General features: G+C 42.5%; 12 protein-coding genes and 3 pseudogenes across 16 annotated transcripts; 8 read left to right on the plus strand and 7 right to left on the minus strand.

The window, feature by feature from the left end:
- Positions 1 to 9,237: 9,237 nt before the first annotated feature.
- Positions 9,238 to 12,989, minus strand: LOC133928352 (uridine 5'-monophosphate synthase). Its single transcript, XM_062374652.1, has 6 exons — positions 12,083 to 12,989; positions 11,362 to 11,445; positions 10,503 to 10,585; positions 10,322 to 10,409; positions 9,942 to 10,196; positions 9,238 to 9,485 (listed from the first exon to the last, which is right to left on the minus strand). The coding sequence occupies exons 1-6, from the start codon at positions 12,869 to 12,871 to the stop codon at positions 9,357 to 9,359; spliced, it is 1,428 nt and encodes a 475-aa protein (XP_062230636.1). The 5' UTR covers positions 12,872 to 12,989; the 3' UTR covers positions 9,238 to 9,356.
- Positions 12,990 to 13,884: 895 nt separating this feature from the next.
- On the minus strand, positions 13,885 to 17,007 carry LOC133886304 (probable ADP-ribosylation factor GTPase-activating protein AGD11; annotated as a pseudogene).
- Positions 17,008 to 17,369: 362 nt separating this feature from the next.
- Positions 17,370 to 22,357, minus strand: LOC133928363 (uridine 5'-monophosphate synthase-like). Of its 2 annotated transcripts, none has more exons than XM_062374673.1 (6): positions 21,468 to 22,357; positions 20,438 to 20,521; positions 19,336 to 19,418; positions 19,159 to 19,246; positions 18,776 to 19,030; positions 17,370 to 18,305 (listed from the first exon to the last, which is right to left on the minus strand). In XM_062374673.1, the coding sequence occupies exons 1-6, from the start codon at positions 22,254 to 22,256 to the stop codon at positions 18,177 to 18,179; spliced, it is 1,428 nt and encodes a 475-aa protein (XP_062230657.1). In that variant the 5' UTR covers positions 22,257 to 22,357; the 3' UTR covers positions 17,370 to 18,176. The 2 variants fall into 2 exon arrangements, with proteins under 2 accessions (XP_062230657.1, XP_062230648.1); XM_062374664.1 differs by lacking the exon at positions 17,370 to 18,305 and adding an exon at positions 18,378 to 18,690 and having other exon boundaries at positions 21,468 to 22,352.
- A 672-nt stretch (positions 22,358 to 23,029) lies between these two features.
- On the minus strand, positions 23,030 to 28,237 carry LOC133886313 (probable ADP-ribosylation factor GTPase-activating protein AGD11; annotated as a pseudogene).
- A 1,905-nt stretch (positions 28,238 to 30,142) lies between these two features.
- LOC133928375 (flowering time control protein FY-like) lies at positions 30,143 to 38,671 on the plus strand. 2 transcript variants are annotated; one of them, XM_062374694.1, is made up of 18 exons: positions 30,143 to 30,464; positions 30,674 to 30,765; positions 30,954 to 31,022; positions 31,566 to 31,670; positions 33,225 to 33,320; positions 33,400 to 33,482; positions 33,569 to 33,640; positions 33,723 to 33,820; positions 33,945 to 34,004; positions 34,076 to 34,136; positions 34,210 to 34,297; positions 34,520 to 34,583; positions 34,809 to 34,887; positions 35,538 to 35,627; positions 35,846 to 35,934; positions 36,205 to 36,692; positions 37,850 to 38,110; positions 38,260 to 38,671. In XM_062374694.1, exons 1-18 carry the CDS (start codon positions 30,299 to 30,301, stop codon positions 38,326 to 38,328), a joined length of 2,130 nt encoding a protein of 709 aa, XP_062230678.1. In that variant the 5' UTR covers positions 30,143 to 30,298; the 3' UTR covers positions 38,329 to 38,671. The 2 variants fall into 2 exon arrangements, with proteins under 2 accessions (XP_062230678.1, XP_062230669.1); XM_062374685.1 differs by having other exon boundaries at positions 30,144 to 30,464; positions 38,257 to 38,671.
- A 9-nt stretch (positions 38,672 to 38,680) lies between these two features.
- Positions 38,681 to 44,219, minus strand: LOC133928390 (CSC1-like protein At3g54510). Of its 2 annotated transcripts, none has more exons than XM_062374713.1 (10): positions 43,606 to 44,219; positions 43,337 to 43,480; positions 42,883 to 42,946; positions 42,190 to 42,399; positions 41,626 to 41,811; positions 41,197 to 41,495; positions 40,825 to 41,104; positions 40,398 to 40,574; positions 39,331 to 39,564; positions 38,681 to 39,190 (listed from the first exon to the last, which is right to left on the minus strand). In XM_062374713.1, the coding sequence occupies exons 1-10, from the start codon at positions 43,887 to 43,889 to the stop codon at positions 39,038 to 39,040; spliced, it is 2,031 nt and encodes a 676-aa protein (XP_062230697.1). In that variant the 5' UTR covers positions 43,890 to 44,219; the 3' UTR covers positions 38,681 to 39,037. The 2 variants fall into 2 exon arrangements, with proteins under 2 accessions (XP_062230697.1, XP_062230689.1); XM_062374705.1 differs by having other exon boundaries at positions 40,398 to 40,670.
- On the plus strand, positions 44,123 to 45,852 carry LOC133928402 (uncharacterized). The gene is made up of 5 exons (XM_062374725.1): positions 44,123 to 44,382; positions 44,452 to 44,567; positions 44,742 to 44,866; positions 44,981 to 45,102; positions 45,207 to 45,852. Exons 1-5 carry the CDS (start codon positions 44,123 to 44,125, stop codon positions 45,493 to 45,495), a joined length of 912 nt encoding a protein of 303 aa, XP_062230709.1. The 3' UTR covers positions 45,496 to 45,852.
- A 10,035-nt stretch (positions 45,853 to 55,887) lies between these two features.
- On the minus strand, positions 55,888 to 65,116 carry LOC133928411 (amino-acid permease BAT1 homolog). Of its 2 annotated transcripts, none has more exons than XM_062374745.1 (8): positions 64,939 to 65,116; positions 64,598 to 64,858; positions 57,899 to 57,917; positions 57,439 to 57,658; positions 57,173 to 57,321; positions 56,765 to 57,054; positions 56,541 to 56,670; positions 55,888 to 56,436 (listed from the first exon to the last, which is right to left on the minus strand). In XM_062374745.1, exons 1-8 carry the CDS (start codon positions 65,025 to 65,027, stop codon positions 56,089 to 56,091), a joined length of 1,506 nt encoding a protein of 501 aa, XP_062230729.1. In that variant the 5' UTR covers positions 65,028 to 65,116; the 3' UTR covers positions 55,888 to 56,088. The 2 variants fall into 2 exon arrangements, with proteins under 2 accessions (XP_062230729.1, XP_062230720.1); XM_062374736.1 differs by having other exon boundaries at positions 57,173 to 57,354; positions 64,939 to 65,114.
- A 9,407-nt stretch (positions 65,117 to 74,523) lies between these two features.
- On the plus strand, positions 74,524 to 76,196 carry LOC133890989 (protein JINGUBANG-like). The gene has a single exon (XM_062331664.1). It carries the CDS (start codon positions 74,583 to 74,585, stop codon positions 75,837 to 75,839), a length of 1,257 nt encoding a protein of 418 aa, XP_062187648.1. The 5' UTR covers positions 74,524 to 74,582; the 3' UTR covers positions 75,840 to 76,196.
- Positions 76,197 to 76,399: 203 nt separating this feature from the next.
- On the plus strand, positions 76,400 to 78,349 carry LOC133886321 (uncharacterized). Its single transcript, XM_062326066.1, has 2 exons — positions 76,400 to 76,405; positions 77,681 to 78,349. Exons 1-2 carry the CDS (start codon positions 76,400 to 76,402, stop codon positions 78,263 to 78,265), a joined length of 591 nt encoding a protein of 196 aa, XP_062182050.1. The 3' UTR covers positions 78,266 to 78,349.
- Positions 78,350 to 99,104: 20,755 nt separating this feature from the next.
- LOC133928433 (glucan endo-1,3-beta-glucosidase GV-like) lies at positions 99,105 to 100,668 on the plus strand. The gene is made up of 2 exons (XM_062374767.1): positions 99,105 to 99,438; positions 99,532 to 100,668. The coding sequence occupies exons 1-2, from the start codon at positions 99,432 to 99,434 to the stop codon at positions 100,464 to 100,466; spliced, it is 942 nt and encodes a 313-aa protein (XP_062230751.1). The 5' UTR covers positions 99,105 to 99,431; the 3' UTR covers positions 100,467 to 100,668.
- A 5,467-nt stretch (positions 100,669 to 106,135) lies between these two features.
- LOC133928444 (crossover junction endonuclease MUS81-like) lies at positions 106,136 to 114,428 on the plus strand (annotated as a pseudogene).
- Positions 114,429 to 131,390: 16,962 nt separating this feature from the next.
- LOC133928453 (scarecrow-like protein 3) lies at positions 131,391 to 133,993 on the plus strand. The gene is made up of 2 exons (XM_062374788.1): positions 131,391 to 131,611; positions 132,115 to 133,993. Exon 2 carries the CDS (start codon positions 132,369 to 132,371, stop codon positions 133,701 to 133,703), a length of 1,335 nt encoding a protein of 444 aa, XP_062230772.1. The 5' UTR covers positions 131,391 to 131,611; positions 132,115 to 132,368; the 3' UTR covers positions 133,704 to 133,993.
- Positions 133,994 to 135,393: 1,400 nt separating this feature from the next.
- LOC133928462 (uncharacterized) lies at positions 135,394 to 137,837 on the plus strand. Its single transcript, XM_062374799.1, has 3 exons — positions 135,394 to 135,693; positions 136,406 to 136,670; positions 137,387 to 137,837. The coding sequence occupies exons 1-3, from the start codon at positions 135,441 to 135,443 to the stop codon at positions 137,634 to 137,636; spliced, it is 768 nt and encodes a 255-aa protein (XP_062230783.1). The 5' UTR covers positions 135,394 to 135,440; the 3' UTR covers positions 137,637 to 137,837.
- A 254-nt stretch (positions 137,838 to 138,091) lies between these two features.
- Positions 138,092 to 141,109, minus strand: LOC133928472 (pyrroline-5-carboxylate reductase-like). The gene is made up of 7 exons (XM_062374812.1): positions 140,801 to 141,109; positions 140,622 to 140,670; positions 140,164 to 140,255; positions 139,506 to 139,578; positions 138,886 to 139,006; positions 138,691 to 138,796; positions 138,092 to 138,479 (listed from the first exon to the last, which is right to left on the minus strand). Exons 1-7 carry the CDS (start codon positions 141,029 to 141,031, stop codon positions 138,297 to 138,299), a joined length of 855 nt encoding a protein of 284 aa, XP_062230796.1. The 5' UTR covers positions 141,032 to 141,109; the 3' UTR covers positions 138,092 to 138,296.
- Between the last annotated feature and the right edge of the window lie 1,023 nt (positions 141,110 to 142,132).

The following is a 142,132-nucleotide window of genomic DNA, read 5'->3' on the forward strand; positions in this document are numbered from 1 at the left end:
TATTAGAATACGATCTACACACCATGCTCGTACTCTACGCACGCACACGCTACCACCTAACAAAATGCTACCGCGAGTACGAGTCGTGTACCGGTACAGCCAGCCGAGAGGGCTTCTGGTTGAGGTGACTCGAAGCTTTTTTTCGCTTGGGCGGCTGGGCCTGGGCGGCGTGGCGTCGCCGGCATGCCATGTGCGAGCCGGGTCGGCGCCGCGCAGCAGGACGGGTAAGGGTACTCCACCACGGCCGCCGGCCCTCGCGACACTCTGGACTGGCAAAGGTGACAGCACGCACCGGAAAAGGGCCTTATAATGGAGCCACACACTGTTCCAGGCCGCTGGTTGCGAACAACACGATGTCAGAAAGAGACCTCCTCCATGATTAGAGAGGATCCTCCCAGCTCACTGATCTTGTTTGCCTCCGGTCCGGACAACATGCGTGTATTTGGTTATCCGTATAGTTTTTTTAAGCTGTAACATATATTTTAGACATCTAAAAATAGGTTGAGTGGATATATTGATTCTGAAAAGAAGATATTTGGTTGTCTATATAAGCAGATGCAATAATACTGTACCTACAAATGCAATGATTATATGAAGTCATTTAGTAGTTTATGTGAACGGATACAATAATCATATATCTAAGACTAACGAGTGAGTCCGTTGCAGTATTACAGTAGATGCAATGCATCCATATAGACACGCTTTAGAGAGAAGCTCAATTCAGACATATGCAATGAACCAAAATCCAACCATATAATTATATATATATATATAAAGGAGGAACGAACAGGTAACCAACCAAATGATTTCCTCCGTAAAAATATATGTTCTGTTGATGCAACTGTTGCTGATTAATGTCCAACGGGTAGTTGCAAGTGAAGTGGCCGCTGCCCTGGACAAGAATGAAATCCTGTTTGGTTCAACTTTTCAAGAATTCTGCTCGTCAGAAGTCTAAAGTTAAATCAAACAGTTTAGTTGTTAGTTGATTTTTGAAAAACTGAAAATCTAACTTCTAACAAAATAAACTAAAAACTGAGAAGTTGATTGAAGTGATCTTTTCTAAATTTAATGCATAAAAAACTAAAAACTTATTGTAAAACTAATAAAAAACATCAACTAGAAACAAAAACCATAAAAATTAAAAACCAAAAATATCAGTCCAACCAAATAGGGCTGATACTAAGCTGCTGCTTAGATGCTCCCACGTCAAAGGCTGCATCCGGCTCATGCATGGTTCATGTGCGAGCGCGAGGAATTCAGCCGTCGTTCTGTGCTGTGTTCGGTCGGTTCGGTGGACCCATGGACCATCAGCGGATGAAGCTTCTTGCTTCTCGGCCAGCCATCCACAGATGGAGTGCACGGCCATGGGGGCGTAGGAGCACGTCGAGATATGCCCAACCTAATGGACGGCGCCAACCAATGTGGGCACCGATCAGGTGTCATGGCTGTCGTCAGTCCTTCGTTGTACATTTAGAACATTAATTCTATAAAATTATACGTATCCATGAAGTCAAAATCCCTAAATACAGGTAACCAATCACCCTCTAACTGACAAAACAGACCAACTAATCACTAGTTCTGATCAAGGGAACAGCCAAGTGCTGAGAGAGCTACAAGTATCAACTTGTTTTGCGGCTTTTTGCAAAATTTTGCTGTGTGCAAACTACGAAGAGTTTAGAATAGCAGGATACAGGAATTTGTATTTTGTTGTCTATCTGTAGTCGCCGAAACATTACTTGCTATTCCTCGCTCTTTTTGAAACAATCGCGCTGTCCAGTTATTGCTCTAGAAATTCAGAAATTGCATCATCACAGCTCCTAGAAATACTTATTGTGCTCATTTGCGCGAGCACACCTGAATTGGAGCCCTGTGAGTTGGAGCTTTTTCAGTAACCAGTTTATGGACCACCTGAATTCAGACACCTTTCATGAAGGTTCAGGATTCGTTCTTTTCACAAGAGTCGACCCTTGATAGACTACAACCACATATCCTTTTGCATTTGTTGTATTTAACCAATTAGACAAATCATGAAACATTGTTGTTGTACCGAAAGGATCATATACCTCCGAATTTAAGATCCAATTCGGTCCTACGAAAAGTAAATCCCCACACAAAACCTTAACTCTCACATGACTGAAGCATGAAACATTGTTGTTGTTGCCAAAGATCACGACCACAGTTCATCAAAAGATGGTAGCGTAACTGCAAAACCATGTTCATTCAATCAGTTTCCAAAACATGTTGTTCCCAACAGGAATACTGAAGCCTGCATTTCCATAGAACAAGAAGAATAGAACAGAAATGTTTTCACAGTAAATCACTACAGCTGACTTCTCTAGCAGACTGACTCTTGCCTCAGTAAAGCAATTAAACTACTTTGGTTCGTAGCATAATCGTTCCTATGAAAACCATGCTCAGCTGCCCTCGTATCGTGAGAACTTCAGAGGAATAAAAGAGAAGCATTCCTAGTTTGCAATGCATGCAGCATTGTGAAACGTGCTCCCAGATTTATGAACAACAGAAAATTCGTAGAGCTGACCAGTGGGCTGACCTCAGAGTTGTCCAAGCACTAGTGACCAGATGTCGCCGATAAAGCCTTTCATTTTAGCTGGAAAAGCCAATGTCTTCTGCTTGTTTGTTGCAGTCAGCTACTGCTCATTCAGTTGTTCTGCATCTGCACGCAAGTTCTTATGCCCAATTGCCCTTTTTCATTTCTCCCTCTACAGATTATATCAGAGCCTGAAATTTTGTAGGATGATCCTTCTCTCCGCTCCCCATCTGCAAGAAGTTTAATGGGATTTTTGGTAGCCTGTTCCACCGGCAAATGGGGATTATCCGGTGATCGAGTCAGAGCCCAAAATTTTGTTCCATTCTAAGAAACTCCACTCCTCGGATGTATGTATTTTCTCAAGATTTTAGCACGCCTCTACCACCGGCAAATGGGAATTATCTGTGGTCGTGGAGTGGTCCGTAAATTCATTTACCGACCTCCAGCCAAAAACTTCTCTTTTCCATATCTCACTCTGCAGATCCCATCAGGGATTGAAATTTTGTACGATCTTAAGGAATTCCAATGCCCTTGTCCACGAAATTTTCTGGGATTTTTGCGCGCGTGTGCTACCAGCAAATGGCAATTCGGTGGTCCTGGGGTGGTTGTTGTTTCATTTACTGACCACCCTGGCAAATTTTTCTCTTTTTCGTTCCTCCTTACAAAGATCACATCAGAACCTGAAATTCTGCGGGGCTACATCCCGTCCCCATGATTTTTTCCTGGTATTTTTTGCATCTGTGCCGCCCTGTGACTTGCGCGAGCCATGGCGGACGGTGGCGGGCCATGGCGTTGCGAGTTGGCCGGCGGCGACAGGAGCACTCCGTGAATGGACGCCTTGGTTTAGGTGGACTATCGGATCAAGCGTCCACGGCTACGATGTAGAGAATTTTTTAATAATATTATTTTATTGAAAATTTGTAAAAATATTATTCAAAAGGTGGAATTCATAGAAATAGATGTCAATCGGCATTCGAATTACCGACATGTCCTGTATCCGACAGATAATATTCAAAATGGAGATGATATATATATATATATATATATATATATATATATATATATATATATAACTTTGCAGTTAAACACTTTTTTAATTGAATCTTTTAGATGCCCAAAAAGTGGCTAAAAATTTCAGAGCAAGCTTTTCATATCTGAAATTTATAACCACTTTTACGTATCTAAATAGATTAAAATAGAAAAGTGTTCATATAAAAAGTTATAGATATAGTTGATATGTATAATTTTCATATAAAGACCATTTCCATTCGAGATCATATGAATTTTTTTTCTTTGAATATCATCCGTGTGACCCAACCTACTAGTAATTAGAGTGGCGATAAGTCCCTAGTAAATTACAGTACTTTGATTGCCTATAAGTAGCTAGTCAGCAATTAGAGTACTGAATAGCATTTATTTCTGAGACTTATCTATTTTGAATATTATGTTTACAATTTTCTAATAAATTAATATTATTTAAAAAAAATATTCACGATCTACAAGGAAAATGTCTCGAGGAAATTTCGATATAATTAACATACGCCCCTGGTTTGTCACGATTTAAACTTGAGCAACGCCATGTTCGATGCGCAGGAGGCGAAGCACTGGTTCCTGCGCGATATGGTGGTCAGCCTAGTGTTGGTTGGGAAGGACACCACGTCCTCCGCTCTGGTGTGGTTCTTCTGGCTCCTCGCTGGGAACCCACGCTGCGAGCGACGCGTGCGATGAGACGTGCCTTGTATTTCACAATGTCTCTATGTTTATTGCGCTTTACTTTGTACACCCACTTTAAGCCGATCGCGCGGTCACCTGCCGAGAGATCAACAGGACTCCAGGTCTTGTTGTCATCCATATTACTTGCAATTCATTCAAGTTAGAATAAATATGATGAACTTGCAATTCATTCAAGCTAGGATAAATAGCATCATAAGTAAGTTTAAGTTCTTAATATTTGCATTTTAAGTCTATATGCTCAAGTTTTAGCTTCTCGTTAATAGCCTCAAGTGATTTGGTAGAAGTAACTATTTCGTCATATTACTTATGCAAATCATTGTACTTAGTAAGCAATTTATCATGATTAGAGCTAAGCTTGATATTTACATTCTCAAGAGACTTAATCTTAGCAATTTCCTTATTGATGATAGTAACATAGTCATTCATTAGTTTAGATAGATCACTAGGAGATAGATCATCATCATCTCTACTACTATCATCATTACTACTCACCTTGTTATCTTTTGTCATAAGGCATATAGGTAGTGGTGAAAGCAGTGGTTCTTCATCGGTGATGGCGAGGTCCGTGAAATCATTGTATTCATCATCACTTAAATTATTGCTTGAGCTTTCGCCGGAGACCCATTCACCAACAATATATGTCTTGCGGCCTCCACCCTTCTTGTTGAAAAACTTCTTCTTTGAGAGTTTATCTTGGCTCTTTTTCTTGTGCTTATCTTCATCCTCACTTGCTTCAATCTTCTTGCTTTTGTTCTTGATCTTCTTGTTAGGATGAAGGCAATCATATGACATGTGGTCAAGTTCATCATAATTATAGCACCTCTTCTTCTCTCCGCTGTTAAATTTGTCAAATTTCTTTGGAAGAAATTTATTCTTTTTTGGATCATAGTTGTAACCCTTCTTGTTGAACTTGGAGATTATCCTTGTAGTTTTTCTCATGAGAAGAGCAAGCTTAGTGTCGGAGTCGAAGTTATCATCATCTTCTTCATCATCACTTTCACTTGATGATAGAAGCTTGATCTTCTTCTTCTTCTTCTTGTCACTTTTTGCCTTGAGAGCAATATTCTTCTTGGTTGATGATTCTTCTTGATCACCAAATAGTAACATCTCATAAGCTCTTATCTTTCCAACGGCATTAGTGACGGTCATGTCATTGATATCCCGCTCATGAAGAAAAGATATGATAATATTATATTGTAGCTTGAGAAGCACCATCGATATAGTAATGTCTCCTTGAGACAATTGAGTTAGTTCAAGAGAATTGATTTCTTCACAAGCATATTCATGCGAGAGTACATGTCATTTTATAGCTCATTAGGAAACATCTTGAATTGATTGAACAAAGTAGGCTATGACAACGAAATTGCCAAATTTAAAGAGAGGACTGGCCTAAATTACACGAGGCTACAATTTAAGAATAGATGAGATAAGTTGAAGCGGGAATATGGTGCATGAAAACTATTGTTGAAGCAGACGGGGTTAGGTTGGGATGAAGCGAATGCCACTTTTACTTGTGATGATGAAAGGTGGAAGAAGTTAAAAAAAAGTAAGTGACCAAAATATCTTTGCATTCTTGTGTATTCATGTACATCATGTATGTGTGATTTTGTGACCAATAGTAGTTGTACTTACTATTTTATTTTGGTTTTTGGCAAGAAATTTCTGGGAGTTTTAGGTTTGAACATTGGGGGCTTCAAAATGAAGATCTAATAGCCCTAGAGGGGGTGAATAGGACTCTAATCAAACCTTAAAATAACTATCAATTTCTAGAACAAGGAGCAACCTTAACCTAGAAGAAGAAAATGTAACTACTCGAGCAAGCAAGCTAGAACATGGAGAACAAACATGCAAGTGGCAAAGGAAAGAGAGAACATAGGGGGTGAAAATAACAAGGGGAAAAAGCTCAAGATTGGGAGAGAGTGGATGCAAGATCAGATGGCTTATATTATTTATTTGAATGAGAACAAGTGCATCCTGTGAACCAATAGAAAGAAGGGAGGGTCACTCCGAGTTTTCAATCAAAGCTATCATGGCATAGGTTAAGGAATGTGGGGCTATGCCTAGTACAACGGAGTTTTTTTCTTGTTGCTTTTGAAATTTTTACCAAGAAACCTGAAAGAGAGATGTTTATGACTCTGGACACACCACAAGAGCGATTTGTATGGCTAAAAATGAAGCAAGCAAAGTATTATCCCTACATTGTGACACATGCTGATAAAGCATGTAAATGTATCTTTCCATTGGAACCTGTCATGTATCTTTCCATTTGAACCTATCTTCTATTGTTCCATGAACATGTCTTGTATTTCTCAATATTGTGATGTGCTTGTATAAACCTACCATGCCCTATTTATGCGAACATCTCTTGTGCTATTTATGTGAGTCCCACTTGTGCTGACAAATTATATATTTTTAATTTGTATTTTTGATCTCAAATGACCTCTAGCGAAGATGAAAGGTATGGAAGTAATTCTAATGATTTCTTTTCTTTACAAATTATGCGCCTCTGGAAAGAAATGCAGAATAATCTATTTGCTACTTCATATGTAGTCAACATGTACTACTCTACTTATCTTGACAATAATCCACCAAGGACATCACAGCTCATGGGTTTTGCTTGGCTGAGAGAAAATTTGAATACTTTAGGAGAAAGTCACATAATATTAAGAATGAATGCAAGACACTTTTACATGTTGTATGATTTATTGGTGAGTTCCTATGGCCTAAAATCATCAGACCATATGAGCTCTATGGAATCACTTGCTATCTTCCTATCCATTTGTGGTCAAAATAGTTCAAGCTCTGCGACTCAGAACACATTCAAGCACTCTGGTGAAACAATAAGTAGGAAAGTTTTCTAGTCAAGATGGCTAAGGACTCCATTTGATGAAGTCTTGCATTGCCTAGTCAAGATGGCTAAGGACTACATACGACCTAAGGATAGGAACTTCTCTATTGTGCACACTAGAATTAGTAGTGATAAAAGGATATGGTCACATTTTAAGAATGTATTGGAGCCATTGATGGTACTTATATCTTAGCAACACCACCTCCTAGAGATTATGTTAGATACATTGGCGTATCTGGAAGTCCAACTGAAAATGTGATGACAATTGTTGATTTTAGCATGCGTTTCACCTATGCATCTATTGGTTAACCATGGTCCATGCATGCCACTAGTGTGCTCTACCATGCTTTGAAGGCAAATGTGATAACATTTTCACATCCACTACTAGGTAATTATATGTCGTTGTTTCATGTTTTCTTTTATTCATTACTTGGCACTATAGAAGGTTTTTAATTAACTTTAATTTGTATGTTGTAGGAAAATATTATCTTGTAGATGTTGGTTACCCAAATAGATCAGGTTACTTAGCACCATACAAAGGCCAAAGATACTATGTTCCTAATTGGAGGAGGGGTATCGCTCCTAATGGTGAGAAAGAGCTATACAACTATTTGCATTCAAGTATTCGTAATGTCGTTGAGAGGATTTGGTGTTTGGAAGATGAAGTGGTGAATTCTTAACAAGATGTCGAGCTATCCAATGGACAAGCAAAATATGATTGTGGCGGCAACCATGTATCTCCATAACTTCATCCGTGATAATCATGCACTTGATAGGCATTTCCGTAGGTGTGGCAAGGATCCGGATTATATGCCCATGATACCTCAAAGATACAAGAAATATGCACCCTCACCGAATGCATCCGATACATCTACATCACATGCAAATGATACATATATTGATAGACTCCGTGATGATCTAGCGACATCTGTATCACAATCCAGAGGATAGCTCAAAGCTACTTTTGTAAATTCGGATGTCTTTCGTCAGTGCATCACTTGAACTTTTAAGATCAGGTTTTGCCGATTACTGATACAATCTGTTTTGCTTTTGTACCATTGTAAAAGTAGCTAGTGATAAATGATCTGCACGTCTGGTATATTGATAATGTGATGGTTCTAATTAATCTCTATAATTTTCAAATTGATATATGATTTCAGATTTTATTATGCAAAAAAATAAAACAAAATAATAAGTACACTATACTAGTCACAAGTCAGCACACACAGATAGGGGTATAATGGTCCATTCAGCTATCATCCTCTCTTTTAGGAATCAGAATCCAGTCAGATAGTCAAACGATTTTATAGCTGAATCTGATTCATCGTAGAAACATTTTTAGAGTGAATCAGAATCTAAAACCCTACCAAACGAGCCCTATAAAATGTATTCATTTCTATGTGATATTTACTTGTTTGTCTTCGGGGTCTGCTTAGGCTGAACCCATCTTTTGATTTGTCATTGCTTTGCTCCTGCTCTATGAATGAATGAGGCAACGCTCATTGCCTCCGTTCCCAAAAAAAAAACTGCATTTCCTTTCCTTTTCATTCTCAACTAGCGTAGAACAGCTTTAGCTGGTTACAGCACAGCCACACAGCACGTGAAGAAGAGTTGGAGTGAAACTGCACTTCTACCAAACAAGACGGCAAGCAAAGCAGAGCTGTACCGGAGCACGGCGGCGGCTCGGGTAAGGGACGGCGGCAGCGAGCTCGGCGCGATGGCGACGTTCCACTCGCGAAGTAGACTATCGGAGACCCGCAGGTACGACTGAGACGGTGCAGGCGGCGAGCATGGAGGCGCCGCTGTCGTAAAAGATGACGGTGACACGGAGTATGAAGCGCTGGCTACCTGTGCAAATCAGCAAGTGGGACGACGAAGCCAGCAGGCAGAAGCTGAGCAAGCGACCATGAGTCCATGACTCTCACTCCCACCACATAAACACATTCAACAAAGACAAGAACTACTAAGTAGGTGGAGTTGTTTCTTCTTCTTTTTTTGGCATAGATTGCATGAAGCTGCTTTGAAGATCGAGTGGACATTCAGATGATCTGATCCAGCACAGCCATCACAACACCCAAGCAACAGCACGGAATGAACATAAAGGAGCTTATTGTAGCAAACGATGTGATATGGATTGATTAGGGTAGATGTAGCACAGCGACGCTGGGACAAGCTCTTATTACATCAATGGCCTGAATGCCCTTATACTGGGATGTTTATACATCCTCATGACAAGCTCGATTGGTAGGCTTGCCACCCTTGGATGCGGTACTCCCTTGCCGTCTCAGCAGGATCACTCGCCTTTATAATCCCACGTCCAACTATAATTATGTCACTGCCTCTGTCGTTTATAACCTGGATTACGAATCGAAATTGCAAGTAACACATCAGCTCAGACACATGTTATAGAGTAGAAAAAAAGAGGGGGTCGAATTTTCATAAAATCTGAAGGCAAGCAAAACCTCCTACTGAAGCACATTTAGCTAAGTTAATTCAGGGTCATTACCAAGATTAGAGCATTTCTAAAGGAGAATTAACTTAACGTGAAAATCTGTGTCCACGCTACACAATATTGCCATATGTAAGAACACAGGTATTGTAATGACCTGGCCATTATGGTACAAATATGCTTCCACATAGTCAAACAGGCACCAAGCGACCAACAAACATGAAGCTTTAGAAGTTATTATAAGTGAATAATTGCAAGGCTCCGCCATGACTACAGTTTTGTATAACAACTTAAAAACCACTAAGATGTGATGAATAAAACATAGCCACACAAACAAATTGCACAGGTATAGTTGTACTTACAGAATAAGGAGTGTTGTATTGTTGCCCAAGAGCATCTCCTCCAGCGACCATCTGAACTCCAGGAGTGGCATGGATAAATGCTGGACTTGATGGTGCTGCTGACCAAGATGCAGGATTTACGGATATAAATCCAATCACAAAATCAGAATGCTGCTCAGCAATCTTTACAGCTGCAGCAGTGTAATCTCCATGGGCAAGGTTGCCAGCGGAACTCATTTCAGCAAGCAGAAGTAGCCCTCTTCCTTTAGGCAAACCCTTCAATTACAGAGCAACAGGTACAGTGAGCACTACAATACATCAGCTATTATCAGCTGCAAAATTAACTTACTCTCTTTTAACTAATAGTTACAGTGCATCTAGTTATAAAAAGTATAAGATACCTTCAGCTTCAAGCCATCTATGATTCCAGGCCCAGGTACTATATGTGCATTAACAATATCAGCCCAGTCCAATATGCGGAATATTCCTCTAAACCAAAGTAAAAAAAAAAACGCTAATCATAACGCATAAATATATAAAGAAATAAATGAACATAAATACTTTATAATGTCCTTTTCTAACCCTTCATATTGCATTGTTACTGTATTTCCGATGTCAGCAAACTTGCGGTCTTCGAAGATCAAAAAGTTGTGCTTTTCAGCAATCTTCAATAAAATGTTAATAAATTAAACACTGAGGAGACATGTAAAAGCTGAGCTAGGATATTAACTTAAACAACATGGAAAAAAACTCTGGTGGTCATAAAACAAAATGTGGTCTAGAGCATATAGTACACATATATCTGAGGAAAAATGGAAAATAGATGACAGATGTGCCACTATCCCATTCAAGCCCAATAGCCCACATAAGTTATCCACTCCGTCTTGTGCCCTAATACCACTAGGCCACCACATCCACTGCCTCTCCAACAGCTGCCGCCACTGCCTTGCCTCCTCATCCTCTCCACGAGTCCATCTCCCTCCAATGCCTCCACAACTCCCACCACCAGTAGCCCCCCTTAAAGATTAATAAATAGCAGAGGAGAGGAGGGCGAGGGGAAGCAAGCAAACATCCAGCATTAGCAGAGCATATCAGGGGAAAGGGAGCAGCACAAAGAAAGAAACGCTGCCAGATCCGTTTTTCTCTCTCCCCCAATTACTTGATTTCCACTGTTCAAGGGGCCATTTCCAGTTGCTCACGTAACTGCTCCCAATCTAGGGGAAATGGTATCTACTTCTGGACGCCTGGATACCTTGTCATCGACTAGGTGACACCATTGCAACTATGATTATACTAGAAAATAAAAGACCCTACATCTGATTTCTGACAAACAAATTCCAACTTAGAATATCCACCTGGACTATCATTTACAATATCAACGTAGTAATAAGATAAAAAAGATACGAACATAAAAGCATGATCGCATCATAAGAGCAGTTACCGAGCGAAGCTTGGAGCCAAAGTCTGGTGTGAAATCAGACAATATATCCACATGAGTTTTCAACATACAAATCTCGGGGCCGATCTACATAACAGTTAGATAATAGCATAAGCACCTGTTAAAACTGAGGAATTGAAAACAGACTCATTGATCCAAAATAAAACGTGAAAAGAGGCAGAATACATTGGATTTGATCTTAAATACCATGATTTACTCTTAGCATGTTGGAAAGGCATGCAAAAAGACAGAATGGAATTACGCCAGATAGTGACAGTATCAGAACACTCTATTCGCAACACCGCATGTTAAAAATGATATGGCAGCATTCAGATGCAGAACATACATGCGAAAGAAAGGGAGGGTGGTGATGGTGAACAGCAGAGTTCTAATGAACTAATCCATAGACAAGAGAGTGACACAGTACCGCTCACACATCAAGTCAGTGCATTCACTTCTCAAGTACTGTAGATTTAACACACGTAGATCTAAGTTAACAGCTCATAGGCTAAAGTCAGTGCCTATCACAAAATGGAGTATGTGAAAGTATCCCGCAGCCACAAAATTGTTTTTCACCTATACGAAATTCCATCTCAGTATCCATATTGAAAAATTAGCCAATTTTGTTCATCCAAGAGTATAAATTGACTTATTGACATTTTAGAGTTTCCGTTTAACTAACCCCTTTACCAACCAACATCAGAAGTCCAAAACTTGTATATACCTTCTCGGCCAGCTCAAGGAGCTCCTTTGCTGTCCCAACATCCGCAGCTACACACAGGTTGCTCTGCTTGGCCTCCATCACCTCGAAGAGCTTCCTCCCCATAGTGTTGGTGGCCAATCTCGCCCTCTCCTCAAATGATTTCCTAATCACCTTGGGTTTTACAGGCACCCCCGGCACCGCCACCTTCCTGTTTGCGTTGAGGAACAGCCTCACCTCCTCCGCTTTCTCTTCGCTCACCTTCCCGTGCTTCAAAAGCACGGCGAGCACCTCCGTCAGGGTCATGAGAGAGTGCAGCATGATGCCATTGGAGGCGAGATTCTCCCTCCCGCCCTGCTCTCGGTCGACGACGACGACGGCGTCGGCGACCACGAGCCCCTCGGCGCGGAGCGGAGCGGCGGTTTCGAGCACGGAGGTACCGCTGGTGACGAGGTCCTCGATGATGAGGACGGTGTCACCCGGATGGAACGATCCCTCGATGGATTTGGCGGTGCCGTGGGCCTTGACCTCCTTGCGGCGCATGAGCATGGGGACGGAGCGGTCGACGGAGAGGACGGTGGCGATGGGGAGCGCGGTGTATGGGACGCCGCAGACGAGGTCGTAGGGGTGTGTGGCGGGGAGGGCGTGGAGGAGCAACGCAATGGCGGAGAGGAGGCGCGGGTGGGAGACGAGCGTGCGGAGATCGAGGTAGATGGGGGAGGTGATGCCGGACTTGAGCACGAAGGAACCCAGCTTGACGGCCTCGATGGCGTGGAGGTCCAGGATGAGCGCTTCCAGCGCGGCGGCGTCCATGGCTAGGGTTTTTCGGCGGGGTTTCTGCCTCTGGGTTGGGGGCGGAACCGAGACAAGCGGCGGCGGCGGTGAAGCGAGAGGGGGAGGAAGGATGCTTTATTGCGGCGCAGCGGGGGTGGCCTTGGATGGATGGACGGACAAGATGAGAGAATAACAAATCCCATGGATTTTAATATTTTTCTGTTAAATTTGTACCATTGGTTTAATCGAAATCTCAGTAAAATCACAATATATTTGTACATACTGCGTGTGTCTTTGCTGACAACATTTGTATTTGAACATCAATCATACGATCCTGAGTTCTAGCTGATCGGAAGCCATCTGATGGATTATTTATAGATATACTCTTGAGAAATAACGTCCATTATGATAGAAATCTAATTGGTAGCTACACATATCTTGCATTATAAATTGCAACGAAAACTCCCAACACAGACAACTCCATGCTCCAACTACTCGTATTTGTAGGGAGGGCTCCATGGATAGCCAGAAACTATAAAATTCATTGAATTTATGATATTATGAAAATATTTTGAAGATAAATCTATCTATATGATTTTAATATTTCTAAACTAAATATTTTAAAATTTATGGTTAGTCAAAGTTTTAAAAGTTTAATAGAACTTTTTTTTAAATAACATGTATTTATGATCGGAGAAAATATTTATAGTGAGCGCTCGGTAGATAATCAGAAACTGTAAAATTAAGATGCTTTAATTCAGAGCATCATATAGTGGATACGCATATCAGCACGAATAAGGATGGTATATCTTGTTTCGTTTGTCCACACACATGCAACACAGAATCGTCATTCTCAATTCATTCTAAAATATTTGCAGCAAGGTTGATGGGTTTTTTTTTAAGGACTCGGCAGTTTTGATGGTTATTACAAACAAAGGCACATGAACAAAAATCAAGTAAAACTAGATTTCTACCAAGTAAGCCTGAAACCAAAGCAGAACCACGATAAAATGATCTTCACTTCTTCATCCCTGGACAAATCACAACTCACATACTATATTCCTTTCCAACTTTACATATATATAACTGATACATGGTAACCTTGAACGTATGCTTGAACTCTTGGTACTGTAAGGAAGTTGTCCGTATCATTTTGTTGTGATGTTAAAATCGGAATGCTGGAGCAACCTGTTTTTACAGAGACAGCTATTGAATAAGAGGGACGCACTCGAGCTCCATCTCAAGGAGGCCACGCTCGACATTCTGAAGCCTGACAGTGACCACCTGCTTCACCTTGTCATCGATGATGGAGATAGAACTGTCCCTCGGGATCCAAATGCCGTCTTTTGCCATCCATTTGTTGAGCTGTGCAGTATGAGTGATAATCGAGGTTTCAAAGGCTTTGGCTGCAGCAACCAGTGGCTGGATGTTGATCTCAACCTCCCCAATTCGATCGTCGGTGGTGAATGTGTCCTTGTCATAGACTTGCTGTCAGGAGGTTTGAAGCAAATATTACTCCCAAACAAAACCAGACTGATAACAAGAGTAAGTATGGCTGATTAATTTTCTATGTCCCGGAAAAGTAAACAGTAGTTACTAGTTTAAGCAATGGCAGTGGGTCAGGTATCGATAGCATAAGTCTTTCATTCCATACAGGATTCAGGCTGCTCTTTATCACCTTCGTTTTCATTGACTACAGAGGTGAAAATGGAACTAGAAATCATGAAAACAAAGAACTTTGCATATCAAGGATGCAATTTTGGTGGATGGAGTTTTTTACCTGGTGTCCTAGGTTAATAATAACATAAGGATCGCTCGACATCACATCATGAATAGCTAGATTTATTCCTCTTATGATATTAACCTTGATTAATCCAACGAATTCTACCATACCCATCTCCATCTAAGACAGCAAGGAGTCAAATAGTTTTCAACATTTGAGGTAGACTAAATTGAACTACAAATTTGGGATAATTTGATCATACTGTTTTCTTTATTGCTTTGTGCTCATGTTCTTTTCTCCTCCAACTGTTCCTGAAAGAATGGCCTAAACCATGTCAATTTGCACCGGTATGATGATTGTCGGAGGGTGAACTCCTCAAGCGGGGATCCGGAGGGAACCCTTTGAGATTCGGCCAGGGAATGATTCTGAATCCGCTTCGTAGGTGAAGTAAATAGGAGTAAATGAGATGCTGGTGGAGGTGGAATGATCGGATGCAGGAAGTAGTAAATGCTCAGGGGATTTTTAGACAGGTTCGGATCACCCTGAGCGTAACACCCTACTCCTGTGTGTATGCTATAAATGCTATGAGAATGTCTCTCTGAGTATCTGCTGGGTTACAAGAATATTTGTCTAGTCTAGAGTTTTGTGCTCCTTGTTCTTCGGTGCTCATCATTAGTTGTCTTGATTTCAACTCGGCTCCTAGACTTGTCCTCTGCTAAACTTGACCCTCTCTTTCTCCGAGGAGTCCGCCCTGCTTATATACCCGCCGGGGCGGTAGCGTGCCCAGAAATGATGACGCGAGTTCCAAGGCATCATAAATAGAAAGCAACTATCATGGGCTGCTGCGCGAGGTGACGGGGAGGGTTGAAAACGCGCCCCCGTCCAGTCTTGTTCGTCATCATGTCGTTTTTCAACGGGCGTCGCGGAGAGGGCCCACCAGATAGCCGCCGAGCAGCCCGGCGCGCCCGCCCGGTCAGAGCAGGCCTGACACAGCAGGGCGGCAGGCGGGGCGCCTCGAGCTCTGTGACGTTATCCCGAGGCGCGCCGGATGGCGCGCGATGGGACCCGTGAATTAAATCTCCCCACGCTTCTCTGTCAAGCCGTGGCAGGGACTGACAGCAAGCGTGGGGGGGCAGTTGGAAGTGACAGGCCATGCGCCCTCTTAAATGCAGCATCGGACCTCTCACCAGTTGACACCTCACCGATGGGCCCTTGTGGGGACCACCGGCGAAGGACTTCTCGGGCCCTTGGGGAACTGTGAGTGCTCGGGGGCTACTATTCGCAGCCCGGAGCGCTCTCTCCCGGATATGCCCTCTCTTGATCCTCGGGGAACCGAGTGCTCGGGGGCTACTGTTCAAGGTCCCGATCACTCTCTCCCGGAACTTGGCTTTTTGGTTCCTTAGGGAACCGAGTGCTCGGGGACCACTGTTCACGACCCCGAGCACTCTCTCTCAGAACTAACTGTTCGGGTCCTCGAGGAACCGAGTGCTCGGGAGCCACTATTCATGGCCCCGAGCACTCTCTCTTGGAACTTGGCTTTTCTTTATCGTCGGGGAACTTGGGTGCTTAGGGGTCACTGTTGCAGCCCCGAGCACCCTCTTCCCGGCATTTTGTCTTCTCGGGTCATCGGGGAACTCGGGTACTCGGAGACCACTGTTTGTGGCCCCGAACACCCTCTCCCGAAACTTGGTCTTCTCGGATCATCGGGGAACTCGGGTACTCGGGGACCACTGTTCGTGACCCCGAGCACCCTCTCCCGGAACTTGATCTTCTCGGGTCATTGGGGAGCTTGGATGCTCGGGGGCCACTGTTGCAGCCCCGAGCACCCTCTCCCGGAACTTGGTCTTCTCATACCTCGGGGAGATACCTCTCGAGGGAGGGCGCCACATTGCACTCCGCTGTTATGGCCTCGAGACTCGGGGACCCCCGGTTCCTGTGTCACCGATAGTGATGGTGATGGTGATGTTTTGTCATTGTGTCGTGGAGGGCATGAAAGCTGTAGGTTAGACAAAAATTGTTGAAGCTCACATTTTTGCCTGCACATAAGCAGATAAGAAGAGAAAAGACCACTTAGTAGAATAGCTACAGTTGTATCAGGCAAATCTCTCTCTTTCTCTCTTTATATATATTTGTCTACGCATAAACAGATAAGAAAGAAAAAGATCACTTGGTGGAGTAGCTACAGTGTATCAGGCAAATCTCTCTCTCTCTATATATATAAAGAAAGCAGAACGTGTCACATAGGACATCAAAAGATCTAAAAGTTGATAGGCTAATGTATACCCAATAAAATCATTGCGGTCCTCTTCTGAGCAATTTTGCCTTGGCTTTATATAATTTTCAGGCATAAATGCTCATATATCATGTTTACTGCAGCATTCCCACCTGAATCAGCTAAAACATTAATTTGTTCATCTGTCCTCTCATCTAGCTTCACTGAGACCACCGGAAATAGAAGGTTTCAACTCAACCTCCAACAATGAATATTCAAACCACTATGGTAGATTTACAGATGCCGTTGCTCTCACTGAACTCGCGTGTTTCTTATATAGGAGTATAATATCTTGGTGTGTCTAGCTGACATGTACCTTTTTCCCTTAAAAGACAAGTTATCTTCTTTTGTTTTGTAAAATTTATTCTACAAAAGATTGCTAATACATGTGTGTAGTTGTTTGCATGTGTTTCTCAAATAAGAACTATGATATCAGCTTCGTAAAATATTCATATAACCTGAAAAATGGCACCCATCCTGTCACAATGTAAGAGACATTTTGGACATCCACACAGTTCCAAAAATGCAGCTCTGACCAATAATTATAAATAGTAATATTATGAAAATACTTTTTAAGATAAATCTACATATATTAGTTTCATATATCCAGTCGAGTCTGTACATATTAGTTTGATATCCAGTCAAGGCGCCGGGGCCCAATGGATTCACCGTTGAATTCTATCAAGCCACTTGGCCGATCATTAAATACGATGTCCTTCTCGCGATCAACACCTTCAACACTAGTGATCACCGGGGGTTAGCTCGCCTGAATAGTGCCTTCATCACTTTGTTGCCGAAGAAGGAGCAAGCTGCAGCCGCCTCATATTTCCGACCCATCAACCTTACACATAGTATAGGCAAGGTTTTAACCAAAGCTATGGCCATTCGCCTCTGAACTCCATCATCTCGGCCAGCCATAACTGTTCATCACTGGCTACTCCTTCCATGACAATTTCAAGCTGGTTCATGCCACTGCGATGTTGCTAAAAAGGGTCAAACGGCCAAAAATTCTTTTTAAGCTTGACATATCCCAGACATTTGATTCGGTCAACTGGACCTTCTTCTTCAGCAAAGATAAGTACTAATAAGTAGGTTGTGTAGTTTCTTCTTCATTCGGCATAGATGGCTTGAAGCTGCTCTGAAGATTGAGTGGAGGGACATTCAGATGATCTGATCCAGCACAGGCATCACAACACCCAAGCAACAGCAACGCAATGAACATAAAGGAGATTATTGTAGCAAACGATGTGATATGGATTGATTAGGGTAGATGTAGCACAGCGACGATGGGACAAGCTCTTATTACATCAATGGCCTGAACGCCTATATACTGGGATGTTTACACATCCTCATGACAAGCTCGATTGGTAGGCTTGCCACCCTTGGATGCGGTACTCCCTTGCCGTCTCAGCAGGATCACTCGCCTTTATAATCCCACGACCAACTATAATTATGTCACTGCCTCTGTCGTTTATAACCTGGATTACGAATCGAAATTGCAAGTAACACATATCAGCTCAGACGCATGTTATAGAGAAGAAAAAAAAGAGGGGTCGAATTTTCATAAAATCTGAAGGCAAGCAAAACCTCCTACTGAAGCACATTTAGCTAAGTTAATTCAGGGTCATTACCAAGATTAGTGCATTTCTAAAGGAGAATTAACTTAATGTGAAAATCTCTGTCCACGCTACACAATATTGCCATATGTAAAATAGTGGTACTAAAAGAAGTACACAGGTATTGTAATGACCTGGCCATTATGGTCCAACTATGCTTCCACATAGTCAAACAGGTACCAAGCGACCAACAAACATGAAGCTTTAGAAGTTGTTATAAGTGAATAATTGCAAGGCTCCGCCATAACTACAGTTTTGTATAACAACCTAAAAAACACTAAGATGTGATGAATAAAAAACATAGCCACACAATAAGGCGTAGTTGTACTTACAGAATAAGGAGTGCTGTATTGTTGCCCAAGAGCATCTCCTCCAGCGACCATCTGAACTCCAGGAGTGGCATGGATAAATGCTGGACTTGATGGTGCTGCTGACCAAGATGCAGGATTTACGGATATAAATCCAATCACAAAGTCAGAATGCTGCTCAGCAATCTTTACAGCTGCAGCAGTGTAATCTCCATGAGCAAGGTTGCCAGCGGAACTCATTTCAGCAAGCAGAAGTAGCCCTCTTCCTTTAGGCAAACCCTTCAATTACAGAGCAACAGGTACAGTGAGCACTACAATACATCAGCTATCATCATCAGCTGCAACATTAACTTACTCTCTTTTAACTAATAGTTACAGTGCATCTAGTTATGAAAAGTATAAGATACCTTCAGCTTCAAGCCATCTACAATTCCAGGCCCAGGTACTATATGCGCATTAACAATATCAGCCCAGTCCAATATGCGGAATATTCCTCTAAACCAAAGTAAAAAAACACTAATCATAACGCATAAATATATAAAGAAATAAATGAACATAGATACTTTATAATGTCCTTTTCTCACCCTTCGAATTGCATTGTTACTGTATTTCCGATGTCAGCAAACTTGCGGTCTTCGAAGATCAAAAAGTTGTGCTTTTCAGCAATCTTCAATAAAATGTTAATAAATTAAATACTGAGGAGACATGTAAAAGCCGAGCCAGGATATTAACTTAAACAACATGGAAAACAACTCTGGTGGTCATAAAACAAAATGTGGTCTAGAAAATCGAGAGATCGCCTTGATATAGGTATATTGTTCCCAAAGGGAAAGGAATATGGAGGGCATGACGATGGGAATACAGAATGGATCAAAGAAACTTCTTATCAGTGCAAAAATTAAACATCCTAACAGAACAGTATGAACAGAAACATTCTATTCTGCTCATAATTGTGTTGGCACTCTGGCCAATCACAGAGACCCAGGGTGCCTAGACGGGCCCTTGGCGACGATTAGCCTAATTAGAGCATATAGTACACATATAACTGAGGCAAAATGGAAAATAGACGACAGATGTGCCACTATCCCATTCAAGCCCAATAGCCCACATAAGTCATCCACTCCCTCTTGTGCCCTAAATACCACTAGGCCACCACATCCACTGCCTCCCCAACAGCTGCCGCCACTGCCTTGCCTCCTCATCCTCTCCACGAGTCCATCTCCCCCCAATGCCTCCACAACTCCCACCACCAGCAGGCCCCCTTAAAGATTAATAAATAGCAGAGGAGAGGAGGGCGAGGGGAAGCAAGCAAACATCCAGCACTAGCAGAGCATATCAGGGGAAAGGGAGCAGCAGATAAGAAAGGAGCGCTGCCAGATCCGTTTTTGTCTCTCCCCCAATTACTTGATTTCCACTGTTCAAGGGGCCATTTCCAGTTGCTCACGTAACTGCTCCCAATCTAGGGGAAATGGTATCTACTTCTGGACGCTTGGATACCTTGTCATCGACTAGGGGACACCATTGCAACTATGATTATACTAGAAAATAAAAGACCCTACATCTGATTTCTGACAAACAAAATCCAACTTAGAATATCCACCTGGACTATCATTTACAATATCATTGTAGTAATAAGATAAAAAAGATACAAACATAAAAGCATGATCACATCATAAGAGCAGTTACCGAGCGAAGCTTGGAGCCAAAGTCTGGTGTGAAATCAGACAATATATCCACATGAGTTTTCAACATACAAATCTCGGGGCCGATCTACATAACAGTTAGATAATAGCATAAGCACCTGTTAAAACTGAGGAATTGAAAACAGATTCATTGATCCAAAATAAAACGTGAAAAGAGGCAGAATACATTGGATTTGCTCTTAAACACCATGATTTACTCTTAGCATGTTGGAAAGGCGTGCAAAAAGACAGAATGGAATTATGCCAGATAGTGACAGTATCAGAACACTCTATATGCAACACCACATGTAAAAAATGATATGGCAGCATTCACATGCAGAACATAACATGCGAAAGAAAGGGAGGGTGGTGATGGTGAACAGCAGAGTTCTAATGAACTAATCTATAGACAAGAGAGTGACACAGTACCGCTCACACATCAAGTCAGTGCAGTCACTTCTCAAGTACTGTAGTTTTAACACACGTAGAGCTAAGTTAACAGCTAATAGGCTAAAGTGAGTGCCTATCACAAAATGGAGTATGTGGAAGTATCCCGCAGCCACAAAATTGTTTTCACCTATATGAAATTCCATCTCAGTACCCATATTGAAAAATCAGCCAATTTTGTTCATCCAAGAGTATAAATTGACTTAGGGGCCATTTGGTAGAGCTCTGATTCTGCGGTGAGAGTAGGGTGGAAATAATTCTGTGATGGAAATGATTCTATTTGTAAAATCGTTTGGTGTGCTAGTGGTGAAAGTGATTCCTGAGAGAATATTATGTTGAAATCGAGGAGAATCAGCTAGGAATCAGGTGGAAGCTAGATTTTTCAGCTCCCACCTCGCAATACAAATCGTGAAGTGATTCCCACGCGGAATCCGCTCCCAGGCAGAGCGTTTGGCAGTGCGGGAGCTGATTTCCGCGCGGAATCACTCCACGGAGCGCTACCAAACGGGGCCTCATTGACATTTTAGTGTTTACGTTTAACTAACCCCTTTTCCAACCAACATCAGAAGTCCAAAACTTGTATATACCTTCTCGGCCAGCTCAAGGAGCTCCTTTGCTGTCCCAACATCCGCAGCTACACACAGGTTGCTCTGCTTGGCCTCCATCACCTCGAAGAGCTTCCTCCCCATAGGGTTGGTGGCCAATCTCGCCCTCTCCTCAAATGATTCCCTAATCACCTTGGGTTTAACAGGCACCCCCGGCACCGCCACCTTCCTGTTTGCGTTGAGGAACAGCCTCACCTCCTCCGCTCTCTCTTCGCTCACCTTCCCGTGCTTCAAAAGCACGGCGAGCACCTCCGTGAGGGTCATGAGAGAGTGCAGCATGATGCCATTGGCGGCGAGATTCTCCCTCCCGCCCTGCTCTCGGTCGATGACGACGACGGCGTCGGCGACCACGAGCCCCTCGGCGCGGAGCGGAGCGGCGATTTCGAGCACGGAGGCACCGCTGGTGACGAGGTCCTCGATGATGAGGACGGTGTCACCCGGACGGAACGATCCCTCGATGGACTTGGCGGTGCCGTGGGCCTTGACCTCGTTGCGGCACATGAGCATGGGGACGGAGCGGTCGACGGAGAGGACGGTGGCGATGGGGAGCGCGGTGTATGGGACGCCGCAGACAAGGTCGTATGGGTGCGTGGCGGGGAGGGCGTGGAGGAGCGACGCGATGGCGGAGAGGAAGCGCGGGTGGGCGACGAGCGTGCGGAGGTCGAGGTAGATGGGGGAGGTGATGCCGGACTTGAGCACGAAGGAACCCAGCTTGACGGCCTCGATGGCGTGGAGGTCCAGGATGAGCGCTTCCAGCGCGGCGGCGTCCATGGCTAGGGTTTTTCGGCGGGGTTTCTGCCTCTGGGTTGGGGGCGGGACCGAGACAAGCGGCGGCGGCGGTGAAGCGAGAGGGGGTGGCCTTGGATGGACGGACGGACAAGATGAGAGAATAACAAATCCCATGGATTTTAATATTTTTCTGTTAAATTTGTACCATTGGTTTAATCGAAATCTCAGTAAAATCAGAATACATTTGTACATACTGCGTGTGTCTTTGCTGACAACATTTGTATTTGAACATCAATCATACGATCCGAATTCTAGCTGATCGGAAGCCATCTAATGGATTATTTATAGGTATTTTCTTGAGAAATAACGTTCATTATGAGAGAAATCCCAAGGATAGCTACATATCTTGCATTATAAATTGCAACGAAAACTCCCAACACAGACGACTCCATGCTCCAACTACTCGTATTTGTAGGGAGGGCTCATGGATAGCCCAGAAACTATAAATTCATTGAATTTGTGATATTATAAAAATATTTTCATGACATATACCTGTGTGATTTTAAGATTTCTAAACTAAATATTTTAAAAATTATGTTTAATCAAAGTTTTAAAAGTTTAACATATATTTTTTAAATGATATGTATTTATGATTGGAGAAAATATTTATAGGGATGGCTATATAGATAGCTCAGAAAATGTAAAATTTAGATGCTTTAATTCAGAGTATCACATAGTGGATACGCATATCAGCACGAATAAGGATGGCATATCTTGTTTCGCTTGTCCACACACATGCAACACAGAAACGTCATTCCCAGTTCGTTCTAAAATATTTGCAGCAGGGTTGATGGGTTTTTTTAGGACTCAGCAGTTTTGATGGTTATTACAAATAGAGGCACATGAATAAAAATAAAGTAAAACTAGATTTCTACCAAGCAAGCCTGAAACCAAAGTAGAACCACGATAAAATGATCTTCACTTCTTCATCCCTGGACAAATCACAACTCACATACTATATTCCTTTCCAACTTTACAGATATATAACCGATACATGGTAACCTTGAACGTATGCTTGAACTCTTGGTATTGTAAGGAAGTTGTCCGTATCATCTTGTTGTGATGTTAAAATCAGAATGTGGAGCAACCTGTTTCTCCAGAGACAGCTATTGAATAAGAGGGACGCACTCGAGCTCCATCTCAAGGTGGCCACGCTCGACATTCTGAAGCCTGACAGTGACCACCTGCTTCACCTTGTCGTCGATGATGGAGATAGAACTGTCCCTCAGGATCCAAATGCCGTCTTTTGCCATCCATTTGTTGAGCTGTGCAGTATCAATGATAATCGAGGTTTCAAAGGCTTTGGCTGCAGCCACCAGTGGCTGGATGTTGATCTCAGCCTCCCCCATTCAATCGTCGGTGGTGAATGTGTCCTTGTCATAGATTTGCTGTCAGGAGGTTTGAAGCAAATATTACTCCCAAACAAAACCAGACTGATAACAAGAGTAAGTATGGCTGATTAATTTTCTATGTCCTGAAAAAGTAAACTGTACTTACTAGTTTAAGCAATGGCACTGGGTCAGGTATCGATAGCATAAGTCTTTCATTCCATACAGGATTTAGACTGCTCTTTATCACCTTCGTTTTCATTGACTACAGAGGTGTAAAGGGAACTGAAAATCATGAAAACAAAGAACTTTGCATATCAAGGATGCAATTTTGGTGATGGAGTTTTTTACCTGGTGTCCTAGGTTTATAATAACATAAGGATCGCTCGACATCACATCACGAATGGCTAGATTTGTTCCTCTTACGACATCACATCACGAATGGCAAGCCGGGTTGCTCTGTGGCTGCCCGGTGGGCCCTCTCTACGGCGCCCGTTGCCAGGACGTTTATGGTGACAGGTGACCGGACGTGTGTCTCGTTTTCCACCCCCGGTCACTTCACCCAGAAGAAATGATGACGCATTTCCCAGTCGTGGCGTCTTGGAACTAGTGCCCCCTCTTTCCCGTTCGGGGCATGTCGCAGCCGACGAGTGCTTAAAAGAGCCGACAGCACAGAAGAGAAGAGGGGGGAAAGCAATCGAGTAAGAAACCGCAAGCATCGAACACAAAAGCACCAAGAACCGAACTATAGACCAATTCAAAGCACAGTCCCTGCTCAAGAACAAGGAGCCTCAAGCCCTTAGCTAGACAAATATTCTTGTAACCAACAACATCCTTGAGGGACTTCCTCAGGGCAGTTATTACATCCATACAGGAGTAGGGTATTACGCCCTCGTGTGGTCCGAACCTGTCTAAATTCCGATGCATTTACTTCTCTTTGTACAAGATCATCATCCTCCACCACCGGCCGTTGCATTTGCATTCACTTCCATTTATTCCTCCGACGAACTTATTCAGGATCATCCCCCCGGCCGAATCTCTAAAAAGATGTCTCTCGGGATCCCTGCAACAGGAGTTAATCCTCCGACAGTGATGGTGATGCTTGTCATTGTGTCGTGGAGGGCATGAAAGCTGCGGGTTAGACAAAAATTGTTGAAGCTCATATATTTGCCTGCACATAAGTAGATAAGAAGGAAAAAAGATCACTAAGTGGAATAGCTACAGTTGCATGGAGCAAATCTCTCTCTCTATCGCCTGCACATAAGCAGATAAGAAGGAAAAAGATCACTTTATGTGTGTATATATATTCGCCTGCACATAAGCAGTTAAGAAGAAAAAAGATCACTTAGTGGAATAGCTACAGTTGCATCGGACAAATCTCTCTCTCTCTGTATATAAAGAAAACCGAACGTGTCACATAGGACATCAAAAGATAGAAAAGTTGATAAGCTAATGTATACCTAATAAAATCACTGCGGTCCTCTGCTGAGCAATCTTGCCTTAGCTTCATATAATTTTCAGGCATAAATGCCTCATATATCATGTTTACTGCAGCATTCACACCTGAATCAGCTAAAACATCAACTTGTTCATCTGTCCACTCATCTAGCTTCACTGAGACCAACTGAAATAGAAGGTTTCAACTCAACCTTCAACAATGAATATTCAAACCACTATGGTAGATTTACAGATGCCGTTGCTCTCATTGAACTCACGTGTTTCTTATATAGGAATATAATATCTTGGTGTGTCTAGCTGACATGTACCTTTTTCCCCTTAAAAGACCAGTTATCTTCTTTTGTTTTGTAAAACTTATTCTACAAAAGATTGCTAATACATGTGTGTGGCTGTTTGCATGTGTTTCTCAAATCAGAACTATGATGGTCAGCTTCATAAAATATTTATATAACTGAAAAATGGCACCCCTCCTGTCACAATGTAAGAGACATTTTGGACATCCACATAGTTCAAAAAATGCAGCTCTGACCAATAATTAATATTTTTATATATTGATCAAATCTAGCAGAATTATAAATAGTAATATTATGAAAATACTTTTTAGACAAATCTACATATATTAGTTTCATATATCCAGTCAAGTCTATACATATTAGTTTGATAGCCAAAGTTTAAAAAGATTGACAGAACATCAAAATGACTGGATAAGGCCAAAGCGGTTACAAGTCTCAAATTCTTCTTTTGAGAGTAAAGGAATCTAATTCGTCTCTCTCCCATTCTCCGCTCTAAAATGAGGTGATTCTTTCTCATGATTAGCATGCAGTCCATTTAGCATTCTCGGAGAGTGACAAAATTAGCCATAAGGTTTAGCTCTTTTGCCGCGAATGCAGTGAGTGACAAAGCAAGTCACAAGGTACACTAATGAGTTTAAAAATGAGCTATTTAGCACATGCGTATTTGCAATGCACAACTATTGAAACTCATCAAGAGCCCAAAGGTCTGGAAATTTCATAATCTATTTCGAACTATCACATCCAATAGCTAAACCATAAAATCGTATCAAACAAGAAGTGGAACTGAAAATGGAAGTGCAAAGACAAATTGATAAAAACGAGCCTAGATGTACTCCACGGTCACAATAGAATGCTATAATATCATGGTTACCTTGGATATGTGTACTCCAAGACTTCTATGAGCTCCTGAACACTTGATGCAAATGAAAACACCAAAAGTCGATGACCTGAAAACATCACAACCATTGGAGAAGTTAGTAACATGTGGTACTCAGGCTGTTCACTGTGGCAATAAGAAATAGATATTTCAACCGCAAAAGACCAGCACTGCAAAGCAAATTGTCATATGCATGGACCTATGTGTCTAAAAGAACGGCCTGGAGGAGATGGGCGCCCAAGCAGATCCTAGGAATTGAACCCAAGCAGGCAGATCGGTATCAGGCTACTCACTTATTTTCACATAGACTTTTGCATTTTATCTTTTCAACTAAAATTTAGTAAAATAGAAATGGGAGCATGCAACTCGATGCTTCTTTCAGATGCAGATGAACCCAGCACGGCAGCACATATGATGGCTTTTCAAATTGATGCATATACAATGAAAAGAAAATGCTACGACCAAATGAAAAGACTTGTAGAATTGATGGATACTTACACCCATTTTGGATCCGGAGCACCGCAATCGGCACAAAATTTATTTGCCGGTTGGTTCAAAAGATGATCTAATCTCTCTGCTGTACCAATCGGACCTGCAAGCGGTCATGAAGAACATTGGCTCAACATTTCTTTTTGAGAACACACACATTGACTCAATATCACAAACAACAGATGAATATGCAGCAACTTGGACTAGCTTAGTATACAGTACAGAGTAGCATCGAGCTTCATCTAGCTAGCAGCATGTTAAGTTTTAGGGTAGCGGCAAGAGTCACTTCATTCAAGAAGGTTCTTGAATGTCCCCGCAAAAAAGAAGGTTCTTGAATTAGTGACTGCACATACAGCAAAAAAGAAAAGAGGGTTTATGATTAATATTAACATTTGTTTACCGATCCTCAATAGGTTGTTATCCTAACACATATGAGACTGAAAAAAGGAAAACAGTTTTCATCAAAATAGAGAAGCATCCAAAAAATGCTGAAACTTGGAAATTCCGAGTCCTCGTAATGAATAACGGATTGCAAACTATATCCACTGGAAGAAAATGTATATAACTCATCATGAAACTGAAAGACACGTTTGATCTAGACATATCCTTAGAAAAGAACAAAGGATTGCAATTTACAATGGGCGCAATATAGCAAAGAGGAGGCAATAGACATAACAAACCTTGGTGATTGTCATGGACATTAGCATCCATCTTGGTTGTCATTCCATACACTTTGAAATCTTGGTGATTGCCACGGTCATTAGCATCCATCTTTATCGCCATTCCACACACTTTCCTGAAAGAGGAAAATGGGGTGATAGAGGATGACAAGGAATGCGAAGGCCAATGGCCATCCAGTTGCGAAATCGGGGATGCAAACAACATACCTTCTATTATAAGGCTCTGGGCTATCAATGAATTGCTGCACGGGATTACGCCCCTCCATTTTCTCCCCCTTGCCAATGCCGCCTCCTGTTCTTCTCCTCCTCTACATCGTCACCGGCGGCGGACTCAAACGTGGGCATCAGCAAACAAATCCGCGACAAACTAGACGGGTAGGAGTACCCATCCCAGAAAGAAAATTTTGGATTTGCAACGCAAGGATTCTGCAGAACGAAACGAAGGAAACAATGCAAGCCCGGATGGATCACCGCTCCAGGCCAGTCCCCGGGGGACGACGATCGAGGACGACAACGGGAGAAGGGAGGGAGGAAAGGATACCTGGACCTGCGCGGAGGGCGGTGGAGAGCCTGCAACGCAAGGTTGGGCAAGGAAGGAAGGAGCGGTGGTCGTTGGAATCAAATGCACAGGGTGGCTCGTGCCTGGAGGCCGGTTGGCTGTTCGGCAATAGCAATGCCCACCCGTCTGAGACCAGGTGTGCATTTTAAACTAGACCTGTGTACTAGTCAATGGTGATCCGAGACAAGAATGTGGGCATCCATCATCGGGGAAGGAGACCAGAACGTGGGATAGGTGTGCTTGGTTGCAGAACGTGGGATAAAGTATGTTTAGCTGTTTATATATATTATTTTAATTTAATATGGTTGATATAAATATATAGTATCATCTTAGTCGCTGGATACATATTCTGCATACATTTATATAAATGGGTAATCAATTATAACCTTAACTTTATACATGCTCTGCGCCTCAGATTAGCTCAATTTTTTTAATAAATATAATCAACTAAATACTCTTATTTTTAATAAATATAATTTTGCTTAACCTACTTTCTCTTAATCTGCTTATACGATATAACTCCACATAATATTATCTTACAAATCAAACACACCCATAATGTAAGTATGCTGAGGAAAGTATATTAATGGCGGCAAAAGGGTGTAAATATCATTAACGTTTTCCATCTTCTAGCCACGGTGACGAAAGATACGACACCGGTGCCGGCCAATGGCCAGGCAGGTGAACATGCGGTGGCGGCACGTGCTGTGCGCGGATGCACGCAAGACAACGCGGCGAACTTCATCATCGATCGGTCTCCTCCTCGGCAAGCACACCGCGGCCGCACCGGGCTTTGGCTCGCTCTCTACGCCGACGTGCGGTCTCTGGACGACGCACACTTCGCCTCCAGGCCATGAGATTTTAGCGTGGGTTGGGTTCATGGGATCAGCCTGGATGGAAACGATCAACCTGGGCTGGGTTCATGGATGAAAGTGGATGGGGTGACCAGGGAAGAGAATATTATCTCATTATGCTGGATAGCTTTGTTAGGCAAAATCGACCGGATCAGCTCATCCATGTTTAGTTCTTTTTTTTTTTATGTATGAGTTCTTTATTTTATCTATTAGTATAAAAGTGATCTAAAAATTCTAAACATTTTTATGAGCAAATTAGAGCTCACTTACAACCCGTTTTAGTTGGTTTGATATAAAAAAGCTAAGCCAATATTTAATTAAAATTCTTCAAAGAAATCTACTTTTATAACTTCTACCAATTTTTAATGCCTTAAATAAATTCTCAAAAAATCAAGAAAAATTTACTAATATTCTTCTCATGTGATGTACTAATTTATAAAAATATTTCTAACTATAGGTTATTTGGTGAAAAATTATAAGTTCCTTTTAATGCTCTATTTATATGTATTTTTATCATTTTATGTAATATTCTCTTTTTAATTCAATTTAAATTCAAACAAATTTAAAGATGCACAAATTTATCCAATGCTTCACAATCAGGGGTAAGATCATCGTAACCAACTCAACTCATCTAATCTATTCAACTAAAAAAAAACTGATTCATCCTATCTGCTCACTAACTAAATGAAAAACTGGTTCATCCTATCTATCCCAATCAAACAGAAAATTGGATAATCTAATCTAAAAAATATGGATGATCCTATCATATCTAACCTCAACCTCCAACCAAACGCACATTTTGTCTTCCGTCCATCAGATTTGACTCAGAGCGAAACTTAAAACGAAGATAATTGAATTGAAACATAAAAAACAATGAATATATAAATGATAAAAATAATATTTGGTGTATTAAAAAATATTTCCAATAAACACTTAAAATATATATAAAAAAACAACGCTCACCTTAAATGTGTATGTTTTCTATAAGCCATGATATCAAGAACGTGCTAAAATTTGAAAAAAAATACATTAATCGTTGAATACTAGTGCAAAACTATAAAAACACCGAATCAACTTAAAAAAATCTTACCAATTAGCATGTATGACGTGAAACTCTCAAGAATTTATATCCTGAGACCTCAACTCATACCGTCAATTGATGACTTACAATTTACTGTAAAAGTGCAAATCTTTATCAGTCAAGCCAAGTCGCCAACAGAGATAATGATAATCTGAAAAAAGTTACTAATTCAGAAAAGTTTGCAACTGGATCCAAATACATGTTCCTGGGCTGGCCCAGATACACCTTCAATGAGCTTGTCCGCGCAAACTCCACGCTCGCAGCTACAGCAGCGGCAGAACCCATCGGCTCCCGCTCCCGGCAGCCTCGACGAGCCCAGAACCCGACCCCTTTCCCGCCGCACGGATCCAAAACCCTAGCTCGGCCTCCCCTCCCCTCCCCTCCCCTCCCCGTGAGGCGGCCGAGATGCAGCAGCAGCAGCAGCAGCCGCCGCCCCAGTCGGGCGGCGGCGGGGAGTTCTACCGCGGCCCGCCGATGCGGCAGCACCCGGCGGCGTCCTCCACCAACTTGCCTCCTGACTACGCCGCTCACCCTGGGCCCCCGCCACAGCAGCATCAGCCGCCGTACGACGGTAACCACTAGCTGTACCACTCTTTGGTAGTTGCTATTCCATGTTAGGGTTCGGAGCAGAGCAGCTAGGTTAGAATGCATTACATTATCTAAGTGCTTCTCTTTCTTAACACTGCGAGCCTCTCGAAAATTGACTGGACTTTTCGGCATTTGTTATCATATTGCAACTACATAAATGTCATTGTTTTTTTTACTCTATGGTCTATGCAGCTTATGGGGACAATTTTGGTGCTAAAAGGATGCGGAAGCCTGTCCAGCGACGAACAGTGGACTACACAAGCAGTGTCGTCCGTTATGTTCAAGTAATATACACTGTTGTTTTTCAGACAGTTACAGTTATGCAAAGTTTATTTAGAAGGGAGACACAATTTCTATCCTTCCTGGTTTATGTTTATTTGTTTATAACTTGTGAAAATGAAATGCTTATGATTTTGTACCTGAAACTTTATTCCCATCAACAGTGCTGACCCATTATGTGCATGATATGCAGGCTCGCATGTGGCAGCGGGATGCAAGGGACAGAGTCACATTGCAGCCAACTCCAGCTGCTGTCCTGGACGTACTTGCCTACTACCCAGCTTGCAATATATTAAAAAGATAGTGGTTGCTCTATGCTATGGATACTGTTGGTTTAAGCTTTAAAAAATAGGATCTGTGATATGCTAAATACTTTTGTGTGACTAGTCATATGAAGCCATGATCTATAAGCTGCTATATGAAATTCTGATGGATTAAGTGTTAAATGTGTACATAGTGTATAATGGACACAAGACTATTTGTTTCCGTGCTGTAATTTTATAAATTCAATAAGCCATGATCTATAAGCTGCTATACGAAATTCTGATGGATTAAGTATTAAATGTGTACATAGTGTATAATGGATGCAAGACTTTTCGTTTCCGTGCCATAATTTTATAAATTCAATAACCAGTTACGCATACGAGTGATCACTGCACTAGTGATTGATCTACTAATTTTAAACTTGAACAATGTACTCCAGGTTATGTGCAAAATCCAGTTACTCATAACCAATAAAAGATTTGCTGATAATTATTCAATGATTATTTCTTGTCATATGTCCTGATAATTGTGATTATTGCAGATGTTACCATCTGTCGCATATCCAGACAATCCCTCCACAAGTTTTGCTGCCAAATTTGTACATTCATCGATCAACAAGAACCGGTGCTCTATTAATCGTGTCTTGGTGAGTTTTAGGATATCAACCTATCTGCTTTGCTAATATTTCAGTTTGAACATTTCGCTGTTATATACTTGTGTTTCTCAAAGAGGTCCTCCAAGCTATGGCTGCTTTTGGTTGCATTGAACTTAACATAGATGCAATACCGAGCAGTATGTTTATGTATACAATCTGGCATTTCAGTTTATACCTATGACGACTCCATGATTTACATGTTTTTGAGATGAGTAGTGTGGAAAGTGCATGTTTATACTGTATAAGTGGACTAGATACAGCTTTACAAGTAGTTTAGCTAGCAGTCTAATACGGTGATTAGTGTTCTTAAGGTGTCGCCTAGGTGACAAGACGCTCGCAGGAGGCAAGACGCCTCCTATGCCTAGCCAAAAGAGGGGAAGAGAGAGGGAATGAGGGAGTAGTGGAGCACTGAGAAGAGAGGAGGAGTAGGAAGGGAACCGGGGAAACAGCAGCTGGCACAGCTCTGCCCCCACTCAACTGTGGTGGTGGCGGGGCTTGTTGCTGCTCCCTCTCTCTGTGCTTCATCGTAGGGTTGATGGCGTCGGGGACTCAGGAGGCGGCGTGCAGTGGAGGGCGTCGGGAAACTAGGGCACGTGAGGAGGGAGGGATGCTTTATGGGCTGTTGGCTTCGATTGGGCTTTAGTAGGCTAGTGGGCTGACTGCTGCTTGTGGTTGTGGTCCATTGATGCTCCTATTTCCCCTTTTCCCCCCCTCTAATATATGTGTGAGTATAGTGTCCGCATCGCCTTAAGCGCCTAGGCGATAAGAAATGGGTCAGTCGCCACACCTCGCCTTAATGCCTTAAGAACATTGACAGTAATACCTACTCTAGAAATGCAGTTTTATCGTTCTGACATTTTGCACAATAGGTCTAGTTGGATTGATGATTGCAAGTAGTATAGTCGCTAGTGTTGCTGGTGCGCAACTCATATGTGACTTTTGGTCAAAGAACAACCGAAGAACATGCATGCCTTGAGAATGCTAAATACAATAGAAACAGTTCTAGTTGTGCAGAACACTTCCCCTTTACATCACTGAGCTGCCTTTTCTTTCGAAATCTAAACCATCTCTAGGTAGATATTTCAACATATGGATTGGAAATCAAATACTGTGTATTTTTTATGTATTTATATAGCCCTTAACACCTTATAGTCGGGTAAATATCTCCTTTGATTTGTCATTTATGAAGTAGACTCATTAACAACAGCACAATATTGAAAATCTGTTACTTATATCCGTGGACTCTTGTCAGAACTTCAAGTTTTCCAATTCTTTATACAAATTACTAGGCCATTTTGATATTCCATTTGAAGCCTCCTTTCGTCTTGTGATTTTGTTAAAACTGCTCCAGATGATCTTTTCTTTTTTATGCATTAGTATGGGCTAATTATTCTTTTCATGATTTTTTTTTTCTTCTTCTTAGTTTTGATTATTTTGATGCTCTGTTCTCAACTATATGTGGCAGAATTATCATTTTCAATCAATGCTCCGCTTTTCCTATTTTTGTCCTCTTGGAGTGTAATGCAATGTTATTTGTGGATATAGTGGACTCCTACAGGCCGTCGGCTTATTACTGGATCGCATAGCGGTGAATTCACCCTATGGAATGGACAATCATTTAACTTTGAAATGATTCTTCAGGTATTCTACATTAATTACTGTTAGACTTAGTAGTATGTTGGTAATTTTGACTTACCTTTTGGAGAAACCTGACAAGTAGGCTCATGACCAACCTGTGAGATCAATGGTTTGGAGTAACAATGAAAATTGGATGGTTACGGGTGATGATGGTGGTGCAATCAAGTATGCTGCCTTCAGTTTTGTACAATTGCTTTGCAGCTTCAATCAAAATTACCATTTTGAACTTGTGTTAGCTGAATGTTTTGCAGGTATTGGCAAAGTAACATGAACAACGTCAAAGTGAATAAAACAGCTCACAGAGAATCAGTTCGTGACTTAAGGTGATGATTGTCAAAGGCGTTTTTGTTAGTTTGCCATTCCAAGTTCATGTTCATTATGTGATAAATTGTGTCCCTTAAACAGTTTTTGTAGAACAGACTTGAAGTTCTGTTCCTGCTCCGATGACAGAACTGTGAAAGTTTGGGACTTTGCGAGATGCCAAGAAGAAAAATCATTAACTGGTAATGTTGTTAAACTTTTCCTAAAATTCTTAAGCTGATTGACAATTGGACATGTGAAGTAATTGTGTGATATTACTTCGTTTTCTTTGTCAAATAACCTGAATTTCCCTTCAAACTCAGCCAGGCCACGGTTGGGATGTTAAAAGTGTCGATTGGCATCCTACAAAGTCTTTACTGGTTTCAGGTTAGTATATATATTCTTGCTTGTTTCATGAGCTTATTTGTGCAAGTCTCATTTAACTCTATGTTCCATAGGTGGTAAAGACTATCTTGTGAAACTCTGGGATGCAAAAAGTGGTAGAGAGCTACGCTCATTGTCAGTATTCTCTTCACTTCTTTATTTTGTTGATTTTTGAAGTTCTGTGTTACAATATGATCTATTTCTGCAGCCATGGTCATAAAAATATTGTGCAATGTGTAAAGTGGAATCAGAATGGGAACTGGGTACTGACTGCCTCTAAGGATCAGATTATTAAGGTTGACCACTTGTTCTGCTTTTTTACCTTGTTATGTTTGTCTTTTTCTTCTGCATAGTACACTTGTAGGCTGGTAGCATAGGTTTTTGTAATTTTAGTGCTGGCTGTGTAGATGGTTAGAGTCCATCCTCACAATCAATAACTTCGTCTTCTGGTGCCTAGTAAATTGATTGATATTTTGTTGTACAGTTGCTCACGCTGTATTGTTAATTAATTCATGCAGCTGTATGATATTAGATCCATGAAAGAACTTCAATCCTTCCGCGGGCACACCAAGGACGTAACTGGTTAGATTGTTGTTACAAAACTGGAGTTTTATGTTCCTAGGCATAGTTTAAGATTTGATATATCGACCCAAGTTTTAGTTGTAGTAGTTCATTTGCTTACTACAAGCACACATCCTTTTAAGGTTCAACAGGCTTAAAATTTCATAGGAAACCATTGTGCCTGCACTTATTCGCCATGGTTGTATTGAATGGGTTTCATTTTACTCTATTCCTTTATTTCTGCAGCGTTGGCATGGCACCCATTTCATGAAGAATACTTTGTTAGTGGGGGCTTTGATGGATCAATCTTTCATTGGTTGGTCGGGTAAGATACCTGTAATGTCACTGCAATAATAATCTTTGTTATCTCAGCTTTGGACATATTGGGGGTGATTGGTTGGCTGCACGAATGGATCTCGGTTCTGCGGATGCGTATAATCTCAGAGAGAAGCGTGTTTGGTTGCCTGCATGCACTGTTTCAGCCTAGTCCAACGGATGCAAATGTATGCCTGCAGCCTAGCCCGGGAGGGAAGCTCGAGCCCTTCGCAGCCTGGTTGGGCGGATGCAGGTTGTTGCATCCGCTTATGAAAGTGGACCCACTTGTCAGTGTCACAAATCACCTTCATGCGAGCAAACAATCAGAATCTCAGCTCTTGCATCCGCTTATGCGATCTTAGATTCAATCAACCAAACAAAAACTCAGTTCAGCCTGTCCAGATAGATACAACCAACCAAACACTCTTCTCTTCAACACTCTTGCATCCGTTCAGCCCGCTTCCCCGTAGCCTGCGTATATGGTCCATACGAGCGACATGACATGTGAGCAACCAATCACACCCATTGTTACTTGGAAGGTCTATTGTGTGCTAAATATAATCTAGTTCTCATTTTTCCATACTTGACAACTTTTTACATTGTTTGTTGTGTGGAATAATATCTCAATCTGATGAACTAACAATTTCATTTATTTGGCAGCCATGAATCTCCTCAGATAGAAATAAATAATGCACACGACAGTAGTGTGTGGGATCTTGCCTGGCATCCTGTAGGCTATCTACTTTGCAGGTACTTGGCAGTGTACTGTCAGAATTTGCAATTTAAAGCCATGTTGCTGATCTTCTGCTTGCTTATTCTTCTATAAGTAAATTTGTAGGATGTATTGTTATTCATATACGAATCTGAATTCTTCTCAAGTGTGATTTTATGTGCATTGTGTGGCATTATTTATTTTATGCTTTAGCTGTACATGAACCCATTAAGTCATTTACACTTTGAATTTGCAGCGGGGGCAATGATCATGCTACAAAGTTCTGGTGTAGAAACAGGCCTGGTGATCTTACCCGTGATAGATACAACAGTGGACAGGCTCAAGGTTGCTTTTGATTTTAATTTAGCTTGTTGTTTTATTTTATTTGTCTTGTCCTGGTTATAACATTTAAAAATATTGGCAGTTTGGCACACAACTGAGCTTGCACTTGTGCACACACGCACACCCTCCGATGTCACGATTTAGTTAAATAAAAAATCGTAGTCATCTATAACTTGCTTCACACTGGTGCTCAATGGTGCTTTGTGCTGGCTTGTGACCTTGTCTTCGGAAATCAGAAAACAAATTCTTAATGCAAAATCATCACATTTTCAGGTTATGGTGATCAACATCCTGCTTTTAGTGCTCGTGCTATGGGCGGATTTCAGATGCCTGAACCTCCAACAACACCTGGACCATTTGCTGCTGGATTGTTGCGAAATGAAGCCACAATTCCTGGCATTGGGGTTCCAATGCCCTTGGCAGGCCAATGTCTTGATGGATCTGATCAAGGAGAGCAGAGGCCATCTATTCCAGGTCTTCCACCTGGGCAACCTCCCCTGCCACCAGGTCCTCATCCGTCTCTTCTAGCTGCTGGGCAGCAGCAACAATATCAACAGATGCCTCGGCAGCAACATCCCCAGTTTCCACAGCAATTAACTTCTCGTCCGCCACCTCCAAACATGCCCCAATTGCAGCCACCAGCACACTTGCTTCCACATCCACAAGGATCTCGACCTCCACTTACCCAGCTTCAGTCAATGGGCGGACCATCAATGCCATCACCAGTGAACCCGCCGCTACCACCTATGCCTCATCCAACGGTACTGTTCACTGATAACTTATGGCTTTGTTAGTAAAGTGAGGCATAACTAAATTTACTTGACTTGAACATGTTCTACCTCTCTCTATGATCTTTAATTGCATGCAAAAGTGGTCATTTGCAAACCACGGTGAGTTTGCACGTGGAAACATGCATGCATTAATGAATTTGCATACCTCTCTCTATGTCTTTTTTTTTTTTTGCAAACACATATCTGCGATTTTTTAATTATCTATCCTATAATTTGACATGAAGCATGAATACATTTGAAAACTTTGTTGCACCAAGGCGGACTTATTTGCTGCAGGGTTTGGGATTTCATAACCATGACCAAAACCACCAGCAGACTGGTTCCATGAAATATGCCTGTTTCTGGAAAAGCCATCTTTTTTTTTTGTGCAAAAGATTGAAAATTCTAGTTTTGAAGATCAGATTTCCTCATACATGTCTAATTATTTACCGAGTGCAGATTTCCCATCCATGGGTTCCGGTGTCCCCATTAGCGAATTCAGCGTGTTGCAATGTTTACAAAATTCGTCAAAAAAATCTTGAATTTAGCACACATAAAGTTAAGTAAACCTGCAAAAATTCAGTATCAGACTCATCCTAGATGTCAAGAAACAAAATGGGCAAGCAGCCCATCGCATTGTTCATCATGTGCTAACAGTACGACTTGTGGTTTTGAATCTCAACATCAAATATGAGTTTGAAGTTGAATTTTTGCAGGTTCACTAAACTTCATGTGTACTGCATACTCGTTTTTTTGTAGAATTTTTGAAACATTGCAGCATGTTGGATCCACTGTATTTTTGCTAAAGGGGACGTTGGATCCCCTGGTCACCAACAAATTTCCCTTACTAATAAATAATAATGTAGCCTGGACCTTTTTAAATAAAAAGAATGGACTGGTTTGGCCGAAAACCACCAGTTACCCCTGTTTTATCTAAACCCTGTGTTGCTGTACAGCATTTCCTCAACACTGCTTGTTCTAACAATTGCTTGTTAATTCACTGGTCAATTTTATGTTTCATCAAAGCAACCAGATTATTTTAGCTTTGAAATAGAGATTATATTTTCTACTATCTACCCCTTTTGTGTTCAATCATCTTAAACTACTACTGGGGTGACGCATGGATTTAACGATTCTAATGTTTCTAGGCAATGCACGGTACACAGAACCAGATGATGTCTCAAATGCCCCAGCACATGATTGGCCTAAATCAGATGCATCCTGGTCCTGTTCCCCCTGGCAATATACCCCCAATGAGTGGCTTCCCAAATGGGATGGGGAACATCCAAGGCGCATCAGGTTCGTCTGGCATGCAAAATTTTCCTATGGGTGGCATGTACAACCGGCCTCAGGGACAAATGGCTCCACAAGGACAAATGACATCTATTCCTGGTCTAAGCTTGTACCAGGTAAGACTCCCTGCTGATAGATTTGTCAGACATAAAAGCGACTAGGTTAGGTCATCTGTGTCATCTAACGTGCAGTTTCTGCATTATTTAACCTTTTCGCTGTGGATTGGTTGTATTTACTTGAAGTATGGTGTTGCTGATTGCAGCAGGGAATGGGCAATGTTGCGGCGCCGCCACCCCCACAGCATCAGCCGCCGCGTGGTTCAACACCACAGTAACCTCGAGCAATAGTGCTGATAGTGAGCCTAAATTTCTGCGACAGTTGAATTTGTAACGTGTATCAACTCAGAGCAGCATAATTATGCCTAGGCTCTCCGGCAAATTCAAACGTATCTTGCTCAATGATTTTTGCTATCTCATGCTGTGTGATTTACAGCTGGGAATCTGGGATGTGTTCTGCTTAGTCAACGCAAGGTCAATGTTGTGGCAAACATATTCGCCTAATGTCTTGTTCTGTGTAGTGTTATTTTTGTTGTATTGTTACTTGTCTGCTGCTTAATTCTGGACGGAACATAGAGAAAATCTGAATATGAGAAACATGAGCTGTCATTGTGTCTGGTATCGTTTGATGTGCACCTATTACCGTTTCTGCTTTGGCTACCACTGTTTCTTCCGACTGTTCGACGTCAGGAACATGGAAACCTACACTAAGGGGCAAAACTGTGGCCAGTTTAATTTTCCTATTCAGGTTATGGCCGTTAAAACTGTATTTCTACTGATGCACAGGCTTGCAGAGCTGACCAGCAACTAGACTCCACGTCGGTGTCAGCTCAGTTTGTAGAGAAAGTGCGTAGTTCACAGCTTACGTAGAAGACGGCAACACCTACGGCAGCCAACATGAGATCTAATCTCAAAGTTACAGGATGTCACTGGGAAAAATCCATAGTGTTTGCAAAACTGACATTGGCACCAGCATCACAGGTGCTATCATGCAGCAGCAGAGCGGATCAAAGATTGTACATAACTAGATTCCAGGTTTGTCGGACGCATCCACGGTGGCTTATAAGCACTAATTGCATTATCCAGATCGCCTTCAGTTATCCCCACACCCTCATCAAGTTCATCATTCTGCTTGGCAATCTTGCGAAGATATCCACAAGAGATTGCAATATTAGTTATGGTGTTGCACTCGTGTTTATAGAAATACCGAACTAGTAATAAGGGAAGAACAATGCAATAATTATACAAAATTAATACGCTTCATGGTGAAGCCAATGTACCTCGACTGGTCGATGGTGGAAAGTTGGAAGAAACCGGACCTTGCAGTACTCATTGAAAAGAATGTTCAACACAAGCAAGGGAATGGTGGCAAATGAAGCTCCTGGCTTGGACTTCAGCCCAAACAACCCAATCATCGTGATTTGCATGAGTGTTACAGATAGGAATATGTAGTGGTGAATGTTGGGCCAATATTGTCCACATGTATCATACGTGATCTCATATACATCTTCCATCTGTATAACATGAATCAGCAAGCATCAGCGCCCAGAACATACAATAAGGGAACCAAGGTTAAGTTTCAGCTATGGATAACAGACTTTGCAAACCTATATTCAGAGACAACACAAATTGTACATGCACGAAAGACGTTTGGGCATGCATCGCGGGATTGCACGTCCTGGCAGGTTTGCCAAACTTCAGTGATCATCATCACACAACCAAGGACTGGTGGCATGACACAAATAAGAAAGTGGGCAAGCCACACAAGGAACGAATTCAATGGAATTGCAATTTACTTCTAGTGGAATATTTGGTAAGAATGTAATCAGAGGACTTTCCAAAATGAAGCCCTGCCAATAACACAAGTCACGTACAAGATCAAGGAGGACATAGACCAAAGGAGGACCGCTTTTGGAGAATTGCAAGACGAGTAACGTGGCTATTGGTTTTATCTAATTGTTTTTTGGGCACATGCTGGTATTTTGGTGCTGATGTTTTTAATTTCTAGTAAAACAGGGGTGACATGAGGGTCCACCCTTGCCAGAATGTGATGTAACCTCTAAACGTTTTTACTCTCACTCTCCTATTATAAAATCGGCAGAACTCCTGCCATCCTTTCGAAGAAAAAGATATCTAGAGATAACACAGGATGAATATATCTATTCATAGAAAAACAGAAGTATGCATTGTTGTTTCTTAAAATGGGAGGCTAAACCGAATAACAAACTCTAGCATAACTCACACGAGATATGTAAGAACAAATTATCAGCAGCTTAAATCAAGTTAACCTTGATGAGAAAGAAAGGGAAATCTGTACAGCTACAGATCTTATGAACTGAAAAACTACCTGGTTTGTGTACACTGCATAACCGAGAAGAAAATAAATCAGAAGAATTGGAAGCAGAAGGGGTGCAACTACAGCATAAACCACTCCAATCAAGATTGCAAGGGAAATGATGGGCACAACTCTGTAGTAAGGGAATCCATAGAGATATGGCTCCTCGCCATGTCCAACTGAATGCACCTTTAAGAATTGCCATGTTAGCAAACCAAACTGAAGAACCTCCAACGAAAACCCTGACATGCCGTTGGTCAAAATGTATGTGATGAAGAAATCTGACTGCGATGTAAAATAAGTTGACAAAATAAATACTTCACGTGTTATGAACTTTACACTAATTGTTTTTTTTTTGTGGAAAGCTTTACAAGCAATAGCACATAGCATTTGGCATTTGAAGCAACAAAAATGTAATACAATATCTTTTTGGCATTACCTGTGCAGAAACAGCACTTGCAAGTCGGCTAGGGATGTCCTTTGGGTGCGTAAAGGATTCTCCTATCTGATCAAGGAGAGAACCCGAAAGAATACTAAGGAAGAAAACATTTCCAAGCAAGAAGTAGAACACCATGTTGCAAGCCTTAATTTCCTTTTGACTGTTGGAAATACAACCTTCAAATGAAGCCATACCAAGCATCGCAAAGGGAACCAAGTAAATAAAGCCATTTAAGATCATGCTCGGAAGATACCCAGTCACAACAGAATTCAAACCTGGTCTGCAACATAACAAAATATCACTGTAGCAACATTGTGATACCCACAAGTACCAACTGAGCCATAATATATCAACCCAAAATTTTGCGCTTACATAAGCTGCACAGCTCTCGCTGGTGGAAACCACCTTTTAATCTTCTCAAATTGCACTATCCCCTGCACGGCTGTCACAGGGATGGTGAAGAACACCGTTAGCAAAAATGCAGCAACGAAGACTCCAAGTTTGTACGTAGCCATGCGCCAAAATGGAATGGCCAAATTTTTCCATATTGTATCAGTTGGTTCAGGAGCATAAGTTGTAACCATTGACAGCGGATTGAAAAGTTGTTGCATCTCCGCAGCTTGGGCAGCATCCATCCGGGATTTGAATGAGACAAATGCTACTTGTACCTCCTACGGTCGAAAATGACATTAAATATTTGATGGAAATAGCAATATGTGTGCAATTCTTTCTGTTGGCTATACAAACTATTAGAGGTACCCTTTGCTCAAGCAGGTGGAGGCAAGAATACACGATGAGTACCTTTTGTTTAAGCATATTTTCACACTGCATGAGGCGGATAGACTGCTGTACATCCTTTAGTTTTTCTTCTTGGCTGCAAATATTTATTGCTTCTGATGTAAACTTGAACCAAATCCATTGCCAAAAAGTACATTTTCTGGTCTCTCTTTTCCTCTTTATCTGTTTCTCAATGGAGGATGCCAACTTCTGTAATCATGATTAGCCAATTAAAAAATGTTATTACAATACACCCATACTAAACGAAGAAAAATATAAACTGCTGTATAAATTCTGCATTTTAAAAACATAGCATCAGTAGAAACCAAGTTGCTTTTTTCATAATTCTAGAAAGAATCCAGTTATTACTCATTAGAAATGAACTTGGCTACCTCTACTTTTGCTAGTACAGTATATACAAATAGCTTCAACCCTGAGGTTTCTCAACCAGTATAAGACAGATAGCAGTGGCGAAAATGTTATGTTCAGAATTTTAATGGTGCACTATTTGGAAAATATGATCACCGCTCATGATGTGATAATCTGCTAGTTGGACACGAATTAGAATCACTGCAACAATATACTCACCTGCAGTGCCTCAATGTTTCCTATATCATGTACTATTTGATATGCTTGGTATGACCGATAGTGCTTTGAGAAGAAGTGATCAACATAACACCCATAAGTTCCATGATCTGGGCATTTGGGAATTCCTTGAACTAAAATGGTGTATTGATCAGGTCGTTTGCTGTGATACTTTAGGTGTTCAATTCTTCTCCTGGTTATTTCTTTGTGTTCCTGCTTCAAATAAAATTGATGATGCCAATGCCATGCATTTTACAATATACTCTCAGGATTATCCATGCTTCAATATCGAAGCTTCAAGTAGTGATGAATCAACACTTCTCTAACCGAATCACCTAGTGTTCTTTATAGTCAATATCCACAATGCTACAACTTTCAGCAGTGGACAGAAGTACTGAAATAAAATATAACAAATCCTTGATTTGGGTAGTACATGGCAACAATCTGCTTAGAGTTTTCAATTGGCATACATGATAACTAGATAATAACACAAAAATCATGTGCCAACTACTGACTGTTTCGTAATTGAACAACTGAAACCGCAAGGTTTTTCATATCAAGGATAGGATAGTTATTCTAACAACAAGTGGATTAGCTAACCATTTGCTGAGCCTTACAGATGTCTATGATAACCAACTGCATCTTTCAAGAAAGAACAACAAGTGAATTAATTGAAAGGTTTTCACAATCACGCACCTTATGAAGCAAACATACCACATAAAAGGATATAAAGCAAAGGCATGAAAAATGCACCCAAAGCCTGTCATGCAAAACGAGAACTATGTCAGTTGCAAGATTGGTATTAGTTTCACTTGGTAGACAATACCTTTCAAACTCTATGCTTTTACCAGTTTAAAACATGACATGTATATACCCTAAAAAACATGACATGTATATGCCCTAAAAAACATGACATGGATGTCTTCATTTTCTAGAACAGTAAATAAAGCTCCAGCTACATTTGGAACCTGTATACAATTACATCAGGATCATTTAAAACACTGTTCGTTATAATCAGAGAGAAATTTGAAACACATTTTCTTTTACACAGTTGCATGCCCTTCTTGACCAATCACACTTAATTTATTAACTCAAACCACATTCAAACTGTATCCCAAATATGAAAGTGACAAAGCAGACTGAAGCAAACCTGTTAGATCCCCTAGCCACATTGGTAACCGTGAAAAGTTCCATGGAATTTGATCTTCTGATGTGGTCTGGACCTTCACTCGTATAATTTGTTGGAGCTAGGACCAATAGCCCAACAACTGAGCAAACAGTGAAACACTTGATCCTGCAAATTGAACGATGAGATATCAACCAGATTAACAGTGAGAAGAAGAGTAGATCAGTTGGTTAAAATGCAATTGCCACCAAGTTTTCTACATGCACGTATTGGAATCACCATGGCTTACGTACCCAAACTTGAAGAGTCGGATGACGACGAGCGCATCGAGTCCGTGGCGCCTTAGCACGTCGTCCTCGGAGAGCCGGAACGCCGCGCCGATCCACCGGAACGACGGGGTTAGCCGCCCGTGTCCGAGAGGCAGCAAGCCCCCACCACTATCGCCGGCCGCCATCCGCCGGGGCCGGTAAACGGGCGCGTTCCCCGGCTGCTTTTTGAGAAGGGAGAAGAGCGAGAGCGCCACCAGCGCCAGCCCCAGGTTGATCGACGCCGACGCCAGCAACCCCTCCGCGTCCATTCCCACACAGCTGATCGCCTGGTCCGACACTACTACTGCAGCGCGAGTAGCGTGGGCGCTACACAAGTAGTACCGGAGCAGCTTCCCGCCGGTGGAATCTGATTGGTGTGGTGGTCGGAGGCGGGCGGCAACGTGGTGGCCGGAGAAGCCTCGAGGGAGACGTGCCCTAGTAGGAGCACGACACGCTTGCCTCGCGCCGCAAACGGCGAGACGCTGCCCATTCCTACAACCGCATGGGCATGGCCGCAGCTTGGCCCACAGGGTTTTCCCTAATGGGCCTGCCCGTTGTGAGCTGGGCTACGACGACCCGGACCGGCCCGGCGCGGGAGACGACAAGCCGATTTGTGTGGGAACAGAGGCGACTGCGCCCGCGGCCAATCCAGCAACCGCTGCACCCTGCAACGCCTCCCCGAGACACTGGCGAACGGCGGCCCCGACTGCGCCGTGCAGCCCGCCCGCCCGGCCGGCGCCTACGAAGGCTGCGTTTTCGTCGGTGAGGCATAGCAGCCAGTAGATTTCGCCCCTTTCGTTCCAGATCTCTCGCCTCATGCCTCAGCTGCAGGTTAGGTTTCCGAATGGCAGGCCCCGGGGATGTCGAGGGTGTGACAGCCTCCATGGGGGAGCTACGCGTTGAACTTGAAGCATCATCCTCCAGGGAGACTGAAATCGCCCTGCATGGTGCGTATCCCTGGCTACGGCTCTGTTGCGATTCACAAAAAAAAAATTGCAACCCTGTGTTTTGTTTAAGCTAGCGAGAACTAGTTCGTACCGCGTAGTGTTAGGTAATTAGCGGTACTGCTTACACCAGCATCTCGTGTTACAACTAGTTGAGCTGCGTCGATTTTGGTTCAGAGAATGGCGATGATGTTGCCGCTGCCGAAGAGGATGATGACATATGGGGTGATGCTTCAGATTCTCCGGGTCATGAGTCTACCTTAGACAGAGAATGGATCCACAGGCAGAACCAGTTTCATAAGGTATATCCTAAAAATGATTGGGGACACGATTGTTAATGAATAATGATCTTAATTTAGTGGTTTTCCTTGATTGCAAGTATGTCTAAAATCTTTAAGCTTTCAATTTTACTACAGATGGGCTATAGGGACGGCATAACAGAAGGGCAGAAGGACTCTGCCCAGGAGGGATTCAATGTTGGGTTTAGGCAGTCTGTTCATGTTGGCTACAAGTGGGGCCTTGTTCGTGGGGTTACCAGGTAAACGTGGATTCTTATCTTGGTAAGAATAGTTTTCTTGTATGGTTGTTCTCTTCTAACGTTTGCTTTGATTTTGTTTTTCTGTTTGTTGTCCTTCAAAGCAGTGCGCTAGCTAGTCTTCCTGACAGCTTGAAAGAAAAACTTCTGCCCGATGTCCAGTGCAGAGGAAAATTACAGGATCTACACGATTCTGCGCAAGAAATTTCAGCAGGTGACGCACTTCAGATGTTTCATGACAGCATTCGTCAGAATAATCATACTTCAGGGGAACCACTTGTAACATCAGAAGAAGATGGAGCTACAGATTCTAATAGGCTCAAAAGCCTATCGAAGGATCTTGTGTTGTTGTTGCATGAATGCCCGGGTATTAAGGTAAGTGAAGAGTTGGCATGAGATTCGTAAACAAGTTGGTCAGGAGGAATTGCAAGCACTGTCAATGTCCCAAGTCCTACAGAACCACTTGCAGTGAATTCTTACATTATTGAATATCCATCAAGATCATATCTCATTCAGGGACCCTATTGGAGATGAAGCTAATACAAACCCTTATCCTGCCATCTAGAGTGCATGTTTTGAACTCAAAAGGATCGAACATCGGAGATCTAGAAATTATGGAAAACATATGTACTAGCTGTAAATCCTGTGATACTAGTAAATCATATCTCCTTTTTCCTGCAAGTTATGACTAGTATTGTAATTGTAACTCTGATAAACGTGCAGTTTGAATACAGAAATGTTCTTTTTCCCCCTTGAGTTCTGTCGTCTTACTGAATAATCCTGATCTGGGAAAAGTCTAGAATATAAGATAATGCTTATCCTCAGTGCAGGAAATATTGACAGAATCTTGAAGGGTTATTGTATTTCTTAATCTCTCATGGTTCAATTCTAACAATGTGGCAAGGCTGCATAGTTAAGGAAGCATATGCACGACTATACAAGTATATGATGAAACCACTCATCATCTTGCCCTTCTTTTCTCTCGAGTAGCATTTGCCCCTTTTCTTCATGCTTTATTCAGCCAAAAAAAATACTGTTAGGTATCCACCGTATTGAGCTGCAAGTTCTGCATTATTTCTGCAAAAAGTGTGTCCTGGTGAAATTCTAGCTTGCATCAGTTGGCTTCACCAAAACATATTCTTGCTGAACTGAAACGTCCAATGTACTCCTGAGTTGCCATGGCCTATTGTAACATTTCATGCTGACATTCTGAATGGTCCATGATAGTTTGACAGCACACCATGTAAGTGATGGCCTGCTTCTTCTACAAGTTCACAACGGGTTGGGCGTAATCACATAACTGCTTCTCCTTATTTTCATACATAAAATCTATTTCTTCATATGAGAATTGCTGCTCAACATAGATTTTGGTCTTGCTAGTATAACGGACATCAAATCCAAACAAGCAACCAAAGTTTCTATACTTGATACGGTATCTTTCTCCTTCTATCATTTAGTGCATTGTTTGGTTCTCCTCATGATCATAGTAGAGTGTGGTATAAAATTGAGCTATGATCTCAACACTCAAATCATACTTCAAACCCATAATTATTTTGATCATTTTGTCCTCATAAGCTGCTATGACCTCATTGAAGGTAGGGTTGTCTTTACTTGCCATATATTCCTAGTTAATCTATTGCATTAGGGTGACTGGCTTCTTCTTCTTGAGAATCACGTTTTCATAGAAATCTGTCTGAAAGTCATTTTAAAAGCGATGATTTGTCATAATCAAAGGAATCTTCATCTCTTTCTTTCTTGATCCTGTCGGCTCTTTTCATATAATCTACCATCCTTCTAGGCATCTAAGATAAAGTGGTTGTCCTGTAGGGTCAGTGAAGCTTTAAAGCCTGCACACTTGTCCTTTCTTCTTGTTGCTCATCACTTTCTTCACCATGATCTCTTGATCTTGATGCCACAACCTTGCCTTTCCCTTTGCCTATCCCTATAGCATCCTTTCCTCCCCTAGGTGGCAAAGCACCACCACGAGGAACATTGGCGGTTTGGCCCACCTCACCAATACGGATACTAGCTGATGAGGCCGACACCTTCCGAACAGCCTTGCGGATGCGACCTTGTCCACTACAACTGCTACTGCCACTGCCATATCCACCAAACTCAGCCGGTTGCGGAGGAACATCGCTTTGAGGTTTCGGATCGAACCTAGCCTTTGTTCTCCTTTGATAGGTTTGAGAATTAAAGTTATCATGGTCCATCTTGATCTTCCTGAGATAGACATGGATAACATGCTTGAATTGAGGACAACTCGGAGTATCTGGGTCAACTCGGAGACTCTGGGTTGCCCGACCCTAGGGCAAAAGCTTAGGGTTTGAGAGATTAAACCAAGGAAATTGCGTGCCCTTAAGATATGTGATACTAGGAAGGATAAGGACTATCTTCACCAAAGGAATTCGACTTTAAAGCATGGCATTGAGAGATCGTGTGAATCGGTCTTGAGATGTACCTTTAGGTCAAACGAAGCATCCGAAGTCGATCCGGAGGGAGGGCCAGAGAATCCGACCAATAGATGAGGTCACTTGATGAAAAACTTAGAAATCCCATGGTGGAACCTTGAAATCGCCGGAGGGGAGGTCGCCACTGTGGGAGGAGGAGAGAGAGGAGGTGAACGAGATAGAGTGAAAGGGTAACTCCTCAGGTTAGGGTTAAAGATTGAGTTACCCGAAGTATCCTAGTGGACCCGGAGTCTCCGGGCTGGGAAATAAAATCAATAGAGATGGCTGGAACCTCCGGGTTGAGTGACAGAATCCGGAGTATCCGAGTGAACCCGGAGTATTCGGGTTCTATCAACTCGATAGAGATGGTTGGGATGCTAAGGACTTCAAGAATCCAGATACTCCGAGCTAGTCTGGACTATCCGGGTTCTGGAGCTAACAGAATAGGAATTTGGAGCGGAGATTCGATGCAGATCTTTGAGAGATTAAATAGTTGGATATATAAGATATTTTTACCACATGTAATCAGTCAACAAACAATAATACATAATAATGATCACAAGTAGCAAAATATGATCATACGATAAAAAATCAAATCTTTTTTAAAAATGGCACAAAAAAATTCGTCAACTTCTAGCTATCAACCCTACAACACTAAAACAATCAATTGTATGCAACATATCAAGACACATTGCAAGAATATAGGATATTTAGCTCACTTCTCAACTCATAAAACCTTACTCGTTTAGTGGCTTTGTGAGGATATCGGCTAGTTATTTTTCAGTTCTCATATGACAAATATCGATATCACCTTTGGTTGAGTGGTCTCTCAAGAAATGGTGTCGGATGTCAATATGTTTGGTTCTTGAGTGTTACACGGGATTGTTGGATATTTTGATGGCACTCTCATTATCACACAAAAGTAGAATTTTGGTCATATTGTAGCTATACTCTCTTAAGATTTGCCTCATCTAAAGTAATTGAGCACAACAAGCGCCCGCAACAACATACTCAGCTTCAGCGGTGGATAGTGCTGCGGAATTTTGTTTATTTGAGGACCAAAACACGAAGAACCTACACAAGAATTAGCAAGTCATGGAGTACTCTTCGTATCCACTTTACAACCTGCATAATCGGAGTTCGAATAGCCGATAAGTTCAAATGATGAACCTTTAGGATACCATCAGCCAAGGTAAGGAGTATGAACTAAATATATAAGAATTCTCTTAACGATCACTAAATGACACTCTTTTGGAGCGGTTTGAAATCTTGCGCACATGCACACACTAAGCATAATATCAGATCTAGATGCACACTAAGCGATATACATTTTGATCCACAGCCTTTCCATCCTTATTGAGTTCGTGATGTCCATTTACTTGCATGAGAGTCTTGATGTGTTTGCTATGTCAAACTTCTTGAGCATATCCTTGATGTACTTGGTTTGATATTTGAATGTGCCATCCTTGATTTGTTTGATTTAAAATCCTAGGAAGAACTTTAACTCCCCACGTTATTGATATCTCAAACCTTTTAGTCATAATCCTACTAATTTCTTCACAAAAGAGTTGATTAGTGGAACCAAATATAATATCATCGACATATATTTGGCAAATAAATAAATTATTATCAATTTTTTTAGTGAAAAGAGTAGTATCGACTTTGTCGATCTCAAACCCCTTTTTAACAAGAAAATCCTTAAGTCATTTATACCATTCTTTATGTGCTTGCTTAAGCTCATATAGTGCCTTATGAAGTTTATACACATGATGAGGATACTTGAGATCTTAAAATCCGGGTGGTTGCTCTACAAATACTAATTTGGAGATTGATCCATTAAGAAAAGTGCTCTTCACGTCCATTCGATGTAACTTGAAATCATGATGAGTAGCATAGGCAAGTAATATACGAATTTGACTCAAGCCTAGCTACGGAAGCATAAGTCTCACCAAAATCCAAACTTTCTATTTGCGTGAAGCCTTGAGCAACCAACCTTGCCTTGTTTTGTCACGGTCCTTTTCTCATTTTGCTTGTTCCAGAAAACCCATTTTGTGCTAATCACATTTTGATTGGTTCTTTCTATCAATGACAAAATTTCATTTCTTGTACCTCTAAAGGTTCCAAAGAGGAAATAAAAGAGTAATATTCACAATAATTTACAATTCTAGAACGAGTTGTTACCCTTTTTGTATATCATCAAGGATATTATCAATCAGGTGATCTCTTTGGATGTTTTGATGAACTCTTGGATATGGCACTTGGGATTAGGGTTGAATATCTTCCACTTCATTATCATCAAGAAATTTGTTGGAGTCATCATGAGCTTGATTTCGATCTTAATCTTGACTTTGGTCTTGATCTTGAGTTGATATTAATGGCTCCACTTAAGTTGGTGAGGATGGATGAACTTGATTATTATTGGCTACTTGTTGCTCTTGGGACTCTTGAGGTTTGATTTCACCTATTGTTAAATTCTTGATTGCTTCGCTTAGAATTTTTTCAATCACCTAAAATATTAGGATAAACTTGCTCTACTTGGAAGCCGTTAGACTCATTAAATGTCACGTCATGCGCGATTTCAACACAATCGGTGATTTTGTTAAAAACACGGTAGACTTAGGCATTTGATCCATAACCAAGCAAGAAATCTTCATCTACTTTAGGATTAAACTTAGAACTTTTTACCTTATTATTTAGAATAAAATATTTACTATCAAAAACTCTAAAGTATGAAACATTAGGCTTGTTACTGGTTAGAAATTCATAAGCGATCTTCTTCAAGATCTTATGGAGATATAACTGGTTGATTGTATGGTATGCGGTGTTGATGGTCTCCGCCCAAAATTGATCCGAGACCTTGTACCCATCAAGCATGGTCCTTGCCGACTCTATGAAAGTCTTATTCTTCCTCTCGACAACCCTATTTTGTTGAGGGGCGTAAGGTGCCGAAAATTCATACTTGATCTCTTCTTCATCAAGAAATTCTTCAACTTGTCTATTCTTGAATTCGCTTCCAATGTCACTTCTCACCCTCTTGATCTTCACATCAAATTCATTTTGAACTCTTCTCACAAATTTCTTAAATATGACTTGTGTTTTACTCTTATCATACAAAAATAATACCCAAGTGCAATAAGAATAATCATCAACAATAACCAAACCATATTTGTTAGCGCCAATGCTTATGTAGGCGATTGGTCCAAATAAATCCATGTAAAGAAGTTACAATGGTCCTATGGTTGTCATCACATTCTTGGCGGGGTGAGGAGCTCTAATTTGCTTGCGTGCTTGACATGCACTACAAATTATATCTTTCTCAAAAGAAACATTTGTTAGTCCTAGAATGTGTCCCCCTTTAGAAGTTTAACTAACATGGGCTAGCCGGCGGTGTCATAGTCAACCCATACTAGACTTAGCAATCAAATAAGTTTTAGACCTCGCATCATTCATTAAAATATCAACGAGATAAAGTTTACTCTTCAACCGACCGATGAAAACTATTGAGGAGTCTTTCCTTTTAGAGACGGTCACCCTTATTAGTAAAGATACAATTGTAGCATATTTCACAAAGTTATGATACAGATAATAAATTGTAGTTAAGAGATTTAACTAACAAGACACTTGAGATAGAATGATAATTAAAAATAGCAATTTTACCTAAGCCAATTATCTCTCCTTTTCCATCATCTTCAAAGACAACATTTTCATGTTGTCCTCCATTTTCTTTAAATGAGGAAAACATGCTCTTCTTTCCGGTCATATGATTGATGCATTCACTATCAAGCACCCAACTTGATCCAACAGAGGAGTATACCTATAAAATAAGTTAAGCTTTTGTTTTAGGTACCCGAATATGTTTGAGTCTTTTCATGTTAGTCACAAACACTTTTGGTATCCATACATTTCTTTTCACAACTCGGTTCTTTGTGCGGGTACCAACATATAGAGAAACTATTTTACCACGGTGGTTTTTCTTCAAAACATAGGAAGCATAAAATGTAGATTGAGGTGCATGGCTCTTGGGCTGCTTAGTTTGTGTTGCGTGAGCGTGTGGTTTTCCATTCTCCTTGATAAATTTTAGGCACTTCTTGCCATTTATTACCAAACTCTCACTTGGCTTGCTTGTATGCATATCAAAACTAAGATCTCTCTTTTGCTTGTTGTCTTTGGTCTCAATAGTCTTGTATAGTGTATTCTTAGATTTGTATGTCTTGATATATTCATACTTAACCAAGGCATTCAGCCTCTTATTTTCTTTTTGTAATGCTGAGCATTAGTGGCACAAGTATTTATATTAATATTATAACAACGAGAACAATCATTACTAGTGGAAGCACTAGAGAGTGAGGTTGCATCATTAGAAGTGGGAGTGTTATTCTTAAGGATATCAAATTGCACTTCAAGAGCTTTATAAGATTCATCCAAACATTTAAAATTCTCTTAAAGTGTAACATTGCTATCCTCAAGACTAGCAATTGAGGTATTAGCCAAATTGAGATCTTTGGTCAATTTCTCAACTTTCTCTTTCTATTTAGCAAGGAGCTCTTCGAGTTTAAGGTTTCTCTCCTTTTCAAGGATAAGCAAGTCCTCTTGTTTCTCGAGAATCTCCTCTTGACTCTCTATTATTTTTATTAGCTTTTTTTTTTATCTTAGACATGGTATTTTTACTAATACCTTTAAGAAAAAGATTCACAACTACTATCACTATCACTATCACTATAGTTATCTACGAGCTTGGATTATGATTTTACCTTGCATCCTTTTGCCATGAGACACTTAGAAGTGTCATCGTCGTCGCTCATCTCGCCAAAGAGTGACTTTATCAGTGTAGAGGAGTGGATAACAATAGTGGTGACCCCTTCATCATCAGAGTCGGAGTCGGAGTTGGAGTCCCACTCCTCGCCAATATGAGTTTGACTCGAATATTTCTTCTTGTAGGTCTTGTATTTGTCCTTCTTGAAAGGCTTATTCTTCTTTTCTTCCTTGTCCTTACTTTTCTTGTTAGGACACTCGATGATGAAGTGACCAACTTCACCGTACTCATAACATGCTCTCTTGGATGTTCTTCTCATGGGTATGTCTCTCTTATACTTGCTATAGCCACCTTTCTTTATAAGTTTTTTGAACTTTCTTATAAATAAGGTTATTTCTTCATCATCCGAGCTCTCATCTTTACTTGACCTTAATTCTTCAACTTGCTTGCCTTGAATACTATTTTTTTTTCTTGGATGTTGAGCTTTGCTTGATAAGGTTCTTGACTTCATTTTCTTCCTCCTGCATGAGCTCATGACTAAGAATTCTACCAAGCACATCACTTAGTGTGAGCCTCTGGTAGTCTCTTCTTTCTCAGATGAGAGTCACCAAGGTGGGGTTTCTCGGTGCAGAAGCTCTTAGCAATATTCTCATCACCTTATAATCATCTAGATCTTCACTTCTAAGCCCTATAATTTTGTTCGCTAGCACCACCATGCGATCATACATTGCTTGAGGGGTTTCATTATCTTCCATAACAAACCTTCTTAATTTTCCTTCAAGCATCTCTATCTTGGATTCTCTTACACTTGTGTTGCCTTCATATGCGACTTGGAGTGTATCCCATATCACATTATCCACCTCAAGCCTATCCACCTTGTTGAACTCCTCGGGGCTCAAGGCGCCAAGCAATACACTTGTGTCTTGTGCATTGCGGTGTAAATTTTACTCTTGCTCGGGAGTGAGCTCTTTGCCTTCATTCGATACACACAATCTTCCAAATGCTTGGATGAAAAGTAATTAAATGCAATTTCATTTTGTGCCTCCAAGCCACATAATGTATACCATCGAAGTAGGGTGCACACCCGGATGGCACGAATATATAAGAATTAGAAACATTCAATTTATCATAGTTGAATTCAATGCAACTCCCTTATTTTTACCGTCTCCCAATTTTGAAGGTTCTCCCCGAGCTTTTAGGACTCTTCTCCCCAGACGTCGATATCTTCAAATCCTCCAAGCGGTGAAGTCTTGTAAGAGATTAGCCTCTGATACCAATTGAATATACGTGATGTCACCTAGAGAGGGGTGAATAGGTGGTTCCTAAAAATTAAAACTTTGCAGCGAATTAAACAGCCTGGATATTCTGGGTCAAACCGATACTCTGGGGTTCGGAGGTTCCGGGGACAACCCGGATAGTCCGGGTAAAAATAGGAAATCACAAGCTATGAATTCCTAGGAAATTCTAATTGATTCTAAGTGTTACCACAGGTTCTTAAGATTGTATGTAAGTCTTTTGACACTTCACCTGCAGCTAGAAACACACAATCACGTAGATCGGGGCAAATTGCCCAAAATCAATTAAAATAACAACAAAAGCAAAGAAGACACGAATTTGTTTCCTGAAGTTCATATCCAATGATCCTACATCTTTGTTGAAGTGTTCACAAAGAGACAGGTCTCTCTCAACCCTTCTCCTCACCGAGCAACCACGAAGATCAAGCTTGGGGCTTACTCAACTTTTCTCTTTACTTGCGGATGCGAGGATGACCTTCACAAACTTCCTTGGGTGTTCTCCGAGTGACACCTAGCCGTCTAGAAGCTTGGAGCTCCAAGAGTAAAGAACACGAATCGATGGCTTAATGACGAACTCAAATGCTCAAAGATGGATTTATGCTCACAAGTATTCAATCCTACTTTTCCAACCCAACTCTCAAATCCTTGCAAGATTTAATGCACTAGAGGAGTGAAAGGGCTCTAAAGAGGCTTTAAATGCTTTTGTCTCGAGTTGGTTTAGCGGCAAACGAAGGAGGAGGTGAGCGGGTATTTAAACTCATCCCCCAAAACTAGCCGTTACAGTACGTTTTGTACTGACCTTGAGTATCGGGTCAACCCGGAGACTCCGGGTTGTTACTAAAACGCTCAGCCGAGAGCCCCGTTTGGAACCCATCCCGGAGGGTCTAGATAGATAACAGAACTCAAAGTATCCAGGTCAACTCGAAGACACTGAGTGAAACACTTAACTCATGCCGAGCACCTCTGTTGGAGCAGCATCCGAAGACTCCAACCACCCGGAGTATCCGGGCCAACCCGGGTTGGACTCCAACACCAAAACGAACAACCCCTACCGGAGCTAAACCCGGAGTATCTGGGTCAACCCGGAGACTTTGAGTTTAGATAAAAGCTAAGAACTACTTGGTGTTCATGAGGTGATTTGCGACTCTCATCTTTGATTAAAAGAGTTATTTGAGCACTGAAACACCTTCAAGTCAATCTAAACTTATCCTTATTGATAAAACGACCATATACTCAAATTTAAAATTTAAATTAAATTAAATCTATTGAGTGATTACGTGCTACTTCTCTTTTGTTTTTGAGGGACGCCAATGTTATTTAACTTTCTTCAATAGAACTAAAATATGTTCATAACCTCAATAAACTCATTAATCTCTTAATCGTTTATCATTAATTATTCAAAACCCATATAGGGGGTCTAGATGCACATTCAAAAACCGAATATATCTATTATCTTAACATTTGAAGGAAAAAGAGTCTTCATGTTCACTCTCAAGGTCATAAAATTACCATGTTACTTTTAAAAAAGGAAAAATATTTAGAGCACTCATTATTATGAATATCTAATTATCTAGATTTAACCAAAGAGTCCATATCAAATATGATTAATAATTAGATAAATTCGAAATTAAATGATATAAAATATTAGTAGTTTGATTTCTATAAGGTTTGGGAAGCAAAATATCTAAATAAAAAGCCCAAATAAAATAAAATAAATAATAATTGAAATTGGGGTTAGAATAGAAAAAAGATGGACCCATATCAAATATAGTCTTAGAAAAAATATTATAAAAATCAAATACTTAAATAAAGAGTCTATGTAAAATATAATTAACCAATAGCTAAAATTCATAATAAAAATAATGAAAAAAAAAAATCAAAAATCTCACTAAGATAATAGATTAAGAAGCACTATGTAGATCAAGATCGTCACATCAAACATGCAACAGGCAAGTTATAACATATAGGCAAGACAAGTATATTCTGATCTTGGTTGGACTGCCTATATCTGACGCACGATTTTGACAGTTAATTAAATCATATACGAATCAAACAAATACATATATATGTGTACAAATTTAAAGCATAAATAATTTTCTCTTTAGTACCATAATTTTTATTTCTTCTTCTAATTTTATACATTTTGTAATTAAATGACATTAACCTTTTTTTAAAAAAGTTAAAGAGACTCATTTTTAATCAAATGTTATCGTGATAAAATACTGCAGCGAAACTAGCCATGCTATTAGTGTGTGAACCATCTTGCTAGTTAATTAAAAAAACATAGCAGTAATATAAAAGAAATGATAATAAAATAATAGAAATGTAATGCTACTGTCCGTAGAACAATCGAGCAAAATGACAAATCCAATCCAAATTCAGGGTGGCCATTGGAGGCCAGTACATGTCCTTCCCCAAGTTTAGCGTGAATAAAAATTATCCCCGTAGCTATCTTCTCCTTCCCGAATTGAACTCGCCATTGGAGGCCAGCTTACACGTCAATGTTTGTGATGGGCCCTCGGAACCAGAACCGGGCGTGGAGCACCCACGTACCCACGCTTAGCAGCAGCACGCCCCCGACGGCGACCGGAGTGTAGTTGAAGTTGTCCTTGGCGACTGGGTACGCCACCGGCAGAGAGAACAACACGGTGACGAGGGCCACCCAGAAGACGGCGACCGAGCCGACAGGAACCCCGTATCTTCCGAGGTGAAACGGCCCTGGAACAAACGACTTCTGGGCCGCCGTTACACGGAAGAAGATCGGCAGCGCGTAGGCGATGTACAGACCCAGTGTCGCGATGGACACCATTGCTTGGAACGCCACCTGACTCCCCAGCGACTGTCGATGCAAAAAGAGAAGCACGGAATGACGAATGCATCATGCATGCATGGCAAGTCTGATGCATGGCATGTTATAACGGTTGCAATTTAGATCACACGCACCGTAAGGGCCATGACGAATGCCACGGTCACGGAGAGCCAAACGACATTCAAGGGGACGTCCTGCTTGTTCACTCGGTGCCAGACATGCGAGAACGGCATCGCCCCATCCCTAGAGAAGGCATACCCCATCCTGCATGTAATATACTCGTAGTGCATCAGTCTAGCCTTTTCGAGAGTACCCATGCACACCAAACAAACACGACGAGAGAGTAGCATGCATTGACCTTGAGTTGCTAGTAACGCACGCGGTACCGCATAGGAAGATGGCGACTGCGATGATTCCCAAGCAGACGATTCCTCCAACGCCGCTGCCGTACCTCCTAAGGAAGATGGTGTGCAGGGCTTGGGCAATGGCGTACCCACCGGCATCGTTGCCGGGGTCTAGGAGGTACGGAATGTCCGTCACTACCGATGTCAAAGCCACAAGATAAATCCATCCGAAAATGCTTGAAAGAGCAACGGAAGTGATGATCCCTATTGGCCCACTCCAATCTGCGTTCTTAGTCTCCTCTGTCTGCACTTGTCAGCGGAGGGCTTAAATGTGTAATTTTTTATATATATTTTGGCCAAGTCTATTTTTTTATGTGTAGAAGAATAGAAATGTGGAGATAAGAGAGCATAAACAATTTTACCATGTGGGCAGATGTGTCATAGCCGATGCTGGAGTATTGGCTCATCAACAACCCCATAGCTAGAATATAAGCTTTGCTGTGGATCCCCACACCGTTTTCTGTGTTGAAGTGTGTAAAGATGAACTCTGCACTCGCTCTTTCCTTAGCAACTGCTGGAATCAAGATCACCAGGGTAAAGACTCCTACAACTCGACCAAACCAAAGAAAACAATTAGACTTCAATTCGATCCTGATATTATGAACAAGTATTGGATCCCTTCCCGTACCTGCGACATTCCAGAAAGCTCCGAGTTGGCCAAACCAGGCGAGCCATTGCATGGGGAGGCTGTTGATCAGCCCGTGCAAGGTCAGGATGACGCTGTAGATGGCCAGCACGATGTACTTGGAGGCGAGGTAGCCGCCGCCGTTGGCTCCGCCCGTGCTGAGCAAGATGATCACTTGGATAAGCTGCGCCAACGAGAAGTCGACGCTCGTCGTGCAAGCCCACTGCACCGCAGTTTAATCAAGGAACTAGTGTCAGTCAGTCAGTCAGCAACCTGATTAGTTTAGTACTACACCGGTGCGTGCAGCCAGCTCGTGTCCAGTGCTCCCAAGATTCAGGGGAGCACATTTTGCAGGGAAGCAGAGGCCGGAAGAGTATTTCATCTCAAAATAAAGCTTCCTTCATTAGAAAAAAGATTCAGGGATCATGAATCAGTCTGATGGATCTGCGAATCTCGGGCGTACCTGTCCCACGATGTTGAACCTGAAAAACAGGACAGAAGATAAAGACTTGATTCGACTGGCGACATGGAGACTTGCAGATTTGCCACTGGTTTGTTTCAATAATAATTTCATCGGGACCTTGGTTTTATTACAAAAGTAACAGAACTAAAGCAGAAGCATGTCTGGTTATTCGTTCTCATACTTGATACTTGGCACAAGATGTTCGTTGGGGAAGATTACTAAGCGAAGTATGTTATAACATGTGATGTTCATCTTCAACAATCTGATGACCGCACTACCGAGAGTAGAAGGGAGAGAGGGGGGAGATGGATGGGTTCATACCTGAGACTCCAGTGGTTGGAGTAAGGTTGCTAGAACCCGCCATCTCTGCTTCGTCGGTGGAGCTCTGCGCTAGGGCAGCGACGGTCGGGGCAGAAGGGCTCGCCGGCGTCCGACGATGGTGACGTAGGCGCACGTAGTCCAGGGCGTGACGCAGAGGGCCAGGTGAAGCTTCCCGTCGGCACAGCGCCCCCCTCCTCTAGATCGGTTAGGGTTTAGGTGTCGGTGGGGTGACTAGCGGCGCGGTGAACCTCGTACCGAGCGCCCCGGCCCCCACCTCTTTTTATAGCGCTGGCGACGGGGGCCCACCAGCCATAATGGGCTGGACGCCCCCGATCAGGGCGCGGGTCAAGGTTCTAATTAAGCCGTTGGGCTTAATTAGTGAGAGATCAGTCTAACATTCTCCCCCTTGATCTCACTCTACACTTTTACTTTTAAACTTTTACTTTTATCCCATTCCATCACAGATAGTTGCATAGAGCATACTTCATCGTCACGGTCAATCGCCGATAGATTTGGTAGCTACAAGCACGTCTCTGTTTTGAAACAGATTCTTTGACTTTTGGGCCCTAGAAGTCCAGGAATCACAGGCTATCCCTTAACCCCATGCCGGCTACATGTTCCTTGAACACGTTGGGTGGTAAGCCTTTCGTTAGCGGATCCGCGAGCATCCTTGCTGTACTTATATGCTCGAGACTTATGATTTGATCCCGGACTTTATCCTTCACAACGTAATACTTTATGTCAATGTGTTTGGCAGCACCACTTGACTTATTGTTGTGAGCGTACTGTACTGCCGGATAATTATCGCAGTATAACTTTGGTGGTCTATAGATGTCGTCAACCACCTTTAAACCGGGTACGAATTTTTTTAGCCAGTTCACCTGCCCCGTTGCCTCGTAACATGCTACAAACTCGGCATACATTGTGGACGATGTAGTGACGGTTTGTTTGGAGCTTTTCCATGATATTGCTCCTCCTGCGAGAGTAAACACGTACCCTGACGTGGACTTTCTATCATCTCCCGCATAATCAGAATCCGAGTACCCTACTATGTGCAAGGAATCTGATTTTCTGTACGTTAGCATGAGGCCTTTTGTGCCTTGCAAATAACGCAAGACCTTCTTTACCAATTTCCAGTGTTCTGGTCCTGGATTACTTTGAAATCTGCCAAGTAACCCGGTGACAAAAGCTATGTCAGGGCGTGTACAAACTTGCGCATACTGTAAGCTTCCGACAGCTGAAGCATATGGTACCACTTTCATTTGATCGATCTCGTATTGATTCTTTGGGCATTGAAAATCCCCATATCTATCGCCCTTGACTATGGGTGCAGGTGAGGCACTACACTTATGCATACTGAACTTTTTCAAGACCTTTTCTATGTATGCCTTTTGTGACAGTCCTAATACCCCTTTGCTTCTATCTCGGTGTATTTCAATTCCCAGAACATATGCAGCTTCACCGAGATCTTTCATATCAAAGTTCGAGGACAAGAACTTCTTTGTTTCTTTCATTAGGCTGACATCACTACTCGCAAGCAAGATGTCATCCACATATAAGATCAGAAAGATATACTTTCCACTTTTAAACTTTGAATATACACAATTGTCCTCTACATTTTCTTTGAACCCAAACTGTCTTATTGTCTTATCAAACTTCAAGTACCACTGCCTTGAAGCCTGTTTCAACCCATAAATGGATTTCTTTAAGCGGCATCCCAGACGTTCTTTTCCTTTTACGACAAAGCCTTTCGGTTGTGCCATATAGACACTCTCGTCTAAATCCCCGTTAAGGAATGCTGTCTTTACATCCATTTGATGCAAGTCTAAATCATAGTGGGCTACCAGCGCCATTATGATTCTGAAGGAATCTTTACATGAGACTGGAGAAAAGGTCTCATTGTAATCAATCCCTTCTCTTTGCGTAAAGCCTTTTGCCACAAGTCGCGCTTTATACTTTTCTATATTCCCTTGGGAGTCATATTTTATTTTGTAGACCCATTTGCAGCCCACTGTTTTGGCTCCTTTAGGAATTACCTCTAAGTCCCAAACCTCGTTGGCACTCATTGATCTTATCTCATCTTCCATGGCCTCAAGCCACTTGGATGAGTGTTCGCTTCTCATGGCTTCTTCAAACGAGGTAGGATCACCTTCCATTTGAAACTCTTCAATGTTATACACTTTATAATCGTCAGGGATAGCTGATCTTCTCACTCTTTGAGACCTTCTAGGAGCCTCTACATTTGGAACATTTTCAAGTTGAGGCTGTTGTTGCTCCCCTTGATCTGTGGCAATAGCTTCCATGGGTTCCTGAAGCACAGGTTCCACATCTTCATTCGTTGTTGCCACAGGAGGGACAACCACAGGTGCTTGCATCACAGTGTCTTCCACTGTCGGTGCAGCTACAACGGGTAGTGAGAAGAATGGCTCATGAGTCAACGGAGTGGGCACATATTCCCGCTTCTCCTCAAGGTCAAACTCTCGAGCTACCACGCTCCCCCTCATCATCTCATCTTCTAGGAAGATTGCGTGTCTCGTTTCCACAAACTTTGTATATCTATCAGGGCAGTAGAAACGATAACCTTTCGATCTTTCAGGATAGCCAATGAAATGGCAACTAACTGTTTTGGGATCTAGCTTCCCAATGTTTGGGTTAAACACCTTGGCCTCAGCTGGGCTCCCCCACACACGTAAATGCTTTAGTGAGGGTACTCTCCCTGTCCACAACTCATACGGTGTCTTGGGCACCGATTTACTTGGTACTCTATTGAGAATATGGATTGCTGTCTTTAATGCTTCTATCCATAGACCCAATGGTAGGGATGAGTAACTCATCATACTACGCACCATATCCATCAGGGTACGGTTACGCCTTTCAGCTACTCCATTTTGCTGAGGCTCGCCCGGTGTCGAATACTGGGCTACTATTCCATTTTCTTGTAAGAACCTTGCAAAAGGTCCAGGAATCTGTCCATACGGGGTATGACGACCGTAGTACTCCCCTCCACGGTCAGATCTGACTATCTTAATCTTTAAACTGTGTTGGTTCTCAACTTCTGCTTTGAATATCTTAAATTTATCCAATGCTTCTGTTCTTTCTTTAATTGGATAAATATAGCCAAAACGGGAGTAATCATCTGTGAATGTTATGAACGAGTCAAAACCATCCACACTTTTCACAGGAAATGGACCACATATGTCTGTGTGGATTATTTCTAATATTCCTGTGCTTCGTTTGGCATTTTTCTTAATTTTCTTTACATATTTTCCTTTTATGCAATCTCTGCATTGCTCTAAGTCTGCGAACTCTAATGGAGGAAGAATATCATTCTTTACTAGTCTCTCTATTCTCCCCCTCGAAATATGGCCTAAACGACAGTGCCATAATTTCGACGACGCATCTTGAGTTCGCTTTCGTTTTCTGTTTACATCCGCAGACGAGGATACGTTTTCACTATCACATATAACATTTACTTCATCACGTAGTGATAACAAATATAACTCATTTTGTAAGATAGCAATCCCAACACATGCATTATTGAATGTTATCTTACATTTGCCATTTCCAAAATGGCAATCATATCCATCATTGTCCAAACATGAAACACTAATCAAATTCCTCTGTAAAGAGGGAACATAAAGCACATCTCTAAGAATTAATGTGAATCCATCAGCAAGCTCCAGAGGAAGGTCGCCAATGGCTTCAACATCTGCTTGGACTCCATTTGCGACTTTAACGTGTCTTTCGCTTCTTTGCGTAGTCCTCGTCGAACGGAATCCCTGTAATGAGTTTGCAACATGAACAGTTGCTCCTGAGTCAATCCACCATGTAGATTTCGAATAACTCACATACAGGATTTCATTTATGAACGTAATAATGTTCTCACCTTTCTTTGCCATTATCATTTTCAAGAATTCGGGACAGTCTTTCTTGTAATGCCCCGTCTTCTTGCAATGAAGACACTGATCTTTCTCCACTGTGAATTTCTTTTGTTGATGCTGCATGGGGCCTTTGCCCTTTCCCTTTGGAGAGTTGGCATCGAAATTCTTTTTCTTGTTATTCTCTTTCACATAGTTGATGAAACCACCATGTGAAGCTTTTATCCTTTCCTCTTCTTGCACACACATAGCAATGAGCTTCTCTAAATCCCACTTCTCGGGCTGTATGTTGTAGTTTACAACAAATGTATCAAACTCTTTTGGCAAAGAAGCAAAAATCAAATGGATAAGGAACTCATCCTTTAGAGCCAGATCCATTGGTTTGAGCTTGGATGCCAAGTTGCTCATCCTCAGTATGTGCTCTCTTATGCCACTGCCTTCACCTGAGTATCTTTCTGTTACCAGCTGCTTTATCAGCTGGGTAGCATAAGTCTTTGAAGAGCCAGTAAACTGACTCTTTATTCTGTTCAGGTACTCAGTGACAGTGTCGCACTCTGAGATCGAACCCACAATAGCAGGCTCAATCGTGTTCTTTATCACTGCCAAACATTTCTTGTTGGCAGTGACCCACTTCCTATGCTCAAGGTCATAGGCCATCTTTTGGGATTGATAATCCCTATCTCTGGTTGCCCAAGCGGCATCAGCCTCGTTTGTCTCCCTCACCGGTGCCACAGGATCTGTAGGACACGATGTGGTGACTACCCAATCAACCTCAGCCAAGATGAAGGCTAGGTCGATCTTCTTTTTCCACTCTGAATAGTTGTCACCTTTCAGAGTTGGAATCTCATTGATACAACCCATCAAGTTGTACCCTCCTGAAAATACAATTCAAATAATGTGAGAACATGAAATGGCACCACAATTGCATGCCTTGATTGCAACGTTGGTTAAAATCAAAACATACAACTGTTCCCTGCACTAATTCTATATCACCGTTGGGCAAAATAGAATTAATACATGAGATTATACATTAATATTATTATAATATTGCTATTAATCAACGTTGGTCAGAATAATAACAAAATTATAATAATAATCATCATTTTCATTTCCAGAATTAAATTCTCCCGTTGGTTTGAATTTAATAATGAAAATACGCAGCGGAAAACAATTTTAAATACTTTATACTATTTTTCCAGAATTATTTCTAGACTTTATAATTTTCTGGGCAAAATTATCGTTGGATAATTTTTTTGCATAAAAATCACACCAATAATTCAATTTAAATACTTTCTGGAAAATGCTAAACAGTATAGATACTTTTATACTGTTGAAAACGCCATTTCGGCCTTGACAGCCCATCCATTTCACTTTCGACCCGTTACTGTTGGGCCCAGCCGGAGATTTGGCCCGCTAGCGGCCCGCGGCGGACGCGCCCGCGACGGCCGACGCGCGCCCAGGCCGCAACCTGGGCCTGGGTCGCCAATTCGGCCCATCAGCGCGCCCCCCCGCCCGCCCGCGTCGATCTCAGCCATTCATTTGGATCGGACGGCGCAGCGGCGATCTCGGCCGAACAAAACCCGACGTCGCCGCGCCCCTCGCCCTAACCCTAACCTATTCAATCTCCTCTCTCTCTCTCGCGAGACCGAGCGGCGACACGGTGGCCGGGGCGCTCCGCGGCGACCGGCGCCGGAGAGGAGAGACGGTGCCGCCGCGAGGCTCCTCGCCGGCGTGCGCGCTCCCCTAGGGGTGAGCGCGCCGCCGTCGAGTGGCTTCACGGTGGTGCCTGACCCCTTGAGCCCGCGGAGGAGGCGCTCGGGGCTCGGCTCTGTGCCGCACGCCGTCGAGCGGCGGTGCGAGTTCTCTACCGCCCACGGCGGTGATCTACGGCCAGAAGAGGTGAGAGATCCCCCCCCCCCGAGTCGAAGATGAACTGTTAGGGTTAGGGTTTGGTTGTGGGCTCTGATGCCATTGTTATAACATGTGATGTTCATCTTCAACAATCTGATGACCGCACTACCGAGAGTAGAAGGGAGAGAGGGGGGAGATGGATGGGTTCATACCTGAGACTCCAGTGGTTGGAGTAAGGTTGCTAGAACCCGCCATCTCTGCTTCGTCGGTGGAGCTCTGCGCTAGGGCAGCGACGGTCGGGGCAGAAGGGCTCGCCGGCGTCCGACGATGGTGACGTAGGCGCACGTAGTCCAGGGCGTGACGCAGAGGGCCAGGTGAAGCTTCCCGTCGGCACAGCGCCCCCCTCCTCTAGATCGGTTAGGGTTTAGGTGTCGGTGGGGTGACTAGCGGCGCGGTGAACCTCGTACCGAGCGCCCCGGCCCCCACCTCTTTTTATAGCGCTGGCGACGGGGGCCCACCAGCCATAATGGGCTGGACGCCCCCGATCAGGGCGCGGGTCAAGGTTCTAATTAAGCCGTTGGGCTTAATTAGTGAGAGATCAGTCTAACAAAGTACAGTATCAACCAGAAAAATCCTGAACAGAACGTACCATCCAGTGACCCAGGAGGCAAGGGGAGCCCAATCCTTGCCGGCAAGCTTGGCGCTCCAGTAGTAGAGCCCGCCGGAGGTCGGGTAGGCGGAGCAGATCTCCGCCATGGACAGGGCGACGCAGCCGTTGAAGGCCGCCACCACGAGCCAACCCAGCGTCATGGACACCGGCCCGCCGTACCGGAGCCCCGTGTTGTACGTCGTCGTCACGCCCGTCAGCACGGAGATGATGGCGAACGAGAAGGCGAAGTTGGAAACAACACTGAGATATACACGAGCCAAAACACTCAGATGCGAAAAAGGACGCGAGAAAAAAAACTGCATGGAAATGGCAGCACGTACGAGAGGCCGCGCTTGAGCTCCTGCTTGTATCCCAGCTGATGCAGCCGGGCTCGGTCTCGGTCGGCAACGGGAAGCTCGACGGAGCCCATCGCTCTCTGCGCTCCACACTTCCTCTGCCGGCCGGGGATGCAGAGTACAGATTGCTTCTTGCTGCTCTGGCGCTTAGCAGTTGTCTCTTCACCTTGCACTTCTTAAAGATAATCTTTGATGCACAAGGAGTCAATAATTTGACTCCGCACTTCTTGACTGAAAGCCTGAAAAGGATACGTTGGAGGATTGCAATAATTTGTATTTAGCGTATCCTGGCCATGTTACTCGTATTGTAGGATCGAGAGGCGTACAGAGGAGATGAATATATGCATCACTAAATTTTTTTTAATCGGATAGTCTTCTTTTTAATCAACGCACCTTAAAAAAATTTAAGTAGAAATAAATAGAGAGAAATAAAGAAAAGAATCGATAACATATGACTTCATAAATAAGATATGAATACAAGGTTCTGTTTAAGACTATTCTATAACCCGAGTCACAAAATGCACAAAATTTTGAAAAAAAAAACTCAAAAAGATAGTCACCGGGTGAAGGCACTCTTTAAGTTGATAACTTAGAGACAAGAAAATGAGTGACCCAAATTTATACTATTGTACACGTATTTTATGCTATTAGCAATAAAGAGATCAACTTCAAAGGGTGAAAAAACTATTGCTTAAAAAGGAAAATGAAAATCACAACCAAAAAAACTTACAGGAGAAGAAGGGAATCAAAAGAAGAAGACTAGAAAGAGATAAACACAAGCTCATGAGAGAAAATCAACTTCATTAAGCATAAAGATCAGTTCTATTTTAAACAGATTACAAATTATTTTTCTCTCAAAGAAGCTCTAACCTATTACAAAAGCTATATATATCATCTTCTCTCCTCCAAAAACTATCACTAGGCTCTCAAATGACTGGCTCAAAACTTCCCTACAACTCTACCTCTCTATTTATATGTCTTAGCCGTTAAATTTTCTTATATATAAAATACACATCACAATAGCATCCTACCTACTATCGTGGTATTTTGGTTCATTTTTCGCTTCGTCTATCAAACATCCGTAACACCTTCACGACTTAGCTTCGCCTCGATGCTTGTTTCATAATGATGCTATATGCACTCCATCTTTCCACGGTTTTGAGACCAAACCGTGAAAACGTCTCGCACACTTTTCAATACGTGACTCACTGTTGCTTACTTTGACCCTAAGCAAGCATCCTGATGTCGATATATGTACTCCGTCTTACGATCTTGACCGTCAGTAAGTCTATTTGAGAGACCAAGTTGAAATGTGTCTTGGTTTATATGTGATGAGTGATTGACAAGTTTGTCGATTTGGTTTGTCGAGTTTTGGATTGCTTGAACTTGGTTTGAGAATGAACTGGAGTTGAAGTTGGAGAAATGTATTTACTTATCTCATAGTGTGCAGGTGACGGATGCAACTTGACGGACGATGACGAGTGATCAGGGATAAGCGGGTGCTTGGTGCCAGACGATCAAGGAAGTTAGGTGGAGTAAAGGGTGATCCTAGCTGTATACGTGGAGGTCAAGCAAAGTATGAAACGAGAATGAAGATGTCGTGTTGACAAAATTAAGCGAAAGGAATGTCGATGCAAGTGATAAGGCGGCCCGACAGATCAGGAGCGGAAGAGACTTGCCGACAGTCAGGATTGCAAGATATAGTACACGTATCAACATCAGAGTGCTTGTTTAAGGTGTAAGCAAGTGACGAGTCACGCTTTGAGAAACGTGCAGAGTGTTTCACGATTGGATCTTAAAACCGTGGGAGATTTATAGGAGTATGTGGCACCATTACGAAGCTTGTATCGAGGCGAAACTAAGTCGTGAAGGCACCACAGCTGTTCGATGAACGGAACAAGAAATGAACCAAAATACCCTCGGTAGTAGGTAGGAGTATATTATAAGAGAGATATTTTGGTAACAAGCTAGAAAACTTAGGGATCAAGTTTCCTAGGCCTATAAATAAAGGGGTAGAGTTATGGAAGAGTTTGAACCAGCCACTTGAGCCCCTTGTGCCACCCATTTGGGAATATAGTGCTAAAGTTTTAGAGGAGAGAAAGATAAGTGTTTAGTCTATATAATAGATGAGAATTTTTTAGAGAAAATCCTTATAATCCGTTTAAAATAGGGCTGATTTCTTTGAGTAATGAAGTTTATATTTTTGCATATGCTTGAATTCCCTCTCCTCGTAGTCTCTCTATTGGTTCCCTTGCAGGTTTGCATATTTTCCTTTTTCGGTTGTGATTTTCTTGTTGATTTTTATTTTTGCCTTTGAGCTGCGATTTTTCAACCTTAAGAAGTTGTTCTTCTTGTTACTAGAGGCATAAAATTTTATACACACATGTATTTAAGAGATTCTTGAATCCCCTTGCGTGTAGAACATTAACTTAAAGAGTTGCTTCTTTCGGTGATTGTCTTTTTGTTTTGTTTTTCATTCAAGTTTCAAACTTTTCTACACAAAGACACATAAAATGGTCTTGAATAGAGCATATGTTTCATATTCCATCCGTGGAGTCATGTTGCATCAAAACTTTTTTCTCGCTTTATCTCTCTAAAGTTTATGCTTTCGTTTGTGCATTTTTTTAGGAGCATTGGGTGAACAAGGAGTAGACTATCTATTTTGTAAGAAATTTGTAAGACATCTATTCACCCCTCTCTAATCACCTATCTCGGTCCTACACTCTCCCACTACCAATCCTTTGGACCATCTTGTCACTTACACCGGCATACCCTTCGTTTGACTCTGTCACCACGTCGTCCTTATCCTTCTTTCCATACTTTGCTTGACCTCCATATACACAGCTGGGATCACCCTTGACTCCGCACGGTCTTCTTGATCATCCTGCACCAAACTCTTCGCTTGGCCCTGATCATCCCGCCATCAACCGCCAAGTTACATCCATTATTTGCCCAACATTAAATAAGCAAACATATTTCTCCAAACATAAAAAACATCTTCAATTAGCCCAACATCAAAATCCCCATCAAAAGACCAAATTTATATAAAAAAATATGAATACCTGATGTTTTGATGTGTACTCATCTTTGAACACCGGATCATCCGGTATGTGCATTGATTTCTTTGCTAAAAACCTTCTGTAAAATCCTCCAGTGAAACCTTCGGTGTGTACTAAGCTCATTACCGGATTATCCGATTAGTACATCTGCATCAGTTCCTATTTTGCAATCTCTCTAACAAATGGTCCGATTTACCCTGTAATGTTTACTCTACTTGTCATTGGATTATCACGTGAGTACATTTTCTCTCTGTAAAAAAAACAGACTTCTCTAAAAAAAATATTCGGTGTGTACTGAGCTCCATCACCGGATCATCCGGTAGGTTAAACTCCACTTGTCACAAAAAGCATACCTCTAAAATGCTCTGGTGTTCACATCTCTTGAACACAAGATCATTCGGTACATAGTCCAAGTTTTGCCTCGGTATAGAAAAAGCTCCAGTATGCACTGTTTCTGATCACCGAACTATCCGATATGTAAAAAAATTTACACACCGAACCATCCAGTAAGTACAGTTTTCCTAGACTCAGAGAAAAAAACATTAATTTCATTTTTTTCATCTTTGATTAGATATAATTATATTTACATTATGCTCATATAACCAAACTCATAAAGCCAAAACTACGATCTTATTAATTAATTATCATAAATAAATGAAAAGCATCTTTTAACTTTGTTTCTTACTCGGTTCTTCTACTCGCCCTATTTTCGATTTGAATATTGTGCCAACTGCCAACTGCCAACTCCCAACCAGGCTTCAACTTGATTTTTTTTACATTGGCCAATGAGGTTCATTGGGCCAAAATTTAAGAACTACACACTGGAACTGGGCCCATACGTGTACTTTCTAGTTCATTCAACGTGTGCCTTGCTTGTTTGCACCTGTTGCAGCAGGCCGCGGGCCGATACTCTGCTGTGGTCACTGCTTCATTTGGATCCTTTTCTTGATCCGAAGCCTTTCTACGCTGTCTCTCTCTCAGTATCGGCGAGTTGATTTTGCTTTACTACTTAGTGATGGCCAGATTAATTATATCTTTTATAATTCCATTTCACCAGATCTATCTATGACATCATTCATCTACGTGGAAGGAGGCAGGAGAAATGGAAGCTAACCTGTCACTCGCTACATGTTCGGGTCAATGCCACCTGGCCGTCAATATCGTCAAATGCTCACGTAATCCGTTGAAATAGCTGTAGAGTTCATCAACCACCGGAAGCTACCGTTTGGAGTTAATTATTAAATACTTTAAGACGTCTCTGAAGTCGTATGACGATTTCAACAAATTGAAGTTTTCTGCAAATCGACCCCGACGATCGATTCTTCGTTTGTAAATCGAGCTCTACCTGCTCTGTTCTGCTTCCTGCTGTTTACAAACTTTCTCCGGTCCAAAAGTTTGTGTAGATTAATGAAAAATAATTCAAGCTTAATGAATACCAGAAACACGAACTGCCTTTTTCAGACTCAAAAGGTGTTCTCCAACCGAAGGGCGGCAATCGCTTCATGCGTGAGCCATGTTCATAATCAAACACCGTACTGCGACTTTTGCTTGGAACGTGTGTGTGTATATATATTATATAATGTTTGAAAACTTTTGAACCTAACGCATTAGCGTAAACAGCGCGTACCAACCAATTCTCGCTTTGTTTGTTTTTTGGTTTCGCGTGCGTCAAAGCGGCGCCGAGTAAGACCCTACTCAGAAACCTTTCTTTGCGAATTAAGCACTCCATCTGTCAACGCACCAAGCAAGCTGATACAAATATATTTTCTGAACCATTAGATAATTTACACGTGATTTGAGTTTCATTCGCTCGTTTAAAGTTTTGAGGAGCAAGCTAATCCCCCCGCTTTTGCCGGAACAAGTTAAGCCGTGGAAAGATTACAAGTAGTTACGAGTAATCTGTCAGACATAAGTTACAAGTCTGTATGTTTTCTTCAAGTCAAGCTGGCCACAAGATAGTACGCACCTGTAGCTTGCCCGGCACAATCGAATGTTGCAAGGCATGTTCTTCACTATTCTAGCATGCTTGGTCGGTGCATAAATAGTAGTAGTAGCAGTTGCATGGGTTGGTATTATATTAGAAAGAAGGAAATAAAGGCATACAGTTTACACATACACAACCATAGGGCCGGCCACCTGACCAAGAAAAAAAGAAGTCAAGGAAAGGCCACTCAATAGTTTTCTCGGCTATTCCTAAGGATCGCTAAAGCATGAGCACCCACCATACACTATGTCATTGCCTCTTGAATTCTATGCAACAACGCGTCCTTTGTAAGTTCATCTCCTTGAAAGATCCAACGATTTCATTCTTTCCACCACTCTCAAAGGATCAAGATGATCAACGCATTGACGCCCTTCTTCAAGCTTCTCGGTTGGTAGGCGTGCTCACCCCACCAAGCCTCAATGGATCCCATATTAACCCATGAATTTGGGTGTAGAGAAGGTAAGCGCATCTAGTCTGCTATATGTGACCATAGCCTTTGAAAGGCCGGACATTACATAAATAGATGAACCACGGTCTTCAGATTGCAGACACACATTGGGTAGAAGTATTGATTCTTGCAATGGCATAGTTGCAAGTGTTGCACTGTCCAAATATGATCTTGGATTAGAAGCTATACAAAGAATTTGCATTTTAGCGGCGCCCAAGTACTACTCTTGAAGGGAACTCCAGCTGCAAAGATGGAGGCATGTATGTTCACGTGGAAAACACAATAGACATGCATTTCTTGAAGGACTCCATTTGCGAAATGCTTATCAATCAGGTAGTCAGAGGCATTTGTCTTTCAGAGAAACATCTCTAAGATTCATTACAACTTCCAAGTATCACTCTATTGCCTGTTCCGACTTCAAAGTGCTTCAAGATCCAGCACCAAAAAAAGTTAATCAACGGAACAAATGTTGGAACGAGGGCAGAAGAAACACAAAAGTGTTTTCATAGTGAAGGCATATGTGACCTGTGTAGAATGCTATTTTGTCATCAAATACATACACATATATAAATAAAGAAAGAGAGAGAGAGAGAGAGAGAGAGAGAGAGAGAGAGAGAGAGAGAGAGAGAGAAGGAATAGAACAAGTAAGACCAATGGGCTGCTTTCTTTTCTCCTAGCCCACGCTCTTTCTTCTTCTCTCTGCAACCCAGCTGACCTGACCCAGGTGCCCCTTATCTCCTCCTACCTCTAGTCGAATGGCACATAGGAGCAGTTGCCTCCATCTCCTTCTACCGAAACCAAACCGAGCAGCAACAAATCCCCCTAAATCCGGATCAAATACCAAGGGAAAATCAGCTAGAAGCTCTCAAACAGGATCAAAATTGAATCCTAACTGATCCCCTGCTTATCTCTTCCTGATTCACCCCAAATTGCAACAAACTCAATGTTTATTCCTTTGCCTATATAAGAAGAGGGAGGATCATCTGTTTGGGGGGGGGGGGGGGGGGGGCGAAGGGAGAAGTGCGTGGGGGGGGGGGGACAGAAGAGGAATGGAGGGAAAGACCCTGTGCCACCGCCCCCATGGATGTCGCTGCCCACAGAGGAGGCCAAGGGGACAAAAGGCTGAAGGCCATGGCCGCCGAGCCAACCACGCCGCCCCATGCTACCTAGTCGCGTTGAGGTCCTACCATGGAGGAGGCCAAAGGGAGAAAAGGCTGGAGGCCATAGTTGTCGAACCGGCCACGCTGCCCCTTGCTGCCCAATCCCATCGAGGCCTTGTGCGGTTGCCCTGTGCTACCGCCCTGCGCAGAGAAGGAAGAAGGGGCTCGAGTGGAGCCCCCTGCTGCCGCCACCACCAATGAGGAAATGGCCCAGAGGCCCTGCTGCCCCATCACCGGAGGCCTTGCAGTGCGAAAGTTGTGCTGCAATTCACTGTCGCCATCGATTCAAGAAGTCGTAGCCCCATCACCACCATCAACAAAGTAATATTGTCATGCCATCAAGCTTCGCCTGGTCGTGCCATCGTAGCCAGTGCTCCAGTTGTGCCGCGTGCGCTTTTCCTTTTCTATCTATGATTGTGGACGGCCATCGTGCCGAGGTGTGCATGTGCTTGTCCCCGACCATCGTGCTATTGTGCTACCGCCCTTCGCTATCTTGGGTCATTGCTGAGCTTGTGTTTGTGCTTGCCCATCTTGTGTTGTTGGCTGGCTATCGTGCCATGCGTGTGCTGTAAGAAGCGCCGGGTTCCAGCCATACGTCGTTGAAGTCTTGCACCCTGGCCATGCGCTAGTGGACTTCAGGCTCTGGCCACGAGTCACGATAGCATTGTCATCATACCGTTTGTGCTCGCCGTTGTGCTTTCTTTGTGTAAGCCTGGATGCTGTGTCTTGGCTCAAGGTGGTGTCACTATCTGTTCTGGTGATCGATATGTGTTGGGACTGCGCTCTCTATGGCCCTATTGCTTGATATGTCACTGTGCTCCCTGTATTTGAGCCGGTTGTGATTATCCTATTTCCAGTCACATTGATTAGATCATGGTGACATGTGTTACTGATAGCATTGTCGCCTGGGGAGGTTCATCAGGATTGCTTGTTCTTGGTTTATGTTCATGGTGAGATGAGGCTACTGGTTGCTTGCTACCCTTCTATTTCCTCTTAGGGATGAGCTAATACCTATGATGCTACCCTCTGTTGCTATATTGTTCCGATGCACCTATGGGAAGCTTCTAAATTCATATGTGTTGCCCCTTTCACTTTGATGTCAAAGATGGCACTATGCTACTCTCTCTTGCCGATTTGATACAAATGTTTGGGGCCTATTGTTGCTGGCTTTGGTATGTGTGCAGGATGATGAAGTGTTGGCTCTGATCCTTGATCGTGTCCCTTCCGTTGCCTCTTATTGGTTGAGCTGTGATGCTTTTTCATTCACCTCTCTATGGCTTTGATGAGCTCGGCTCCTTTCTGATTGGGCTAGCATATGGATGTGAGGATGCTTTTCTTCTATGACTAAAAAGGAATGTGGCTGCTCATCATGTTGCTGCCTTCCTGTAGACTATTGGAGTCGAGCTACTGTTCTCTATTAGGCAAGTGGCTCACTGTGATTACCCTTTTGCCTATGTGGCTTACCGCCTTCGTGGCTCATCATCGCCTTTGTGGCTCATCAGAAAATATAGTGCCATTGCAGCAGGAGCCTCCGTGGCCCACAGTGATCACCCTCGTCTTTGTAGCTTTTGCCTATGTGGCTCGTTGCCTGTTGCCTTCGAAGATGGCTGATGAGGAAAAGTCTGAAGCTCGAAGAGGAAGTTAGTGAATCAAGCACGGCATCAGGCTCCTGGTTGTGGCCAAGTTGCCGCTTCCGGTTGTAGCTACACGTCGTGCTGCGCTCCTAGCCCACCTCTTCATACATACATACAAAATTCTGAGGTCATACGTGGTCGATGATGACCCGAGATACATAAACAATCTAAAAGGCTCATGCTAGACTGTTTATGTATCTTGCTCTTTACTGTTGTATGTTTAACACTTACTTTGCTTGATCTTTATTGCGTGTGACTACAAACTTGTAGATTCGGAGATGACTTCGATATGACTACCGCTAGCACAGTTTAATTAGAGGTAGCTCAAAGATAGACGTAATTAATTGGAGACGTTTTACAAAGTCTCAGGAAACAAGATAAAGCAATCGCCAGATCACATGAGATAGTCAGATAGCGTATGCGTTATAGGGTAAAATACATAATGAGAGAAACTATACTCTATGATTTCAACATGGATGAATAAAATTTACATATTTTTATTATTACATTCTCCTGTATTTCGTATACTTTATATATTGGAGCACCATAATATTACGTTCAAAGTTATTAAAAAAAACACAACAACGTGAGTTTCCCTTCGCAAAACAACCTGTAATTCCCTTCTTTTATTTCCTATCGTGGTTGTACGGCCCTCATGGCACGCATATTTTCCCATCATGGCAGATAGCTAGTGGAAAATGCACGTTAAATGAATCGGAATCTTAGCTTCTTAAGCAACTTGGACCTTCGGGCAATACTGGACTACTAATCTAGCTCAAGAAAATAGCAGAACGTTTTAAGGAAGAAACGCTCTGAAACTAACCAAATCGCTGCATAAACACACGAATTCCTATACCGTTGTGTTGATCAGAGGGAAACAGAAACCGTAGCGGCGAAACAGCTCACCTCGACCTCGATGACGACAGCTCCAGCGAAATACAAAACCGTATATACTTTTGTGCACACAACTAATATAATTGATACATTACTTCTACTAATACTCATCTATATTTTAATTTTTTTTATCTATTTTATAATTTTTTATCTATTTTTTTAACAATCTGAAACCAAATAAAAATATTGCACAAAATTTTCTCTCCCTCCAGCCTCGAGCTCCGCGGCTGGGCCTGGCTAGCTAGTAGCCGTTAACCGCCCCTTCGTACCCGATCCCACCCGACAGCACCCACCCCTGGTCTGCCCTGTCTGGTCGTCGTCTTAAAACCGCCCGCGCCTCTCTGTCCCCAACCCAGCGTCGCAGCTCGCAGCCTCTGCTATTATAGCCATCTCGACGCTCTCCCTCCCAACGTCCCTGCGCCCACCCCCAAGAAGCTCCACACTCCAGCAATGGCAATGCCGGATCAAGACCGCGCCGCCATGGCCGCGCCCCTGCTCCCGCGACCCGCCTTCCTGTCGTCGTCCTCCTTCTCGATCTCGTCGTTCGGCTCCTCCTCCTCTTCCTCGTTCTCGGACGCTGCCTCGGCGTCCTCCACTGCGGGCGCGTCTCCGATGATGCCCCGGGGACCGTGCAAGGCACTCACCGTGCTGCGGGACCACCCGGGGTCCGTCTCCTGCCTCTCGCTCTGCGGGGAGTTCCTGCTCAGCGCCTCCACCGGCGCCGACATCGTCGCGTGGCAGCAGCCCGACCTCCGCTGCTTCGCGCGGTTCGGGCACGGGGAGGGATCCGTCAAGGCGCTCGCGGCCGCCGGCGGGAGGGTCTTCTCCGCGCACCAGGATGGCCGCGTCCGCGTGTGGCGCGTGTCGCGCCGATCCGAGAACGCGTTCAAGCTCGTCGCCGCGCTGCCCACCGCCCGGGACTACCTAGGCAGGATCTTCCGCCAGGGGAGCTACGTCCAGACGCGCCGCAACCACCGCCGCCTCTGGATCGAGCACGCTGACAGCATCTCCTGCCTCGCCGTGCATGATGGCGTCGTGTACTCGGGCTCCTGGGACAAGACCCTCAAGGTCTGGCGCATCTCGGACCTCAAGTGCCTCGAGTCCATACGCGCCCACGACGACGCCGTCAACGCCGTTGCCGCGGACGGCGGCGTCATCTACTCGGCCTCCGCCGACGGCCGCGTCAAGGCGTGGGAGAAAGGCAAGGCTTCGCATTACCTCCATGGCGTCCTCATCGCCCGCGACGGCGTCTCGTGGAATGCCATCGCGGTCAGCATCGACCGCCGGGTGTACGCCGCGGGGTCGGACGGGCACGTCGTCGGGTGGGACAGGCTCCGCAGCAGGGCCGCCGCCCGGTGGAGCCTCGCGTGCGACGTCAAGGCGCACGAAATGGCCGTGCTGTGCCTATGCGTCGTCGGCGATCTGCTGTGCACCGGTTCCGCCGACAAGACCATCGGCCTGTGGCGCTGGCAGAGCAGCGGCGAGATCACCAAGGTGGGCGCCATCAGAGGCCACGAGGGACCCGTCAAATGCCTGCAGGCGTCCTGGTGCAGGGTGAGCAATGGCTGCATGGTGTACAGCGGGAGCCTTGACAAGAGCATCAGAGTCTGGTGGGTGCCGAATGGTTTGGAAGGCAACGAGCAGCAGCAAGACAAGTGCTTCAAGGATCAGAATCAGAATGAGAAGGCCTGTGTGTTCTTGAGATGAACTGTGCTTGCGTCCAATTCGACATTGATTGTTTGAGATTGGTGTTTACTAGTCTGTAGTTTGGATTGTTTGACACTGCCGGAGATGGTGATCGTTGTTTAGAGGAGGAAAGAAATTTATATAAGGATACACAAAAGTAGTCATAGAGTGGGTGTAAATTGCTGTATACTAAGTTTGGATTGTTTGACACTGCCGGAGATGGTGATCGTTGTATTAGAGGAGGAAAGAAATTTATATAAGGATACACAAAAGTAGTCATAGAGTGGGTGTAAATTGCTGTATACTATACCCTGTTTTTTTCCCTTGATAGGTTTTGATCGAATTGAAAAGCTTAAGGACCTTATCTGTGAAATATAATGTATCCCCTTTTCTGTTTGGAATGAAAAAAATTCTTACTACAAGATGCAGTGTATATGGTTCATACCAATAATTCGGATTTGCACTGCTTAATTTTTACAACACAAGGGCAACCACCAAGATTCAAGACTCCGTGCAGAAAATTCAAGATATAAAATCACACATCGTACAGGGTCACTCTCAACTTCCAGATAGACGATGCAATGCAGGTTCTTGCTTAATTATCACAGATGAGAAGCAAGCATCAGTGTTCTTCTGTCCAGTAGTTCCTGCAAGTTCAACCGACTGAATTCCGATTTCTTTCCACCAATTTCCTGCTCACCTTTATCTCCAGTAGGATCGGATCGCCACAGAATTTATCATATACGAAGTCGATAGACTGGAAGTACCACTTGTTCACTGCCTTGATGAATATAGGTAGCCCAAATCCGAGTCCAAAGCCAAGTCCTGAGAATACATACAACAAGACATCATGGCCATCTGTGTTCTTCATGATCAACCGGGTCTTGCTTCTGTTCGGAACAGCTCTCAGAAACAAGAGCGCTGCAGAGATAGTTGTTTCCTGCATATATGTGTGGATCTTCATCACCAAGAGTTTGACTTGGAGCTATCTTCCCGGAGAGATTGTTGTACGACATGTTGAGGCGGCTTAGCAAGTGCAGTGATGCCATGCTATGTGGAAGTAACCAGAGAGTTGGCTCCACGAGAGATCAAGAGACTCCATGAATCCATACTGACGATTGTATCTGAATGGCCACGAAGCAGATATCCTGACAAATTCAGTTTCATGAGCTCCACAAGAACTCCAATTTTAACAGAAATTTCTCCTCTTGGTTCAGAAAAGAAAAACAGAAATTTCTCCAGTCATATCCTTGTCAGAAAGGTCAATGTTCTTCATCACATACATAATCCTTTGATGGTAACGTATAGACTCTCACTGTACTCCCTCGTGTCACAAATAATTGGTGTTTTGGATAAGGTTCGGTCAAACTTCAATAAATTTTAAAATATTTAGTTTAAAATTATAAAAAATCATGTGTGTAGATTTAAAATACTTTCATAACTCATAATTTCTTAGATTTTATATAGATATTCTAATAGAAAATAGTGATAAAAAATACATATGGAAGACTATCATGGACAACATGTCAAGTATTTTTTAACTCGGGACAGTAATAGAGAATACCGTTGAGACCACCATGCAAATTGCAGCAATCTAACCCGCCTCGATCGCTTGATCTGGAAATTTTGAGGGAATCAATGGATTTTGTCCAACGACGGAAATCATTCACTGCCATTTGGCGTGCTAGTATATAAGGTCCTTCCATCCATAATATGTCGCGTGAACATAGGAACATTCAAAGAGGAATCTATTTTACAGTGATGGCTGATTAGATGAGCGTTGCCACTTTTGGGCTCAATTCCTTCCCGAAAGGAATCCAGACTGGGCTCGGAAATGCTATTTCTATTTGTGCGGGCCGAAGACCGATCGCTTCGTTGGGCCCGAGATAGTGCTCCACTTCCTCCGGCCCCAGCTCCGCGGGTTCCCGCCGCGCGTGGCGGGCGCCGTGTTGGAGACCAACCCCTGCGGCGCGGCGCCATGGGACCTCCTGGAGCGCTACGGCCTGCGCGACCAGGGCCAATTCTTCGCGATGCGCGGGCGGAAGAAGCCCTTCGTGGGGCGGTCCGTCGGCGGCGGCGCCTGGATGCACAGCTCGACCAGGTGCGGCCGGTCCGTCACAGACTTCGGCGTCGTGGTGCGGTGGTGCAGGGTCAAGTTCTGCTTCTACGTGCGCGGGGAGCTCACGCAGCAGCGGAGCACCGGGTGGGTCATGGAGGAGTACGAGATCACGGACCCCCGGTGCTACCGCCAGGACGACGAAGGCCAGGAGGACGAGTACTGGGTGCTCTGCCGCGTCAGGAAGAGCAGGAGGACCGCCGTGACGGCTTCCCCGTCCCCAGGGGCCAAAGCTCGGAGGCGCGTGCTCGCCGCAAGCTGCCGAATAGGCGGTGATGACGAACTCGGTCCGGATTCGGGAGTGAAGGCAAAGAGTAATTCACGGCGGTGAGTTGATGGCCTTGGATTCGATTGCTTCACCTGCGCATGGTTGAACAAGACATCTTTTTTACCTTGTTTTTCTCACCCGTCCATCTGTGTGTTGGGTAGTGCAATATAATTCCTTTTTTCAGCCCCTGTTTTTGCCTTTTTTAGTCGACAGCTCTGAGCCGTTGGATGGCCAGTGTGTTAGCTAGTGCAAAATATTTTCTTTGTTTCAGGCCTTCTTTTTTGCCTTTTTTTAGGCGACGGCTATGAGCTGACCTGACACCTCGGAGACGGTCCATGGTTAGCGTCCCTCCTCGTTTTCACACTCTTCCACCTCACCTTTACCTACTGACTGTTCTTCGCCGCTCGTGATTGGCGACACCCTATCACCTTGCTACCCTCTGCCTCCTCCGCTGGACCAACCTGCTCGCAGGATTCCAAATTCCTAATTAGGGGGTGAGATCATACGATGAATTCCGGCAATCGGCGGCAGGGTTAGGAGGTGTGGCAAATAAAGGAGCACCTCGTGCTTAAGGAGCCTTAAAAGAGGGTCGTGTTGCAGATTTGCAGCTGTGCAGGTAATCTAGTCGGTGCAGATGCAGTGAGCGAGAGAGTGCACTGCAATGCGTGTTTCTGCTGCTTGCAGCTGGTGTTCAGTATTGGTAGTACACATGGTACAGAGAGAGTGGGCAGTGGAAGTACCCTAGTATTGGCAGGAGAAACATGCTGATGTTATTTTATGGAACAATTCTTTTTTCCCATTACAAATATCTCCAATTCAGAAAATGTCATCGTAAAATTCCTAATCCGAAACATGTCGTCTATATTGCAAACATTACCCATAATAGTCATTGCAAAAGGTCATCCATGTTGCAAACTTTACCCATAATTACCATAGTAAAAAAATTAATCTTAAATATGTCATCTATATTGCAAACCTTATCCATAATTGCCATCTAGTAGCTCAGGAGTCTTGAGTTTTTTTCACACCCTTAATCGAGCCTGAGTCGCTGCATCATGGATTTTTCTGAGCATTTCTGGATGTTCTGCATATTGAAAAGTACATTTAACAATTACCTTGAGCATTCAAATACTTAATACACCCAACTGGTAAATCTTAAAATCACCAAACTTTTATAAAAAGCTTCTGGAACACCTAGTAATTATGGTGAATGTTACGGGCTTTCTGGATGAAGTCTGAGTGTGATAAAACGAAAATCAATTGGAAATTATTCAGCACAGTGTTGGGCTGAGCCCACCGTTGCCCATCTCATCCTCTCCTCTCTCCAGGCCAGCACAGCCTGCTCGGCCCTTCTGAATCTAAAAAAGAAAGCCTGCTTGGCTCGCCCCGCCTTGGTGCTGAAGCCCACGAAGGCGGTCAAGCCGTTGAGACTCGCCACGCGCTGCAAACTGCCACTCCTCCTGTCTATCGGCACCCGCACGCACCACGCGGCAGCTCCATGCATGCACGCTCTCTGCGCTGGCATGGCCGAGCGCTCCCTCGCCTCCTTGCTCCTTGGCTATAAAGCCCGGTCGACCACGTCACGGCCGTCCTTCGCCCTCCCTCTCTCCACCGCACTGTTCCTTCTTGCCTCTCGCCTCGGGAAGGCGAGACCGAGGCCATCTTAATTCATTCCTCGGTGTCGGCCTACGTTTTTCTAACTCTGGGGAAACTCCATTTCTATTAAAGATTTAACGGAATTCAAATCTTACACTAACATAAGTAGATAAGTATAGTACCAGAAATATAAAGTTATAGTCCTAGACAGGACAGAGACACACACTAACATACGCCACAACCCCTCGTAACCATCTAGCAAAACCAAAAGTTCCCTAGCAGATCTCAGATAGAAGCTCAAAGTTCGTCAGTTGTCATCTTCACCACCTTCCTAGTTGTCATCCAGCTGGCTTTCCTCCGAGAACAGCACCAAGCGACCAGCTAGAGGGAGCTGAAGGTGGTTCATGTTGAGCCAACTCTTAAGACAGATTGCAGCATGGATTAGCTCCTTCTTCCTCATATCCTTAAGTAAGTTTGTCCACAAAGTCAGTGAAGAACCAACATAATATTACTCCACTATGATGGCGAATTAGTTTACTCTCAAAGCATGCTTTATTTCTAACTTTCGAGACCTCTACATCTAGTTGACAACTTACATACTAAGCTTCCAAATGCAAATTGCACTTCGAATGGAGAATCGTCATGATTTAGTTCAAAATCTCAGGAGGAAAAATGTTTTTATAAGCTTCATTGTGCTCATGTGATTGATCGATCGGGTCGATGAGCTAGCTGATCATCAACACGGCTTGAGGTCGGCAACATGTCGATGTCATACTTTGCAGCCGGGAATATTGCCATGTTCCATGTTCGGCAGGAATCTGCTTCCAACTCCCATAAATTGAAGTTTCGTCACGAGGCACCTAGCTCGAACTTGCGATTTTCCTTAGTTAATTTAGCATTAGGCCAGGTCCAGCAGCGTCTCTTTCCGTATTCTAAAAATACTGTGCCGATGAAATCAAGCGCTACAGTATGCATTTGCCGCTCGGTGCTCGCCTCCAGCAACGTCGGCTTCCGGTCAACAGCGATGCAGCCGATCGGCAAATCCAAGCCAGCGTCGGCATTTTTGCAGCCGGAAGAAGGGCTCCCGTATCACTGTGCTCAGTGTATGTGCGTGGGTCCGAGGGAAGGAGGAGAGGAATGGAAGGTAGGAAATGGGGTAGCTGCTGGAGATGAAAAAATAAGGGATGCTGTAATAGTGATAGAGGATGCTGTAATAGTATTTGTGAGGATGAAAATTTGAGGTAGCTGCTGGAGATGACCTTAGGTATTGTGCGCTAGTGGCACTATATAATAGCTGGCGATCGACGTGCGACACGTGTGATGGCTAGCTAATACTTAGTCCATCTCAATTGATCACTGTGGGAAAGCATGAGGGCGGCCAATGCACGAAGGGAGCACTCGGTTTCTTTGACACTACAGACCGGTCAAAAATATCGTCTTATCAGCATCGGTTAAACAGCAATCACGATTGAAAATGTATTAGTACTGGTTTTTAATCTCCCACGTACGAATAATGATTGAGTCACTAAGAACTGACATTAAAAGTCACTATCAGTGTCGGTTCCATCCCCCAATCAGCACTGATGGACCCTACAGTATAAAGCCCACCTTCTTTCATATCGGTGCCGGTTCTAACCATGAACCGACACTGATAGTAACTTTTAGTACCGGTACTGATAAACCCTATAGTATAAATCCCACCTTCTTCCTCAATCTGACCAGAACAAAGCCAACCCCACTCCAAGCAGAACAGATTCGATCGCTATTTTTGGCATCCTTGTGGTTGGAGCATTCAAAATTTATAGGACTTAAGGTGCTTTAAGGTAAGTAAGATGATCTATATTTTATTTTTAGTTAGATTTACTTGGTAGATTGCTCTAGGGTTGATGGTTGGTGCTTATTCTATAGAGATGAATTTGAGATATAATTTAAAAAAGTTTGTAATTTTATCATTGTTAGATGTATAGAGATGATCTACATTTTATTCGTAATTGGATTCAATTGCTAGGTTGCTCTAGATTTTAATTTAGATGGTTGTTCCTTACTGTTAAATTTGGAAGTATCGAATATCTAACTGTAGGGTATATACACATAAAGTATACTATATACGGATAAGGTATGTCGTGTGCATGTTTAACAATTTTGGATATTATAGAACCGGATCTGCGGTACCTAATACTCCCAGAGATACAAAATATGCATGCTAGGAAGGTCTCGATTAATTATCCAACTTGAGAACAACTAGTATCCTAGTCAAATTTATCTGATCTTTCTTTGTGGATATGATGAAGGACTTCCTATCGACTATGGTGAGATAGGAGGTGGTACAAGACCTTTATATAAGGCGAAGATCCAGACCCCTGAAGGGAGACTCTTTTTCTGGAGGAACACAACTCATCTGTAACTCGACGCCAGCACTAGGGCCACAAGCGATACTCGATGACTTCATTATTAGTCTAGTTTAGATCCAATCTACTTCTTGTAATAGATCTAGACACATTGTCTACTCGAGTGAATACAGATATATCATCAACCATATTTACTTTGAGTATTTACATTCTTGCAAGTCTCATAATTATCACGTGATGATGACCAAAATGCTTCTAGTTGCAATTAGAGGTATTTTGCATAATAAGGTCCGAGACCCAATCATAAAGTTGTGATCATTCTTCAATGCAATTTCACAAAAGATCATTAATTTGAAAAAACTGACAACGCTACAGGAAGATGTGGTCTATACTATATGTCAGTTTAAGACTATTTTCCCTCTGACTCCTCCCTGACGCGCAGCCCCATAGTCCGCCGTCGCCTCCTCCCGATGCGACCCTGACGCCGATGGCCTCCTCCCGGTGATCTCCTCCGCGCGACCTCCTCCCTGGCGACCTCCTCTCCGTCGACCACCTGGATCCCCATAGGTGAGTCTCTACCGCTCCTGTGTGTATGTGATTAAGGTTACACATGTCTTGAATCTTGATTCCTACAGGATTTTGATTCCTAGTATTTTAAATGGCTTTGTAGCAGTACAAGCATGTATGGAAATGCTCAGGAAATGCCTTACTCATATTACATGGGCTATGCTTTGGATGATAAAAATACAAGCATGTGTGAAAATGTCTTGAAATGCTTCACTTACATTACATATGTTATACTCTATTAAAAGTATGATTAATTCTAGAAATGTCCAAAAATCATAAACTCAATATTGTTAGCCTCTTGTTACCATGATTTTATTCCCACCCAAGAATTTATACCTTTAAGCTTGTATAAATCACCTTTAAAACATGTAATGTCCAAATTCGGTGAAACCGATTTTGTTGATTCCCATGCATGACACACTTTGATAAAAATACATTCACTCATGAATATGTTACTTTTCATGCTTGAACAAAAATGTGAAATGTTAGCTATTGTCTCTTTTCGTTTTTGTGTAGAAAACATCACAAACCCAAATGATATGAAACCAATTCCTATCTAGGAAAAATGATGGCCATCATGTTAAAAGTTTCCTTAACATAAACTTATACTTCATCTTCACAATGAGTTAAAAGGCTATCTTTTTGGACAACACCACACTAATCAGTTATACCATGAGCAATTTAACTCTAAAATTGATGATTCTTATTCGGGTGTGTTCATAACTTGTTCCTTTACATCTCTGCAATTTTTCATACAATTTGGAGCATATCTCATTGCATTTCATTCAAACTTATTGCGCTCCATCTTTCTTATTGAATAGAGAACGAATTGCCGGAGAGTGACGTGGGATTTATCGAAGGGGTTTCTGATTGTGTGATTGAAGAACCTGATTCAAAGCAACACCAAGGCAAACACCTAAGCATATCTCAACCTATTTTGGTGAATGAAATGTGATAAATGTGATCTTTATTATGTTATATGTGCATTAGGAGGTCTTTGGTATGTTGGTTGTTGTTGTCTCCTACTTGCCGCATGTAATCCATCCTTATATGTTGGTTGACTTATCATTGCTTGATGCCTGGTCCAGTTGGGTAAGTCATCATAAGTTACCTCGGATGCTTAGCCATGCTAGATTAATATGTAGAAGTCGAATGGTGGCATGATCCAACGTTCATGAGAAATATGACTATGGTTTTGTAGCAATTGGGTACAAGTTTAGAACTAATTTGATGTGGTTGAATCGTGATTAGGCTTGAGTGGTGGTTGTTGATAGTTCCACTCAAACTGGTTAAGGATCATTCATTGTTTGCTGCATTCCAAGTCCTTTGTACATTCCGCATGCTTTAAGAATGATACGAGTAAGCCAAATATCTCATTTGTATACCGACGTTTGGAGCATGACCTTATGCCGCTATAGAAGTGATTGTTGGAATAGGGATGATGGAGTCATTTGGATGTATGATTTCAATACTTGTTTTCAAATCAAATATTCCCTTTTGAAGTTGTATAGCTGCTGTCCTTTTAGCTCATTTTAGTTTTAGTTATCCTTGAGTCACTCATGATTAATGTTACGACATGCCAAAATACTTCCATTAGATAATGGTACAATAAGACAGGGAGGTTTGAAGCTAGTTAAAGTACTGCAAACTCTTGAATTAGTTGTGTTATCAGGTATTTTGACAACAAACTGTGTTATTATCTTTCTTTAGAATGGAGGATCTTTTGAGTGATCATATGTATTTTATATTATGTGTACTTTTGCATTTCTTTATCTTCAAAAATGGAAAGTTTGGATGCGTGATTAACATTTGGCACAGTAGTTGAAACAACCATGTTGTTGGATGCTATGATGCAGGTATATTGATGTTGCTTCTGTCAAGAGGAACCAGCCATGAAAATAGCCGATGTTTTCTAATCTAACTATATTACATCATGCAAATTTTTGGAGATGTATAGATTGCAAATGTATGTGGAACGAATATGTAATCTTTTCAGCTTCAGCTATTTCTCTTTTTAGCCTATCTCTTTATGCATGTATGGAAGTAGAGATGTACAGATTGCAAATATATGTGGAATGAATATGTATGTATCATACTGTTTTTTTCGATGAATTAGTGGACAAGTTGGTTTGTAGAACATAAATGTCGTGTGGTGCAAGATAACTGTTGCAACTTGTTGTGTCACATTTAATCCTATATTACATCGTGAATTTTTTTGGCTCCCATTGCAACACACGAGCATTTAACTATATTACCTCATGAACAATACTTTCATGATATTAATTTGAGTTCTAATATTTGAAAATTCATATCTTATTAATTTTAACTCTAAATCAAGTGCTTCTTGTTTCTAAAATTTTTATATAGGAATGGCACGTCCAAAATCCAACCGTCGTGCACGGTTCCGCCCCACCCCTCCTCCGATACAAGGCCCTTTCTTAGATCCGGGTCTAGTCTTGGTACAAGATGAGCCTGCAAATATGGAGGTGAACCAGATGGGAGGCGGCCAAGTGTGTACCTCAACTTTGATCAACCTGAGGTTGAGACATCCGTTGATGCTGCGCAAGGCATGGTCAAAGATAATGATTCGGGTGGTCAAATCGATCTTGATGCTGATGCTCCGAAGGGTGAGATGTTCGGAGAAGAGAGGAATGGACGAGGTCCTAGCAGGAAGTCTGAGGGACGTTTTATCATTATGGAGATCAATTCAGTCGGGGAGCCCATAAGATCTAAAGTTATTCTAGGGTCGTTCAAGACAACAATCGGGTATCTCATGAGGGACTATGTTGCAGTCACATATAGAAGTTGGAGAGACAGACGAGATGACAAGTGAGTGATTCCTAATAACATCAAGGATCTTATATGGGGCAAGTTGGTGACAAAGTTTGAATACCCTAAAGGATGCAATATAGCCAAAGCGAAGAGTCGTGCCATATCAATAATGGGCATCACGTTCAAGACTTTCAAGGGTAAGCTATGGAGAAATTATTACTTCAAGGGCCGGATACCGAAATAGGAGGATTATCTGACGATAGAACTATTTTGGAATTATTTCATAGAGTACAAGCTATCAGAGGAAGCATAACAACTGAGTGAGGCAAACAAGGTCAACTCCTACAAGAACTTATACCCCGGCAGAATTAGCTCGCGTGGATATGTGAGGAAATACGACGTGTGGGAAGAGATGTAAGAACAAGTAACCCGCGGTGGTGCCACACCTGCGACGACCGACTAGATTAAACGAGCGAAGCACTATCTGTACACGAGAGGGGTGACTTTGTCGGCAGAGGTAAACTAATCCAAAAGAAACGTACCAACCAATCATTGACTTGCTACAGAGGTAAACTCATTCATTTCGTTATTACTCTTATAATCTTTGATTTGATTGAATCTAAATCTACTTACAGTAATAATCACACACACACACACACACACACACACATATATATATATAGATAGTGAAAGTGCCTAGAGGGGGGGGGGGTGAATAGGCTTTTCTGAAATTTAAAACTAAAAACAGTGGATTAAACTGCCGGATACTCCGGTGAAGTCCGGATACTCCGGTATGGTCCGGAGTATCCGGTCTAGTCCGGAGTCTCCGGCCTGACAGGAAAACTTAGAATAAATTTGCACTGAGGATCACAGCTAGATTCTATGAGATGCACTAGGTCAAGAAGATGTTACTGAGCTAGAACAACAAATAAAACTAGCAAGATTGATACTATAGCAATTTAAATGACAAATGATTAAATGTGCACGATCAAGTGAGTTTCACAAAATAGAACACGAGAATATATCCCGGAGTTCGGCCACCTCACAAAGAAGTGCCTACGTCTCCGTTGAGGAGCTCACAAAGAGCCGGGTCTTCTCCAACCCTATCCTCTTCTAGCGACCACAAAGATCAAGCTAGAAATTCTTACTCAATATGAAGGTGCTTACAAACTTCCCGAGGCACACCACAAGTTTTGGGTGCTCTTCGGGCAACTCCTTTCCTTTTAGAAACCCAAAGCTTCAAAGGAAATGATCGCAGAAAATTGCTCGATGAAGAACTCAATGCTCAAGTGGCTTGAACTCTCTCCAAAACCACACTCTCAAATTTTTGCAAATTTGGCTCTAGAGATGATTGGAGAGGCTTTGAATGCTCTTAAAGTGCTCAAGAGGTCTCAAGGAAACCAGCCACAGCAAGCTCTAAATGCTATGGAGAGAGGGGGCATTTATAGCACTCTCTCACAGACTAGCCGTTACTGTTTTTGTCAGAGCTTACCGGAGTATCCGGTGTACACCGGAGTCTCCGGTCCTAAATCCAAAAACGGCGTCAGAACGGTCACCGAACGTGTCAGAACTAGCCGTTACGGTTCTGTTTAATTGCCGGAGTCTCCGGTGAACACCGGAGTCTCCGGTCCTGACAGTCTTTCCAAAAAGATTAAGTCCGGAGACTAGCCGGACCCTCCGGCAACTTCAGGTACCGGAGTATCCGGTGAACACCGGAGACTCCGGTCTTTTCTATTAAATATCAAAAAGATTAAAAGCTAACCGAGAGCCTCTGCCGGAGTCTACCTCGGAGACTCCGACTGCAAACAAAACATTTTACCGGAGTATCCGGTGAACACCGGAGACTCCGGTCTTTTTCTTGGAAAGATTAACCCGAAGCCGAGACTCTCTGCCGGAGGCTAGCACGGAGACTCCGGCTGAGCGCTGAGTACCGGAGTATCCGGTGAACACCGGAGACTCCGGACTCAGAGAATTTTCAGAAAGAGTTTCGTGTGCGTGAGTGAATGTGTCTCTCAATTTGGTGATTCTAAAGGATCTCTTGAGCATTGAGACACTAATCAAGCAAAATAAATTCATCCATCTAGGAAAAAATCTATCCTAGACTCAATTGCAAAAGTAAAAAGAATTTAAGCCCTATTTAATATCCTTCGATGATTCTTCAATTGTTTCGACGGGCGACAAACGTTACTTGCCTTCACAACTAATGCTCATACCTGTTCAATACTTACAAAGCACGTTAGTTCTTTAATCGTTTTGTCATCAATAAGCCAAAACCCACTTAGGAGGCCTAGATGCACTTTCAATCTCCCCATTTTTGGTGATTGATGACAACCCGATTAAAGGATACACAAGGATATATGAAAAGGTTTTAAATTCTAGAAGATATGGTAAGCTCCCCCTAAATGTATGCATTGTTCTAAGCAAAGTTAAGCAACAATGCATTTATTTAGGAAGTGGAACACAAGAGCTCCCCCCATATCTTAGAATCCGTGGGAAGCAAAAGGTTATGAAAAGACATAGAGCACACAAAACTAATGAAAGAGCAACAATCATCATACTAACATAAAGGTCTTATGAAATTAAATAGCACAAGGTTCATCACAAACCAGAATCCAATTGTCCAACAGCGAAAGAGATTTAAAGGAGACCAAAACTAAAGAAACTAAGATAAAGGATAACTATCTCTCCCCCTTTGGCATCAAGCACCAAAAGGAGAGAGAAAGAGCCTACTCGCTGCTACCATCTTCCTCATCATCGTCTTCCTCGTCTTCACTTCCTGCGTTGCCGTCAGAGGAATCGTCTTGAGCTTGTTGTTGAGAACTTTCGGCTGCTGCTTGAGCTTCATCATACCATGCCCAAGGGTTCTCAACCTCAAAAGGTGCACTCTCCGCTTCATCTGACTCAATAGGAGAGCAAGGGGGTTGGAGATTCATGGATGTGTACATTTGTTTCTGACGATTCTCCATTTTCTTTAAGCGAGAAGCTTGATTCTTGATTTCAGTGGCATTGTGAGTGCAAATCTTGAAAATTGCTTTGAGAGCACTCTTGATGAAGGAAGACCCTCGAGGAGGAGCACGTCTCGAGGCAAACGGTCTTGAGCTAGGAGGAGCATGAGGAGGAGATGGAGAAGGAGATGGAGCTTGAATGTTCAAAGGCCTCATTCTGTATGGTTCATGCTTGATCTCCTTGACAAAAGTCTTTTTGGATATCCTTTCAATGATAAACATGAGATAAGGGGCATATCCACAACTTTTTATAGGCGACTTGGATGTAAAAACAATTTCCTCCCATAGAAAGTGAGCCACGCTGAACGGAGCATGATCATTTGACATGGCTGCAAGGAGATTTCTGGAGATACTTTGAACTGAAGTTGCATCCCCACTCTTGGGTGCCAAGGTGAGCCGGAATAGGGAGTTCAAACATCGATAGAAAGGCCTCATCCCTGTGAGTTTCCCAAACTCAACTCGTCCATGATTTAGATACATGAACCCAATTTCTTCGAGTGTCAGTTGATTCTCATTGTGAATCTGATCCCTGGAAGTATCTCTGACATCTAGATGGAAGCAGTGAGCGAAGCCTCTGAAACTGATCCTGTATTTGACTCCCTCTGTCATCCAGTGCATAATGGGATTTTCACATCCCTCAAACCACACTGTGGCATAGAATTGTGCAATAACCTCCTCGCACCAATCATATCTGAAAGCCATGATATCTTTCACCCTTTTGCTCTCACAGGCTGCAATCACTTCAGTGAACACTGGGTTGTGCTTCCTGGCCATATAATCCCAGTCAATCCATTGCATGGGAGTAATAGGCTTCTTCTTGGCCAAAATTACCGTTTCATAAAAGTCTGCCTGAAAGTCATTCCAGAAACGATAATCGGCAACATTCTTCTCAAAATCATATGGGTTGTTTAACCTTTCACTAACAACCCTTGATACATTCTTCATGTAGTTTACTGTCCTTTTTGGAGCATCAACAACAGAAGCTGTTCTCCGAGGTCTGTGAAGCTTTAAGGGACCAATGACTTCATCAGCTTGTTCTTCTTCATTATCCTCGGATTCAGATGGGCTATCTTGTGCAACACCTTTGCCTCTTTCTTCAGTAGAAGGCATCGTTCCTCGACCTCTTCCTGCAGTTACTTTGGCTAGCCCCTTTCCCCTTGCAGACTCTCGGCCTCGCATAGCTTGAGATTTGGTTCGGCAGATGGTCACATCGTCCCTGTCACCACTTCCAGCAGCTATGCCTTCCTCGATGTGAATACCACCACTTGCGGCTATTTTGCGAACTCTTTCACCACTAGCATGGCCGCTTCCACTATCTTCTGATTGGGCAGGAGCAGTTGATTCTTGAGCGCGGGGATCACTTCTTTGTTTCTTCTTCCTCTCAAAAGTGCGACCCTTCTCAAAACGGTCTCCGGCCATTGCAAGAGCACCTAGAAGCAATGGAATGAATAAACAATTTGAGGAATAAAAGATTGGACAGGAAAAGCTGAACTTTCGGGCGGACACCGGAGTATCCGGTGTACACCGGAGACTCCGGTCTGCCCCGACAGAAGTCCTAACAGGCTAGGGTTTTGAAGATATGGCCAACTAGAGATGAAACAAGTTTGGGAATGGGTTCTATAGGGAACTAGAAACTATTCTACCAAAGGAAAACAACTCTAGACAAGAGCATTGAGAGATCGGGAAGATTGATGAAAACGGTACCTTTGAGCTCAAATCCTCCGGGGATTTTTGAGAAATAGAGATTTCCGGAGATTCCGACCTTGAATCCAAGAGAGAATCGTAGCAGGACTTGAAGATCCTTGAGTTCCTCTCAAAATCGCCGGAGAGAAGGTCGTTTGGAGAGAGGACAAGAGAATAGATGAGAAGAGGTAACTGTTCGGGCTGGGGAAATATATAGAATTCTGGAGACACCGGAGACTCCGGTGTAGACCGGAGACTCCGGTCCTGACACAAGTACCGGAGACTCCGGTGAACACCGGACTGTCCGGTAACTGGAAACAGAACGAAATAACGCTGAGTCTGTGAACAGTGTCAGGTCCGGATACTCCGGTGAACACCGGACATTCCGGGACCTGGAACTGTCACAGCAGATTTTAGAGCTGAATAACATTTAAAGGGATTTACTGGAAGAAAAAAAAGTTGGACAAGAGGATTAATTTGTCAAATGTGATCAGCCAATCAAGCATCATTACATAACTATGATCACAAGTTACAAATTATGACCGGAAGATCAAAAAATCCAAATAGTTTTGAGAAAAACACTCAAAATGCAGTTTTCGCAAACTCTTAACTAGAAAAGCTATAAATCTACAACAAGCAAGTGTATGCAACAGTTCAAGCCACGTTCCGAGAATCTAGGACATTTAATTCACTTCTCAACTCACAAAACCTTTGCTCATCAAGTGGTTTAGTGAGGATATCGGCTAATTGTTTTTCGGTTCTCACATGGCGAATGTCAATATCCCCTTTTGTTGCATGATCTCTCAAGAAATGATGTCTAATATCTATGTGCTTGGTTCTTGAGTGTTGTACGGGATTGTTAGCTATTTTGATGGCACTCTCATTATCACATAAAAGTGGAATTTTGGGAGTTTTGTGGCCATAGTCTCTTAGAGTTTGCTTCATCCATAGGAGTTGAGCACAACATGCTCCCGCGGCAACATATTCAGCTTCGGCAGTGGATAGAGCTACGGAGTTTTGTTTCTTGGATGACCATGACACTAAGGACCTACCCAAGAATTGGCAAGTACCCGAAGTACTCTTCCTATCCACCTTACAACCGGCATAATCGGAGTCCGAATAGCCGATAAGGTCAAAGGATGACCATTTTGGATACCAAAGCCCAAGGTATGGAGTATGAACTAAATATCGAAGAATCCTCTTAACGGCCATCAAATGGCACTCTTTGGGAGCGGCTTGAAATCTTGCACACATGCACACACTAAGCATAATATCGGGCCTAGATGCACATAAATAAAGCAAAGATCCAATCATGGAACGATATACCTTTTGATCCACACTTTTGCCTTCTCCATTGAGGTCAAGATGTCCATTAGCTTGCATGGGCGTTTTGATTGGTTTGGCATTCTCCATGTTAAATTTCTTGAGCATATCTTTGATGTACTTGGTTTGGCAAATGAAGGTTCCTTCCTTGAGTTGCTTGATTTGAAAACCGAGAAAGAACTTCAATTCTCCCATCATGGACATCTCAAACCTTCTTGTCATGATCCTACTAAAGTCTTCACAAAATTGTTGATTAGTAGAACCAAATATAATGTCATCGACATATATTTGACAAACAAATAAATCATTATCAATATTCTTAGTAAAGAGAGTGGAGTCGGCTTTGCCTATTTCAAAGCCCTTTTTGACAAGAAAATCCCTAAGGCATTCATACCATGCTCTAGGGGCTTGTTTTAGCCCATAAAGCGCCTTATGGAGTTTAAAGACATACTTGGGATGTTTGGGATCTTCAAAGCCGGGCGGTTGCTCCACATATACCAGTTCGGAGATTGGTCCATTTAGAAATGCACTCTTCACGTCCATTTGATATAACTTGAAATCATGGTGAGTAGCATAGGCTAATAAAATACGAATTGACTCTAGCCTAGCTACGGGAGCGTATGTCTCACCAAAATCCAAACCTTCGATTTGAGTGAATCCTTGAGCAACCAAACGAGCTTTGTTCCTTGTTACTATCCCATTTTCATCTTGTTTGTTGCGGAAGACCCATTTTGTCCCAATCACATTTTGTTTTGGCCTTTCCACCAAAGACCAAACTTCATTTCTTTTAAAGTTGTTCAATTCTTCTTGCATAGCCATTATCCAATCCGGATCTTCAAGCGCTTCTTCTACCTTCAAAGGTTCCAAAGAGGAAACAAAAGAGTAAAATTCACAAAAGTTTGCAATTCTTGAACGAGTAGTTACCCCCTTTTGTATGTCACCAAGGATGTTGTCCACGGGGTGATCTCTTTGGATACTTTGATGAACACGTGGATGTGGCACTTGAGATTGATGTTGGATGTCTTCCACTTCATTATTCAAGAAATTGTTCGGATCTTCATGGTCTTGATGTTGATCTTGTGATCTCTTGTCGTCTTGATCTTGGGTTGACATTGATGGTTCAACTTGCATTGAAGAAGATGGTTGATCCCTATCTATTTGAGCTTCTTGAGTCTTTTCTTATTCTAGGGGCTTGATTTCGCCAATTGCCATCTTCTTGATTGCTTCGCTTGGTATTTCTTCATCACCTAAGACATTTGTATCGACTTGCTCCACTTGGGAGCCATTAGATTCATCAAATGTTACGTCTCTCGCAATTTCAACACATCCGGTGGTTTTGTTGAAAATGCGGTAGGCGTAAGCATTTGAACCATAACCAAGCATAAACCCTTCATCTACTTTTGGAGCAAATTTAGAACTTCTATATTTCTTGTTTAGAATAAAGCATTTGCTACCAAAGACTTTAAAATAGGAAACATTTGGCTTGTTACCGGTTAGAAGCTCGTATGAGGTTTTGTTCAACAACTTGTGTAAATATAACCGGTTGATGGCATGGCATGCGGTGTTGATTGCTTCCGCCCAAAATTGATCCGATACTTTGTATTCATCAAGCATTGTTCTTGCGGATTCAATTAGAGTCCTATTCTTCCTTTCGATCACTCCATTTTGTTGAGGGGAGTATGGAGCCGAGAACTCATGCTTGATTCCTTCTTCATCAAGAAACTCTTCAACTTGTATGTTCTTGAATTCGCTTCCATTGTCGCTTCTAACTCTCTTGATCTTTACTTCGAATTCATTTTGTGCTCTTCTCACAAACTTCTTGAGAATGGCTTGAGTTTCGCTTTTATCATGCAAGAAGAATACCCAAGTGAAACGTGAAAAATCATCAACAATAACTAAGCCATATTTGTTACCTCCGATGCTTATATAAGTGATTGGCCCAAATAAGTCCATGTGAAGAAGTTCCAATGGTCTTGAAGTGGTCATCACATTTTTCAAGGGATGAGATGCTCCAACTTGCTTTCCCGCTTGGCATGCACTACAAACTCTATTTTTCTCAAAGGTCACATTTGTTAGTCCTAGAATGTGTTCACCCCTTTGAAGTTTGGACAAATTCCTCATGCCAACATGAGCAAGTCGGCGATGCCAAAGCCAACCCATGCTAGACTTAGCCATCAAGCAAGTTTTAGGCATCACTCCATCCGTTGAAAAATCAACAAGATAGAGTTTACCCTTCAACTTGCCCGTGAAGACTATAGAGGCGTCCTCCCTTCTAGAGACGACCACACCCTCATTTGTAAAAAGACAATTGTAACCAATTTCACATAATTGAGATACGGATAATAAGTTGTAATTGAGTGATTTTACTAGCAAGACATTTGAAATGGAAGTATCATTTGAGATAGCAATTTTACCTAGTCCCATTACCTCTCCTTTTCCATTATCACCAAAAATGATGTTTTCATGAGGTCCTCCATTTTCTTCAAAGGAGAAGAACATACTCTTTTCTCCGGTCATATGATTGGTACAACCGCTATCAATGACCCAACTTGATCCGCCGGAGGAGTATGCCTACAAAACAAAGTTATGCCTTTATTTTAGGTACCCAAATTTGTTTGGGTCCTTTAGCGTTAGTCACAAGCACTTTTGGCACCCACACATTCCTTTTTACAATTCTATCTCTTGTGCGGGGACCAACATAGAGAGCAACCACTTTACCATGGTGGTCTCTCTTTAGCATGTATGAAGCATAAAAAGAACATTGGGGGGCATAAGCCTTCGGTTGCCTTGTTTGAGTAGGTTGATCAACTTGTTTGCCTCCTTTGACAAACTTGAGGCATTCCACTCCATTCAATACCACACGATCATTTGGCTTGCTTGTATATTGGTCAAAACCAAGACCTCTCTTTTGCTTATTGTCTTTGGCTTGGATAGTCTTGTAAAGTGCATCCTTTGACTTATAAGTTTTGATGCACCCATATTTGACCAAAGCATTTAGCCTCTCATTTTCCTTTTGTAATGCTTGCAAGGATTCAATATTAGTTGTACAAGCATTTATTTCAAGGTTAGAACAACGAGAACATCCATTGCTAGTAGATGCATTAGATAGTAAAATTGCTTCACTAGAGTTAGAAGAGCCTTTCTTAAGAATATCAATTTGTGTTTCAAGAGTTCTATAATTTTCATCTAAACAAGATAATTTCTCTAGAAGCACGAAATTGTTACTCTTAAGATCGGCAATTGAAGAATTGGCTAAATCACAATCTTTAGACAATTTCTCAACTTTTTCTTTCTCTTTAGCAAAGAGCTCCTCGAGTTCAAGGTTTCTCTCCTTTTCAAGGATGAGCAAGTCTTCTTGCCTCTCAAGGGTCTCTTCATGACTATCTATTGTATCCATTAGCTCCTTTATTTTAGCCATGACATTTTTATTCAAACCTTTGAACAAATTGTCACAATCACTATCATACTCACTATCACTATCTAGGAGCTTGGATTGAGATTTTACCTTGCGGTTCTTGGCCATGAAGCATTTTGGGGAGTCTCCATCATCGTCATCATCATCATCATCACTCATTAAGAGTGATTTTCTTGGTGTAAGCTCATGAATAGCAATGGTGGCGACTCCTTCATTATCGGAGTCCGAGTCGGAGTTAGAATCCCACTCTTCTCCAATATGTGCTTGACCCGAATATTTCTTCTTGTACATCTTGTTCTTGTCTTTCTTGTATGACTTGACTTTATTGTCTTCTTTGTCCTTTCCCTTCTTCTTGTTTGGACAATCGGCTATAAAGTGACCAATTTCGCCACATTCATAGCATGCCCTTCTTGATGTTCTTTTCTTGGGCATGTCTCTCTTGTACTTTGAATAGCCTCCTTTTCTCATGAATTTCTTGAACCTCTTCACAAAGAATGCCATTTCTTCATCTTCGGAGCTTTCATCATCACTTGTGCTTGATTCTTGAACTTGCTTGCTCTTGCTTGCCTTGAGTGCAATTTCTTTATGCCTTGAGGTTGAGCTTTTGTCTAGCATGAATCTTCACTTCATTTGCTTCTTCTTCCATAAGCTCATGAGCAAGAATCCTTCCAAGCACATCACTTGGTGTGAGTCTCTTGTAATCTCTTCTCTCGCGGAGGAGCGTCACCAAAGTGGGATTTCTAGGAGCGAATGCCCTAAGAAGTCTCTTGACCACTTTGTGATCATCAATGTCCTCGCTTCCAAGTCCTCTTAGCTTGTTCACAAGCACCATCATCCGATCATACATTGCTTGAGGAGTTTCATGATCCTCCATCACAAATCTTCCTAGCTTTCCCTCAAGCAATTCTATTTTAGATTCTCTCACACTTGTAGTCCCTTCATGAGCAACTTGAAGTGTGTCCCAAATTTGCTTAGCTTCCTCAAATCCATCTACTTTGTTGAATTCCTCCGGACTCAAGGCACTAAGCAACACACTTGTAGCTTGAGCATTGCGATGCATATTTTGTTCTTCACTTGAGGTGAGCTCTTGGTCTTCCTCCGGCAGCTCAAAACCTGTGCAAACAATCTTCCAAATACTTGGATGAAGAGAAATTAAGTGCATTTTCATTTTATGCCTCCAAGCGGCATAATGTGTACCATCGAAGAATGGTGCACGTCCGGAAGGCACGGAAATGTAATTGCTAGAAGAATTCAAACGATCATAATTGAAAGGAACTTCACTTCCCTTTCCTTTACCATTACCATCATCACTTCTTGATGGATCATCTTTCGGACCCCTCGGACTTCCGGATGTCGACATGATAATTCCCTCCAAGCGGTGAAGCCTTGTAGGAGGTTAGGCTCTGATACCAATTGAAAGTGCCTAGAGGGGGGGGTGAATAGGCTTTTCTGAAATTTAAAACTAAAAACAGTGGATTAAACTGCCGGATACTCCGGTGAAGTCCGGATACTCCGGTATGGTCCGAAGTATCCGGTCTAGTCCGGAGTCTCCGGCCTGACAGGAAAACTTAGAATAAATTTGCACTGAGGATCACAGCTAGATTCTATGAGATGCACTAGGTCAAGAAGATGTTACTGAGCTAGAACAACAAATAAAACTAGCAAGATTGATACTATAGCAATTTAAATGACAAATGATTAAATGTGCACGATCAAGTGAGTTTCACAAAATAGAACACGAGAATATATCCCGGAGTTCGGCCACCTCACAAAGAAGTGCCTACGTCTCCGTTGAGGAGCTCACAAAGAGCCGGGTCTTCTCCAACCCTATCCTCTTCTAGCGACCACAAAGATCAAGCTAGAAATTCTTACTCAATATGAAGGTGCTTACAAACTTCCCGAGGCACACCACAAGTTTTGGGTGCTCTTCGGGCAACTCCTTTCCTTTTAGAAACCCAAAGCTTCAAAGGAAATGATCGCAGAAAATTGCTCGATGAAGAACTCAATGCTCAAGTGGCTTGAACTCTCTCCAAAACCACACTCTCAAATTTTTGCAAATTTGACTCTAGAGATGATTGGAGAGGCTTTGAATGCTCTTAAAGTGCTCAAGAGGTCTCAAGGAAACCAGCCACAGCAAGCTCTAAATGCTATGGAGAGAGGGGGCATTTATAGCACTCTCTCACAGACTAGCCGTTACTGTTTTTGTCAGAGCTTACCGGAGTATCCGGTGTACACCGGAGTCTCCGGTCCTAAATCCAAAAACGGCGTCAGAACGGTCACCGAACGTGTCAGAACTAGCCGTTACGGTTCTGTTTAATTGCCGGAGTCTCCGGTGAACACCGGAGTCTCCGGTCCTGACAGTCTTTCCAAAAAGATTAAGTCCGGAGACTAGCCGGACCCTCCGGCAACTTCAGGTACCGGAGTATCCGGTGAACACCGGAGACTCCGGTCTTTTCTATTAAATATCAAAAAGATTAAAAGCTAACCGAGAGCCTCTGCCGGAGTCTACCTCGGAGACTCCGACTGCAAACAAAACATTTTACCAGAGTATCCGGTGAACACCGGAGACTCCGGTCTTTTTCTTGGAAAGATTAACCCGAAGCCGAGACTCTCTGCCGGAGGCTAGCACGGAGACTCCGGCTGAGCGCTGAGTACCGGAGTATCCGGTGAACACCGGAGACTCCGGACTCAGAGAATTTTCAGAAAGAGTTTCGTGTGCGTGAGTGAATGTGTCTCTCAATTTGGTGATTCTAAAGGATCTCTTGAGCATTGAGACACTAATCAAGCAAAATAAATTCATCCATCTAGGAAAAAATCTATCCTAGACTCAATTGCAAAAGTAAAAAGAATTTAAGCCCTATTTAATATCCTTCGATGATTCTTCAATTGTTTCGACGGGCGACAAACGTTACTTGCCTTCACAACTAATGCTCATACCTGTTCAATACTTACAAAGCACGTTAGTTCTTTAATCGTTTTGTCATCAATAAGCCAAAACCCACTTAGGAGGCCTAGATGCACTTTCAGATAGATAGATAGATAGATAGATAGTGTACACACGATACATCAAGAAAAATATTAGGCACCGGCCATACTCGAAAGAATGGATAGTATGATACGATTTTCCTTATAGCAAGCAGAGCTTGGGCAACAATTTATATGCTTTTTATGTAATGGAATTTATGCATAGATTCACCGGAGACTCGTTGCTCTAGGTGAATGATGTTGTGGTAGGCGGTATATATATTGATGACTAATTTTCAGGTCTGATACGTGTTCATAAGGATTGATTTATTTAATTCTTGAAATTACAGCTCCTCAAGCTGGCCATATATCGACTATTGCATATTAATATCAACGCCCTTCAAGAATAACTTATCGGGTTCATTAATGACGAAATCATCAGACCAACTGGCGAGTAACATGAACTTGGCTGGCCAATCTCGTTACCTTTATCTAACAAGTAAAGGCAGAGTTCAGACACTTTGATCAGTAAGAAACCTTATCTTGTTGTAACGAAATTTAATATATATGCGGTGTATATATATTGTAATAAGACTTGATGTTTTATAAATTAAATTTATATGTACTTGTGTATATATGCTACGATGAAATATGATGTTTCGTCAATTAAATTTATATATTTATCTATAAATATATCATATACTATTGATGGCAATGGATAAATTTTGAAAATGAACATGGTATTGACGGCAACCGTCGAAATTTGAAAAGGGCGGGAAACACTATCACTGTCGGTTAGTAAAACTAACACTGTTGGTTTTATCCACAAACTGGTACTGATGCTAATTTTTAGTGCTGGTTCTGTGTCGAACTATTAGTATCGAGTAATCAGTAACAGCTTAAAATCTGTCACTGATTATGATTTTGAACCGTCATTGATGACGTGTTCTGTTGCAGTGCTACTTGTTATTCGATTTGACGTTGGCGTCGATTGATTTAATTGTGAATTCCAAATGAGCAATAGTATATGTCGTGATAGTTAGATAACCACGAAGAATTTGACGCGGGCAAGCAGCACAGATTGGACGCACACACTTGTGCTTCGATTCCATCCAAGCAAGCCTCCTGTCAGTATCTACCACGCTCGTGACCTGACCAGGTACAGGAACTTGAGGCCGATCGCAAGTCATTTAAGATCGATCGACTTCGTCTTACACAGTCATCTTTGATCTCACCAAACATACGAGACATTGCACTTGTGCATGCAATAATCTTAGAAGTCCAACAGGTTAAACAAATGTTGTAGTTAATACTCCATTGACGTACAGCACCTAACCAACCGAAGTGCAACTTGGTTAGGAAGACAAACTGCCAGGCCCAATTGACACTACTTCGAAGGCAACTAGTCGCCCATGATAGAAGAAGTTATAAGCAGTTAGCAGTATATATCCTTGGCTACAGATCGCAAGCAAGGCTCGAAGCGTATACAAAGGCATCTGTAGAGATAGCTAGAGGCTTGAGCAGGGCAGAAACGGAGCTGTGACATCTTTGAGCAAATGGGAGGTATGGTTTTCTTTTCCTTTCTTGATTTCGTTCTTCTCTGGCACTTCCCTCTTACTACCATTTTGCTCACATTTGATCCGGCTTGTGCTGCAGGCGTGCACGGTGTGTGCTATGGCGTGCTCGGGGACAACCTGCCCTCGCGGCCGGAAGTGGTGCAGCTCTACAAGTCCCGCAACATCCACGCCATGCGCATCTACTACCCGGACCAGGAGGCCCTCGCCGCCCTCCGCGGCAGCGCCATCGGTCTCATCCTCGACGTGGGCGGCGTCGACGCGGTTCGCGACCTCGCCAACACCCCCGCCGCCGCCGCCGCCTGGGTCCAGGCCAACGTTCAGGCCTACTACCCGCACGTCCTCATCCGGTACATCGCCGTCGGCAACGAGGTGCCCGCGGGCGACGCGGGGCTCATCCTCCCGGCCATGCGGAACCTCAACGGCGCCCTGGCCGCGGCCGGCTTCGGCAGCATCAAAGTATCCACGTCGGTGAGGTTCGACGTCATCACCAACTCCTACCCGCCCTCCAACGGCGTGTTCGCGCAGTCCTACATGACGGACATCGCGCGGTACCTGGCGAGCATCGGCGCGCCGCTGCTGGCCAACGTGTACCCCTACTTCGCCTACAGAGACAACCCGCGCGACATCAAGCTCAACTACGCGACCTTCCAGCCGGGCACGACCGTGAGGGACGACGGCAACGGGCTGACCTACACGAACCTCTTCGACGCGATGGTGGACGCCATCTACGCCGCGCTGGAGAAGGCCGGGGCGCCGAACGTCAGGATCGTCGTGTCGGAGAGCGGGTGGCCGTCGGCCGGCGGGTTCGCGGCGAGCGTGGACAACGCACGGACGTACAACCAGGGCCTGATCGACCACGTCCGGCAAGGCACGCCCAAGAGGCCCGGGGTGCTGGAGACGTACGTGTTTGCCATGTTCAACGAGAACCAGAAGACAGGGGATCCAACGGAGAGAAACTTTGGGCTCTTTTACCCGGACAAGTCGCCTGTCTACCCGATCACCTTCCCTAATTAACATGTTGATTAACACTTGAAGCGGCAGATGTATGCTTGGATGGTGAATGTATAATCCTGCTGGAATAATGGTCACTGTACGTGCTATGTTCTATATATGCCACGTCAGTAAATAATTTATTGTTGTAACAAAATAATGCAATGATGTATATGAAAGGGGTGTGGGACCGTGGCTTATACGTTGTATGAAAGGGTTCTTTGCGGAGTCCAGCCAGAGAATGATAATTGTTTTCATGGTTGACTGCATACCCTTTGGAATTCCTTTTTTCTCTTTTAATTGTGAAATCCGAGCGTTTATTCTTACAGGAAAGCACGAGGGCGGCGAATGCACGCAGGGAACACTCGGCTTCTTCTACATATTGCTCGATTTGACGATGGCGACGATTTATTTATTTGTGAATTCGAAATGAGCAATAATATATGTCGTGATCGCTGGATAACCACGCGGACAAGCAACACAGCTTGCATGCACACGCTTGTGCTTCCATCCAAGCAAGCCTCCTGTCAGTAAACGTACAGGACATTGTACTTGTACTTCATCTTACATAGTCATCTTTGATCTCACCAAACATACTAGACGTTGTACTTGTGCATGAACCTACAGACTCAAGTGACCAAGATGAGCACGAATGGTTAGGAAGTCCAACAAGCAAGTTATGCAAATGTTGTAGTTAATACTCCATTGACACTATCTAACCAAAGTGCCACTTGCCCCATTGGCTTTACTTAGACCACTTCTAATGTTTTGTTTCTTAGACAATATTTTAAAGGAGAGAGAAGTAAGAAATTAGATTAAAAAATAGACTTTCAATTTATACATGTGTTTTGCTTTTTCTTTAAAATCTTTCAAAACAATTTATTATCTCACAATCATCTATGATTGTTCAAAAAGCTAATTTCTTCTATAAGAAACAAGTTTCATCTCTCTCCTCTTTAAATAGCTTATCACATCAGCTTTTTATTTACATAAACACCTAATTAATATTTAAAAAATCAGCCATATTAGAGCATTGAAAGAGTCTTTAGAAGGCCAAATAGTCATCCATGACAGAAGAAGTTATAAGTAATTATTAGCAGTATATATATGAAGTTAAAAGCAGGTCTTGAAACGTACAAAGGCATCTGTAGAGATAGCTAGAGGCCTGAGCAGGGCAGAAACGGAGCTGTGACATCTTTGAGCAAATGGGAGGTGTGGTTTTTAACACGTTTTCTACATTTAAGATGCCTATGTACACTCTCCAGCAAGGTTTTTCGGTGGTGGATTGATCTGAAGGGTTCCTTTGTCGCTGGCTTTAGAAGAAACTCCAGCGGAGGCATGCTGGCCCGGTGGGTGTGAGGCCGGGGTGATGAGGTTATAATACTGGGGATCACCATAAGTCCAAAGCATTATCAAACTAACATACAAGCCTGTTGAACTTGAAAATTTCAGCAACACCTCATTTATAATTAGAGGTATAACTGACCGGATACCATAGAGCAAAAGATAAATATATGTCAGACTCATAATATAAACAACCTAGCAAACGAGAAACATATCTCGTTCATACATCCAAACCACCATGAACCAAAACATTTATAATAGGGTTAAGTGGTCAACTGACAACACAACAATTATAATCAAATGATGTGAAAGTGTAAACGACATGTAGCTATCCATCTCACAAGCTCGTCATCACTCAAGGTACACATAGAAAAATAACAATGGTGAGATTCAAAAATCTCAACAAGCAGATTGCTTTAATAAGTTACTTAGCTATTGAAAGGATCGAATGACTTAAGAGAGGAACGTGAATTGGATCTTAATTAAAACTATTTCTATCTAACTCTAAAATAAGTCAACAATTTTATCCTAAATAAATAGTAAAACAACTGCAACACACAACTTTGATATAATTATAAATAAGAAAGCATGCAAGCTATAACACAAAGTGAAGATAGAATATTAGCTTGCAAGAATGTAAATATTTAAAGTAAATATGAGAAAGTAAAGAGATATATAAGAACAATTAGATTTTTTTTCCAAGGTATCAAAAAGTTGGTATTTCTCCTAGCCTTTGTTGGAGTATCAACTAAGTATATCGCTCTCTTTGAGTCACCAAGACTCTCTTTGAGTTACCAAGACTCTTTTGAGCCATCAAGACTAAAGTCTTCGAATTGATGGGCTTCAAACCAAACACAAAGCTTCTTCTTATGAGTCCCATAAAAACTCTAAAAACTCACCAAGACACCTTCAATTATCAAGACCGGCTAGGTGTTACCAAACACTAAAAGTAAGAAGCCAATAACTTCATTAGACCTAAATCAAACATATACTATAGCTAGATGCACATTTACTACTCTCCTTACACTAATAATATCCTTAATATTTAATTAATAATTTTGCAAATCACTAATGATGTCCTTAATTACAGCTGGAGACGTACGTGTTTGCCATGCTCAACGAGAACCGGAAGCCGGGGATCCGACGGGGAGGAACTTTGGGCTCTTATACCCGGACAAGTCGCCTGTCCACCCGATCACCTTCCCTAATTAACATGTTGATTAAGACTTTAAGCTGCAGATGTATGCTTGAATGACGAATGTATAATCCTGCTGGAATAATGGTCACTGTACGCGCTATGTTGTATATATGTCACGTCAGTAAGTAATTTATTGTTGTAACAAAATAATGCAATAATGTATGTGAAAGGGGTGTGGGACCATGGCTTATACGTTGTATGAAAGGGTTCTTTGCGGAGTCCAGCCAGGATTTATCTCCTACAAAAGGCAACGTAGCAGGAGAGAATGATAATTGTTTTCATGGTTGACTGCATGCCCTTTGAAAATTCCTTTTTTTTCTCTTCTGTGAAATCTGAATGTTTGTTCTTACAGGAAAGAAAACAGAGGACCAAAATGTTATTTGCCAAAGAAGAATACCGCTGCTTCTGGTTCTCCTGGTAGCAGTATGCTTGCTATTTTAATATATAGTATAATACCCAGACAAAAGTATTACTCTTTACAAGTCTTCAATTAATTTCAGTACTTTTTTTGCAGGCAAGGCGCCTCCTACTATTTCGAACTGTTAGATTGCTCAGCTTCTACTTCTATGTTTTCATCCCATGGAACATTTGGGCTGCAATCTTCTGGTACAATGGTAAGTTTACTTTTGATGGAGAAACTGCTGTGCAGCTGTATTGTACCTTTTTTATTTTTCAATTGGAATATACTGCTATTGTTTATTTTCTACCATCAGGGTTGTGCTGAATTCAATATGCTAGACAAGAATACTTTATATCTGGACAGTTCTATACTAGCTATGCCACCTCGTCAATTCAACGAAGAATTTATTGAAGCTTATGAAGTTGTGTTGATATTGGATGATCCTGTAAATTCCGGGTTTTTACTATCATATCCTGCTCAATCACTCATACAAGAATTTTGTATCTACTATTGTTGTTACTTCTTCCAATCAAATTTAGTTGTGGTCTTAGACAACGTTTCATATACCAGTACGAGCATTTTGGACTCTTCTACTCCCACTAAGTACTCTGCTGAAGGCCATATTGCATGCGAGTATGCCCTACTGCACGCGAGTACTAGCGCATGGCATCGACTGGGTTTGCTTTGGAACAGATGGATTAATTAAGGCAAAAGTAGCATGTTGCTTCTCTTTTTTTAGATCAGACCTCTTACCCTGTCTTCACTGGAAACTTTACAGGGAAAATGGCCCGAATGTGCGGGACGGGGGATCGCCGGCTCGGCTCCCACCTCAGAGCTTTGCCAAGTGGCCTGTTGCTTCTCTTTCTCCCAACGATTTGCTTTCTTGTACTCTTGCCAAAATCCCCAGCAACAACTATCCTCGATCGGAGGGAGGAGTATCTGTGATCTTTAGGTTTGTGGGAAAGCAAGAGAGAAAAAATTGATTTTTTTAATGAATGTGGATCCCAAGAAAACGATGTTTGCGCTGGTTGCTCCGAACCAAAAGACATGTCATCGACGTCTGCGCGCTCGGTTCGCTCAAGCATTGGGGCATCACCGCATCACTAGTCCCACCATGAACCAAATGCTGATGTGGCGGTGGACTTTAAGATGAGACTCATTTGCTAATAAAAAACATAAATGCTACTACTATTACTTTCTCACTGCCCTTGCTTCTTCTTTCCTTCCCGTAGGATTTTCACGAGGTCACCTCTCTCCCTGTTACTTCCCCACCTCTTGCCAGATCATATCAAAGTTGTCTCCTCCTCCCCACACTGCACCTCATCACGAATCGACATCACTAAAGCTGGATCTGTGGTGAGGTGCGGGATGGAGGAAGGAGACGGAGTGAGGAGGAATGATGTGATGGCATAGTGGAGCTCGACAACACGGCTAGATGGATCTCGATGGCAACATCCTCCTCTCCACGGTGCGACATCCCTCCATAGTCTTCTTTCTCACATTGGCATTTTCCTCCCCACCGTGTGGTGTCGTCCCTCATTCTCTTCTTCTCTTTTATGGTGGGAAACAACGAGCAGCGTCATCATACCTCATTCTCTCCCGTAGACTATGGTCGGCAACAAGCAACTTTGCAATTTATTTTAATCTTTTATTGCTTGAGGCCAGACCTCAAGCTTAAAGGCCCATCTTTAGCTTTTTGGGGCTAATAAGGACAATGCCAGGTCGGCCTTAAGGGTGCCTAGGTCGGCTTTAAGGCCTCCTTTTTCACTACACTAGGGGTGTCCTAAGTGAATGGATTGCACATCATCCAAATACAGACTGGTCCGTGGTTTTAGACCTAATTTGATTTGGTATTGAAAGTAGAAGATGTTATTTGCACGGTTTTTAAAATACATAGGGTAAGTGAATGGATTCCACGCCTCCTAAATATAGACTGGTACGTGGCTTTAGATGTAATTTGAACTGGTATTGAAAGTAGAAGATGTTATTTGCACGGTTTTTAAAATACATAGGGTAAGTTGGACCAACTCAAAACTATAGGGACCAAATATAGCATTTGTTGAGCACGGAGCGTGGATGACATTGAGGTAGCATGGCCGTGCATCTTTGTCGTACAATCAGATCACTAATAAGTAGCAGCCGTATCATTGAAAAATGTATATCCACCAAGGTTAATTTCTAGTCTTTTATGCTAGCGCCTGGAGCATTTCTTTTTTTTAAAAAAAATAAATAAATAAAAGAGGGCTAATTAGGCGCAGGCTGGTCAAGCGCTACAATGGGCCAAACTTGACTTGGAGCTGGATTTGAGCCCAACCAGGCTTGGAATGGGCCAGAGACCACCCTAGAATAACAACAAATCCAACTTCGAGAACACGGATGCAGCAAAGTTGTGTGACTCCATGAGGTATCATCTAAATATCACGGGTCTTAAAATATACCATTATAAATCTAGTATTCAAAAGCATATCATCACAAATCTCTTGAAATTGATACATACCATTACAAATCTTCTGAAATTATATTCATATCATTATGAATATTTTAAAATTAAACTCATATCATTACAAATCTTTTAAAATTGAATCATGCTATTATAAAATATGTCTGATTTACAATAATAATGACATAGATATAATTTTAAATTTTTTTGTAATAACATGTTTCAAATACTAAATTTATAATAACATATTTTAAAATCATAATATTTATAATGATATAAATCTAAGTAACCCTATCATTCAACCCCTCGAACGGAAAGGAACCGACCGCAAAACGCAAACCACCTCATGGCGGGATCTTCCTCGTCCCCACCCCGAAACCCCAAAACCCTGGCTGAACCCCGACCCCAAATCCCAGTCCGGGGATCCCGCTCCACCAAACCCTCGCCGATGGCGCCGCCGGTGCCGAAGTAGCTGAAGGTGCACAACCCGGAGAACGACGACTTGGCCCGCTTCTTCCTGGAGAATTGGCGGTCGATGATGCGGGAGCCGGGCGTGCTCTCGGAGAATAATTACCTTACATTCGCCAACGCTAACCGCAGCCTCTGCGCCGCCAAGGAGCCCATCCGAACCCTGAAGGATTTCTCGAAGGTCAAGTTAGTACCTATGTTTCCTACCTCTCCCATTTTCCTTTTGTTGCTCGGGAGAATGTTGCGGTGAGACTAGGGTTTGATTGATTTTATTTTGTCCGGAGGCTTTGTGTTGGTGAGAAATGTTTCACTTCGAGCTGTGATTAGATAGAAAACGGTAGTCGTAGGTTTGTATTTGGCGCCTTCTAACAGTTGAACACTGTAAGCCGTATGAATCGGTCTGTAGTTTTGGCTTGTAGACACGTTCGTTTCGCTAATCGAAATTGGGGGCTCATCCCTGGTTCTGGTTGCTGCCAACGTCTCAGGAACTCAGTGGTTAATTTCACATCTCAGGATGTAATATCACAGATTTGTGTTTGCAGTGTTCAATAACTCTGTAAGCTTTGTTAGGATGCAGTGTGCATTGTACTTTGTAAGTTATTTCCCCCATGTAACATAGTCCTTTGGAAAGCCACCATTTTTCTGGCGCGTTTGAAATTTTTGCAAGCTAATGTGATCATATAAATGTATGACTGAAATCCTTTATTTTTTCCTTGTGCTGCATTAGAACTATGAATTTGTTTTTTGTTCTATAATAATGCATTTTCTAATGTAGCGCTGCGTCTTAAAGTATTAACTGATGTTGCGCTCTAACATTGTCATCAGGGGTGTTGGACAATGGCTCACACGTCGTATGAAAGGGTTCTTTGCGGAGTCCAGCCAAGATTTATCTCCTGCAAAAGGTGATGTAGCATGAGGAAATGGTATGGTTGGCTGCATGTCTTTAGGGCAGGCACCCATTCGTCCTCTTCTGTGAAATCTGAAGAGTGTTTTTTAATTCTTACAGGAAAGAAAACAAGAGGGCCAAAATGTTATTTGCCAAAGAAGAACTCTGCTGCTTATGCAATACTGATCACACTCCACAGGTATGATTTCTCTGGGGGTATAATTGACCTTTTTATTTAGGAAAAGTATTGTCTATCTTAGGCTAAATGACGACATTTAGTCATAGGAGTCTGGAAAGACTCCTGAGTTTTTACAAAGAGATCGAGAGAAAATAACAATTGATTTTCCCCACAGGGCAAATATTAGCGGGAAAAGTTTTATGCTGAAACAAGAGCTTATCGATGCCGCTGAAGCCAGTGGTCTGTCACAAGACGCAATAGGGTACTGTTTCACATTGAATATATGCTGTTACTGATAGCACCTGCTATTTTTAGTGTATTACTAAGTAGCTACTTTCCATTTTGAGCAGTCCAAATAAAAGTAAAGCAAAACAGAGCTATGGGAAGGACTGGTATAATGGCTGGAGCTGCATGAAGACATTGTTATCTAACAAACTTGTCGACAAGTGGAGTAGCCCAGCAAAGTAATGCACCAGTCTCATCTTCCTTGTCTGTGTTAACATATCTTTTTTTTTTTCATGAAGACTTAGGGGATTTAGTGCATGCAATTCCAATGGTTAATTATTGCCAGTGATGGAGCAATGCTGTTGGTGTGGTGTCTGTACACCTATTTCACATTTTTTTGGGCAAAATAATCCCTGCCTATACGGAAGATCACACATGAGCACTCATGATATATGAGATTTTAGAGGAATAGACTCCAGAGCTTGTTGTAACTATGTATTAAAATTCATAGGTATACGTTCTGGCTCTGCAACTGGCTGCTGTATTATAGTGCATTAGGGCATCAACGCTAGATCATAGATACTAATTATAAAATTTTTGTTTAGGAAGAGCTTTCTTAAAGGATAATTTGATGTTTGTATGATCTGAAGGATTGATGGATATCGGTGCTATTGCACTTGTATTCATGAACTTGACTGCTTTTTGTCAGAATGTTCTCACTTTTTAAACAATGTTTAAAGAAGCCACCAGATTTGCTCCCATATCGCATCAATTAGAAAAACGAAAAAGGGATCTAAGCCATTTATTTTTGGTGGTGATCTATATTATAATGGTGGAGACTGGTCAGATGATTTAAAAATGTATGGCAGGTTAACCTGCTGTACTGAGTGTGGATTCCAGATTGTAGGCAAAGCTTTTGTGTAATTCTCTTGATCGGTATATTGAATTATTGATTATTTGCCAATCTTTAATCTTTATTGAAGTTGAGTGCAAAAGAGGCACAAGAAAGCGCCACTTCATCAAATTATTTTAACGCCGTAAGATTCCATTTCAGTAGATAGAAATGCACTAAAAGATCGATACTCAACACCACGGAATATAGTTAGAACCTAATACAGAAGGCATTCAAAAAATCAATTACAATCTAGATTACTACCTATTTCTAAGAAACAACAAAGCTGAAAAGAAAGGTAGATTTGTTCTTGATTGATGCACTTAGCTAATTAGCTAAAATGCTTTGTATGAACATTTCCTTATTTAATTGGTAATTCAAATCTTCCATAATATATTGCAAAAGGATAACAGAATTCCTGCAAAATATGCGAGCTTTCTAGTTAAAATGTTGTCAGGCAAAATTCCTATTGCATGGTACTCCTCCATATGGTGCTACAATTGTTCTTATTTGTTGATTGGAGGAAACTTGATATGGTAACAAAGTAAAGTCATATTGCATGCTAGCAGATAAATTGGCCGTTTGCTATTTGATTTTGATGTGTGCGTTAGGAAAATCATAATGCTTTATTATCTTCTGAAAGTGGCACGGGAAGATATCTTTTAAGGTTAACCACAGTACACCGTCAACTCTCTATTGATGGGGAAGAGGCAAAGGAGATCAATTGACTAATTCCATTGACCTTTGCACCTGTAGAACCCACAATGTGATCATGCAACATGTGTCTAACACTCTTGTGCAGGCCAGCATGATCCTGAGACCTACCATCTTTTTTTTTTTCACACAAACTGGATCATGTTCTCACATATCTTGGTCTTTCAGTTATCTCCCTCTGGTGCATTGATCTTTTGCCACTTTTCATCCTGTGCAACAAAAGGAGAATCGTCTCTTGTAGTCTGTTCAATTTACATGTCATGTATCCTCTTTGCCTTTTTTTTTATCAAGCATCCACATTTCTTTTGAAACGCTGAGCACAGCTTGGTACTGACTAGGTGAGTTATTGTAGGTATATGCTAACTGAAGAAGGGGAAGGCACTGCTCGTGATCGTCTTTAACGGTCTGGACTAGGTGATTCTGTAGGACCTTTAATTATATCCAGTGCTCACAACACATCTGCTGTGAGTCATAATTCAGATAATCTTTGCATGGGTCCTTCTGTTGATGAAACAGTGTCGGGGCTTTTTATGACCACTCGTAGATCCAGAACATCTGTTGCTAGGCATAGTGCTGAGCTTGTTTGCTGCAGTTCTACAAAAACGCAGAGCAGTTACAATGGTCAAGTTCAAACTATTGTAAGGCCCACCCTTTTCTAACATTGCTTGTGTTTTTTGTGCTGACAATGTTAAGATAGCTAAACGAACCATTTCACAGATTCTTCTCTATGTTTAGGTATGATACAAGACGCAATGGTGTGGTCTGATAGTCTTATTCAGTTATTATCTTGATGAAGTTTTCCAATTTTATGTTTCATAGTCTTCAGTCCTGGCTCCTGGTCTGACGCAAGTAAAAGTGTTTTTTTCAGTTTTCAAATTTCAATAGCAGAGCAAGGCTTTACTATTAATGCATTAATTCAAAGTCTACAGTCTTTCATATAATCATATAGTTAATTTACTCTACATACTTACATGCCCCACCATAATATTGTAGCTTCAGCAATAATGTGACAGGGAAAAGTAACTTCGATTGTTTATATTCTTTTTGTCCAGACGAGCTGTACCTATACCCTGAGAGTAAACCTTTTCAAATTTAAGGAGCTTCTATAACTTCATTTTTTCTTAATTGCACTCGTTCCTATAATACAATGATATCCACTCATTGAAATATGTGATTGGAGATTTACTCTCACTTGTAACTATTTACATATAATTGATGTAATTTCAGCTGGTATTGCTTACTACAATTTTTTAGCATATTTTCTCCATCATGGTAGATGCTGTGATACATTTGTAACTCACGGTTTCTCTTATCATGTGTAGAATTACTGTGCTGAAGGGATCATTTTCTGTGATTCAGATTCAGAAGAACCATATAAAAAGAACAGTCCTCTGAAAGGTGTCGATTGGTTTTCTGTTCATTTCACATAAGTTCTCATAGAATTATGTTTATGTTTTTGTTCTGCTGCACAAAAATTCGTTCTGGCTACTGGGGGATGGTCCACCAGAATTGAAAACATGCAGTTCTGTTCTCTTGATATCACTACGCTATTTCATAACACAAGTGTTATTCCCTGCCGGTCTTCCCAGTTGATTCCTATACTTCTTTGCAGGCAAGGGGCCTACTACTAATTATGCACCGCCAGATTACTCAGTTTCTATTTCTCCTCTTTCATCCCAAGGAATATTTGAGCTGCAATCTTCTAGTACAATGGTATGCTTTACTTTTGATGGAGATATTTTTTTCTTAATTTTTCAATTGGAACATACTGTTATTGTTTATCTTTACCACCAGTTCAATATGCTAGGCAAGGATGCTGCATATATGGACAATTCTATACTAGCTATGCCTCCTCGTCAATCCAATGAAAAATTTCTTGAAGCTTATGAAGTTGTGTTGATATTGGATGATCGTGAAAAATTCGGGTTTGTATGATCATATCCTACTCTCACAAAGAAATACTGTATCCACTATTGTAGACTTGTAGTTATCTCTGATCTTTAGGTGGGATATCTCACCCAATGCATAATACTAAAAAAAATTGTGGCCCTTTGCTGCACATTTTCCAAAAAATATTCAAATTATTACAAGAAGGAAGGTTACCTTATACAATGTTTATAACTTTGATACAAGTTTCAATTGTTTGACTGGTGTGATTTACCCTATTTTGCACAAAACTCTAATATGTGGCTTGGCTTCCATAGATGATTAGTCAAAAAACTGTGATTTTCTGTATTCCCCTTTTGATGTATCTTTATCCATATTCCAGTACTGTTATGGCTGCCCCCCTTTTTGTTTGTTGGACGCCTTATTATTGGAATTCATTGTATTGGCTGTACATGGAATTGGGTTTTCATGTTTGTTACCTATTTGTGCAGGCCTCGTTCAAGAAAAGTTGCTGATAACATTCGTTCACAGATCCATGTACCTGTAGAGGTTAGTTAGAATCGGTGTTATGCACACTCTCCTTCATCTTCTCCTACTTTTTTTTCTGCCATAGGCTTGAAAGCGGGGGAAATAGTTATACTAATTAGTAATTAGGAACATGTCATATATGATACTAAGCCGAGATGCAATTTCAACTTTGCCACTACATTTTTCCATCCTTATGTTATTGCTCTACTCCATATTGTGTTTCAAGAAAATGCCATTGGAGCCCTAATTTCGTCAGTCAATGATCTTTAACCATCAAGAAAATATCTGAAAATAACTAAAAAACTGATAGGAATAATAGAAAACTCAGGGCAAATAATAAAAATACCATAAAATACAGTAAGATTGATAGAAACAATAGGATTACTTGGTTGATTTTTTTTTCTGTCTCAATTGCCCTGATGCTCAGTGTTTGCTTCCTTGTGTTCAAGGCGGCAGGCGGCATTAGTGTCTAATGTCACATTGTGGACAATGTTGCAACTTGTTGGAATTTATTTTTCGTATAAACGCCCAGAATGTATCCTGTTTGATATAGTTCTTTTTTTTCTTTTTCAACATAAAAGGTTGAGGTGATGCTTAGATTTATCTGTTTGTGTTATGTGCCAGAGAAAGTGGTGGTGATTCTTCAGTTTGAACCTTGTCATCCAGGTTAAGCATTTACCTGTGGGAGATGGTATTTGGATTGCTCACCATAGGAAGCTTCGCACAGAGTATGTTCTTGATTTCATTGTTGAAAGGAAAGAGGTTTCGGATTTAGATGGCTCAATTACAGATAACAGATACAGAGATCAGAAATTAAGGCTGAAGGTACCTTCTAAACTTGCATTTGCTTCTGGTGTTGCTGTTGTAAACCTTGAACCTTCACTTCCCTCTTCTTCTTTGTACCTTCAGATTGGACTGTTCAATATTCCGTGTCTCAGATGTTATAATGCCAATTGGTTGTTATGGCAATCTCACCATGAAAACTTAAAGTTGTTTTGTCTTCTTCATCAACCAATTGCCTGTGCTGCAATTAGATTGATGATTAAATCATGTGTGTGTTTGGTGTCATGATCTTGGAGGCATCTGTGACAGTCATTCAAAGAATTTAGTGTCATTTATTTTGAATGTTAAGAAATGCTGAATTTGACAAGGAGTTGTCTCTTTGCACCTGTCTAGTGTCATTGGCTACTCCAATGTGGATTCTTACCTTTACTGAGGTTATCTTAAGTTATCTTGAATTTAAAGGCATAAAGTATCTCACCCTAGGCAATGAGATGATGAAGGGTATGGTTGGAACATTTAAGCATGATTCTGTAGATTGCGAATCTATTCACAGACAAATTGTGTTTGTTGTCCATGTTAATGGACTTGCAGTGCTTACCAAGTTCCCCTATCATATCTTGTTTATTTTAGCAGCAACATGATGTGATACTTCCATTTGTTGTGCGAAGGCGATCCAAACAAAGAGAAAATGTACACTGCCCATGTCACCTGTGTGGATAATGTTTTTTTGAGGGGATCCTGTGTGGATAATTTTTTTTGAGGGGATCCTGTGTGGATAATGTTTAGTGCATTTTCTCTTTGTTTCGCATCTTAATGTTATTTTCCTCAGTAATATGTGATATTTATAGTTGTTAACTAGCAAATTGGATATATTAGGAAGCCAGATGTATGACTTTTTAATTGCTCCTTGCCATTTATTTCCAGCTGTTTCACCACTGAGATTCTCGAAGGATTTGATGTTCAGAGAGCCAGTGCTTATGCTGAAACTGAAAGGACGTATGGCCATCTTACACGTTCAATGATTGAATACTACAATACAAACTTCTCTACACTTGCTAACACTGCTCGTGTTTGCCCAACCTATGTTGAGTTTGAGGGGAGGTGCCATGACCTTGAGAAGAGAACTGTGAGCCAAATATTTGCACTTCAACTTATGCAGGTAACAGAGCAATATAAGTCCCCTTCACCAAAGCTAGACGTCTGGTTCATTTGATGCCATAGTTGAATTCAAGAACTGTCATCGAATACACATGCAATACAGGTGCCTCAAGTAACAGAAGAAGCTGCATTAGCTGTTATAGAGCTCTATCCACTCTCATCTCACTTGCACGGGCATACTCGATGCTTGTCAGTCCTCTCTTTGAATTTTGTTTAGATTTACAAGTTACAACACTTGCTCGTACTCAGAACAAATATGAGCAGTAGCATTCCATAGCTCTTGGTGGTCCAGTTCTATTATTTCCTCACACTAAAATTTACCTTTACAATGTTGAAGGATGGTGATACCCGTGCCCAAGAAGAGATGTTGGAGAACAAGAGCAAGATGGTAAATGAGTGGCAAGCAGAAACATCTCTGGGCTGATGGATGAGATCTTCAGATCTAGTTTCTGACCATCTCACTTAACTGGCTTATATGTCACCGTCCTGGTGGCACCTTTTATGTAGCTCAACTAGCTCCCTTATTCTCAGATATTTAACTTGAAGGCTTTCATGTTCTGAAGCAAATGGTGCCATTGTACACTGAAAGTTTTGGAGTATGTAGTCACTGAGAAAAGTCTTAGCATAGTTTCGCCTCCCATTCAGAGTACTTCTCAGCTGTACGCTCCAGGTTGGACGAGATGGAATTATCGTGGAATGAAGTGGTTTAGTGTTTAATATTCATCTCTTACTCAGTTGCTCTGTTACTTGTTTAATATGCATCACATAACTCTGATGTCTTTTGTTTAGTTGTTATGTCGGCTTTGTTTGCATGGAAGTTAACATGATATCATAAGATTGCACCTACGCGGGCTATACGTAGCTGCCTAGGGAGCTATTGTTTCATCCATGTGCTGAAAGCAATTCTTGGTCGGCGTCATGTCTGGTCGGTCGGTGTTTGAAGCTTTTTTGGTCATCTTCGGTTTGGCCTCTCCTGCTTATGATCGGTAACAGTTTGCTTTTGGTTACTTTTGATTCAAGCGTGAATCTTACGGAGAGATTCCCTTCGCTTCTCCTGCTTATGATCGGTAACAGTTTGCTTTTGGTAACATTTGATTCAAGCGTGAATCTTACGGTGAGGTTCCCTTCGCCTTTCCTCCCCAGAGAACCGTGCCAGAAAGGATCGTTGATCGGAGAAGTCACTAGGGCCCGGCTGGCAACGGAGGAGGTTACATCATCGCCTGATGGCGGCGGTCATACGTGCACCAGAATCAGGTTCCATTCTATCCCTCTCGCAGCCGTAACCATTGTGTCAGAAGCCGTTACTTTGTGGCCCTTCATCCGATGCCCTGTTCCTATTCCTGTCCACTCTAAAACCACCAGTTGTAAATCAGGGACGGACACTAGGTTGGTACCACTACTTTTCATGTAGTATAGAGTACTGGAGCAGTAGCAGGACACCGGAGGGCGATAGAACAACGGGAAAAGAAAAGAAAAATCGCACGCCATACCGCTTCGGCAAGTGGCGCCAAACAAACTCTTCCGTCCCGTAACGCCACGGATAGACGACGCCCGGCACAGGTCCATGCAAAGCCAAACAAGGCTGGCTTGGCAGTTGGCGCAGGAGGACGCGCCCAAACAAACAAAGCCCCCAGCCCGACGCCACGGCGCCCCCCTCCTTTCCGAACCAAACCCACCAGTTGGTTTCCCACGCAGGGCAGCATCAAACCCCCTCCCCCCTCCTTGTCCGTGGCATTCCCCGTCGCGCACCAAGCCGGACGGGTACAGCCGAGCGGTCGTGTTCAGAGACCGACCAACCCAGGTCAGGATGGAGGTGGAGATGGCCGCGCCGTGTGCAAGGGTCCAAAAGGTGGCAGGCGGTGGCGACGTCTGGCTCGGAGCGGCCTGTGATGCGTCCAAAGAATCGATCTGGGGACGCCCAAAAGCGCGCGCCACGACAAAGGCGCAAGTGCCCGCGCCAAAAGGCCAACTCGCGTGCACCCCCATCCATATCTACCCGGCTGCTTGCTCTGTTTTGTTTGCCACTGCGTGCCTAGCTAATAGCTGTAGCTAGATAGGTGATAGCCACCTCTTGTTTTCTCTCGGATCCCTCGTTAGTGTTTCTTCCTTGCGAAGCATTCTTCACCGGAGAAATGGAGGAGGAAAGTGGCGAGCCAGCGATAGGTGCAAATCTATTTGTCTTTGACCGTTTGGTCGATCGCAAGGTCCCCTGCGCACGTACCGCCAAACGCGGGAGAGATGTATTCTGTGGAAATTGAATAAACTAAGCGCTAGCTGGGTAGTTTTCACTTGCCTAGTTTTACCCCATCCGTGATGCTATCCTACTACCAGGTGCTCCATCATTTGCTTTAAAATGACCATTCCGCACTTAAATACAGCAAATGACCATTCCGCACTTAAACCAGCAGTAGCCTCAAAACACTGTACCACCATCATTGTGCTGACTTTTGCTGATCAGGAGGTCGGCAAATCTCTCCCGCATTTTACCGTATCCAACTGCTACATGTGGATCTGAAAGAAGAAGAAGAGTAAAGTAACGTAATAAATATAGTATCTATAAAAAAAAAAGTTATGTAATAGTATTATAGAGTACAAAATTTTAAAGACCGATGATCTCTACTTTCTTTTGACTAAACAAGATGCTACTTCTGCTACCTGTAAAGTCGCATTAACGATATGTTTGCTACTTGTGCTTAATGCGTTCTCTACGAGTAAAGTCGTCTATTTATTATTGTTCTTTTTTTCTGCACACCGGTACACACAAAAGAAATCTATGTCACTCATGATTCATGAATCACATGACCTTGGCTACTAGGAGAAACGCATATTGCTGGTCTCAGAAAATATTTTGTTGGTCTCCTCTCCTATCATGAGCTGTCAATTTGTCTATTGCAGTCATCAAATGCTTGGATAAATTATGACCCCCATTTACAGAGTGGCGCCGTAAATTTCTGAAACCTGCCCACAAGAGGCAAGACACTTCTTATGTTGTCTTAGAACAATAAAGAAAAAACTGCGCCACAAAATTATAATGGTACCTTCACACCTTGTCTTTCCTGAAAGAAAATTCCAAGATCTTTGGTTCCGACGACACGATATTTTAGACCCGCCACCCACAAGGACCAGTTTTGCCTCAAGACTTCAAGTCGTTATTCATCATAGGCCCCTGTCGTCAAAATCAGACACCTCACTTGAACGACTTTCTGGAGAAACTTCTGAAAATATTGGTGCATATTGATACGATAGTACTAAGGGAGTGCTAAAGATTCAATGTATGCAAATACAATACAGTGAATTTAGGAATTGGACTAGAGTTCCCACGAGGAAAGAAGATTCCCAGGAGAACCTTGACAAGTTTACTACTAATATAAGGGAGTGCTAAAGATTCAATGTATGCAAATACAATACAGTGAATTTAGGAATTGGACTAGAGTTCCCACGAGGAAAGAAGATTCCCAGGAGAACCTTGACAAGTTTACTACTAATATTTGCGCCTTCTGTCTTGAAAAGGGGCGCAAAGAAAAGGCAATTATCTCTTCTCTTCAGATGCCTCTCTGTTTCGTTGGTCAGAAATGAGGACCGCTTATGTATAGCAGTCAGAAATTACTAGACTGCAGGGGCATCAGAACTTGTGAATTCTTTGACTGTGGACGATTTGTAGCAATCAAGCTATGTTGATTATTCACTATCCAACCTTTTGACATTCCCACAATCACTGGTCAAATTTGGACATTTAGTTCGTCTGATACATCGATCAGTAGTCTAAGTGGTAAATCATGCAATCCTCTAGCCATGATCCGATCAAGCTCTTGCTTGTTTCGCCGATGGTTGGTTAATCCAGGCAAGCAAGGATGTCTGTCGCTACCTCTCGCTCCCTTGTCGGTTCATGCTAACGTGACTTGAAAGGAAAAATACATGCTTTCACCACCGTCTACCAGTCCATCACCCTCTCCACCAATCTTCCCACATGTTGTGATTTCGTACACGCGCGAATCGCAACAGTTCGACACATCTACCCGTCTGTCGATGTGCAGGTGCAACAACGAACGTGCTCACGCGACTAGCTTGTTCCATCTGCTCAAATCTTTTTCTGGTTCCGAGTAGATCTTCGTTCGTATCAACGCAACACAACGCAACGCAACGCAACGGAGCACGACGCCTTTTGAGTTGTCGTTGATTAGAAGTCTAGCCAGCCGATGGATCGGCGGCCTGGGCCACACACTTGGTCCTGGTTGTTCGATCAGCTCATGTGTCTCAAATGGAAACGGGAAGGGGAAAACAATTCTTAAATGGACTAGCAGGCACAGACATGAGCTGATCGGTGCTCTCAGCTCGCTGGTCGGTGGCTACATGGAGATTAGATTAATTGAGATCGAGATAGCCACCGCGTCCACATTGACGCCGATAGACCAATTAAGGCACAAGACAAACGCATGGATACTATACATTTGACACTACTAATGGATCATGCATGGCATATAAAAAAGTATTGGAATTTCATACCAGGCTGACTAGCAACGGCTTCCAGGATCGTCCTAAGATCTGCAGGGAGGGTTGAGGTTGTGTTCGGATCAGTCAATCGGGCATTATTCAACCAACGGCCCTTTCAAGTTGCATATATTTCTTATTTGCTTATTCAGTTAGTAAAAGCCAGCAAGTTATGTCGGAACCTTTTTTGCATTACCTGTGCATCTCGTATAAGTCACTGGATCAATAACTCGTACATACATTTTCAACCGAATAGCATCACAACCATATATCGTTCATATTACAATACTATAATAAGATCTTACATCACAAAGTTTATTATATGAATGGCTGATAGGCCGAAGCAGAAGACGAAAACACAGTGGAATGGTAGATAGATAGGTCCAATACCTACATGCAACTCGGGTGCGTACGTAACCCTACTTTTTTATTCTTCGGCTTCATTGTTGATGAAGTCGTACTCAGGTTCCTCATTTGAAAGTAAACAAGAGTGACTGCTTAAATTACTCAGCAAATTCTAACACTATTTTAAGGGGTTGATAGATATATAAGGTATAACTAAGGATAAGGTCATATGACTTAGTTTAAGCACAAAGCGGTTTTTATTCGAGGGTTGGTTTTGCAAGCGACTTTGAAAGCATTTGGTAAGAAAACATTTAAGTAAAATTTATAGTTGTTAGCCCTGAATGTTCGAGATGTCGCATAGAGGGGGTGAATAGTTGTTTCTGAAAAATAAAAACTTCACAGCGGATTAACAGAATTCGAAACTTCCGGGTTCAGTATGGAACTTCCGGCAGATACAGAGAGTGAAATCAAAATAAAAGTACGCCTAAGCAAGTCTAGTTGATTCTATGTGTTACCACATGTTTCTAGAGGTGTAGTGAGTCCTTTGCACAAGTCATCTGCAGTCACAAACACACAATCATATAAATCAGGGTAAATTGCCCAAAAGTCAAGTAGAACAAGAATAAACATAAATAGGCAAAGGAAACAAGGATTTATTTTTTGAAGTTCGGATCCAACGATCTTACGTCTCCATTGAGATGCTCACAAAAAGTCAGATCTCTTTCAACCATTTTCCTCACTAAGCGACCACGAAGATCGAGCTTGTGCTTACTCAAAGTCCTCTTCCCTTGTGGAGGTGAGGATGAACCTTTGCAAATATCCCGCAGCACTCCATAATCCGGAACTTCCGAGTTGACACTTGAACGCAGAATTGACAGGCCTAGCCCGGATTCAATCCGGAGGTTCCGGCTAGCCACAAGAATCCGGAAGTTCTGACCCAATCCGAACCTACCGGGTTCAGACTTGAAACCCAAATAGAGAACCTCAAATCGGTCCTCATTTGGAACATTCGACTACCCAGATCTTCTACGTTGGTTAGAAAAGCCACATCGAACACCCCTGCCTAGATCCTTATTTGGAGATTTCGTCTTACCTAGAACATCCGGGTACACACAATATTTAGAACTTTTTGGTGTTCGTGGGGTGATATGTGTCTCTCAACTTGATTCAAAAAAGGTATTTTAAGCACAGAGACATTTTCAAGTCTATCTATATGCATCCCTCTTAATAGTACAACAAACCTAAACTCAATTTCAAAAGTAAAAGAAATTTAAATCTATTGAGTAGGCGCATGCCGCTTCTTTTTTCCTTTTTGAGGGTCTCGAGCGTCTTATTAATTCTTCATGGGACTAATACCTGTTTATAACTTATTAAACTTTATTAGTCCATTAATCATTTATCATCAATTAACCAAAATTCACATAAGGGGCTTAGATGCACTTTCAATCTACCCTTTTTGATGATTGATGACAACATGATTAAAACTTACAAAAGATAATTGAATTAAAGATTTTGAATCCTAGGATCTATTGTGAGCTCTCCCTAAATATGTGCATTGAATGCAATTTGATTTTGACATCAAATGCATATATTTAAAAAAAATGTAAGAGCTCCCCTATATCTTAACATTCGTGGGGTGCAATAAGTGAGTGTACAAGATAATCAGTGATGCATATAACATGATGAAAGGATCTAATGGTTCTAGAGAAGGGTGAATAGGGTACTATTTAAAACTAAACCAACTATCGATTTCTAGAACAAAAAGCAGCCTTAGCCCAGAAAGTAACTAGATGATATAGCAAGCTAGAAAGATAAGAATACACATGCAAACATATAAAACATAAGTAAAGTGCGAAATTAAAACTTGCATGAAAAAAATGCTAGAAGCTAAATGCGGAATATAATAAGAGGACACCAAATTTTTTCCGAGGTATCGAAGAGTTGGCACTCTCCACTAATCCTTGTTGGAGTATTCACATAAGGATGTCGCTCCCGCTTAAGTCATCGAGACTCAAGTGCTCACTAGTGATTGCCACTTCTCCATCTCCGGATTGGCGGGTATTAAACCAAGTACACGAGCTTCCCAGGGCTCCCACAAGACCTCCAAGAGCTCACCGAGAACACCTCTAATCTCCACGACCGGCTAGGTGTTGCCAACTACCAAGAGTAACAAGCTAATTGGTTCACTTGATACCAATCAAGCCTGCAACAACAGCTAGATGCACACTCACTACTCTTTGAACACTCATGGAGTCCTTAATCTTCAATTAAGAACTTGCAAATCACTTTAAGTGCTCTCCCTTGCCTTTAGATAACACACAATGTGTATGAATGTTTCTGAGCTGCAAGAGAGACGAATGAAACCAAGTAATGAGGTATATATAGGCTAGAGGTCCAAATCTAGCCGTTGCCTAACCACTCACTTTTTCTGTGAACACCGGATGATCCGATGCACACGTCTCTGTTAACACTGGACAATCCGGTGAGTTACTTTTTCAGACTGCTGATTTGACAGTTGTCAGTAACCGTTGCAAAATGCTCTGGTGTTCTTCCATATAGCATCACCGGATAGTCTGGTGAGTTATACTCTATTTCCTCAAAAATAAGGAGCTTCTGTTAAATAGTCCGGGGATGACTCCTTTAAGTCACCGAACAATCCGGCGCATATAACTTCACTTTTCTCTGAAAAATAATTCTTATGTTAAATGCTCCGGTATATAGTTCCTTCCATCACTGGACAATCCGATGATTTCAATTTGAAGTTTTCTCAGAAACGACAGATAGTCCAGTGAGTATAAAACATAAGTAAAGTGCGAAATTAAAACTTGCATGAAAAAAATGCTAGAAGCTAAATGCGGAATATAATAAGAGGACACCAAATTTTTTCTGAGGTATCGAAGAGTTGGCACTCTCCACTAATCCTCGTTGGAGCATTCACATAAGGATGTCGCTCCCGCTTAAGTCATCGAGACTCAAGTGCTCACTAGTGATTGCCACTTCTCCATCTCCGGATTGGCGGGTATTAAACCAAGTACACGAGCTTCCCAGGGCTCCCACAAGACCTCCAAGAGCTCACCGAGAACACCTCCAATCTCCACGACCGGCTAGGTGTTGCCAACCACCAAGAGTAACAAGCTAATTGGTTCACTTGATACCAATCAAGCCTGCAACAACAGCTAGATGCACACTCACTACTCTTTGAACACTCATGGAGTCCTTAATCTTCAATTAAGAACTTGCAAATCACTTTAAGTGCTCTCCCTTGCCTTTAGATGACACACAATGTGTATGAATGTTTCTGAGCTGCAAGAGAGACGAATGAAACCAAGTGATGAGGTATATATAGGCTAGAGGTCCAAATCTAGCCGTTGCCTAACCACTCACTTTTTCTGTGAACACCGGATGGTCCGATGCACACGTCTCTGTTAACACTGGACAATCCGGTGAGTTAACTTTTTCAGACTGCTGATTTGACAGTTGTCAGTAACCGTTGCAAAATGCTCTGGTGTTCTTCCATATAGCATCATCGGATAGTCTGGTGAGTTATACTCTATTTCCTCAAAAATAAGGAGCTTCTGTTAAATAGTCTGGGGATGACTCCTTTAAGTCACCGAACAATCCGGCGCATATAACTTCACTTTTCTCTGAAAAATAATTCTTATGTTAAATGCTCCGGTGTATAGTTCCTTCCATCACTGGATAATCCGATGATTTCAATTTGAAGTTTTCTCATAAACGACAGATAGTCCGGTGAGTAAAAATCCTTTTTACACCGGACAATCTGGTGAAAACAAACTTCATGTAACTCGTCTAATTCAATTGACTTTGAGTTCTGACTTCTCAACTTCTCACCTATTGATTTATTTGAGCTACCTAGTGCTAGATTTTTGCAAATGTGCATCCAACTATGTCTAGACTCAACTAGGTCAAACTGCAATATTTAGCCCCCTTTATAGTACGGTCAAAAGACAAAAGATGACCTATAACTATTCCAAGTGTCATTCATCACCTTGTGACACTTAGAATTAGAAGGTCATTAATCTTGACATAAAAGTTATTTGATCGATCAATATAATTCCATGAGGGATCAAGAAAACCATTCAATCATTGTGAATTAAAGAATTTGAATTCCTTCAAAACATACGCATTAGTCACAATGATATGATTATCATTAATCACCGAAACACTTATCACTTACCTAGGGGTCTAGATGCTACACATGATATATCACACAATGAGGAATAAAAATAACATTACATTAGAACATCACATGGCTTAGCATCACACTAACATAGATAAGCTAAAAATCAACGACTGACACACCACATAGTTTAATACACCATTACAATAGATAGTCTTACATGTCCAACATTGGAAGTGATAGAAGGTTTAAGAGAGAAGAAACTAAAATAGTTCCGGGTTCTGGCAAAAGAACATAATAGGAGAAAGATGAATGTTCTCTCCCCCTTTGGCATTAAAACACCAAAAAAGAAAGAGAAACAGGAAAAGGTATCACTCGTTGCCCTCCTCATAGTCATCATCTCCATCTCCACTGCATCATCATCCTTGCCATTTGAGCTCTCCTCAGCTCCCCCAAGATCCTCTTCTTCATACTCTTCCTGAATTTCGCTATCTTGAGCATGAGTGGCGGTGAAGGGTCATGCACTCACTGCAGTAGCTTGGGCAGCATCATACCAAGCCCAATGAGTTCTAAAAAACTTCGGGCTCACTATCCTCTTCCCCAAAGACCACCGGAGAGCAAGGAGGCTTAATTCTCAAATGAGCATGAATATCTTTTTTGTCTCCCTTCAAGCTTCCTTAGCCTCATGTTGGTGCGATACTTATGCTCTTTAATCTTCACTGCATTGCTAGTGCATACTTTGAAAATAGCCTTGAGAGCCCTCTTGATAAAAGAGGATAAGGAACTACGCTTTGTTGTCACCCTAGATGGAGATGGCATGCTTGCAGGCCCACTTGCTTGACCAACTTTTGATCTTATTCTCAACGGCTCATGTTTTACTTCCTTCACATAAGTTCTCCTTGTAACCCTCTCAATCATATATATGATAAATGGAGCGTCTTATTAATTCTCTATGGGACTAATACATGTTCATAAACTCATTAAACTTTATTAGTCCCTTAATTGCTTATCATCAATTAACCAAAACCCACATAGGGGGCCTACATGTACTTTCAGGCCCTGTGGGAGATACATCAATCCCATCAATTCCCAACTTTTACTGATGATGGACACATAGTCCTATCCAGCCCATGGCACACAACTGACACTTCTAAAAGCACTGGTGAACAGCTCACTCACCACCGAGGAGGTACGCACGCTATTGAGTTATCACTGTGTGGCCGTACCTTCGAGTGTTCATAATCATGGATACGACTATCTATATAGGTTTACACTCTGCAGAGGCTGTACACTTTACCCACAAGATATGCACATACTTCATCATTGTTATGGCTATAGTAGGCATAACGAGGTCATGTAACCAACGAGTTTCACCACAATATCTACACACGGGACACACTAAGAGGGCTTATAACAAGAGGGTTCACATGGAGTTTCCCAATGCTCACTTAGAATCCCTAGCCGGATCATGGGACTCCACTTAGATCGTCTGAGTCTTCTCCTGATTCCCGTTACATCTATATCTATTGAGTGGATATCGGGTTTACCTATTGGGTTTGAGACGAAGCCTTACCCATTCATGGCATGTGGTTACACGAGGATTGCTTAGTACCATGACATATGAACCGGTCCTTATACGGTCATGACAACTATCTCCCAGCAGAAAAAACACAAAGATGAACCTGCTCGTAGTCACATCTCAAGGAGTACCTTACTTACTTTCATCAAAATAGGTTTTAGTTCCATTAACACACCCATTTTAACACGCTCACGCTACTAAGGCACTACACACATTATTTTCACACAATTCACAAAATCATGATTAAAATATTAATTATTCATTACTCATCTTGAAGAGTATAAAACCCTAAGCATGCTTATAAATAAGACATTCATTTAAACAATTATTATAGTTGGTGTTGAGGACCACACTATACAACACGTGATGCTATTCTTGTAGGTCCACAAACGAACCGTAGACTCACTGTGCTTAAATGCAAGAAAAGGATTGCACTGAAATGCTAAGTAATCAAGGTGCTTGCGACAGCCTAATGCAGATATTCTAATTATATTGCTAGCTTAAGGAATTCATGATGATGTGTGTCTGTCAGGAGCGTTATGGTCAAGTTTATTTGTTCTGTGCATGCTGTATTGGCCATTATATATATTGGCGTAAACCTATGTATTGTCTTCCAAAAGAAGAAAAGACGAGCAAAATTTGTCTGAATATGGATGTTACAATTCGGAAGCCTAATTATTGAACTACTGGAAACAAGATTAAGCGTCGCATTCGTTCAGCACTATTCCAATTTCCACGTGAATAAATTTCAATTGGTTTGACGTTTTCTCATCTGACCTTTTGCTGTGACTTTGACGTAACCAGTATTCTGTAGCTGTGAACACACCAATTAAGTCGCACTCACAGCATGCGCGTCATACAGGGCGCCAAAAATCTCCTCCAGTGTTCTGTTTCCGTGGAACCAGACATTGCGGTAGGTTTTTTTTAGTCAATCGAATACGTATGCAGCTAGCGTTTTGTGCTGAGCATGTACCAACACAGACCAAATTAAATTGACTTGGACCCTATTTACAATCACACCCTCCTCAAAACAAAAGTGTAGTAGTAATTGGAGTAACAACAGCCTGCATGGACTAGCAACCTGCAACAAGATAACAAGGAGGGAGAGACGGGAGGGAGAAGAAGAGGAGGGACTGGGAAGGAAGAAAGAGGTAGTCTTTGAAAGACCGTCTTTCCTAAACGTGTATCTTGCGTCTGCCACTGTACATATAACAATGAGATGCGCCCAGTCAAACCATAAAAAAATCAGCCGGGGTCGGGTGCAGATGCGCCGACTGCATCCTGCCAACTCGTAAGAAACAACCAAAAGCATTTGCCCAGGATCCTACAAAGATGGCGGTGCTGCCGGAGACATCCGCGGCCGCTGCTGCTGTGCGCCGTGTGAAACGGCGACCTCTCCCGCAACACGGCAAGGAGCAAGGCAGGCGGCGTCCATCCAAACCCATCATCATCCATCCGTCTGATCGGTCCTTGGCTGACTCCTTGCTCACGCACGTCCGACGCGCGGCTCCCGTGGCTGCCTCGTCTCATTGTCGACACAGCCGTCGCGAATTAAACTGGACGATCCATCCGCCACGCATGGAGTTGTGCTCGCCATGCACATACTTTGCGCTTCTTAGCGTAACTACCACCTGCCATGACAACCATTATATAAAAAATAATTAAATAAGATACAAAATTAATGATTCATCACGTCACTAATAATAACTTATCAGTAATGAATTATCATAACTCAATCATTAGTGACTAGTCAAGTTATAGCTTATTACTAATGACAACTCGCTAGTCATTACTGATAGATCAAGTTATGATCCATTATTATAAAGAATTAGCTCATATTTTTTACCTATTTTTGTTTTAAAAAAAATTCAGATCTTATCACTTATCATAAAGATTATCCTTCCAATAGACAGACAACCGTGATCACATGTCCATAACCTCATTATTATCGCCACATAACCATCAAACTATTAATTGATCTCAATGTGGTTGTAGTTACAGTATTATCCAAGCAACACAAAAGAAAAATAAAAAGAAATATAGTTTATTAGGCAAATATCATGTCCTCCTTTATTTGACTCTGGTCTCTAACATCAATTCTAGTAGCATGTCCTCAAATTCAAAATGTTGTGAGTCAGTCAATGTACGGTCCACTTCAACACTCTGAAGAGGAGAACAACATATTAATCTTTTTAACAGGACAACCGTTTATGTTATATCAAACAGTACAAAGTAAAAAAGCCTCTGACTAAGTCAAGCAAACACTTACTTCTATAGTTTTTATATATGGATATGTGCGTAGCATGATGCCATATATATTTTTATTTTTCTCTTATTTTTTTAACCTCAGCAGTATTAGAATAGGAACTATAGTATATTTTTACTCAAGTTTGATATAAGTAGTGGCAGCTATGGACATAAATGTGTGTTCTGAAAACGGTGCAAAAACTTCAGAGGTCGAAAACTTAATCTTCCAAGCCGTTTTTGGGTGTGAAAATTCTTGAACCCGACGAAGTGGAAGAGAAATGGATGTAACTTTTTATAAGATGCTCGTAGAGTAAAAAAAAAATATTAAAATCAGACTTCGTTTGCAAAAATTAGGCATGTTTTACTAAAAGCACTCCGAATCACCTATCAAATTGCAATGGCCACAGAGAGAGAATGGTCGTCAGTGTGGATCCGATGGGGCAACAATCAAGCTCATTTAAAAGAATAAATTGATGTAATTGCACCATTTAAACTCTGGTAACTATAATTTAAGAATTGGGGAGTATGAACATTAGTGACAGGTTAAGATTCTGACAAAAAATGTTAAAAGGATAAAATATTTGGTTTTTATTATAACTACGTGATAGATGAGATAGTAGGTGGTTACACGCACTAGGGGAGGTTTTGGGTTCAATTTCTACGGAACACATACTATAAAAACAATATGAAAAATAGCAAGTAAATCATGACGAGTGGTGATAGGCCTGTATTAGGAGGCTTAGGTGAAAAAAATTATTCTTTAACTTTTTCGTATAAAAAACAAAAAATGTTCATCAATCATTAGTGACGAATTAAAAGTATAACAAGTCATTTGTCATAGTGATGGGTTACAGATCATGATCATAACTTGTCACTGATAACTAGTTAAATACGAGAGACAGATATATAATTTATCACTATAATAGTTATCATCTATCACTGTAGAGCTTTTTACAAGTAGTGAAGGCTTGGTCAGTTAATTGACCTGCCTGCCTACATCTGCGCGCCATTGTATTGTACGTACGCAAGTCATTTGGGGCGTTTGCTCTGCTTTAGCTTGCTTGTAGTGTACAGTATGCATTTGAAGGTTTGTAAAGTGAGTAATGGTACACCGTTTTTCAGTTTACATGTAAGTACGGATTTCCACTAGATATGATATGGCAAAAGTAGAGGTGGCTATATCCCTATCTATTAGGATCAAATCTTAGTAATAATTTTGTGTTTTAGATAGAATTTTTTTTAATGATAAGTGATATATACATCAATAATAGAGCGCTCGTGATAACTTTATTAATGTTTAAACTCTATACTTGATATTATGTAAGTATGTATATATATTACTAAGGTTTTAAAAAAAACCACCGCCTTTTGTACTGGATATAATAAATTCATACAGCAAGCTTTTAACAAGAGTGGAAACCGGTCTGATCTTTTTTTACAGATGGCATGGACAGACTGTGTGCGACAAGTAGTACGGTTCTAATTAAAACCGTACTGTAAAGCAAGATGAGAGCACGGAAACAAACAACGTAGTACCACGTGACAATGCAAACCACTTATAGCTAGTAGTACGTACGATACTGGATACTACTTCGTAACGTTTTAGAGTTAATATAAATATTAAGTGAAAGATAAAATAATTACTTACTCTATTTTAATATTATTTATTGTATGAGAAATGAGAGGAAGTTAGTTAATGGAGATATAAAATTAGAAAACTTAAACTAAAGTTACTTCAAAATTATAAAATATTATGTATTTTAAGTATTATAAAAAATATAAAACATCATCTATTTTAAGACAGAAAGAATAGGATACCAGGTAGCCAATACTAATAGCTGTACTCGTAAACTGATTTGATCGGTTTGAGTTACCACAGTTACTGTAACTAGTGCCCCAAGACTGTCTTGTACTCCTACGGATCACACACACGGTACACGGGCAGCATGCAGATACTCCAAGGCAACAAGCAGTCGTTAGCAGTGATGAGCACCGAGGCATGAGAGCACGCGCCCGGCAGAGTCCAAAATGCAGCTCCAGATTCATGGACGCCCCCGTCCTCTCCCCCGCTCGTCACGCCGGGCGTGAGCGCACGCAGGGCCGCGAGGACTGAGGAAGGTGGAGGAGGTCCACCCCCTCTCCCTCCTCCTCCGCTTGTCGTCGCGTCTTTTAATAGGCGGGTTGGCCCGTCCGGACGCCGCGCCAACGCGCTACGCGACGGCCACTTCAATTAGCATGTAGCTACCCGCGCCGAGGCCGAGCTCAACAACAAGGGATCGAGGAGGAGGATCCGGAGGGAGAGGGCCGCATCATTACACGCCGCAGGCAGCTGCGATTGCGCTTGGGCGGCGCCTCCCTCCGCTTTAGCATCTGGTTGTGGGGGTCTTGGATGCGGTCGCCGATGATGGATGGATGGATGCATGCATGCATGGCGGCTTGTTCGGCTTGTTTGGAGCGCTGCATTTGGACGCACCCGCGTGGTACATTTAGGTCGCTATTGCATGCATACTTGCACTGCATATGGGTACGGAGAGGGCCAACCGGCGCCTGCTTCTCTACTTTCAAACGCATCGCATCGCATCGCAAATAGTGGTATGCCGATCTTGAACGCTCATCAAACAATCTTTCTAAACAGTGTTCGTATGTTAATTTCGCACAAGGGGCGAGTAGCTGGATCGCTACTCGGTTGGCCCCTAATTAACTTCACGGATAAAACAATCACTTGCGAAAGGTTTATGCAGAGAGTTATAGACTCATGGCGTGCAAGATACTGTAGTACACTAGGGGTTTTTGGTCTTGCTGTTTTTGTTTTTCTTCAGCAAACACTAGTATTTCTTTGAAGATATGTTTTTTTGTCTCGCTGTTTAAGTTTTTTTTTCAGCAAATCGATTAGCTTTTTTATCTCCCAAAGATATTGCTGTACTAGTTCTATTGTTTTCTGAAACCCGCCACGCAGATGGAGAATAAAGCCAGGAAGAGGCAGGAAAGAAACAAGCGAGCAAGAAGTGGGCGTTTTTGTTTTGTTGCGGCGTTGGAGGAATAACGAGGCCCCCAACACGCCATGGCATGCTCCTTATTCGTCCTCTCGCCACGTCGCGACAACGCTCGTGGGGTTTCCTATTTATTACAGTATGACGCCAAAAGCTATGTATGAGTATGCATGGGTACAACCAGACTTTTCTGCGGGTGCAGCCCTATCCTGTCCCCAAATAGCAAAATACGAAAAAGGGTATGTCTCACCAGTAGTATGCCTCAGTACCGTACGAAAAAGGTGTTTACTTCTTAGCAAGTGAATTAACGACTGATAATAAGACTATGTCCAACGGATTTCCTTCAGAGGCCAAAATCTCTTCACGACGGGATTTTCGTTTCCTTCAGCGTTCCAACGGATTCCCTTCACGGTTCCCGTCGCGAAGGGATTTTCAGAGTCATTCCCTCCAGCACGGGATTCTCTCTCCTTTCCCTTCGCGATTCCCCTCGAAGAGAAGTTGTTGGAGATGAGAGGAAATAAAGGGAATGAAAATGGGGAAGGGAACCGGGAAGGGAACAAAATGAAGGAAATATTGTTGTGGACAGTCTAAGCTTAGGTTTGCTTTTGGCATGTCTCGTTAAAACAGAATTATCTTATAGTAAGTCTACAACAAGATGTTTATGATAATTTTATTAATTTTTAATATTCATATCGTCAATCTTTAGTAGATGTTATATGAGTGTGTATGAACAGTAGTATAAGTATGTATGTGGGTCAAGTTGTACTTGTATTTTCTAAAAGGTGAATCAATGGCTGTGAGAAATTGCAGCGCAACGTACATGCTGATCATGAGGAACACATTCTCGTAGCAAGAAAATGGTGATGAGCATCAGCTTGGTAAGGAGATGAAGTTAGGATGAACGTACAAATGAGACAAAGTATAACGATATTACATGACATTGTAGGATGTGTGAGTAGAAGTGGAGTAGTAGAGGTAATTATGGCACAGCCAGGCGCCGTCAATATTGAGCAGAACTATTCTCTCACTAAAGTTGCTAGAAGAGTCAAGGTGGAGTAAAATCAAGCCTACCCAAAATCTGTTAGTCTTAATTTAATCCGAACTCGACATAGAAAACAGACAAAAACTAACATTCAAACTTGTATTGTCGGTATCCGTCTGGTTTTTACTCTCAAATCTAGATATCTCTCATCAGCAAGTCGGTGGAGATGGGGGCACCGACAGCGGTTGCGTGGGGAGGCGACTATGCGTGGTGGCGTGGGGTGACGGTGGTAGCTGAGCGTGGCGGTGCTGGCAGCAGCGCATGACGATGGTGATGACGTGTGGTGGCTGCAGCACAGGGTCCAAATTGGGGAGGCGGGGATCAACACCCATCTGACCGGGGTGTCCAAATCAGGGAGAGAGATGAGTGTTGGGCTGGTAGATGGGCCGATAAAAAGTGAAAATTGGATGACTTGTATCTGGCCTAAGCCACGGGCAAATTCAGAAATCTGAGCTCGATTCAACCCATCTTGGTACCCGATCCAATAAACCTATGAATAAAAATTTAGAATCAAACTTGTACATGTCAATAAGAATCCACATATCCAATTGCCAGTCGGGGTGGTTGCCCTTGGCTCCTCTCATAAATTCCTCGGTCGACCATGTCCATCTAGGCTAGCCTATGTGGGCTTGCCCGACCGCAGACTTGGTTTGGTGCCCAGTTCAGCAAGCCAAAATTTGGCTAGATGTCAAATTTTATCTTTCAAAATAGCATTTGGTTTGTGACAAAGTCAAATTTGGCCAACCAAAATTTTAAAAGCTCGTTTTTCTGGTCCGAGTTGTACCGGAAACGTAATACAAATTTTTTGACCAGCTAAGTTTTTTAGAAACATAATCAAATTTTAACCTCAAACAAAATAAAAACCAAATTATCAAAACACGGCTAAATTTTGGTAAAATTCAGTTTAGCCGGAAACCAAACACACCCAAAAGTCTCCGCTTTTTTTTTGTCGCGAGCGCACACGCCCCCAAAAGTCCAAAACACAGGCTGCTCTGCGCTCCTCTCCCCTCCTCCCCTCCGCTGGACAATAAAGACAACCACCCTGCCTTCCTCTTCTCCAACTCCTCCCCCTCCTCTGCTCTTCCTGCTCTCTTTATATCTTCACCACCTGCCGCCCTCTCTCCACCTTCCGTTCGTCTCTCTGCGCGAGAAGCACCTAGCCCACAACCACCATCTCCTCTCTTGCAAAGGGAGCCAGCTGCTAGGAGAAGGCAGCAGCTGGTTCTTTCTCCCGAGGTGAGCCAGCGCTTCTTTCTCCCCCCCTCTTCTGTTTTGTTCGTTTCTGGTTTTGAGCCAGCGATGGCGCTGTGCGCCTGTGCTTGGCTCCAGTGATGCCTCCCTCTCTCCTCGCTGCCGTGGTTGTAAATACAATAAAGCTCTTCACTGCCGCCTGCCGCCTGATGCGTGCAGAAATAAATGGTGGCTCTGTGTCTGTGCTGCCTAACTAGTGATTTCCTTTTGTCCTTTCTCTCCCCCTTGCTCTGAGAAATCTGGCCACCGGGTTGTATTTTTGTTTCTCGAGCTGTTCCTGCTTGTTGCAACCTCCTTGGCCTTTTGGTCCTTGTTCTTCTCTGCCTGTTCGATACTGTGTCCGGATACTTATCACCAGCACAGCGTGATGATATAGTATCGTCATCTTTCATTGCCCAATCTATGTATCCTATCTAAAGCTGATTATTATTAATCGATTTCTTGCTCTGTCTCCTTGCTCATAATCACCCCTCTCTTTGCGCATGCAGGCTTTGGCAGGTCGCCTCCTACTCTCCTACAGTCCCACTGACCCTACCCTCTTGGCGCTGCGGTGTCAGAGACAAGAGAAACCTCAGCAGCATCAAATGTTCCTGTGCTTCACCATTTCCGTCGTATAAATCCACAACAGAGAGAAAGAGAGAGAAAAGGAGATCAAGATTGAAGCTTTTGTTGATTGGTTCATTGTTAAGTAGTGGTGGTCGTGTGTGAAGAAGACGACCAAGAAGCAGAGCTGGCGAGGCTGATGATCCAGGACGAAGGCTCGTCGTCGTCGGTCACATCATCCCCGCTGCAGAACTTCTCCAACATGCCGCTCCACCCGGCCGCCGCCGCCGCCGCGTCACCGACACAGCCCTGGCTGCTGCGGGAACTGCGCTCCGACGAGCGCGGCCTCTGCCTCATCCACCTCCTCCTCAACTGCGCCGCGGCCGCGGCCGCGGGGCGGCTCGACGCCGCCAACGCTGCGCTCGAGCACATCGCCTCGCTCGCCGCGCCTGACGGCGACGCCATGCAGCGCGTGGCGGCCTCCTTCGCGGAGGCGCTGGCGAGGCGCGCGCTCCGGGCGTGGCCGGGCCTGTGCCGGGCACTGCTCCTGCCCCGTGCGGCGCCCACACCGGCGGAGTTCGCCGCCGCGCGACGACACTTCCTCGACCTCTGCCCTTTTCTCCGCCTCGCCGGCGCCGCCGCCAACCAGTCCATCCTGGAGGCGATGGAGTCCGAGAAGATCGTGCACGTTATCGACCTCGGCGGCGCGGACGCCACCCAATGGCTCGAGCTCCTCCACCTCCTGGCCGCGCGGCCGGAGGGCCCGCCCCACCTCCGTCTCACTGCCGTCCACGAGCACAAGGACGTCCTCACCCAGACGGCCATGGTCCTCACGAAAGAGGCCGAGCGCCTGGACGTTCCCTTCCAGTTCAACCCCGTTGTCTGCCGCCTGGACGCGCTCGACGTAGAGTCCCTCCGCGTGAAGACCGGCGAGGCGCTGGCCATTACCTCGAGCCTCCAGCTGCACATTCTCCTCGCCTCCGACGACGACTCCGCCGCAGCCGTTGGCAAGGACAAGGACAGGCGCAGCCCGGAATCCGGGCTGTCCCCGTCAACGTCCCGTGCGGACGCGTTCCTGGGCGCGCTGTGGGGGCTGTCGCCGAAAGTGATGGTAGTGACGGAGCAGGAGGCGAGCCACAACGCGCCGGCGCTGACGGAGCGGTTCGTGGAGGCGCTCAACTACTACGCGGCGCTGTTCGACTGCCTGGAGGTGGTCGCGGCGCGCGGGTCGGTGGAGCGCGCGCGCGTGGAGAGGTGGATGCTCGGTGAGCAGATCAAGAACATCGTGGCGTGCGACGGCGCGGAGCGGCGGGAGCGGCACGAGCGGCTGGAGCGGTGGGCGCGACGGATGGAGGGGGCCGGCTTCGGGCGCGTGCCCCTCAGCTACTACGCGCTGCTGCAGGCGCGGCGGGTGGCGCAGGGCCTCGGCTGCGACGGGTTCAAGGTGCGCGAGGAGAAGGGTTCCTTCTTCCTGTGCTGGCAAGACCGCGCCCTCTTCTCCGTCTCCTCCTGGCGCGGCCGCCGCTTCGACTGACCGACCGACACACCCGGCGCGCCGCATCGCGTCGGCGGTGGCGTCCTGTATCCTTCCCGTATTTGTGCGAAGGAGACGTAGATTTGCTCATGTTGTGTCAGGTGCTCGTCACGTTCACCTCGCGTCGCGTCGCGTCGCGTTGGCTTCTTACATTTTTTTTGGTTTCACTACTTCTTCTCCCTTATTTTAGGGTGGTGTCGTGTTAGATTTCAGGTCAGCTGAAGTGGATGTGTTGTTTTGTTCATAGTGTATCCTTTTCCGTTTTGGATGAAATGCATAGACTTCTCGTAGGAATGAACTACTAACGAAGTGAAGCCCCCCCCCCCCCCCCCCCATATTTGACGAACCGATTGGATTCACCATCACCTAGCATATTTGATGAACCGATTGGATTGTTTGTTCATTGCATTTGGCAAAATATAGTGCTAAAAAACAAACGTGAATCTCGTACGAGTTACGTAAAGGCTGAGCGTGGTTAGTGGAGAGGCATCTCATCGCTGACTTTAGGCGTTGGTTGGTTGGATGGATCTTCATATGTCATGGAAAGCAAATACCGACCTTTTTCAAAAAAGAAACCAACAATTTGGACTTTGCTCTGAAATTCGACGTGTCGGAACTTTCACGGAATCGCCGGCTTAATTAAGCTCCAAAAGAAGGAATGCATCACGTATGACATGACATGATGCTTCTGGATCGTAGGTTCATGCATGCCTCATAAGATGCAAACTGAGATCACGGAGTCGTTGGTAGTAAGAAGTACTGCCATCGATTCTGCGACTGCGAGCACGCTTCATAAGATGCTTTGGGTCGAGCCAATCTGCATCCACTTTCATTCATAATCTAGTAGACTCGTGCCATAATTTCCAAGCATTGTGTATTCGCGGCGCAGGTGTACCATTCCACCTAGCCTTTTTGATTTGAGAAACCAAAATACAATATGGCAAATCCTACGCATATACTCACACCATCAGTACCAATCGTACATACTCACCTAACATTTATTAAAAATTAGAGATATGTAGTTTGAAAGTTAATGATTCCACCTAGCTTAATTCTCATCACTATCACCATCTCCTCGTCCAAGGAGAGCAGCTGCTTTTGAGTCGAGGAAGATTATCGTCGCCACGCCATCAACAACGCTAGTCGAAACTCTACCCGGCAGCTGGAAAGACAATCGGTTCATTCATCTGCAGCCAAAAAGCTCTTGCTATTTTTGCGAAAGCATTTGAAGGACGCAAACCTGCTGCTGCTGTGCTGGCTACCCCTTTTTGACATGTGGCCACTATTCCTTCTCCGAAACGGACTATTCCTTTCCTGGAGGTGCTGTGCTGCTGCCCTTTTGAGGTCGTCACACAGCGCTTTTTTGTCGAACAAAAGGGTAGAGACTGAATTTTTAAGCAGACCCTAAAAGAGAAAATAATTGTTTATGTTCATATTTTAAATAAAAAATTATAAATATATACCTCCGTTTTGCAAAATATACGCCCGGTGCCATCTTTATTAGGGCCAATTGATAATCTGCCACCATTAAAATAGACTTCACTTATTTACGAGCGGTATTTTTATAATCAAATGGTCCAAGTTTTAGATGGCAAATCATCAAATTTTCCTCTTTATTTGGGCTCTTTTCCGTAGCCCATCTGACGGCCCAGATGATGGGCCTAGTAACGGCCCGGGCAGAACGTCCGGTGGATACAACCCGCAGCCCAGCTTGCCGAGTCGGACGGAGAGGGCGAGATGGCGCGGGCGTCGGGCTCCGGCAGCGGCGAGAGCGACTTCTCCGTGGTCGTGCTGGGCTCCGACTTCGCGACGGACGCCGGCGCCGCGCTCCTCTCCCCCGCCGACCGCGAGGAGTGGCACGACTGCCTCCCCGACCTCTCGGCGCCCGCCGCCGACTTCTCCGACCTCGAAGAGCTCCAGGTCGTCCGCGTCCAGGGAAGCGACAGGGCCGGCCGCTGCGTCGTCCGCGTCGTCGGAAAGTTCTTCCCGGGTGCGCAAACTTCTTCTTACTGTCCTTCCCCGCTCGCAATTTGGGGTCTTGTCGATTGATAGTAGGCGATACTTGATGCGCTTATAAGGACGGAGGACTGAGCATTCCTACAACGATGGGGTTCAACTAGATCTCGTCTTTGCGGGTAGTTTATAACTGGGTTTGACATGTAAATTTCGTACCAAATATACAGCGGAGATATTTGCTAGATGGGATTTTGAGTTCACCTAAAATGATTTGATGATGGATTGGTGTTGCAGGTTCACAAGTACGAACGGATTAACTTTTATTCAGTGGATGATAACTTATATGCTAACTTTTCACTGAGGTTGGATACGTGGAGCTTTTGACTGAATTGATCTTAAATTTATATTTCTGGCGGAACATCCACACATTACATGTATTAAGTGCAATATTTGATGAAGGCTGAAACTTATGGTATTACACTGAAGTTCCTCTGCCAGCAGAGGCCGTAATTTCTCATGATCATTCTAAATTCAGGCTGAACGATCAATCTGCTGTAACTGTTTTCTGAATTGCTTGACGTTAGTGCCAGCCAGTATATCAGTAGACCAGATCATTATTTTTATTCCTTCACTATCATAATCTTGTTAGTGCTTTGTTGTTAGAAGCTTAGCATGTTATTGCTCCCCAGTTTTTTCCCAGTATCATTGTTAACATCACATTTGCTTTGGAATATTCGGACTTCCAGCACCAGTAATTGACGGTGAACGCCTGAAGAGGTATGTGTTCCACAAGCTACACACCGAATTACCAGAGGGTCCATTCTGCATTTTGTACGTGCACAGTACTGTACAGTCAGATGACAACAACCCTGGGATGTCAATCTTGAGGACGATTTATGAGGAGCTTCCACCTGTATATAAGGAAAGGCTTCAAGTATTCTACTTCTTACATCCTGGGCTTCGCTCCAGGCTGGCCATCGCCACACTTGGCAGGCTATTCTTAAGTGGAGGGTCAGTACTCTTTCATATAGTCCTCAGGCATTACTATTGTAGAAGCGACTTAAGCTGTTTCATAATGACATTGACAAAAAAAATCTACAAAATAATGATGTCATAAAACTGTACCTAGTCCACCCCGCCATACCTACCTACAAGAGAAACACGTAAATAGTCATAACGAATTATAGAGTACTGCTGATCCTTTTCCTGTCGGTGGAAGATAAGTATATCAACATAAGGTTTTAAATGGAATACAAGCTGCATTTTAACGAGGAAAAGCTAGAGTGAACACAGTCAGTGACAAAGGAACACAAGATAGTCATTACTGATCTCATATGTTACCCAGAATGAGAGTAAAGTCACTAAACAGACCAGCAGGTATATCATCGTCTGTTAAACCGTTTACGAAAAAGGATCATACCGGTCCCTATATTCAGGAGCTATGGTTCAAATGGACTGGGTGTTCAATTTCTCTATTCTTTATTTGAGGTTCTAGTTTCAACTATTAGGATATCGGCTGGAAGCTACTATACTGCAACTTTGTTCTAGTTGTGCCTTCTGCCAAGAAACATTATACTGAACTCTAATAACACAACCTGGATCTGTTAGATATTTTACTTTATTAGGAATTAGATCGGTCTTTTGATTTCTTGCTCCTAATGCATGTTCCTAAAATTAGTTCAGTTTTGAATAAACAGTTTCCTGACCTCTGTTAATCGTCCTTACAGGTTGTATTGGAAAATCAAGTACATCAGTCGACTAGAATATCTCTGGGGGGATATGAGAAAAGAGGAGGTTGAGATACCAGAGTTTGTTATTGAGCATGACAAGGTTCTTGAGCACCGACCACTGACCGATTATGGTATAGAACCCGATCCTCTACATCTTGCTGATGTACCTGCTGTGGGGTACTCTCTTGGAAGGTACGAAGATAAATGGTCTCCTGAAGATCGATGGTATTCTCGCAATTACATGTGATTTGTTTGGGTAGCCAAAGGCTTAAAACTTTATTGTATAGTAATAGGTGAGTATGGTGATGTGTAATGCCAGGTTGATGTGAAAACCTTGTCGAAGGTCATGTCTCAAACTTTGTAATCCAACTTAACACCTGTTTCAAAACTATTGGGCAGACGCCATGTGACGTGATTTGAAATACCCGATGGTTGATGTTCAACTTCATATTTGCGTATTTACTTCGATAGTGAATATGTTCATCATAAAAGCAAATTTTTTTTTCTTGGTGCGTGCTTAATCCTTTTGTCTTGTGAAAATTTTTGTAGTCTTCTATTTTGTATTTTTTGTAAACCAATCTCACGCTATTTCTAGACTTATTGTCAAGACTCAGATGGCAGGCACGCCAATCTTAGCAGTTTTGCAATTCGCAAAAAGTAAAAAAACCCTAGCGGTTTCGAGAAACCAAAAGCACTAGGAACTATATCTCAGCAAGGAAACATATAATTAACCATATGTCACGAGCCTCTCGAAAACAAGTTTAACGTATTACATCTTGCCGCTCTAAAGCTGTCAAGAAGTTATTATTCCAATATTCTAGACAATTTGCACCTTGCCATCTAACACGAATATATCGACAAAATGCAACCTTGTCCAAAATCCGCCAGAATAAATACCGTCCTAACTCTAGGATAGTTCCCGGCATCGCTTTGCAGCAGCAACAACAGCATTTATCAGTGTTCCACGAAATGCACCCTTTTCTAGCTCCTGAATCCCGGTTATAGTAGTTCCTGCTGGAGAAGTAACCTGATCCTTCAGTTGACCTGGATGTTTTCCCGTCTGGCTCACCATGGTTGCAGCACCAAGAACCTAAGTAGCAGATAACAAGAAAAAGATTTATGAGAAAGTGTAGACAATGACCATAAAACATTATATAACAGAAGACACTGGTAGAATAAATTGCTTATTTAGTAATATTGAAATGAAACATAATGCATAAAGGAACTCAGTTTACTGAAGCAAAATACAAACGAGTCCGCCAGGAGATGATGACATAAGAGTGGATCACAGCATATCTTACTGTCTGAGATGCAAGACCAAGAGCAAGGTCCCGAGGAAGTCCGGCAGCAACTCCACCATCAGCCATGGCCTCTATTGCTAAGAAAATGTAAGCTGGTCCACTACCACTGTTTACAAAAAGATGGAAATACAGGTTCATTATCGAAATGATCATTAAAGCTTCCTTGAATTGTCATATACAGAATCAGCCACATACCTCAGGCCAGTTACAGCATCAAAATATTTCTCTTCAGCTGTCCAAACTTTTCCAATGGCACCGAATAAACTTCTTACACGATCTTCATCATTCTGAGTAGCCATCTCCCCCAAACACATCACTAAGGAGATGCGCCAACATCAGCAATTGATACACTCCCTTTTCTTGGAGCAGAGAAAGATAAGTTTTCAATAATGTCAAAGATGCCATGGAAGTGACTAATCACATATCCATTTACTAAGTTTTACCAGCAATATAAAAACTCAGCCATGAATCAGAAAAATAAAATAATTGTTTCGTGGTGAACGTGTTGTGAAGCACAATTTGTTACAACCATAGTTATTAAGCATAACAGTACAGCTACTTCGTGAGTCATGATAAATGCTGCATAGCATTTTTCTTGGACTCGCTCAAGAAGCATACTACATTTTACATTATTTAAAACAGTTATGATGAAAAAAATATCACTACATATCTTGATTCAACTGATAACTTGATAAGAAAGACTTTGTTAATTATCAAGAATTTGCATGTGTTATGGCTACACGTTCAAAATATGTAAAGCAAACTATATTCTATATAGGAAAAAGATGGAGAGCGGACTGTCAGCATATGCTTACCTGATGCTGCTTGCCCAACAGCTGAAGGGGTGTTTGGCATTACTCTAATAATTCGTCGTTGACCAGACCAATCCTGGAATAGATGAGGAAAAAAACTGGTGACTTTCAGAAATTTGTACAGTCAACGTATTTTAATTTGACCTATATTATCTTTATAGGTTTTAGATTGGCTGCTGTATGGAAATGGTACGTGTTCGAAAATATCGAAAATAATTTCACAAGTTACAATTACAAGGTTTAATTTTAAACATCTACTGCAATATGACTTTTCAAAGTTATGTTTGGAGATCATGTCCATGTCCAAAACGTCGCTGTATTGTCACTAGTACTCTAGTAGTACAACATAACATGCAAACTGTTGATCTAGAAAAATTAACAGTGTCATAGGTAGTAGTATTGTGGAGAGAAAATGCTACATAGCTCAACTTAAAACTTTGACCAGTTAATGTTATTCTTTTCCATAGTTTTAGAAACTATGGTTAGTTTGGCATACAGTGAAAACTACGATTCAACTGAAAATAAAGGGAATAAGGTACTGCAAAGTTTATGGAACAACTGGAAAACATTTAATCACAATCAATCTAAAACAGACAGAAAATTGGTTCCAAATAAACCAAAGAGTTAGCATAGATTAATAAGATTTGAAATGCACGCTGACCTGTAAATCTTTCATTTTGATGCCAGCAGCAATGGACACTAAAAGCTTTTCTTCTGACAACAAGGGCTTCAGCTCAAGTAGAACCTGCTTTACTGCAATTTGATGCGTGCATAATCTCAAAAGAATGAAAAATGGAAGCCCAAAACATTACCTCTACATCACCCTACGCCCTAGCAAATATCACGAGAACAGACTTTTGCAATACATAGCACCGAATGATTTCTGAAGCTTTTAACTTCCTAGCACACAGAACAGCTACATACCTACATTAAGTTCATTCATTGTACAGTTATGCCTACATAATTTACAGAGACGCCTTTTAGCAGTTCGGACTGCGAAATATGATATCTTTGCACAAATAGGATCTTCCAGCCCCGAAATGATAACTCGTAAAATTTCAAAACATAGAGGTACCATCTTTTGAGAAAGGATGGAAAAGCAGGGCCCGATGCTCTTACCAATCTGAGGCTTCACGGAGATGACGATCACATCACTGTCGTCGACCACCTATCACATTTTTTTTGAGCGATGTATAAGAGTGGGTGTTTCTAGAGTGATGGATGAGCAAGTAACCGATCGAGGGGAGGGAAGTCCTAGGAAGGAAGGACTCGAGCAAAAAGGGGAGGCGATGAGATACCAGGGCATTGGTGTCGAGCAAGCAGGCGCCGATGGAGGCGAAGGCCGCGCCGCGCTCGAGGCGGCGATGTGGCGCGGTGCGGATGGCGGAGGCCGGGAGGACGCCCGACGCCGCGACGCCGCGGGCGATGCTCTCGGCCAAGTTGCCCGCGCCGATGAACCCGAGCCGGAACGCATCGCAGCCGTTGGCGGCCGCGGGGGGTGGCACGGGTTGAGGAGGCGGCGCCGCCATTGCGAGGAAGACGAGGGTGCGGAGGATTGGGGTTTTGGGTTTGCCTGGGCTCTCGCGCGATTTCTGACGACTTGGCAGGGGCTTTATGGTAATTTTTTTTGGGGATTTCGTCTCCGCCTGCTTGCTCGCTGGCGCGCCGGTTGCCAGTCGCTAGATTTGTGCCATACAGGACGTAACCTTACTATCAAGAAAAACACTAGCGGTAAATAAAATTTACTGAGGTCACCAGAAACACGATTTATTTGAAATATTGGATATACTGAAAAAACTTCAAACAAATTTAAATAAATTTAAACAAAATACTGATAAATATGATACATTTTTTTCTACGTAGATCCATCACTGATAATATTTTTCTGCTTCAAATCATACGTAACATGTGTTCTGCAGCATCAGAATGATCAGATCATCAATGGATCTATGTACACATTGTATCGGGATAGAAGAGGAAAAGGCAATATGATCACGACTCGCAACAGTCTCACAGGAATTAATTTCCACATTACTCTGTTGAACAAGCGTGCTGTACAAATGGTAATTTGTTGTCATACTTCATCTATAACCATTATCACTTTACATAGAAACAAGGAGTAACCCATGCCTAACTATACAACCTATATCTACTTCCCCTTTCGAGTAAAATTCGTAGGACTTACTCGAACTTCCTGTGAGCTGCAACATCACATGGCATTGCAAAACCCAAAATGACATAAAATGTAGCATGGCAAAGGGCAATCCTCCAAATACAGCTAGAGCTTTACAATCCGAAGAAATACCAAACTAATTTCACACGAGCATACCATCGAATACAAAGAGTGCGCAAGCATAGGCAACAAAAAGCCCATTAAGTGCTGGCTCACCTTGCTCCCGCCGCCAACGCTACCCGTGAGCCGCCGCAGCACAGCCATAACATGAACCCTAACCTCGGCGTCCCCCGCATCGGCAAGCCACGCGAGCAGCGCCGGCACCAGGAGGCTATCCTCATCGTCCTTCTCCCTAAGCCTACCCTCCTCGGCCAACACAGCCACCTCCTGCGACACATGGCAGAGCTCGACCTTTGTGCCGTTCTTGACGCGGACCAGGAGGTCCTCCACATCCATC

This window comes from Phragmites australis, chromosome 1 (assembly GCF_958298935.1).
Source record: "Phragmites australis chromosome 1, lpPhrAust1.1, whole genome shotgun sequence".
Taxonomy (NCBI): domain Eukaryota; kingdom Viridiplantae; phylum Streptophyta; class Magnoliopsida; order Poales; family Poaceae; genus Phragmites; species Phragmites australis.

Coding starts and splice junctions, on each gene's coding strand:
- LOC133928352 (XM_062374652.1), bottom strand. CDS start 12,871: ATGGACGCCGCCGCGCTGGAAGCGCTCATCCTGGACCTCCACGCCATC. Junction 10,410..10,502: donor GTAACAATGCAATATGAAGG/GTTAGAAAAGGA, acceptor ACTTTGGTTTAG/AGGAATATTCCGCATATTGG. Junction 9,486..9,941: donor AATACAACACTCCTTATTCT/GTAAGTACAACT, acceptor TTCGTAATCCAG/GTTATAAACGACAGAGGCAG.
- LOC133928363 (XM_062374673.1), bottom strand. CDS start 22,256: ATGGACGCCGCCGCGCTGGAAGCGCTCATCCTGGACCTCCACGCCATC. Junction 19,247..19,335: donor GTAACAATGCAATTCGAAGG/GTGAGAAAAGGA, acceptor ACTTTGGTTTAG/AGGAATATTCCGCATATTGG. Junction 18,306..18,775: donor AATACAGCACTCCTTATTCT/GTAAGTACAACT, acceptor TTCGTAATCCAG/GTTATAAACGACAGAGGCAG.
- LOC133928375 (XM_062374685.1), top strand. CDS start 30,299: ATGCAGCAGCAGCAGCAGCAGCCGCCGCCCCAGTCGGGCGGCGGCGGG. Junction 34,888..35,537: donor ATCTTTCATTGGTTGGTCGG/GTAAGATACCTG, acceptor TTTATTTGGCAG/CCATGAATCTCCTCAGATAG. Junction 35,628..35,845: donor GTAGGCTATCTACTTTGCAG/GTACTTGGCAGT, acceptor TTGAATTTGCAG/CGGGGGCAATGATCATGCTA.
- LOC133928390 (XM_062374705.1), bottom strand. CDS start 43,889: ATGGACGCGGAGGGGTTGCTGGCGTCGGCGTCGATCAACCTGGGGCTG. Junction 41,812..42,189: donor GAAACATTGAGGCACTGCAG/GTGAGTATATTG, acceptor TCATGATTACAG/AAGTTGGCATCCTCCATTGA. Junction 40,671..40,824: donor CAAGTGCTGTTTCTGCACAG/GTAATGCCAAAA, acceptor TTTACATCGCAG/TCAGATTTCTTCATCACATA.
- LOC133928402 (XM_062374725.1), top strand. CDS start 44,123: ATGGGCATGGCCGCAGCTTGGCCCACAGGGTTTTCCCTAATGGGCCTG. Junction 44,383..44,451: donor CGAAGGCTGCGTTTTCGTCG/GTGAGGCATAGC, acceptor CCTCAGCTGCAG/GTTAGGTTTCCGAATGGCAG. Junction 44,568..44,741: donor GACTGAAATCGCCCTGCATG/GTGCGTATCCCT, acceptor ATTTTGGTTCAG/AGAATGGCGATGATGTTGCC.
- LOC133928411 (XM_062374736.1), bottom strand. CDS start 65,027: ATGGGCTCCGTCGAGCTTCCCGTTGCCGACCGAGACCGAGCCCGGCTG. Junction 57,355..57,438: donor AGCTTTCTGGAATGTCGCAG/GTACGGGAAGGG, acceptor GTCGAGTTGTAG/GAGTCTTTACCCTGGTGATC. Junction 57,055..57,172: donor ATGACACATCTGCCCACATG/GTAAAATTGTTT, acceptor TGACAAGTGCAG/ACAGAGGAGACTAAGAACGC.
- LOC133890989 (XM_062331664.1), top strand. CDS start 74,583: ATGGCAATGCCGGATCAAGACCGCGCCGCCATGGCCGCGCCCCTGCTC.
- LOC133928453 (XM_062374788.1), top strand. CDS start 132,369: ATGATCCAGGACGAAGGCTCGTCGTCGTCGGTCACATCATCCCCGCTG.
- LOC133928462 (XM_062374799.1), top strand. CDS start 135,441: ATGGCGCGGGCGTCGGGCTCCGGCAGCGGCGAGAGCGACTTCTCCGTG. Junction 135,694..136,405: donor CGTCGGAAAGTTCTTCCCGG/GTGCGCAAACTT, acceptor TCGGACTTCCAG/CACCAGTAATTGACGGTGAA. Junction 136,671..137,386: donor AGGCTATTCTTAAGTGGAGG/GTCAGTACTCTT, acceptor TCGTCCTTACAG/GTTGTATTGGAAAATCAAGT.
- LOC133928472 (XM_062374812.1), bottom strand. CDS start 141,031: ATGGCGGCGCCGCCTCCTCAACCCGTGCCACCCCCCGCGGCCGCCAAC. Junction 140,671..140,800: donor TGCTCGACACCAATGCCCTG/GTATCTCATCGC, acceptor AAAATGTGATAG/GTGGTCGACGACAGTGATGT. Junction 138,797..138,885: donor GATGCTGTAACTGGCCTGAG/GTATGTGGCTGA, acceptor TTTTGTAAACAG/TGGTAGTGGACCAGCTTACA.